Here is a 144,179-nt window from a genome sequence, read left to right on the forward strand (position 1 = left end):
CGAGACTGAAAGATGAGTAGAAGTCAGGCAAAAAAGTGACAAATATGGTGTAGGAGAGAATATAACATCAACAACTTAGAGCCGAGAGAAAACATGACTATTCAAGGAAATATGGTAATATGAGTCCAGAAACCATATGTTTTATATGTTTCAACATATCTACCCTTAAATACCTTCTATGATGCTGTGTGCTGTGCAAAATTAAAATATTTTGCATGCATGTAAATTTGGCACTATTGTATGATATGGTTGTAGAGTTGGGATCTTACATAGACAACTATAAAATTATACTTGATCATAAAATATGTTCATTCAGGGCCTTCACAACATGAAACAAGATTTCAAATATAATATCAGAATACCAGTGATTTATATATAAGAAAACTCTTAAATGATGTGTTGCTACATTAAATATTATACAATAGAAGATTAATAGTAGTAGTTAGCAATCAGTGTGCAGTAATGCTCTGATATGGCAATCAGTGTAGACAAAAATAAGTGGAAAGAAAATGATTTACAGTTAATAAACAATTTTACCAAAATCACAGAAGCAAAAAAAAACCCAAAAAGCATAATAATTCTGCCCAAAAATAATCAATGAAGGAACAGTAGACCAATCTTTGAATGATATCCTCTAATTATACTTTATCAATATTGCCTGTACACACCTACTGCATTCATGCTTTCCGAGATTCCAAAACAAAACTGAAGGGATTCAACATGGCTGATGTCTTCTGCTTCTCCTTGTTTTTTGCTGTTATGTTGGTTGAAATTGATACCACATTTCTCAGTGATCTTAATTTATAAATATAAAGGGCCAAGTTTTTTCAATACACATTGAAGCATATGTCTCTGGGCCCTACATGTTTATCATTAGTGATGAAATATAGACTAAGGTCTTGACTGGGTGGTTCATTTGTCTGGAGTGTACACCAAAGGTTACAGGTTCAATCCTAATCAGAACACATACCTGGGTTGCGGGTTAGATTCCCCAGTCAAGTCACATACAAGAGGCAACCAATCGATCAATGTCTCTCTCTGTCTCTCTCTCCCTTCCTCTCTCTAAAATCAATAAACATATCCTTGGTGAGGATTTAAAAATACACATATAGACTAGGAAACAGTATAATGAAATAGTTCAGAAAACGAAATCCAGAGTAAGACAGACTTGAGTTTAAGCACCAGTTATATAACCGTGGGCAAATTACATCACATTTCTGAGCCTCATCTGTGAAAAGAAGCATAATAATGGCACCCTTCTTAAAAACATATTATGAAAATTAAGCAAGATAATGAACTTAAAGAACCAAGAACAATGTCTCATACATAATTAGTATCTCCCCAAATATTCGATATTATTGGCAATAGCAAGTGGAAAAAGCCCAAAGAAGTATTAAAACTTTAGGAGATGATAAAAACATGAATTGAGCTCACATGGAAGTTTTACTCAGATGTATTTTGTTGGTGGTGGTGATAATTTTTCAAAAGTCTTAAACCTGAATAAATTTAAATTAGACATTTAATTGCATATAGCTCATTTATTAATCCAAATCTTTTAAATTTGACACTTGATGATAGATACTCCTACAACTGTAGTGGTAAGCAGGTAGTATGCCCCTCTGGGCTACTAGTTCATATGTGCTAATGACTTAGGTAGAAACAATCCAAACATTACTTTGTTTTTAGTTTAATATGTAATATAGTCCCACATTCTACTGAACATGGAAGCCCCCAAATCTCTCTCGCTCAGATTTCTCTCCCAAGCTTCAGACCCGTATACCTGACTTACCTAGAAGATGTTAGGCACTTGAACCTTTTCAAAGACACCTCAAATACAGCATGTCCAAACTCGTTTTTCCCGTTTCCTGCATCTTGCTAACCCCTTTCCTCCCAAGTTTTCTATCTTAGCAGAGGGTACCATCATCTACTCAGCTGTCCTAGAAAACTTGGGAGTCACTATAACTCCTCATCCTTCATGCTTAATTGTGCACTAAATCCTATGATGCCATCTCCTAAATAGCTCCTAATCTATTTTTTTTAATCCTTATTCCAAGGACCCTATTTAGACATTATAATTCATCACCTAGATGACTTTAACAGCCTCACACTAACTTCCTACCACAATCTTGCCTTTTCTCATCAATTCTCTCATCTCACCCTGTTGAAAACCTCCAATGATTGCTCTTAGCATAAAGTCTAAGTTATCTCTGAACACCAAAAATAGATATAAATCAATGTCACATTTGCAGGCAGCTTATTAAAATCTTAGGTTGCTTTTACTAACTACTAATACCTTATTGAAGTTTAACAGAACTTGATTTAACCTATTATTGAATAGCTATTTACCAGTACTTATAGGTATAAGTGACTGTCCTAGATAATGTCAGGGTTACCGGGATGCACAGTGGTATATCTGGCAGAAAAGTACATAAATACTGTAGTTTTAACACAACAGAGAAAAGGTTTTCATACCCTAACACAGGAAGAGTTAAAGGGCTATTAGACGCTAGTGAGAAGCATTTAGGCTGGGCTCTGAAGGCTAAGACTAGAGATGTGGGCGACCGAAGAAAAGGCCGAGAGAAAGACATCTCAGAAAGAGAACAATGTGTGATGCAGTTTGGCTAGAGTGTAGAATTCCTCACGGGAAGTACTAGGAGAGCAGTGGAGAAAATACGTTGGGACCAGGTAAAGGCAGGCCCTGAACACTAGGCTAAAAGGTAAGGACTTTGTGCTAGAGAGAATTAGGAGTGAAGCAAAGAAAAAATTTTACATGAACTGTGTTTCAAAAGACCTTCACCATCAAAGCTGTAATTACCATTAAATCAGTAGTTAATGTAGAAATAATTGTATCTATGAGGTTCTTCAAGATGAGAAAAGATAAAAGGAGATTAAAATGATGTTTAGAAAATAATCACACAGCATTTCATTGGATTCAAATTTGGGAGGGAAACCAGTGTCACAATCTCACTGAATTCTTCATTTCATGATTGAAGCTGGCAGACGAGTCATTTTTCAGTAGAAGCTCGAAAGGGTTCATAAGTTTATCCCATATTTCAGTAGAAGTTCTATATTTTACTTCCAAATCACTTCTAGGATTTTTGTGTCTTTAAATAAATACAGACCTGAGCTGCAAAAAGAATCTACAACTTACTGGTTTCAGGGTAAGTGGTTTCCTTCAGAAATGAAAGCAGATGGCAACTGTTCTTCATTTCTTCCATTTTCCTTCTTAAACCTAAAAATATTCCTTCTTTCTTTTTTGCACCCAAAAATAGTTCAAGGAGTTTCTGTGATTATATTAAATTATCTAAATAAGTTGATAGATAATAACACCAAAAACCCATTTTCCCATTATTACTATCACAGCAAACTATTTTTACTATTAATACTACTTCTCTGAGCATAAAAGAAACTGCTTCTTTAACAACCTCAGTCATCAAAACCTAGTAGTCTGTGACACTGGGGTAAAAAGTAAATACACACTTAACTATTAGCTTAAGTTTACAAAAGTCACATATTTAATATCTCATCTATTAAATTAAAATAAAATAAAACTGTGCTGATGGCTAGAGAAGCACACAAGACACTGCAACTGATTGTTAAAGGCTACTATTTTGATATTCTGGCATGACCTAGATTCCAGAATTTTTTAAAAAATTACTACTTGGATCTAGACTTAATGGGGCTCACACACTTAGTGGGGGGGAAACAGTAAGTATAAATAGAGATAAGTAAAAAACAAGAGGAAGTTCTTCCCCTCTCTGAGGAGGCTAGGAAAGGCTTTTGAGGTGACATTTCAAATGAGTCTTAAAGGGTGAATAAGAGTTCTCTAGAAAGTGTAAAATAAACATGTGCAAAGGAAAAGAGGCAAGAAAAATCATACCCTATACAAGGTTCGTAAGGAACCTTGTAGGTATAATTATTTATACATGAATGATTGATTCAGTGATAATTATAGCTTTGATAGTGAAGGTCTTTTGAAACACAGTTAATATAATTTTTTTCTTTATTCAGCCCTCATTCTCTATACAATACAGGCCTTAGCTCTTAGCCTAATATATTATATATAACATATATGCATGTAAAAAATTACACAATGCTATGCCCCACATGATGACAGTCAGAATGTAGTAAGATGTAAAGTTAAAGTTCTATGCAGGAGTCAGGTCATAAGGACTGTGAAGCTTTTAAAGGACCTTAAGATAGGGAACTATAAGGTCATTTTGTGTGTGTCTGCTTATTTATTTATTTTTTAAATTGAACCTAAGGTGCAACAGTTATTCTCCTCAGTCCCTGGTACATTCTCATTATTGTCCCACAGCAGATTCTTCCCCTATTCCTCCCAGTCTCCAAGCCTCATCCCATTCTTTGCTGCTCCATAGCAATTGTCCTTTCATATTTAATGTACATTATTTTTGTTTGTATATACCTTAAAAATTGTGTATTGTTGTATTGTGCACTCATTTCTAATTTATGTGAATGGTGTTGTATTGCATATCTAATTTTTTATTTTGTTCCCTAAGTACATTGTTTTTAAGAGCTATCCATGTCGCTTTACAGACATACTCATATAATCTACTATTTCCAGTTACTGGGTACTTAAAATAGCCATCTAATTTACCATCAAAATCATGAAAGTAAAAGGGGGTGCTATTAATAATTACACTGGAATAACAGGTTAAATAGGGTCATAATTGGCAAACCAAGATGTGTGGTCGCTCTATGCTCCTAAATTCTATGCTGTTCATCCATGACATTTTACTGATTTGCTCTTCCAGAGATGAGCATACAGCTTGTCTCCAACTCCCTGCTATCAAAATAACTTTTCAGACAGCCTCATACAGTTCCCATTATGGACCTGTGTGAGAATTGTTAGCCAAAAAGATGTATGAAATATAAATTTCTGATAAGTAATTATGAGAACACTGAAAAGATGAACAAGGGGAAAAGAAAATTGTAAAGCAGTAATTGAAGAATAAAGAGTGGTGCAGCACTTCATTTAGAATGGAAGGTTTTAGGAGGGGGTAATGAAAAACTGGCTAGAAAGTTGGCTTTGAGGCAAAACTGTGGGAGGGCCATGTATGTTGTGAACTTTATCTTGGTAGTAACTGAGAGTCATTGGAAGTTTTTGAACAAGGGTGTGGGACAATGAAAATTGTTTCTAGAAAGATATATCTGGCCCTGGCTGGTGTGGTTCAGTGGACTGAGTGTCAACCTGAGAACCAAAGGGCTCGCTCGTTCGATTCCCAGTCAGGGAACATGCCTGGGTATAGGCCAGGTTGCCAGGGAGTGGGTGAGAGGTGACCACACATTGATGTTTCCCTCTGTCCCTCCCTTCCTCTCTCTCTAAAAATAAATAAATATTTTTTTTAAAAAATAGAAAGGTATATCTGATGATACTGAATCAAATGTACAGGGACTGGAAATGAGATGATGTATTGAGCTAATATTTGAAAGTAAGTATAATACAACAGTTGGTTACAGTGCAGTATGGATTCTGAAGCCCTGTCTGGATTCAAATCTAGTTCTACCAGTTACTAGCCTTATTATCTCCTTTAAAATCCAAATGCCTCAGTTTCCTAGGTTAGAGATTATTATACTACCTTCCTCATAGAGTTGAATGTCAAGAGCTTATAACAGTACCTAGTACACACTGCTTTCATTGTTAGCTATTATTACTATTATTGCTGCATGGTCCAGGAAGAATTTGAGATCAATTTAGCTAATCTGGTGGTAGAGTACCTTCAACACCCAGAACTCATGCCCAGAAGAAAGTATGCTAATATAACCTAATGCGCAGGTGGCAAACACTAGGCCCGTGGACCGAATCCAGCCCTCTACCTTGTTTCATCCGGCCTGGCACCTTGTTTCTACCCAGCAGCAGCGCTGAGCTGTCAACTGTTAAGGAGTAGTTACATTTATATATTCCTAAAATTACATTTGGACCTTTGAAGGCAACTGTGAGGCTGATGTGGCCCCTAGTGAAAATGAGTTTGACACCCGGGGGTCTAGTGTGTCATTCACAAACCCCCAACTTCTCCTAAAGAGCTTAAAGGAAGGCAAAAGGGTTTTTGTTAAAAAAAAAAAGAAGAAAAAAAAGTTGGCCCTTACTATGTGTAGCTTGCTAACTCCTAAGGCAGTATAATAATACAATAAAGATTGAAGTTCATAAATTATAGTTGCCACAAATATAATAGTTAAGTGCCAAATGTTATTTAATACCTGTTCATTTTCTCTGTGGACTCGGTGTTTTCTTTTTGATTGGCATAGGTGTACGATAAAACTATTAATGTCTCTCCAGTAATACAAATTTTTAAGGAAAAAAAATTTCACCTAAGTGGCATTAAGATTAATTTATAAAAGATTAGTTTGTGGAAGCCACTGGAATTAAACAACTGACTTTAACTGTTCTTTATCAAAAAGATCTGAGAATGTTAGAACATAACATTCTCTGAATATATATTGGTTATTGCAACTCAATTCTAAATAGAAAATGTAATGTGTGGTATAAAGTAAATAATATTAGAGCAATGCGATTATTTTCATTAAAAATATCCCAAATAACTTTCTAGCTTCTCTTTAATAACATACACATATTGGTCCTGAAATATGACTAAATTTTCAAATAATCTGCAATAAAAATCAAAAGAAAAATTGGAATTTGTTTTATGTACCTAAATAAAACTTAATGTTTAGACATAATGAAAATTCAATACTACATTGAAGCAAGGATATAATTACGGTTCCAGTTTAGATGCAACATTGTGTAAGCAATATTTCTAGAGTAACAATCCAGAGATGATCTCCCACAGCATTGGGTTTACATCACACACTGCCTTGTATTTTCGTAATCTGCATGTATGTCTTTCCACCTGATTAAAAGCTCCTAGAGGAAAAATGACTATGGCCAATTCTCCTTTGGATCTACTATGGCATATAGCATTCTGCTAAAGTTAGTAAACAGTGGATAGTTGTTGAATGACAAAAATCTATTATTTACATTCAAAAGTGAATTCTGTGCTTGCCATCAAAACATAGGATTTTTACCCACGTCATTTTTATTCATAAAATTACATATTTAAAAATCGTGTAAAGGTTTTCAAGTTTATAAGTTCAAAATATCACTTTTCTACAAATATGTGTTATTTTTCTTAACCTAAGGACACATACTTTCTGCAAAGAAACTGTATGTCACTATTACTTTTAGCAACATATCAAAAGTTCAGCTTCCAACACCTATGTTTGAAAGTATCAAAATACTAACTGAGCCTATCATATGTAAAGTCTGAAAATTTAAACCTTGAATTTTTCTAAGATTATAGGGCTGTCCTTTCATACTTCTAGCCCTAGCAATATTTCTAAAGACAAGGTTAACTACTTTTATTCTTATCACCACCCTCTTCCTCACAAACTTTAATCTGTGCTCTTGGTTTCTTTCATCCATCCAGCAAAATATACCCTCTGGGAAAGATCTGAAACCAACTCACACCTAAGACGCAAAGGACTGGTAACAGCTGAGTGTGATAGTCTGGTGTGGGAGCCCTGTCTCTGGTGTCTGTGCCAGATTTTCTAACATAATCTCCACAAGTCTGTTTCCACATGTTGAAAGTAATAATGTGATGCTGGAATTGATGATCCCTAAAATCCATTCCAGTTCAGGTTACCTTCTTTAGGGAAGTTTGTAGCCTAATGCATCATTCATTCACTGTTTCATGGTGCACCTGAGACAGGTAATCAAATACTGTAATTTCAATACTTACTCATTAAATAAACCTTTTTTTGGATGCTTACTCAGTGTCAGACACTGTACTGGGTGCTTGCAGTATCAGTGTTTGTAGAGATCTACTAGGTAATGTAGAAGAACTGAGGAAAACACAATTAAGGGAGTTGAGACCAAAGAGGTGATGCTTAAACTTTCTCTTCAATACAGCAGAAATTTCCCAATGTTTGGTGGAGTACTAAACCCTGTTTAAATAAGGAGGATGGCGTCTATAAAAAGAGCGATGTAAAGGGCATGTTGAGCGTTTTCAGTAGCTGAAGACTGGGTAACACAGGACTAGGGTTCACAGCACTTAACTCCTTTTATAATTTGGCATGTGCGGCATGATTACTTGATTAAAGCCTGTCCCCCGCTAGACCATAAGTTGCACGAGTACAGGGACAACGCCTGCTTTTGCCCACCATTGTTTTCCCATGGCCTAAAACGCTGCCTCGTGCTTAATGTTTAAGAATCAGTAAGTTAAGGGTACGCGATTGAATTAAAATGTGTCATTTCCAAAGCATGTGGAAGAGTGAAACTTCTCCACTAAAAGGAAGAGAAATCACGGTGTCTTCTACAGCCAAACTGAGAGATGCTAGGAAAGTCATATCCTAGAGCAGGGCTCTGTCTTCCCGTAGTTACCCCTCCGAGTCTCAAATCCCCGAGGAGTCACCGAGCTTTGAGCGCGGGCAGTCGGAGGTCTTCTAACCACGGTCCCGAAGCCCGGCCTCCGCTCCCGCCCCGAGCCGAAGACAGGATCCTCCAGTCCTGCAGCGCCAGTGGCGCCACCAGGCAATGGTGCTCGGAAATGTATTTGCACGTGGCGGAGAGAAAAGCAACCTGATTAACTTCCAGACCGGTGAACGGAAAAGAATATAATTTCGGTAAACCAGGAAATCTTTTACACCTGAACTTAGCTCCTATTCGGTGATGCCCGGTACATGCGCAGTACAGCTCACTGCACAGCCCCGGGTACCACCCTAGGCGTAGAGACAGAGCGCCCTCTACTGGTCCCGGCGACCTCGCCTCCCGGTTCCGTCACTACGTCTGGCCCCCGCCCATTCAGGCTCGCGAGATCAGAGGTGTTCCTACGGGGCTCTACGGAACTAAACTTCCTATACATACTGTTCCTACACGGAAAGATTTTAATTCACCCGACTAGATTGTCATCAAAGGGCAAAGCGAAAAGGGAGGTGCTCCTAACTTGACCAGGCTGCGGGACCGAGCGGAAGTTCCGGTTCACACGCCACACGGAGAGCATTCTGGGAGCCGGAAGGCGATAGGATCTCCTACAGTCTACCGCAGCGCCGGCAAACTCGCGTGGTACGGGAGCGCGTGGTTGGCGTGTTGCTGGAGCGCGGGACGCGTGCACGGAGATTAGGAGTGGCCGAAAGCCTGTCCTCGGTGTAGAATCGGAGACCGCGAGCTATGGTGGGGAGATCCCGGCGGCGCGGAGCGGCCAAGTGGGCAGCTGTGCGGGCCAAGGCAGATCGCGGCCCAACGGACGAAAAGGAGGACGATTTAGAATTGCCGCCCTCACCAGGGGACTCCAGCTACTACCAAGATAAGGTAGATGATTTCCATGAGGCCCGTTCTCGAGCCGCCTTGGCTAAGGGCTGGAGCGAAGTAGAGAGTGGGGACGAGGAGGAGGATGGCGATGAGGAGGAGGAGGTGCTAGCCCTAGATATTGCTGATGAGGACGATGAGGATGGAGAGAGTGCCGGGGATGAGGATGATGATGATGGTGGGAGCTCCATGCAGAGTGAGGCTGAGGCCTCTGTGGACCCCAGTTTGTCATGGGGTCAAAGGAAAAAACTTTATTATGACACGGACTATGGGTCCAAGTCCCGAGGCCGGCAGAGTCAACAAGAAGTAGAGGAGGAGGAAAGAGAGGAGGAGGAGGAGGCACAGCTCATTCAGCGGCGGCTAGCCCAAGCCCTGCAAGAGGATGACTTTGGGGTTACCTGGGTGGAGGCCTTTGCAAAACCTCAGGTACCTCAGGTGGATGAGACTGAGACACGGGTTGTGAAGGACTTGGCAAAGGTTTCGGTGAAAGAGAAGCTAAAGATGCTGAGGAAGGAATCACCAGAGCTCTTGGAGCTGATCGAAGACCTGAAAGTTAAGTTGACAGAGGTGAAAGATGAGCTGGAGCCATTGTTGCAATTGGTGGAGCAAGGGATCATTCCACCTGGAAAAGGAAGTCAATACCTGATGACCAAATACAACCTTTATTTGAACTACTGCTCCAACATCAGTTTTTATTTGATCCTGAAAGCTAGGAGAGTCCCTGCACACGGACATCCTGTTATAGAAAGGCTTGTTACCTACCGAACTTTGATCAACAAGCTGTCAGTTGTGGATCAGAAACTGTCCTCTGAAATTCGTCATCTACTCACATTTAAGGATGATACTGGAAAGACAAAACTAACTCCAAAAGCAAAATCCACGAAGGCCAAACCAGTATCTGTTTCAGAGGATGCCGCTGCCTCTGCTGTTACAGATCTTTCTGATGATTCCAATTTTGATGAAGCTGCACTGAAATACTCTAAAGAAACAGAAGACAGGCAAAAGTTGAAGAGAAAGAAAGAAGAAAACAGTACTGAAGAACAGGCCCTGGAAGATAAAAATGCAAAGAGAGCCATTACCTATCAGATTGCTAAAAATAGGGGACTTACACCTAGGAGAAAGAAGATTGATCGCAATCCCAGAGTGAAACACAGGGAAAAGTTCAGAAGAGCCAAAATTCGCAGAAGAGGCCAGGTTCGTGAAGTTCGCAGAGAGGAGCAACGTTATAGTGGTGAAATATCTGGAATTCGTGCAGGAGTTAAAAAGAGCATTAAGCTTAAGTAAACTTTTTGCTTTAAGTTTTGTGTTTTTTGCAAGTTTTGGATCAATAAATTTTCATTTTAAGTAGTGAAGTTATTGTATTAATATACCACCTAATCTTAAATTTTAAACAATCTGCTCAGTAGGGATATTCATTTGGGTTATTGATCAATTTATTTGTCCTTTAATTTTTATTAAGGTCATACTAAGAACTGTGGGAGGAATATGCAGGTGCTTGGGAAAAGAGATGGTGTTGAAAAAAATTCTCCAAAATCCTGTCAAGTAGTAGCCTAGGAAAGTTTCACAGCTAGTTGTGGAACAACAGTCAGAATACTTGTACAGTTTTTCTCATAAACTGAAGTGAACGCACCTTTGGCAATCATTCGTAAAATAGCCTATAAAATATTTCTGACATTTCATTTACCTAAGTATAACTCTTGAGCAGAACACTTGTTAATAAATAGGTTTAATGTTAACTTAAGAATTTTGTACATTGTGTGTGGTAAAGAGTGAAGAACTATGAGTAAGGAAAGATATTCCTTAATTACATTAATTATGATATTTTCTAATAGCCCTTAATCTGGTAAATAGGTAAAAATTCCATTTCCCTTTCTGTACTGGTGACATGCCATGGGTGCCATTTCTACACTCCATTTGCTGAAAATTTGGTATGATTACTCCTTAGGTAAGTGCCAGCTTCATATGGCAACAAAGACATTTTTCTAAGTTGCTCTGGTATTTATAGTAGGAGAGAGATAATGAGATGGTGAACTTAAAAATATTTAGGATGATGCCAGGGAAGAAAGTGAGAGGACTGGTAAAGGAAAGCACAAAAGGTGGCTTAACTATGTCACTGTTTTTCATTAATTATTGTGCTAGCTGTTGAAGATGGAGAGATGATTAGTTGTTAATATTTACTAAACACTTTCCATGTACCAGATATGTATCACCTCATTTAATCTTTGCAGTAACCTTGTGAGCTTGTACTGTTCTATCAGAGATGTTAGGGTGCTGAAATTTGTGAAGGTTAAGTTTCTAAAGGACATCTTGAGATTTGGGTCCAAGCCAGCTTAATTTGAGCCTTTACTCTCTTAACCTCTGGCTTATATCTGCCTCCTCAGAGTAGCACACATGTCAAATAAGTTTATCTTTTGTTTTCTTATAAATAAAAGAGGTAGATTGGAAGTAAAATTAACATTTAATGAATGCTAAAGTACACTTTGTACTTATTTCCTTTTCACAACAGTTCTTACGTGGTAAATTCTATTACATAGTTATGGAGATGAGGAAAATGACAAAGAAGTTAAGTAACTTCTCAAGGTTATTTAGCTATTCCTCCCAGGCATTCTGGCTTCAGAGCCCTGTCCTTGTTGGTATCACATAAAAAGTGTAGATTTTAGAGTTAACTTACTAGGGTGGTTTTGAATTAATTACTTGATCTCTGACTCATTTTCTTCATCTGTATAGTACAATTATTATACTTACCTTGAAGAGAGAAAACAGTGGTTAAGAGCTGTGGGATCATAGAAAATACGTGTGTGTGTGTGTGTGTGTGTGTGTGTGTGTGTGTGTGTCTGCCTGTGTCTGCCTCCTCTTCCCATTCCTCACACAAGGATCCTAAAACTCTTATCAATTCCTAAGTGATTAGAACACTTAGGAGCATCTTTTGTTCTAATGAGGTTACTTTGGATGGGCTTCTGAATGGCTCCAGGATGGGGCCTGGTCACCAGAAAGACCAAGCTATGGTTAGAAACTTGGAATTTTCAGTCTCATTCTCCAGAAAGGGGCTGGAAATTAAGTTAATGATTGATTATACGTTCGTGAGAAGTCTCCATAAAAATCCCAATAGTGTGGGGTTCAGGGAGCTTCCATGTTGGTGAACATATCCAGTACTGGGAAGGTGATGTACCCCAGTTCCACGGGGACAGAAGCTCATGTGCTCGGGACCCTCCCAGACCTCATCCTATGCTTCATCCCACTGTTCATCTATAACCCTTACATCCTTTTACTAAACTGGTAAATGCGATTCCATAAGTTCTGTAAGCAAATCAAGTGTTGATATGTTTTACACTTCACCTACTGTATTTTCTCATGTCAAAGTTTTTCACATACTTAACTTTAGCTATGTATTCCAGATATGTTATCTTAGAGACATTGATTTGTTCTTCCACTTATTTATGCATTCACTGGTTGCTTCTGTGTGCCCTGATCCAGGATGGAACTTGCAACCTTGGCATATCAGGACCCATTTTAACAAACAGCTACCCAGCTAAGCTCCAGATATGCTTTCTTGACTCAGCTATTCATTTTTGAAAAAAGGAAAATAATGATTTTCTTGTACATTTGCCTTCAAAGTGAAGCTTTAAATACAGTAAACTTGAAGAATCAACATTTTTAAACTACAAAACAAAAAAAAATGGAAGAAACTAATAAACAATGTTCTGCTTTAAGAGAAACCAGAGAGGGTAGCAATTAGGAATTTGATCGCTCAAGCCAGGCTGAGTTTAAATCCCAGTTTCATCACTTAATGGTGTGTCTTGGATCACCTTTCTGTGTCCAAATTTCCTCACATTGAATAATACCAGATTGTTATAGCCATTTAAAAGTTAAACCATGTAACATAAATTTAGAACAGCACCTGGCAGGTAGTTAAGTAGTATTAGTTGCTATTAGTCCATTAGAGAAAAAAAATTTACTCCACTTAAAAGCATTAATTTTCTCCTTGGTTTTATCATAATGGTTCTTAGACCAGAATGCTAAGGATCAGTTGGTAAGTTTAGAATGTAGATTCTGTTTTAACTGGGCCAATGTCTACTCAGAGATCTGTATTTTTAACAGGTAACTCAGATGATGCTGACCCAGGTGGTCTATAGAACACATTTTGGGAAACACTGCTGTGGGCACACTGATTTTTAGGTTTCTCTTTAGTGACAGAGACTATGAATGAAATTACAAGAATGAAAAATGATGCAATACCATGGAACTACAAAAACCTTGAGGGTAGCCCCAGAAGAATCTGTTGAAAGCAATGGATCTTCACCCCCACCCCCACCAGAACAATAACATAGGCCTAATCACAACATTTTACATACCACATCAGTGGGTTCCTAGACTCTGAAGCCAGGAGTCCTTGGACCTCAGTAGGAAAACTTATACAAGGGGACTGTTCTTTTCATACCCTTAAGCATTGCTTTATATGGCCTGTGTTAACATATACTGGGAGATCTTACCACAGAGGGGATTATTCAAAGTAAGTTGATAACAGAATTTGATCAGCACCTAGAATTTTTTAGTATTTATTAAGTGAGCTCTACTAGACATACATTGCTAATCACACCATATTTGAACATACACAAAAAGGCATGTTAAGGCCACATAAGTTTATTAAAATTCATATTCAGTTAAATTTTTTTGAGTCACTTCTATTTTGGGTTCCTGATGGACACAGAATCAAAGAATTTTGATAGGACTTTAGAATGGGATTTTTAATAAAAACGTGGGAAGGGGTGTTGCCACATTACTAGAGGAATAAATTGGTTGTACGTTGTAAAAAGGGTAAGCTCAAAAGATGCCAGCTCTGGAGGGATACACATTGGTATAAGAGATAAACACAGTACAGTCAGAGCCATTTACTGCATACCAGCTCCAAGTCCTTTGGAATAGCACAGGCAAGAAAAGATGAAGATTTCAATTAGAGCAGAGAGCACAAATTAAAAAGACAGTGTTGAGAGAAATTTAGAAGAGAATTGGAAAAGTGCATGAGACTGGGAAACAGTTACAGAAGGTCAGCAAAAGCAAACAACCAAAGAGGTCTAGCAACACTATTAAGGTTAAAACTAAATAGACACAAAATATGATAAGCTCCCTTAGGGTAGGAATTCTATTCCACAGTATACACAACACAACTTTGCTGTTAGCATGCCTTCATAAGAAAGATAAACAGTCCCTCGATATGTTTATTTCCTATTAAAACTGAACATTCATGATAAACTACTTACAAGTACAGAAGAGTAGAAAAATACAACCATATTTCTACCACCCAAAGAAAACTGTCATTGTTTGATCTAGACTAAATACATTGCTTAAGATAAAAGATATTTATTGAGAGTGCATTGTTGCATTAAGAGTAGTGTTTATATTTCTTAAGAGTATTACAGCCCCTCGGTAGGTGGTTCAGTTGGTTGGAGTGTGGTCCCGTACATCACAAGGTTGTAGGTTCAATCCCCAGTCAGGGCACATACCTACATTGTGGGTTCCATCCTTGGTCTGGATGTATGTGGGAGGCAATTGTCCATCTCTGGCTCAAATCAATAAGCATATCCTCAGGTGAGGATTTTCTAAAGTGATTATTATAGATACAGTAAACACAGAGAGGAGGTACTTTTGTAATAAATGTTTTGGGAAAAAAATAACAATCATCAAAACTAGTAACAGCAATCAAAACCTAGTAATGCAAAAGGAAAGAATGATAGAATCTGGAAAAAAAAAAGCTTTTCGGCAGGCTCTCCCTCAGGAAGCACACATGCCTTTCCCTTTTCTTCTTTCCCCACAAGGTGCATCTCCTAAACTCGAAGGGTCCTCAGGAGACTTGCAACCAGGGGAGCAATGAACAGCGGCAGCTCATCGCAGGCTAGCCCCCTGAACCTATCTCCCGGACCCCTTTTCTCTGACTTCTCAGTGAGCTAAAGCAGCCCCACCTAGGCTCATTTCTTTCCTATAACATTATTTTAGAGAACTGAAGCAGCCCAGGCTAGGCTCTTTGCTGTTGCTTCTATCCTAAGTCCTTCCTTGTTTAACTGTCCCCAGCTTTAATATTTTAAAAAGAGAGACACATGGAGAGCTTTTCACACTGCAGCTTTATATTAACTAATTAGTACAAATAAATTCCTGCATTTATTAGAGTGAGAAGTTTAACATGAAGAATTACATTGTTTTCAAATAAGCCTTTTCCCAAGTACCACACAATGAAAAACAAATGGCTGAAGAAAGCCATTTTAGAATCATAATAAACCTATGTACTATACTGAGAAAGAATATCAACATTTCCAAGTGCTATCTTTTCTTTGCAGTTCTAAGAAGCTTATGCTAAATGTACACCCATGACATTGATCTCTAAGTTTTGTAATATATTCTCAACGTCCATCCTTAAAATCACCAAAGGGTTTCAAAAAACCAAACTTGGACAAATAAAAATAAAATGTGGATAAAGCAGAAAAAACAGCCCTTTATATAACAAGAAGATAGAGCTTGATTCTTACAATGGCTTGGATTTTTGTTGCTCTGCATTTTCAAGAAACCAACATGTTTAGGCTTATTTTTATAATCTTGGCTTCTCTAAATATGTGTAGCTACCGAATCAAGCCTTTATGTCACTAGGGGTTATGCAGAGCTGGGATTATATTATTGATCCAAAAGCTGAAAGCATAAGAAACTAGGAACTTGGAGTACCACCCACCTTCAAAGAAAATGCTCATAAATAGCATTCCCTGTAAAATTTAAAGGACTCATATTTCAGCTGATTTTCTATATTTGTTACACTGCCACTTAATTAATGACACAAAGCATAGAATTTTTTTTTTAAGTAGAGAGGCATAAAAAACCCTAGCACCCTGCAAAATTCCACAGCCTGTCAATGTTTCTAATACCTACAAGTAACTCAGCTAACTAGAAAGGAGAAAGTTAGCAATTCAGGCTAGATAGCATTTCATACTTTGTTAACTTGATGACTCCCTTGGCTGCTTATTGGCCTTTCTCAAGAGTGATTTGTGAGGGGTCTGCTCTTTTCTTCTACCTACAATGGCATTAAGTGTACATTGTCAAATTCTTTACTGAAACATTGCAAAAGATCTCTGTGAAGGAACTTGACAAGAATATAATGATACTTTGAAATTTCTACATGCAAAAACAGGGTAAAAGATCCAGTTAAGGATGGGTGATAAAACCATATAATACAGGGTTGGGTGGCTGGGTGAAAAACGTGAAAGGATTAAGAAGTACAAATTGGCAGTTACAAAATAGTCAACGGGGTGTAAATTAAGACATACTGAGTATAGTTAGTAATATTGTAATTATGTAGTGTGTCAGGTGGGTCTAGACTTATGGGTGATCATCACCTTGTAAGTTATATAAATGTCTAAGTGTTGTGTTGTACACCTTAATAATATTGAATGTCAACTGTAAGGAAAATTTTTTTTAATTATAAAGAAAATTGATGCAGACAACAAGCTTTTAGAACAAGTTGTGGATTTGTGTCAGGTTGTAATAACTAAAACCTGTCTTCACCTATAGTTATGTCTGGAGGCTAAAATAAGGTTGAACATTTCTGTACAGAAAAGAAAAATAACATCTAGAATCTCTTAATTTTTCTCTTCAAGTTATGATAAAATTTGCAACTCCTAAAAGGCTAATACGTTTTTTATATCTAGACTTTCACCATCACCAAGACATATAAAAAGCCCCACAAAACTTTCAAAATTTTAAGGAACTGATGAAAAGGCTTTTCTTTTCTCAACTGAGTTTGTTCTTAAGTAATATGCTGCTTTGCCAAAATGATAAAATATAGCTAATAATTATTTTACCCTATGCCAGACTCTGTTTTAAAGGCTTTACTTATATTTCTTATTTAACCCTAACAATATTCCTATGAATAAGTAATATAAACATTTTTACAGAAGAGGAATCTAGGCTCAGATGACAACTTACTCAAGTGGGCAATAACTCTGGGATCTACAAGTTAGAATATCACAGTGAAAAGCTACTAAGAAATTTTCTGACTGCTTCAAGTTAGCTTCTTGTAAACATCTTTTAAATTTCGTCTTGTTTAAAAGATTTGGTGAATGATAGTGTGGTAATTTCAAGAGTGATTTTCAGAGAATAACAATTAAGTTTACTTTTTTTTTTTCTTTTGAAAGAGAAGTAACTTCTACAGGAGGAAAAACAAACCAGAATAAGAGGGAAAAGCAGGTGGGCAAAATGTTACACAACAGTGATTTTTAATTATGCGTCAACATGGATTTCAAGCCAGCATTTTACAACCTGAACACAAAGCCAGTGAGCTGGGAAATACGAGAGCACATTCATGGAATCCAGCATAAAGAATAATGATAGTAACTAGAAATGGTCTTTATTAGAGAAAGAATGTTTACTTATGGGAATTACTGGATTGGCGATTATTGATTCAAATAGTCAAAATAAAGCAACAGTGGCCAATTACTAGCGAGGCGGTATGAAAGTGAAAACTGTCTACCTGTAATAGATGCTTGTCATATAAATTCTAAGCTGTTCGGTTTAAAATGCACTCATGCGCACCCGGAACACCGGAAACCAGGGAGTGAAAGTCAAAGCAAATTCAAGGTTTCCATACAGTGCACATGACAGGGAACAAAAGAGGTGGTGAAACGGAGACACCGCCTTTGGTTTCTCACACAAAAAGCTCCTGAATCAAAACAATGAATCCACGTTTAAAATTCTAGTATGTGAAAGGCAAACGGTACAGTTTAATGCCAGGGGGTGGAGGAGATTCCTTTTTAAAATTAGCTTTCGCCCCATCTTCAAACCCTGATCTTAGTTCCTCCGCGCTACCGATAAAGTTAGGCAGTTACACACAAAAACGCCTCTAGGTATTTCGTCAAGGCTCCCACCATTCAAGCCCCGGGGAGCAAACAGCTGACCGCTCGGAAGGGCCGTGCAGGTGGCAGCTGAGGACGAGGCACAGCCCGGCCGTCTCTTCTCCCGGGTGGCCAGGGACAGACGCGTTGCGGGTGGGGAGCGGGAAGTGGGAAGAGACACCGCCCCCTAGGGGAGCCGCGCCGCAGGCTGGGGGCCGGGGCGGGAGGGGCTTCGGGAGGAGGCGGCCGGTAGGAGGCCGCGCCGTCGGGCGGGGCTGTCGCTTCAGCTGGGTCGGACCCCGGCGAAGCGGGCTGTGGACAGAGTGGAGGAGTCCAGACAGCGGCCAAGGAGAAAGGTGGCGGCGCAACGAACGGGACGGAGCAGCGACTCCCCATCGTGACTCTGCTGCCCTGCCCAGGCCCGGGAGCGAGTCGAAGGCGACGTAGGAAAGAACGAGCATGGCTGAGACCTCACTGCCGCCCACCGCCGGCGCGGAAAGTTACAGCGAGGAGCCGGCGAGGGGCGGGGAACAGCCGCTGGAGCAGCCGCGCCACGCTGCGACCGGGGACACGGACCCAGAGGGCGGGGCGGGGCCGCTGCTGGCCTCCCCCGGTGGACAGTCGGAGCCGGACTCGCCGGTGGCCGCCCCCTTCTTTCTGCTCTACCCGGGAGATGGAGGCGCCGGCTTCGCAGCGCGTCCACCGCCGCAGCAACAACAGCGTGCCTGGAGAACCCCGCCGTCGCCAGGCTCCCCGCTGCCGTTCCTGCTGCTGAGCTATCCGGGCGGCGGCGGCGGCGGCGGCGGCAAGCACCGTGAGTGGCGGCGGGGAAGGGCCGGCCCGGGTCCGCGGAGCCCCGCCCTCCACTGGGTCTCTGGAGCGGGGCGCCGGGCGGGCGGGGAGGCGGGGGCTCTGGAGACTCTCTTGTCCCAGAGTGTTGGGGGCGGCCGCGGTCCGGGTGTTAGATTATTACCTCCGAGTCTCTCCAGGCCTCGGACTCCCGCCTGACGCGCCCTCCCCTTCTTTCCCAAGCTGGGCGCTCATTCTCGGCTGACACTCACGTGCTCGCCGGGTAGCAGACCCAGTCCCGACCTGTGATCCTCCCCAGAAGAATTGGAGGAGGGGGCGGTGCCCGAACACCCGGCAGCCTCGCCGGCCCGCCTTCTGCGGGCTCCAGGCGCCTTGGCAGCCAAGTAGGTGTGGCTGCTTGCTCCGCTGCCCGGGCGGCCTCAGCTATGCCAGTAAATTTTTTACTAGCGTTCACTCCACGACGTTAAAGAGTACAGATTCGTCCACCGGAATGGGAAAAGAAATCAAGAACGGTGCGCGAGATGTCGAGAACCGATTGGGGGACAGGGGAGCTTTGGAAGGGAACCTCCCAGGATTATATCGTTTGGCTGGAAGAGGCCTCTACCTTTTTAAAACCACAGCCACAGGAGCCTTCTGAATTCAGCTAGCCCCACTTCGTGTGTGCTTTTTTAGTCAACAAATGTTTACTGCCACTTGTAATGAGCGGGGCCCTAGAGTAGGCATTTGTGTATAAAAGACCCTGGGAGGAGTGTTAAATCTGATTTAAAAGACCAGATCTTACACTGTGAAAATGTGACTGAAGATACAAGGCATGATATATATCAAATGCGAAATACTTTGCTATTTGAGTTCTGAAAAGGAAGAGAAATTTGCCCAGGGTGATGAGGGTCAGTCTCTCTCTCACTCTCTTACAGAACTAGGGTTTTTTGTGTGTGTTTTTTTTTGTTGTTGTTGTTTTTTAATAACACCAAGGCAAACCTTTTCATTGCTCTGCACTGCCAAGAAACCCTGCCAGCCTTTTCTGCCCCCTGATCCAACGTCTAGGAGATTAACCTTAGCTGAATATTTCCAACGTGCATCGACTGTGATTGTCAGAGTTTATTTTCACGTCTCTGTGAGCCAAATGTGATGCACTTTTTTCAGATGAGGAATCTGAGGATCAGTATTAAGTGATTTGTGCTAAGTACCGAGAAAGAGAAAGAATGCAATTGACCCAGATTCCTTGCCTACCAATCTCTTGCTCTTTAAGCAAACACTGCCTGTCCCAAACTGGTGGGATGGTTCCTCCTAGGTTATGGTCCATTGGATTCAGTTAAAAGTAGTCCAGTGTCACCTTTCTTACTTTCCTTTATTACTTTCTCTTTATTTCTTTATTACTTACCTACAAAGAGAGCTAATACTGACCATTGACTTAAGAGTCTTAGTAAAGCCATAAATTGTGAGCTGTATTGGTTGGCACTAATCTCCAAATGGGAGTATCTAATCAGGGCAGAAGTGAATGCTTTTCATTTTGTAAGGAATCTGCTTTCTACTTTGTTCTTTAGGCACAGTCTTTTTTTTCTCCTTAAAATTTTTTATTTCTGTGTTACCTGTTTATTAACCACATCACTGTAGAATGAAGAAGACACTCCTATCAGGTGTTTATAACTAACAGTTGTGGTACAGGGTTTGAAATAGAACTTTTCAATCATTGGCTAGTGTAACTAGTAGGGATTAATCTCAATTTCAGTTTATTTTATTTGATTACTTCCTCTTATTAAGGGTTGATGCTATTTTTAAAGTATTGTTCAAAAATTGAAGCCTAAGGATGATCAAGATCAGAAATGGAAGATTTAAGCTAAAGTTTCATAAATCCCTACAATGACAGCAGATGTATAGCACACTGTTAGCACATAAAGTTCCAATAGTTCTTCATGATCTTTATTTCTGAAATAGTTTATTGATGTGTAAGTGCTCAGAAAAATTATTGGGAAAATGTCATGTCCCACTTCCACTGTGATTAAAGACCAGTCGCTGAGGACATTTCAAATTAGTAGAAGTTCACTGATACATACGTTATTGACATACAAAATTGACTTAAAATATTTCTTGTTTTAGGCTGAGTTTTTATTTTTAACCTGTTATTTTTATATATACCTTAGAACACATTCATACTTGGAAATAGGAATACTCTGCTTATTAATAGAAATAGTTAATTGTCACTGCCCTGCAGAGTCAATGCAATATTTCTTTCTATAATGTACCAGGACATCAGAACCCTAGCTCTCCTGACTCCATTTGAGCAACTGAGACCTAACAGTATTTTAAAAGACCACATTTCAATTACCAGGACAATACGTGTACTCAGCCTAAACAACCTATGGATATTTGCCTCCTCAACACCCAATTTTTAACTCTGGCTAATGTATTTACCAAGAATGTATAATGTATAACTTTGCGAGACTATTCAGGGTGGGGCAAAAGTAAGTTTACAGTTGTTCATATAGAAAACAATACAGTAATTAATAATAATAATAATACAAGAATAAACCGTTTTGTGTACTCACAAGTGCAAACCTACTGTTTCCCCACTCTGTATATTAGGGCATTATCTTTTTATTTAAGAAATCCTAACTTTGCTCAAAGATTTCAAAGTTAACCTTTACATTTGAGTTAAAAGACACTGATGAAGAGAGCAAAAGTGTGTGCAGAAGAGATAGCCTAAAGTTTTCAGGCTTCATGTGTCAGTGTAAAATCTTTCAGGATATAATGTCCATAAAGTATTCAGCATGCCTAAATGCAGTGTAAAAGAAGGCTTCTGATGGGCCTTGTTATGTCCCTCGTTAGTCTTTGAGGGTTGGTACTCTGCTAAATTTTTGTGCATCTACCTTTTCAATCTCATAAAAGTTTTTACCATGTCATTTTTAATTGATTTATAAAAATTTCAAGTAATGCATGGATCTGTTTTCATTTTTAGATGTTTTGTAGTAATAATGCATTGAGTACAAAGTGAACTTTCCTCTCTGTGGGTCCCCAATCCCCCATCACCACTATCATTTATTATCTGAGACACCACCTTTGAGTTTGGTGAGTTTTCTTTTAGAACTTCTGCATACATTCACAGACATGTGCATTCATATTTAATGGGGTCATTTTCCCCTTGGTATATGACCTTCCATACCATTTTCTCAACTATGTAAGAAGGAACTATTGGGTTAGCCAAAAAGTTCATTTGGTTTTTTCCGTAAGATGGCCCTACTAGTCCTTAGTTGTCTTTAACTTCATTTGAAACAATTTTGTTAGATTATATTGTGACAGCTGTCATATCAGCCTGCCTTTTAAAAAAACCTTATCAAAATTGGTGAATTTTTGTGTAGCCATTTTAATATTGAAGATGGAAGAAAATACGCAACATTTTCGGCACATTATGCTTATTATTTTCAAGAAGGGTAAAAACACAACTGAAACACAAGAAAAGATTTGTGCACTGTATGGAGAAGGTCCTGTGACTGATTGAATGTGTCAAAAGTGGTTTGCAAAGTTTTGTGCTAGAGATTACTTGCTGCACGATGCTCCACAGTTAGGTAGACCATCGAAGTTGATAGCGATCACATCAAGACATTAATTGAGAACAATCAATGTCATACCACGTGGGAGATAGCTGACATACTCAAAATATCCAAATCAATAAAGTTATTTGAGAAAATGAAAAATATGTCTTTTATCTTACGGATAAAACCATATGAACTTTTTGGCCAACATAAAACTTGCATGCCATGGTCCAATACTTTTAGTGCCTTCCTTTTCCATCCTAACTTTAGAAGTCATTTTGTGGATGGACAGAATGGGTAAGAGATGGCTTCTCCTTGGATTAGCTACAAGGTAAGAGGCACTCCTACCATCTGACAGTTCTCAGAGCTGCAGCAAATATTTATATTTAAGGCAGTGCCATGTAAGTAGCCCACATCTCTGCCCTGGTCTTTTCTCTCCCAATTACAGCAGTATACAAAAAAAAAAAAAAATTGTCCCACTCACAAAGAAGCAGCCTTCTTTCTGTATTCGTATGTGCTGTTTTGAGATGGGAGGAGGGCTAGGAGAGGAATAAAAAGAAGGGGAAAAAATCCTTGGAAAGGACTGGCAGCTTTACTATGACTACCCACTTCAAAGTCGAGTATACCTAACTATGAGTGCCTTACGTGAGCCATGGAAAGTGCTGACAGTAAGGCTTCTAGAAGCATTTGACTGTTTTTCACAGAAGCACTTGAAGAATCTCTGATTTGGGGAAAGAGCTTTCTTATATATGAACCCAGGGATGAATATTTAAGGTGATAAAATTACTCTTATGTTCACAGTTTCATATACACACACAACATAAAGATATGTATATATTATGTATATATATTATTTATGTATGTATATGTATATATTCATTGATTTTAGGTTATCCTTCATAGACATTTTTATTTCTCTCTCTCATCTTCTTCCACTATTTAGTAGTACTCTAGAAAATATATTCTACCTGGTAAGGAGTTGAGTACACATCAGTCAGTTCACCTGCTAATGCTTTTCAAATTTTGAATTGACAAATGTACCTTATTCTGTTTCGTAAATATTGAGGCAGCTGCTTAAAACCAGGAGATGGGGCGAAGAGTGTCTAACCATCAGAACCCAAAAGTTCTGAGCATTCACCTTCATGCTAGTAGTTTTTAGAGCAGTTGGATTTGTGACTTTTTTAAAGACAGCATTTTGATATTAACATAGAGAAGTGCTGCATTTACAATATTAAGATTAACAAACTGTTAGCCTTCAGCTCTTTTCCAGTGGTTAAGAACACGAAGAACCACTTTCTGATCCTTAAATGCTGTCAAATGGCAGCTATAAGCAAGTGCCCATGTGGAGGGATGGGAGGGGGGGTGGGGAGGCAGGGGGGACCCTTAGAAATTCAGCTTCTTCAGACAATGTGTAATTGTGAATTAGTGACTTCTGTAGAACTGGAGGTTAGCCCTTAAGAGTACGGAAATGCAGGTGGGTATTTTCCACACACAGCTGAAATAACCAGGGACATCCTGAGCTTCTGAGGTACAGGGAACTGGGTCATGCCCCATTTCCTGCGTCATGGCTAAGCAGCTTTTCTACTGCTAGCCTTCCTGATTCGGCTTTTATCACCACTGGTGTCTATCAGTTTCTCTTCTCAGCCAATCTCTCCCTTCCCTTCTGCCACTGTTCTTTTACCTACTCTTCTGGCTTGCATTGCCAAAAAGTCAGATAACGCTTGTGACTGATAGCTTTATCAATAAACCAATTTGGGTAGAGGTGGCTGGGAACAAGCTTCAGAATATTAAGTGTAATCTCTGAGTCTTTGACTTCATTTTGGCTGGTCCCCTCTTAATAACCATATGTTCATTCTTCATAGATAAATGTTCTTTTTTTCTTATTACTGATCTTCATTCTAGATGCCATTCTAAAAGGCACTTCGTTAAATAACAAAAGTTTTATTGTAGTTAGGTAACCCAAACAATTACGAATAAAGAATGTGACTACTAAGACAATAACAGTACTTAGTGGCTACCACTTATAGAGTATTTTTATCTGCCAGGCAGATAGCTTAAACTTCACATGTATTAATTTTTTGTTGGATAAATAAATATTTATTTATATAGCTCTATATGGCATTTCTTTAATTTTCTGATAGATAGCCCTGGCTGGTGTAGCTCAGTGGATTGAGCACAGGCTGCGAACCAAAGGGTTGCTGGTTGGATTCCCAGTCAGGGCACATTGTGGGCCAGGTCCCCAGTGGGGTCCACGTGAGAGGCAACCACACATTGATGTTTCTCTCCCTTTCTTTCTCTCTCCCATCCCCTCTCTTTAAATAAATAAATAAAATCTTTTTAAAAAATTTCTAATAGTTAGAAGAGCCAAAACATACAACTACTTAGTTAACAATTAGTGCTGAGAAGAAAAAATGGGGAGGAGGAGGAGTCCACATAGACTTCATATAAGTAGATGGATGCAACATAGGTTTTTAATAAGAATATTTGATTCGGTGTCTCTAGCACGACTTATCTAAATTATTGTAAAACACAAAACTTATGATGGAACAACGTTGAATTTAGAAGATGATATTATGGAGATACAGATTCTGTGGTTTTAGGAAAGGTCTTCTGTCAAATTGCAGCACACATAAGAATCACCTGGAGACCTTAACACATTTCTGGCCCTGTCCCCAGAGGTGTGTTGTTGTTATTGTTTTGTTGTCTTTTATTGAGGAATAATTGATATGTAACATATTAGTTTCAGGTGTATAACATAATGATTCAATATTTGTATATATGGCAAATTTTCTTTAACTGAGGCAGAATTAATTTCTATTCCTGAATAGCCTGACTCCAAAGTCCATGTTCTTAATCACTGAATGCTCCCTCACCAAGGCCTCAAATAAACCAATTTGGGTAGAGGTGGCTGGGTGGGAGAGAGATCAGAGGAAAGATGGCGAAAGAAAGCAGTTCTGGGGATAAAAGACTAGTTATTGGCCTCAAAACATACTCACCTGACTTTCTTCCTGTCTTGCATCTTTCCCTGTATGTTTGACTTTTAACAGAAAACTGTGTTAAAGAGGTACAATTTAATAAGAGAATGTATTCTTATAATGTAGGTTATAGGTAATAAAAAGTCTAGGCAGATAAAGATGAGAGTGTGGCAGAATAAACTAGATGAAATAATATTTCCTTGTAAACTAGTATTTTTGAAAATTCCTTAATTACAAGATTTGCTTAAAAGATAGACTTCCTCTTTATTATGGCACTATAGGTAATCTATAATCATAAATAAAAGTAGAATTGTACTTTAATGAATTTTACAAGACATCACAACTGTTATATTTCTACCTAAACCTTATTAACATTGAAACTCATTCCAATAGTGCAAAGTGGCTCAAGTATGAACCTTAAAATTTACTTTGGGAAGACAATAGTGCACCATAGGCATTAAAGAATTGGTTTGAAATTATGTGAAAGGAAATGCTTTTAGAATAGCAAAGCAGTGTATATGAGAGGTTAAGTATTGACATGGCCATGCCCTGTACTATAGCTATATTTGAATAATTGTGAAAAGTTCATAGTCTTCCTACAACATATCAGGAGTTGGGGGCTGCTGACCAACATGGTATTTTTAGCAGATCCCTTCTTAGTGATTGTCTGGTTCTGTACTTGTTCCACACCAAATGAACATGACACTCAGCCTGGGCCAGTGAGTGGTGTGAAGAAGGGTGGGGCCGAGGTGGAAAAGTATGAAACCTAATCACAGGAAAGGAGAGATTGGCAGGCTGTGACAGCAGAAGGCATGTAGAAAGCAGGAGAAAGTGTCTCAGCATACTGGCTTTTAGAATACAGTTCTTCTTACTCTAGAATCTATGTAGGGACTTCCCACAGATATTCATCTGCTTCCCTTGCCCTTTTATGAACTTAAGAAATCTGGTCACCTAATATGAATGCTGGTAAATTCTGACCCATCTCTTCTTCCTTCCTCAAAGGCCAAAAGATACCCTAGCATACCCTTTGACCAGATCTCCTTTTTGCTGTCTTCTGTCTCAGTCCCATGAACATTCATCCTTACTGATTTTCATTTCATGTGATGTTGGAGTTTCTGCTTTGTTTTTTCCAGAAGCCTCGAAGGCAGAGAACTAATAGTGATGATAATGCTGACATTTGCTGACTGTTTACTTTGTGCTAAGCACCCTGCTAAGCATTTTACTTGCATTGTTTCATTTAACTCTGAAGTTGTTATTATCCCCATTTCATCAGAGAAGAAACAGGCTCCAAAACAAGTAATTTGCCAAGGTTACTCAGCTTCTCGGTGGTGGATCTAGGATCACTGTGGGCATTCTGATTCCAGCGTCCACATGTTCTCTCAGCCTGCCTCACTGCCTCCCACACCTGGAACCCTGTCCCAAATTAGAGGTTCCTTTCCAGGCAGCAACCCTATAGTTCCTTTTCTATTCAGTAAAGTCCTATTTGTTAAAAAAAATGAATGAATGAATGAATATGAAACTCACAGGTCACCAGTTTGATAGAGAAAATAATTGTATGTAAACAACACTGAATAGCTGTGTGACAAGGACTTAGGAATTTCTAAAACACCTATAATTGCCTTTTTTTGGCTGTTGCCTTGTTCTTCATATTTCTAGTGGCTAGCACATAGTAGGTGCCATATACATATTACGTGAATGATTCTGTTAGGTACAAAAGAATGCAAACTGTTAGAGTGACCTGTCAGTTGGAGCATAAATATAGCTTAATTTGATAGGACTTGGTGGTTTTCATGGTTAAAGTGAAACAGGAGGGTAGAAATATTCCATTTCAGGAATAAGAAGTACTTTAGAGGTACATATCTATACCAGTAAGTATTAAGACTTTAGTGGTAGGTACTATTTTAAGCAATGTGTAATGGTGTGCAAAGCAAGCAAAGCTCTTCTTCTCCTGGAGCCTACTGTCTCTGTGAAGTGAGTTATCTAGTTTCATATTATAGCTGAGTAAATTAAGAGAAGATACATTTTTCAAGATTGTTTACTAAGCTATTGGTAGAGTGATGTATTTAAATCATTATCTACTGCCATTTAGCCTTGAAATAATCTTTATTTATTAAGTAGGAATTATTTCTAGTATTATTCTGGTTAATTTTAACAACTAATATGATTATGCATTATAATACTCCTGGTAGTGTTTGTTTTAACAACATAATAACTCAGCTTCTCAGTTGTAATCATTTTCAAGTACTTATTACCATCCTTGGTTAATATCTACAAAGTAGTACTAGTCTGCCAAGTGTATAACCCTCAATTGTAGAAATATTAGTAGCAGCAGAGGTTAACATAATAGATTTTTGTCTGAAAGAAGGAAGGAAGTGAGAGGGAGGGAGGACTGGAGCAAGTGAACAAACCAGCATTCCACTGAATAATCTTACAATTTAACAAAACATCTGGGCTTTCCACCAGTGTCATTTGTCATTATCACGATAACTTATCAAGGAAGTCCGTTTTTGCTAATAGCAACTAGTGAAATCAGAGAAAAGGAGATGAGGTTTTTCTTAAATTTTAAAACTGATTCAGAAAGCTTTGGGAAACATAACTTGTGAGATTTACAAACTGATTTAATTGTATGAGGCAACAAATTTTAAGCAGCACCATTATGTGCGGAATAGGAACTAGGTAATAGGAAATAGCTACTATAAAAGAAATTAGTGAAATGGTCTCTTCAAACCTGTTAGGAACAATTGGCATACCTGCAAGAAATTTATTTCTGCCCTGGTGGGTGTGGCTCAGTGCGTTGAGCACTGGCCCACAAACCAAAAGGTCACAGATTCAGTTCCTGATCAGGGCACATGCCTGGGTTGCAGGCCAGGCCCCCAGTTGGTGGCTGGTGAGAGGCCAGCAATTGATGTTTCTTCCCCCTCTTTCGCCCTTTCTTCCTCTCTCTAAAAATATATACATGAAATCTTAAAAAAAAAAAAAAAAGAAATCTATTTCTGAAAAGTATCTAAATAATATAAAATGAAAAAATTAGAAATAACCCAAATGCTCACCAGCATGGAAAAGAATCAGAAAATTGTTTATACAGACAATGAAATATTACCTTATAATACAGTAACAAAAGGATAAACCACAGTGGCTGCACTACAGTGCATGAGTCTTAGAAAACTCAATATTGAGTGAAAGGCTTTAGAAGGTCAGAAAGAACATGAGCCCCTTTTTATGAAGTTAAAAAACTGAAGCTAGACCTATTGTTGAGGCATCTGTGTATTTGTAATAATATTTTAAGAATAAGACTATGATTTATACCACATTCAAAAATGATTGCACATCGCAAGAAAGACCCGTGCTGAGTTCTGTTTCTCAGAAAATGCCTACTTACTAAAAACCTGAGCTAAATGTATAAAGGTGACTAAGTAGAATATATGGTTTGTGAAACATTAAGCTATAAAGTGTGAAAGCTGATAGTTGCAAAGTATAGAAGAAAACATGGACTTTGGGGCATCTACACAGAAGCAGCTTGGAGTCCCAGATCTGCTGCTCACTAACTGTGTGATCCTGGCCAGTCGCTTGGCTTAACTCTGGTTTCCTTGTATGTAAAGAGGAGATATCAGTGTCTATTTTGCAGGATTCTTGTGAGGATTTGATAGGGTATATATAAAGTATTTTGTAGAAAATAGAGATTCAATAAATGATAGTTACGTTAAGTAGCAGTTTTTCCACACTGTCCCCGTATAATGGACATTGGGCAGAACAAATCAGTCTTTGTCTTATAAAAGTAACTGAGTAAATGTACTTTAAAAGGAATGTAACTTCGGAATTTGAAGTGTGAATCTTGTTTGCTTTGAATCAATCATATTGTGGAAAATTTGAGCTGTGTAAGCAGCTAGAACATAGTATTATTCAGATCATCTTGGGTTTGAACTTCACATAGGCCTACTTATTTTAGTGCCACAGACTGCATACCAGCTCCTCACAACTGTTTTACAAATATGTGTCTTTATTAACAAGGGGGATTAAATGAGAAAATAGTTCAATACATCTTATAAATAGTATATTTATGAGAAAAAAAGTTCAAGGTTTGTATGTCTTACCGATGACTTAATATTACCTTTATATTCTAAGCTAATGCGTGTACTTGATAAAGACCCCCATGTAAAAACAGTACTAAGCAATATTTAGAATTATTTTATTAGTCTTCTGCAAATAGTGCTTGTTTTTTATAGTAAATTTGTTGCTTATGGACAATGAGTAACTGTTCATCCTGAAAACTCAAGGGTGTTTACCTGCAAACAGGTATAACTAGATAGTAGAAATACAGGTTTTCCTATCCACCCACAGTTCTTATTTCTGAAATGGCTGCTAACACCTCCTCAAACTGATAGCCCTGGCAAACTCAAGGAGAGCCAGTGTGGGCAGGTTTTTCTCTCCTTGGCAAAAGGTTTAGTTGCTTTGGACTTTCCTCCCTATATCTTCTAACTGAAGAAAAGGGCCTTTGGAAGGAAATTTAACCAAGTTTCTCTGCTTATTAACCTAGATGTTCTTGTCCTGGTGTGTTGTAATCAACCTGAATCTCCTATTCAGGAGTTAGTAAATGCTTATTGGTTGGTTGGTAGAAAGATTGTTTGTCATGGTTTGTGACAGTCTCAATTGGGGTATGGGTAGACTACAGGCCATCCCAAAGGATTCAGCTTTGTTTATGTGTTTAGTGTTCTGTATTTTAAGAATGTATCAGTCATGTGTACAGAGGGCCAAGCCTGTTTGGCATTGTGGTTCCAGGAACTATTCAGTGTCAGTTTGACTTTAAGGTTTTAGTGAGTATTTACTATGTTTTGAAGTATTGCATGGCTTAAAGTGCAACTATAAACTATCCCCTTTCAGCTTTAATGTGTAACATGGAAATATGTCTAGCTAGAAAGGAATCAAACTGTAATTCAATGTGCATATATTAAATGAAGACTTGTGTTCAGTATTTGAATATACAAACTCTGCCTCCTCCAGAAAGTGATCTTGTCTTACTGCTTCATGCCCAATGCCTGGGTCACTGCCTGGCAGCATGGAGTACTCTCAGTGAATATTGAATGAGTGAATGAATGAATAGTTCTGGATCTGGATGTAGGATAATTTTGGAAGAGATTGAAATAGAAATGAATAAACCTGTAATATTTTCTTTTCCTTAGTAACCTAATGATTTTCTTCCTGATTTTATTTCATTTTTCTTAATACATTTTATTGATTATGCTAATACAGTTGTCCCATTTCCCCCCTTCATTCCCCTCCACCTCGCACACCCTCTCCGACCCACATTCCCCCCTTTAGTTCATGTCCATGTGTCATAAGTTCTTTAGCTTCTTTAGTTTTCTGTCATTTTACTATACATGTTTATTTTTTTCTTCTTTTCTTAGATAAGTCCCTTTAACATTTCATATAATAAGGGCTTGGTGATGATGAACTCCTTTAACTTGACCTTATCTGAGAAGCACTTTATCTGCCCTTCCATTCTAAATGAAAGCTTTGCTGAATAGAGCATTCTTGGATGGAGGTCCTTGCCTTTCATATTTGGAATACTTCTTTCTAGCCCCTTCTTGCTTGTAAGGTCTCTTTTGAGAAATCAGCTGACAGTCTGATGGGAACTCCTTTGTAGGTGACTGTCCCCTTATCTCTTGCAGCTTCTAGGATTCTCTCCTTCATTTTTACCTTGGCTAATGTAATTATGATGTGCCTTGGTGTGTTCCTCCTTGGGTCCAGCTTCTTTGGGACTCTCTGAGCTTCCTGGACTTCCTGGAAGTCTATTTCCTTTGCCAGATTGGGGAAGTTCTCCTTCATTATTTGTTCAAATAACTTTTCCACTTGTTGCTGTTCCTCTTCTCCTTCTGGTACCCCTATAATTTAGATGTTGGAATAGTTAAAGATGTCCCGGAGGTTTCTAAGCCTCTCCTCATTTTTTTGATTTCTTATTTCTCCATTCTTTTCTGTGTGGTTGTTTCTTTCTTTCTTCTGGTCTACTCCATCGATTTGAGTCCCAGTTTTCTTCCCATCACTATTGGTTCCCTGTGCATTTTCCTTCATTTCACTTACCATAGCTTGTATTTCTTCATCTAATTTGCAACCAAATTCAACCAGTTCTGTGAGTATCCTGATCACCAGTGCTTTGAACTGTGCATCTGATAGGTTGGCTATCTCTTGGTCGCTTAGTTGTATTTGCTGTGGAATTTTGATCTGTTCTTCTGTTCGGGCCATTTTTTTTTGGGGGGGGGGGGGTCTTGTTGTGCCTGTTATGTATGAGGGGAGGAGCCTTAGGTGTTCACCAGGGCGGGGCAACCCAGTTCCTCAGTTGTTACCTGTGTGTGGGGGCAGGGTCTGAGAGGGAACAATGGAGCTTGCTCTGCTCTCCGTTGGATTTCAGTCCCTTCCGCCCCTTCCCCCAAGCTAACTAGACCTTTCTGGTGCTAATTCCCATGTGAGTGGGCTTGTATACGTTCTAGGACCCTGTGGGTCTCTCCAACAAACTCGCCTGTGAGGCAGGGAGTCTCTCCCTGCGCCTCAACCCTCATAGGTGCTTTCAATCAGTGTCCCGAGGTTCTATTTCCCTGCACTGTGACCCTGGGTTGCCAGGTCTGTCTCACTGCCAATTTCGCAGTGGTTTATCTGTGCGTGAATGGGGGACTGCCCAGTCAGCCAGATGCCTTGCACACAGTGCCTCGTTTCACAATCGCTACCTCGCTACCTCGTTGGGCCTGCCAGCCACCTGCACACCCAGGGTTCGCCCACTGTGGTCTTGCGCCTGAGATGCCTTACGCACCTGGTGCCACCGCTTTTTGTGCTGCGACCCCTCTCTGCTCGGCTGCCCTACTGCACCCTGCCTCCCTGTCTGGATGAATGTGTATATTTTAACTCCTTGGTTATCCGACTTCCATACAGTTCAATATTCTGTCAGATCTGGTTGTTATCTTGTTTCTAAATTGTTGCTGACCTTATTTTAGTTGTGCGAGGACGCACAGTATGTCTACGTACACCTCCATCTTAGCCAGAAGTCTTCTTCCTGATTTTAAATATGCATATAATTATACATATGCATTCTTACATTGTACCAGCTTGCCTTCCTCTAAATATGAAAGTTCCTGTTTACCTCCAGAATCTGTTTCTTAGCATTTTTTCATTGAAATTAATCTCACATCAGGGTGAAGCATTTATGAAATTTTAGTAATATTTGAGAAGAATTTTTTCTTTTAGTTTTCAGAAATTAATAAGTCAAGCTATCCCGCTAATAAGAAATCTCTAGAATGAAATAAATCACCTTGGGATATATTTCTTGAAGTTGTATGTTCTCTTTTATAACCAGACTCTTAATTAGGAAAAACAAAAACAAAAACTTGTTTTCAATGATCCAAAATATATATTTTTTAATCTTTATCAGCCCTTATCTTTTTGTTATTTATGTAGCTCAGAAAGCAAGGTATAAATATCTCCTTGAATAATATAGATATGTGGGGGGGGGGTGAATTGGTGGGCTGTTTTAATAGGAAAATGTGCCTTTAGAGTGTTACGGAATGAAAGTATTTTAAAAATATTATATAGCTTTGTCTTCTGATTAGAAACAGAAAACATGCTTAATATAGAAACTTGGTAAAGACAGCAACATCAATGGGGTGAAGTTGGCATTTAATCAGGAAGCATTTTACTTTTTTAACTTCAAGAGATTTTTTTTCTTGCATTTCTGTCAAGTCTACAATGTCAAACTTTGTATTTTGGAGAAGGAAATTACAAATGCCTGAGAGTATAATACTTAAATTGAAAATCTGCTCTAGCTTTTCTTAAAACACCACCTTTAGCAGAGTAAATAATTTTAGTAGCTAGATGTCATATGTAAGGATATGAAAAGATAGAGGTTAATTATGTGCTTGTTAAATTAATCATAACTGCCTCTTTTACCATCTTTGCTGTGGAGTATTGCCCAGTGTTGTCCTCCTGTTATCCAGCTTCTTTCTCCCAAAGTGAGGGGAATTGATGAGGATATGTGCATTGTGTTATGTCTGATCACAGCTTGACTAGCACAGTCTGGAAGTGGGTTGTGCGGGATGAGAGAGAGAGCAGCCTAATTGTTCTCCCTGCATCAGCAGCATCTATAAAGCATCCTGGGAATTGCTCGCCCTGCGCTCTGAGCAGCGGTCACATGAGCCTGGATTTTCAGTTCAGTTCATTAGTCAGCCATTTTGGTCACCACCCTGCTTACTGCGCACAACCAATCCTGTCAGAACTCAGCATCCCCGCTCATCTGAGCTGGTTCTGGAAGTGCTCTCTGCAGTTGAGGATTTCTTTTTAAGCTAAATTGAAAATATTGGGGGGTTTTTTGTTCATTGTTTTTCTTTTGTATTTTCTTTGCTGCACAAAGAAGGATTTTTCACTTATACATGCAGAGGCCAGTTTTTTTGAAGCCAGCTAAGGCGGCTTCAGCTGTGCAGGATTTGAAGCCTATAGCTCAGCTGAATGAGAAGGGGGTAGGGAAGGGGAGATAAAAGGCGAGAAGCTGGGCGAAGACGAGCATCATTTTATTTTGCTATGTGGTAGGAACTGTCTATGAGAAAAGATAGTAGAGAATTGTTTATCTTGAATAGTTGGTTCTTAAACCATAAGATATTTTTCCTTGTGTGTGTGTGTTTTTGAACCTCCCAACTCCTTTTCTTAAGAGCTTTGTTCCAGAGCTTTGGATTTGGGGGTTATTGGTGAGGCGGTTTTATTTATTTTTGTTGGGTGTGTGTGTTTGTGTGTGTGTGTGTGTGTGTGTTGGGGTCCCAGCTGAGTCATCATGTCTGCTTTGACGCCTCCGACCGATATGCCAACCCCCACCACTGACAAGATCACACAGGCTGCCATGGAGACCATCTACCTTTGCAAATTCCGAGTGTCTATGGATGGAGAATGGCTCTGCCTGCGAGAGCTGGATGACATCTCACTTACGCCTGACCCAGAGCCTACCCACGAAGGTACGGTCAGACCCTGTCCTCTAGCGTCTCTCCAGCAACCTCATTGTTGTGGCAGGCTGGGAGGGTCGGGGGCAGGTAGGAAGAACCCATGCATGTAAACTGTTAACAACCCTGGAAGCCTTTCCTCCTTGCCTCCCATCCAGTCCCCCTCCTCCACTTTACTAGGAGCTGAATATTTTCCCCTGCCCTCCTGAGGTACCCTTTCAAAACATGCTGCTGCTTGTCTAGAGTTCTTTGTCTTTAAGCCTCTAAAGAGAACATTTGAGGTCACTTACTATATCTGATCCTAATTTATAATGAAAAAGCTATTAATTTTGATTATATACTAAACTATTACAGAAATTACAGTGGCTCTTATTAGAATAAGTTAAGACAGCATGATTATAATAGTGCGTGATATAGTTGAAACACTCGAGGGGTATCATATCAGGATATAATAATGTTAAACGGGCTATGATATCTAGAAAAATATTTGGTCAAACATTATTGTTTCTTTAATAATATGGATTAGTAGGTTAGATGAGAAAGCAGTTTTACATGTGGAGTCTTAAAAAAGCATGATGTCTGAAAAGGTTAAACGTGATTAATAAGGCAATCCCTACCCATGGAATCTTTTGACCATTGCTTTTTTATAAGTTATTTATGGTAACTATGATGATCTATTTGAAATTTCTACTGTCAGTATCTTTAAGACCTTTGTGGTCTCTTGACTTGTCACTTTCTCCAGAAGGTTTTCAGCTTCTACCCCTTAATTTTAATAATACCATAAGGAAGAGAATTAATTTGACTCATAGCTCCTAATTATTTTGTTTTTATGTAGTAGTGGCCTCTTAGCTAGTGTTTGTTCTGTATCATTAAAATAATGAAGACAGAAATGCTTATACATGAGATAAATTTTTCATAAACATCTTCCTGGTGTTTAGGCATATAATCTGCAAAACAGGGCAGAAGGTAAATTGCACATAGCCGATTGCATTAGGTAAAAGTGATTCCTTGCCCTTGACCTTGCCTTGCAATCTTATCGTGACTCAGATTTCACCAGTGTGTCTGTTAAGAATTTTACTTTCCCAGTTAGACTTAGCCTTGACTAAGTATTAGAGAGGGTCAACATCACAGAATGCAAAGCAGTCTGATTTGGAGTATGTCTTTAAGGGCAACACTTAAGTAGTTTTAATTTAAGACTTTCTGCATATTTGAACAACTGGTTTATCAATTGGACACTTCTGGCTCCAAGTTTTAGAATGTGCACAAGCATCGGAAGACATCAGCTTCAATTCCATACAGTGGCAGTACTGTTTAAAACAAACTTTAGGGATGAGAAATACATTTTTAGCGGCTACCAAGAAGTCTTTTAGCAAATGCCTCAATTTGCATATCCCTGTCCATTTTGAAAGTCATGAAATATGAAATACTACCTTAATTGTAAAATCCAGGGTAGCAGTGTCTCAAAAATAGTTTTGAAAAATTTTAGTATTTTGAGTATATATTTGTTTTTTGAGCAAGTTTCCTATGAGCGAGCAAAAGTGAGCTATTTGGTTTATGTAAGCATTTGTAATGAAGAAACTTGTGACAAAATTTATGAAGGCTTGCAACCTAAACTCTTAAGTGATGCATCCTTTGATTAAGGAAAACAGACAAATGAGAAGTTTTAACCCCTTAGAACCAACAATAGAGGATGTGAGGAAAAGAGAAAAATGCTGATAATAAATTTTGGAATTCTGCCTTAAATTTGGCAAGAGAAGCAAGAATTTCAAATGGATAGCAATGGAAATAATAGAAAGAAGCCCAGGCCCAGGAAAGCCTCTGTAGCTTTAGTGATCTAGGAAACCAAGTGATCCTTTACAAGCCTATATTTCCTTGCTCCACTGGCTAAGTCTGGATGTGTAACCAGTCACTTGGACTCAGGAAATGTCTGTTTTAATATTAATATCAGTGACCATTGCTAGGTTTAATTCAGCTATCAGCATTTAAGTGGTGGTCACCAGGCCAGTGATAATGTGAATCTCACCTTGTTGACAACAGAGAGCACCTGGTGTCTGGACACATGGGAGTATTCACAGAATACTTCCTAGCCCATCCACAGAGGGAAAGACATCTGCACACACAAGTCCTACAGTGGGGCCTCCTGACTTCCACAAGAGAAAGTGGGCAAAAAAGCATAGTGTACCTACCCTCTTAAAATGATAATACAGATGTAGCCTCAGAAGTAGAAGCTTTATTGTTTCCAACTTTTGTTTTCTGAAAACAGAGTTCCTGCCCAGCTTAACCCTTAAGTACATAGGAATGAAAACATTCACTTCATTATTTGAATGGTTATTGTTGGTCAAGGAGGTTATCTCTCTTCTTTTATATATATATATATATACAATTTTTTACAAACCAGGAGCAAACCTTTGTAAGTAGATTTCCCCCAAAGACAAAAGCCTAGGATTGATTACACAGGAAGGCAGAAAGGCTTCATCCAGCAAAGGAGACTTGGGCTGGACCTTCTGTGATAACTAGGTGATTGCCAAGCAGATACGGAGAGTGCATTTCAAACACTGCAAGGTCAGCTGGCGGAGCTGATAGTAAGTTAAGAGGATTAAACGAGATAATTAACGTAAAGCATCCTATAAACATTAGTTATTTGTGTAATCATTATTCATGGAGCAGTAGTTTGAAATGCAACAGTTTAAGCCAGATTCCTAAATATATTAACATTTTAATAGATATTTCTGTTTTTATATCTAATCTTCTGAAACAGTCTTAAGGTAAACATTAATAGCTTAAATTCATATTTTAGTATTGTCCTTCTTGGACTTCTATAAATAAGAAAATAATTGGTAAAAGTAAAACTCAGTTATTAAGAAATACTTGTTTTCCTATTAACCTTCTTTTAAAGATGGGGAATCCGATATTGAGAGGTGATGCAAGAAGATCAATTTAACAGAATAAAATATACCATTTTGTTACAAAGACAACTAACTATAAGCTTTGAAATTACTTTTTTTGACTTAGGAAACTTCCTTCTCAAATACAGATAATAAGAGATGATGAAGAAATAAAATATTGAACAGACACATTGAGAAGAGAACCTTTGCTTACGTCTTTACGTCTTTGACTTGAGGGTTAGAGAACTGTACGTGGTGGCTGACTTACACATGTTATTATTGCATAGCTCTGCAGTTTTCCCCTGCCAGGTGCATTTTGTTTTAGTGTTTATTTAAGATATCTGGCACTTATACTGCAATGTATAAAGAGAGAGCTTACATGAAACATCTGTGAGTACAGTAGTACTACTGCAGTACACACAAGGAATGTGTTTTGGTCTGTCAGTTGATCAGAAATATTCATTGGGCATTCCTTGATACAAAGTCCAGTTCTAGGGACTGAGAAAGACAGCCCTTGCCCCTGAGCTCACCATCAAGGTAAAGGAGATGAAACAAAGATGTCAGAGGCTGCTATGCAACGTGTGAACTGCTTAGTTGCCAAAGGACAACCCTGTTTCTCAGGAACCGGGACATGGGTTCACTTTTCCCAAAGGACAGTGTATGTGCAGATTTGGCATCAGGTTTTTTCCATTCAGCAGGGAATACATACTGATAGCATCTAAGCAAGGAAAAAATCACCTGCAGGTGAAACGAAAGGTGTTTGTTGTTCAGTGACTATGGGAAGTGTCTGGTGCTGAGGTAACTCCAGGGACGTTTACTAATGTTACTTGCACTCATTAATATCACTGCATGAAGTATAACCCCATGCTGCCTGGGAACTGCACATGTTTTAATGAAAAAAAGTGAACATCTCAGTGGGCATTTTGTTAGGTAGAGCCGAATGGCTGTTTACTGAGAAACTTCATAGCATGAATTCACTACAGTCTAGTGCAGGGCTTTTTTTCCTGGGATCCATGATCCTAAAAATTATATGTAAAACCTTATATCTGTGCATTTTTTTCTGGGGGAAGATCGTTAGTGTTCTTTAGAACCCCCAGAGAAAAAAAAGTACTGCAGATTTTATCACAAAATCAGAGTATCATCCCTTCATTCAGCATATATTTTAGAATCCACTCATGCCTTCTACTCTAGATCCTACGGTACAGCCTAGTGAGCCAGCTGGGTCCTCTGTGTGCGCCATTCATAGTTTAGGTTGTAGCTGTTAGATACTTCCTGCCACAGATTTCTCCGTGCATTCAAACAGCACCATCACAAATGCTTACATGAACCAAACTGCTCACTGTTCCTCACTCATAGGAATCTTGTCCAAAAAGCAAATATGTACTCAAAGTACTAAATCATTCAGAGCTACTTCTGACAATGACACACTAGATTTTATAATTAAGAGAGTATTTCACATTGCATGACTTTTAAATGAATGGGAATACTTTTTAAGACAAAATATGCAAATTGAGGCATTTGCTAAATGACTGCTTGGTAGCCCTTAGAAAATATATATTTCATCCCTCGAGGCTATTTTAAACAGTGCTGTTGTATGGAATTCTAGTGATGTCTTTCAACACTTGTGCACATTTTGAAACTTAAAGCCAAAGAAAGCATCCAGGTGACCAACCAGCTGTTCAAAGATGCTGAGGGTCTTAACTGATGAGTGGGGGTGAAGTTACCACTTCAGACATTTACAGTGGTGACCAAAAATCATATCTGAGGGAGCTCCAGGGGAGATTTCCAGTTGCAGCCACGTTTGAGCAGGAGCTGTCTGGGCGCTGACTGAGGGCGAGGGTCGGGGAGGTAGGAAGATAGCACTTGCAGAGAGACCCAGGTGCCAGCCACAGCCCAAAGGTCTGCAGTATGTATTTTCAGCCCCTTCCGAATTTCCTTTCCATTAAATTTTCACCTCTTTGATCACATGCTCTACTAGGGACAAAATGTTAGGGATATTCGATTTTTTTCTCTCTTCTGGGTGTGCACAATGTTAATTTTTTAAGATTAAAATCTGAAGTGTTTTAACAGGGAGTAAGTTCACTATATGTGTGCACTTATTTCTGTACTTTAATAAAATATGGATCTATTAAATCATATAAGACTTAATAAGAATCAGTTCTCCCAATTAAGAGAAAAAATAACTCTTAGTCTTAATATTAAATATCAGTAACATAAATTGTGATTGGACTTCCTGTTTTAACTTCTTTATGTGTGAACCATACCTTATCTGTTCGATAATGAGCGTGTATTTCTTCTACTAAGACAACAATAAGTATGTAGTGCTCAAATTGACATTTGAGGGTGTACAGTAAGTGGCAGAGCCAGGATTTAACCCCAGGCAGCCATGGTTCAACCCATGACATAGCAGTCCTGTACCAGAATTCACTGAATACGAGTCCAACAGTAGACTTTTATGTAATAAGAAGGTCTTCTTCGCAGTCTCTGGTGACATATTTCCAGCAGTTTTATACACAGTTGAACACAGAATTGGCCAGTGAGCATCCAAATGAGGCCCAAAAGCATGACATTTGGGGGACCTGCATGGCGATTGCCATCAGTCCTTGGAGACTTTTGCTTTTAATGCACTGATTTTACTTTTCTTCTTTCCACTGATGAAGTGTGTGAAAATATTTACACAGTGGAGCAGACACTGCCAAACAGCAAAAATGGCACACTGCAGAAACTGACAGTACCTTGCAAGCTATGTTCAAAATGTTCCTCAAGCAGACACAAAAAGTGATGTGAAAAACTGTTCATGGTAGCAGTAATGTTTGTGATTATGGATTGTTCGAGGTAGTAACTAAATTGAATTCTTACTCTTTAGCCAAGCATTCCTGTGCCCTTTTGGGTGATCTTGCTTCTCCAAAGTTTTTCAAACTCCTTTTCAGTATTTACCTATGCCAGCCAGCTGTTGATTCTGTACTTCACCCACACCCTGATTATTCTTGTTTGTCTACTCCCTCTTGAGAGTCTTCATGCTGACGTTAAATCAGAAAGAGGAAAGAACCCTTGACACCCTTCATGCACAAGGCCTTCTTTAACAGTCCAACTCCCTCATCTCCTGAATCCTTGGGAACTGTCTGCGTCACGTGATTCAGTGCACTTGGAATCTTCTCCAGTGACATGTCTTTTAATCTATGTGGTTCCTCTTCAGAAGGCCTCACAGTGCCATGTACTATTTATGGTAGATATCCAGCACACTTTAGGTGAACTCTGTAGTGCCCCATAACCCCAGTAAATAATTCATTTTAAAAGAAAAGATTATTAGAAAACCCCCCCTACTGCACACAACTTATGGTTTCTAGATTTTAAATGTTTCCTTTTTAATCACTTATCTCATATTCTAGATACACTGTATCTTGTTAAGAAAACAGCAGTTTAATATAATATAATTTGTTGTTTAAAATATCCATGAATAATATTGAGTGCTGATGAAAGTATGAGAAGACTCAGATCGGGGCTCAGCTAGTAGAGCATATGTTGGTACAGCCTTTTTGGAAATCGCTTTATCAGTGTGAATCAAGAACCTTAAAAAATGACCCTAACTGGTGTGGCTCGGTGGGTTGGGTGTCATCCTGCAAACCAGAAGGTCACCAGTTTGATTCCCACTCAGGGCACAGTCCTGAGTTGTGGGCCAGTCTCCAAGTTTGGGGCACGTGAAAGGTAACCAATCAATGTTTCTGTCTCCCTCTTTCTCTTTTCCTTCTCCTCTCTCTAAAAATAAATAAATAAAATCCTAATTTTAAAAAACCCTTAAAAATTTATTCCCAGTGATTGTACGAGACATCTATCCTAAGGAAATGATCAGAGAAATGAGGGGAAGTTTGCATAAATATATTTATCACAGTATTATGTTGTATTGTAGCAGAATCTTAAAAGCAACTTATATAGCCTACCAGGGAAATTGTTCAATAAACCATAGAACATCAATACAACAAGCACTAAAAATGGTGCTGAGGAAATGTATTTAGTGGCACAGGATAATTTTTAGAATACAGTAAGTTTTAAAAGCTGTCTCCCAAGCCACATGCACACTGTGACTATAATTCGTTATCAGCGCAGGCACACATACACACAAGTGAAGTGGAATGTACCAAAATGTAAAAAGTGATTATTTCTGGACAGGGACTGCAGGTGATTTTTATGATATTCTTTATACTTCTTTATGTCTTCCAAATATTCTACAAGAGCATACTCATATATTAGCATAATCAGGAAAAATGCAAGTTTTTAAAAGAAAAAAGCTCTATGGAAACTGTAGGTGGACAGCCATCCGTCCCTCTGCCTCATTGACTCAGTACCTTCTGTGACAGCGTTCCACACCCCCACGAGCAGGAGCGGTCACTTAGAGGCGGTGCCACTACTTTACATTCAATTTCCAACATAATTTTTTAACATTTCTGGCAGACATTTGTTTTGCAGGTCACGGGCCTGTGTTTCCTGACGGCCTCACTTTGTTTTCAAAGTTTTCCAGTGCTGCATGCAGTGAACGCAGTGACCCACAGTGGCCACACTTGGATGTAGTTGGTACAGTGTTTGATTTATTCCTTTCCCAAGAGTTCAGAAAATAAAGCCTGAGTCATCAGGAATCCTTTTTTTTTTTTTTTTTATACAGTATCAGGTTATCCTCTGCTTTCGATATGGCACGTCTCCTTTGTCATCTGCCCTTGGTGAGATTACTGGAACTTTTGTTGCCACCAGCCCAGTTAGCCTCCAACTTACACTGTCGAGTTCTCCGAGTTGTGATTCTGTCTGTGTGTACGAGGCAGTCTTTGTGAACTTCTTAGAGCAAGGTTGTAGCTTTTAATTCCATCTCAGACTCCCCCTGGGCAAAGTTCTTTGGACAAGGTTCATTCCTCCTTGTTCTGCTCTGGGAGTAGCCTAGCTAGACACCCTGTCAAGGTAAGTTTTACCCACCTGCCTCTGGAATTTTATAAAATCCTAAAACAGGGAAAGAAACACTAGTAGAGTGGTATTTGCACCCTAGTTCATATTTAAAACCACATAAGAGCTGCCTGGTGCCTCTGAGCAGACCTCATGTAACATGCTCTCTTTAAGATCAGCTATCTCCTCCCCACTTGAGGTCTACTTTCAGTTTTCCTACCTCCTTCAGGCTCCTGCATTGAGGTCCATTTTCATGCACTGCCATTAATCACAGTGCCTTACTGTCTCTCTATTGGTGAGCCCTTTCTGGACCTTCTTGGAATGGAGCTTTTACTTTCACCTTTAATTTGTGCCTTTCTTAACGGAGTTCACTTTAACTCTTCTTGGTTTATCAGCTTCCAACACCAGAAGGTCATCTGTCCTAAACTAATCACAGACATATTTATCCTTTTCAAAGGTGAATGCTGTACAAGATTAGATAACTACTACTCAGTGATGGAGCTCAGATTGGAATTCCAGTTGTCAGATTCCCAAGCCTGGGTGCCTGTGAGACGCAGCTGGAAAGAGAGCAAATGCTGTCATTTGAGTTACCCACAGTATTTTCTGCTCTTCAGCTGTGATTCTGAATAGTTTTGGAATTGTGATAGTGCCTCTTTTTTAGGGGAAAGTGGAGTGCAATGGGGCACGATTTTCCATTCTGCTTCCTCCAACCTCCTACTACTACACTGTGACTGCTGCAAAGCTGCTTTTGAGTACAGGGGAGTGAATATAAAATCTCTTCCCTTGCAATTTTTGCTCTTTGAACTTTTCCAGAGAACACGTAAATGGATTTGATGAGCCAGAAGTGAAAGTATTGAGAAAGAGGGAAGCAAACTTGTTGCCAAAGGGCCCCTAAGTAATTATTTGTTTTTCATCATAATTAAAGATTCCCAAAATGAAGTGTTTGTGTCAATGTGTTGACAATAATTGGGTTCTTTTGGAAATATATTTAATATTGTTATATATGTATTTTAATGAAAACAATTTTATTTTTATAGTTATAGGAAAAATTGTAAGTGTTACAGAATATAAAAAAGTACCAGATACAAAATAGCCCTGACTGGTGTGGCTCTCTGTTAGGTGTTGTCTCACAAAGCAAAAGACACCAATTCAATTCCCACTCAGGGCACATGCCTGGGTTGCAGGTTCAGTCCCCGGTTGGGGCGTGTACAAAAGGCAAACCAATCGGTGTTTCTCCCCCTCTCTTTCTTCCTCCCTTCTCCTCTCTCTTAAATACATAAAGTTTTTTTAAGTACAAAATACAAAATAGTACAAAAATTCTAGCACCTATCTATAACCATGATAAGATTTAGTAATCAGATTATTTTTTAATGTATGTATACACACAGAGCTTACTTACAAGCTTATATAATTTTATACATGTAAAATCATACCATACCTGTGTTGTGTGACCTGCCTTTCTTCCTGGGCATTATCTTTCCACATCAGTAAATATAAATCTGTATCACCTCTGTGTCACCTTGCTTAATGTCTTCAGTTATTTGGATGTGACATAATGTCTTTGACTCCTTTATCACAGACGTTTAGGTGGTTTCTAAATTTGGCTACCACTGGAAGTTTTGGCACATCATTATGCTTATAGCTTGGACACTTTACCAGTTTTCATTTGTGGAAGTGAAATTTCTGGGTCAAATAGTAATGTATTTTAATCTTTATTTACATTTTCAAGCTGCCATGAACATTTTTTTTATTTTATTTTAAGAGCATGGTATCATGATGAACTTTCACATAGGCCACTTCTTTGCAACTCATTATTGTCTTTCACTGCTGCACTTGGTTGTGGTTTCTCACACTGTATGAAAATCTGAACTTTCCAAAGGAAACAGTTGTGGTTTCTAGGACGGTTGATTGAGCAGCTGCAAACTGATGATACTATTACACCTGTTCTTTTTTTTTTTTTTAAGCTAGTGGCAATGTCCAAAGCAGAAAAGAATGAGTTTTGCTGTTAATGTACAATGAGAAATTGTTAATGTACAATGCTAAAATTTGCTTTCTAGGCTGAAAAGACTGCTGAGATTTCTTTTCTCTTTCCTCTAGAGCTATAAAACTTAGGGTGTGTGTGTTAGAAGTACTGCGTTTCATGTGAGAGTCCCATAAGGCCCTGACCTGTGGGCTGCAGCTCCCCGCCCCCCTTGAGGTGAATCAGCGGCATTGTCCCTTCCAGTGCAGCCACTGTGGCAAGAGGGCAAAGGGTCCACAAATGAGGGGTCCTCTTTCCGTATCCCCTCACTTCCCCTCTGTCCGTCCTCCCTAGCCTTCCAGTGTCTCTAGCCCCTGCTCACTTGCCTTAGGAATCTATTTTATCTTCTTTCATCTCTCCAATACCAATCCCATTTGACCTTGTGTCATAGTTGCCTAGTTCTCCTCGGAACAGTGACTGTGAACATTTTATCTTTGTAACTTCTGTGCAAACTAACTGTACTAACTGCCTTAGGAAAGAAAGCCCTTTGTGCTCAGTAAATATTAAATGGCTCAAATGTCCATAACTACATTGAAAAAACCTACAATTCTACTCCTGTGTCTTTCTCCTTTCCTGTCACCCAGAACACTTCACTTCTGATACTGTACTTACCAAATGTGTAGGGGGGTTCCAGCACCAAGCAGTTCTGCAGCACCAGCTGGGTGCCTTACAATTTAACTCAGTTCTGACTCTCCCTGGAGATAACAGCAGATCCCACAGGTTGAGGGTTTAGTCCCATGACACTGCCCCCCACTTCAAATGACCACTGAAGCAGTAGGCCCCCAGATTATTCACAACTTGTCCTACTTGGCTACAAATCAGAGCTTCTTATGATTCTCTCCCCCTTGAATTTGACTATTTGCTAGAGCATCTCACAGAACTGAGGGAAACATTTACACTTTCCAGTTGATTAAAGGACATGATAAAGGATGCAGTGAACAGCTAGATGAAGAGATCCATAGGTTGAGGTCTAGGAGGGTCTCAAGTGCAGGAGCTCTTCTGTCCCTGTGGAGTCAGGGTAGGTCACCCTGCCAGAATGTGGGTGTGTTCACCAACCTGAAAGCTTTGGAACCCCACACAGATGAGATTTTATGGAGGTTTCCTCCCGTTGGCAAGCTCAGTCACAAACTCCATTCCCAGTCCCTCTCCCCTTTGTAGGGAAGTGGGAGCAGGACTGAAAGTCCCAAGCTCCTAAGTATGGCTTGGGCATCTGGGGGACTAGCCCACCGCCAGGAAACGTTCAGGACTCACCCATAATTGCCTATTCAGACAAAAGATGCTACTTGTGCTGTTATCACTCAGGGATTTACAAAAATTTCAGGGGCCCTTTCATCAGGGACTGGGGACGAAACCAAATATGTATTTCTTATTACAGATCACAATAGCAGAATAACAGTGTTACTTTTTCATTGTATTTCTTTGCTGATATTTTTAAATTTATTATGCTATGGGGAGAAGATAGACCCTGGACTAAATTAGTGGTTTATTAGAACAGGACCTCTTGGAATTTTTTTTAAATAGTTTGACATTTCCTTTGTTAATTTTTATCACATTACCAAGCTGATTATATTATTGTTAGTTTAACAGTATCTTAGCTATTAAACTTGTCATGTGGTCGACATTGACTTATTTTTTTCCCTGTGTTCAATATTTAGTTTAGTTTTTTTTTTTTAATCCTGTTCTCTCTGTTTTCTTTGAATAATTATAGCAAACAGAAGAAGCCAGTTTATAGCCAGATTTGAGGACAGGGCCACATTGGGGTCTTGTAAATGGTCAAGTTGACATTGAGTACCTATGATGTGCTAAGTACTTTGAATTTGTTAGCTTTTATTTTGACAAAGTCCTTCAAAGAGTTATTTGTCATATCTCAATGGGCTTCAGGAAAGCTTTCCCTCAAGAAACCGTCCTAAACTTTTAAAAGAAGTAGCACTCTAAATAAAAGATATCTAGCCTTAAGGCAACAGTGTAACTTGGTTACATCTGTCTCTAAACTCAACTGTACCTCTGTTGTCTATAGTAATAATACACCTGTAGAGAGAACATGCCAGGAAGAAGAGAGATCTCACAACCAAGTGTCTATAAACAATGAAGAGGGACTTGGAGCCCATTCAAGTGCTGCTTCTCAAGAGGGAAGTAACTGCAGCCAGTTACTTCCTCATCCAAACAAAAAAGAACTAACTTGCCAGGACTCAAGGCCTTGTTCGAGCGGAGGCCCCACCAACCCAGGTCTATCTCAGTGTGAGAGCCAGGGCCCCGCCTGCAGACCCCTCTGCTGTCATCATTGAGTCACCGTGTAATTACTGTGAGAGCAAATATTTCTCAGTGCAACCTAGTTAAATATTTTCAGAGCTGTATAAACTAGTCTGCTGATCTGTTCATTGTTAGACCTGAAACAGAAAGATAGCCAAGAAAATAGTTGAGTGAATCTCAAAAAGCTATGCTTCCTAATTTGGGGTCTTTATGCAATTCTAGTATTGTCTCTTATCTCATGGCTTTAAAAAATGTCATTGTTCATATGCATCTTAAAAATAAGATTACAGTCTGTTTGGTGCTGCATTTTTGACCACTCCACTCCAAGTGTTGGCAGTGGTGTACTGGTACTGGTGTTTCATGCACCACACACACTGACAGCCCACTTGGCATTTCTAAGCTGTGTGCTCCTTTTCTTGTGAGTCAGTGTGTTGAGTGAGAACTAATGCACATCTGGCACAATTCTGATCAGTACAACTCTGAATTATGCAATATCTATAGCAAAATTTTAATCCAGTCCTATCTTTATGTCACCTAGCAAGCCTTTAGATTACTCCTCTCTCCCATTTGTGAAAAATTAATATAGTTTTTTAGACCAGGCAAAACATTCTCAAGGAAATAAAGTATTCTCCTTAGAAAAATGAATGTTTTGGAAGGAGACAAGGGTTGTCCATGCCACCCACCCACCTCTCTGATTCATGTATAAGAAACTTTTTTGTTGTTTTAATAATTTGAAGATATGCCAGAGGGCAAATTTTTTTAAATGTATTTTATAAATCCTTCAGCATGGTGCCCATTCTTTATTACAATAAAATCCTGAGCATGCCAGGGTAAAGCAGAGAATAACTTTAAAAGGAGAAAACGCCCCTTTTACCTTTTAGGGGAGGAGGGCCTTTTAAACATGATTCCTTTGCTGTGACACTTATAACTTTAAATTTTGTTTTGAAAATAAGATCTCTGCGTGGAACAGAAAAGTACTCTAGATGGCACATGCCAAGGGGAAAGTCAGAGAGAGCCCTTGTCCTTACCACCCATTGCTACCTAGAAATTCACCTTCCAGAGCTCTGCACAGATATTGGAGGACCTATATATTTTCATCTAATAAGGTAGGCTTTTATTTCATTAGGTGACAGTTATAGTTTCTAGTTCAAGAAAATAAAGAGTGAAATAGGAAAGTCTTACTGACTTTTACAAGGTCACATGACATGTCTATAGAGCAAACTGATGTGATTGTTAAAAGAGTACATTCTTGTGAATTTATGACCCTGCGTATATAAAGCAGGTGCTGTTCTTTCCTCTGTTTTATAGATAGGGACACTAGCTGAGGAAAAGGAGATAAAGCACCTGACCAAGGCCATAGAGCGAGTGAGGGGTGGAGCTGGGATGCCAGCCCAGGCGCCTTGCTCTTACGTCTGTTCTCCGAACCACCGTGTGCTCCTACCTCTGTTTGTAAAATTACTTGCTTGGGACGTTAGTGAAAGTAGGAATTTAATCCTGATTCTCTGTGCTGTACTCCTGTACTTGGTTTTCTAAGTCACTGATGTCTAGATTTTTGAACTGGGAAACCATATAAGTGTGATAGGATATAGATGCTTGCCTTCTGTTTATACTAACTGCCCTCAGTGTCTGACCTAACCAGGAATCTATGTATATTGTTTCCAGAAAGTTCCACTTTAATCACCTCATTATTGCTAGATCCCCCTCTGCTTCCCTGTTTTCTGAATTTATATTTAAAGTTTAACTTTTTATGTATTTGTATCTTTTTTGTACATCTTTGTGGGATAACTGATTATATGACATGAGAAAGTACCCTTACGGCACTCTCGTTTAGTAAACAAGTGAGACAGTAGGACAATGACAAATTCTTTTCCTAGATGATGATTCCAAAGTACCACTTCAGACCCTATGCTGGCTGCTGTGATAAATTTTTCAAAAAGGAAGGCCTACCATGAACAGCATAGCCTTTGTCCATTTTCTTGTTTTTATTATGCTTTGTCCTGAGAATTCCTCTTTATTTTCTAAGTATTTACACATTGTGAAAGTCACACAATTTAGTGAGTTTAAGTATGAATATTGCAGTTGTGAGTAATAATAGTTTCAGAGTTATCGAAGGATGAAGCTAATCCACTTTTTAAAAATTTTCTATAGGTTCAGAATAGATCGTGATCTTATAGCTTTGAGATGGAAATATCTATTATATTTGTAATTTTCACATTCTCTCCTGTCCTTTTGCCTCATATGGAATATTCCATACACAAAAACACTGAATTTGTAGAGTACTATGCTTTCAATAGAATAAACATCTGTATTTATTGAATTATAAGTGATAATTTTGTCAGTCTTCAAAGCAGCATCTTCTGCTATACATTTTTTGGAGAAGGGTGAGAAGGGAAAACTGGGGGGTAGAGGGAACTGGCAAAGGTACTTGGATTTTTCTTTGGTTATTTTAAGAAGAGTCACTAGTTTGCATCATGATACTTGTCCTGAGTCTAAAAAAATATTCCACATGTATTTCAGCTTCACTGAAGTGATCAAAATAAATGTTGAATGAGATCAACATTGTATACACTTAGAATGCAAAGAGCCTAATCTTGATTTTCAGTGGGGGAAAAAATCTGCATTACTTTTTTATGGGTTGTGAATCTTTGTTTCCTTTTATTAAGAACTTTGAAATTATTAATCTTAGCTTTGCAATATATTTAATAGAGGTGATACCTTTGCTCAGTGTCGTGTCCCTCCTTGGGTGTACTCCCTGCCCTTTTCACTGTTAATCTCTGGGTGAAGTGGAAGGAATTCTGGGAATCTCCCTTTCAGTTATCCCTTTTGAAACCTTGTTTTTAATAGCACTTTTCTTTCTTGGCCTGCATGACACTTTATCTTTCTTTTCCTTTCTTTTTGCCGTTTGCAAAGACTCTTGGGAGGATTTGACAGATTTGGTGGAGCAAATGCGCGATGATACAGAAGGTGCGTGCCACACCAACATCTTTCAGCTTTTTTTCTTGCTTTCTTTTTAAAAAAATTTTCTAACCACCTTTTTATTGTTTCTCATAAGAGGGAATGTCAGCTTTAGGTTTTACTTCCCAGGGCAATAACTGGAGCAGTAAGCGTATTTGCCAGATTTTTCATATAGCTACTTTATACAGGATTAGGGTTCTCAGAGTCCTGCATTTAAAATCTTCATCTGTGTGGGTTCAAGTACAGTGGCATTAATTTATATTTATATTGCTCCCTTAGAATATTTGTTAAATGACATGTTCAAACGGAACTTTATTTCAAGATTAATATATAGTTTTTCTGTGGCTGTTTTTCATTTATATGTTGTGAAGATAGAAGTTTTTATCATTCATGAAAATGTATGTACATATTTATTTTATATACACATATTTATTTTTACATGTATGTGTGTGTGTGTGTGTGTGTATTTCCATGAATCCCACAGTGGTAATCTAAAGTATTGGTCTGGAATGCTGCACTGCTTTGTAGGTTTCCCTGACATTAAGTACCTGAAGCTTCGAATTAACTTTGAAAACTTGCACATATGTTCTGATATATGAAGGTTTCCCAAACCAATAATTGTGTCTTCTGTGATTGGCACTTTATTTTGGGGAGCTCAAGATGATTTACACATTTTAAAGTAAAAATAGAAAAGTTGAAGTTTGGCTCCACTTTGCTATGTCATTTTACATTCTTGCACTTTGCCTGGGCAATTAAAGGTCGCCGGCTTCAGTGCACACCCACCCACCACTCTGCCCATCTGTCCTTTCACCGACTGCATGAGTGCCCACGGCAGTCTCCTGCCGAGTTCCTGTGACATCCCACCTGGAGCATTTGCTCGCCTTCCCCCACCCCCCCTCCCCCACACCACCCTCCAGTCTAGAAGAGAGCTCCAGGAGGTGCTCCTTGACCACTGTGGCCCACACTCATTTTTCATTCACTCACGCCCCACAGAACTTGGAGCTGAAGGGTTTTTACTTGTTCTCTAATTCTTGTATGTTCATCATCCTAGTTAAAGGATAAAATCCTTGAAAGCTGAGATTGTCTGAAATTTCTTGGTGTTCAAATCAGACCTGGGGTGCTCATACCAGACAAAGCTAAAGCAGTTTTCTGTCTCCAGTGCTACCCAATGGTTTCTTCAGCACTTTACTTTAAATGAGTAAATTATCATGAGTCTTATCTCATTTCCTATAGTGAAACTGTCTTTTTATTACATCTTTGATTTTGCTTTTAATCTAACTAGTTATGTCTAATTCAGTGAAAAAACAAATCAGTGTTCCTTGTTGACTGACAGTTCACAGACAAGGAAAAGGAAGGAGGACATCGATTCACTCAGTGAGTAGTGTTTATTATCATGTCAGCTGCTATTATTATTTACCAGGCACCAGACAGATTTAAGGTTTCGATTTCTTTAATAGACTAGGTACTAAAGACAAATGCCACATAAAAGCCAACAAAGATATGCTCTTCTTAAGGAATTCTTCCCTATGACTCACCCTGGTAAATTTCTATTTCTCTTTAATACAAAGTACTACTGCAAGAATCAAGCCTACTGTGAGAGTCGGCCTTTTTTTTTTAATTCTGTTTTTGCTGGCATTTTTGTAAATGATTATCATAGGTAAAGTAAAAAAGACAAGTAAGATGAGTTGTAACAGTGGAGCACATAGAAAATCCAGAAGGTGTGAATTGTATCAATACTTTGATGATCTTAGATTACCAGTCAGGTGGTACACAGTAATGTTGGCCAGGAACCTGTTTATAGAAAAGGCTTTCTGGAATGTAGTTTTTTTAAAAAATCAGAATGGAGGAAGAGAGATGTTTTATTTGTTAACTTTGGAGTCATTTCATCCTTGTCTTTTTTTGAAACATTTTCTGCTTTTGTCTCATTTCAGTTATGTGATATGCCAGAAGTTTTCTGTATTACATAACTTTGAGTTTTTGTAAATGAGTACTTGTAGCAAGAATAAATATGAATTATGGAGAATTACACATAACACACATGAGCAGCTCAGGGTCTGGGGAAGATACTGGTTTCAAACACTGGGAACGCTGACAGGGTGTGCAGGCTCAGAGTGTTTCAGGGGCCCTTCACTGCCGAGCTGTTTCAGCTATTTCTTATCTGTTCTATGGATGTCATAACAGTTGGCGTTTTAATAGATGAAGTGTTAACACTAGCTCCCAGACTCCTGAAAAAAATGCTTTTTAAAATAAACTCTAGGAAGTTGCAGATTTGAACTGTTAGATTTTGTTGGTTCATTTTTTAGTTTTGGCAAGATTGAGGTTTTCCTGGTGAGCTGATTTCTTAACAATGATGGTTGGTTTTACATTTGGTGTCTATAGCCCATGTCCAGTAGAACATGAGTGTCTTCTTAGAGTGATCAATTATCCTGCATCTCATCTCATTATATGCTATTAATTTGTGTGTGTGAGTTTTAAAACTCACTAGAAAATTATGAATATTAAATGAAATAACAAAAGTGTATAATTTATATTTTTAGTTTTGCTATAAATATTGAATTCCTTTCTATACATATTATAAACCTGATAAACGGATTCTGTGAATTTGCAGTTGCCCAGATTACTACCCACCTCTCTGACCACTGAAATGACTGGGACATTACTTGAATCAGGAAAATAATACAGCTGTGTGGAATATTACCTGTTCAAGATTACTTACTGGTTCGATGCACTGTTTTCTTTTAGGTCAAAATTTGATGTCCACCATCTAGAAAAATGGAAGGAACAACATATCTAAGAGACTGTCTTATTTCTAGCACTATGTCATATAGTCATTCAATAAAGGTTTATTTTAAATTAACTAAATTGTAATACTTATATTTATGGAGGACCATAATAATTTTAATAGCTAACGTTTTTGTGTGTTTAGTATGTCCCAAACATTTCTAAATACTTAACATATTTAAACTTGTTTAATCTTTAAAACCCTATTTTATAGATGAGAAAACTAAGGCCTCCAGAGTAAGAAACTTTCCCAGTGAAATACTACTCAGCTACAAAAAAGAATGGACTATTGACACATGCAACAACCTGAATGAACCTTTAATGAATTATGCTGAGTGGAAAAAAAGCTAATTTAAGAAGTTAGATACTATATGATTCTATTTATGTAGCATTTTTGAAATGACAAAACCATAGAAATGGAGAACAGATTAGTTGTTGCCAAGGGTTAGGAGAGGTTAGGGGCTGGAAGGAAGAGGGTTTAACTATAAAATGTTGATATGTGAGATCCTTGTATTGATGCACACATTCTATGTCTTGACTGTAGTTTAATGTCAGTATCCTGGTTATGATGATGTACTCTAGTTTTGTAAGATATCACCCTCAAGAGAACTGGATTAAAGGGTGTATGATAGCTCTGTATTATTTCTTACAACTGCATGCAAATCTACAATTACCTGAAAATAACAAGCGCAAAAGACATGTCAGGTAGAGAGGGAGAGAAAGGGAGAGAGAGCGAGAGAGAGAGAGAGCGAGAGAAACGTTCACAGAGTCACACAGTTTGGGAAAACTTCAAGTTGAGTTCAAACTCTAGCAGGCCCATGCCAGAGCTTAATGCTCTTACCCACTGTACCAAAGTTTTTCAAACTTTTTTGACTGTAAAACCTATTTTTATCAAAACTCAGTACACACATAGTTAGTGTACATATATTAACAAAATGTTTCAGGAAATAATGCATGACTTTACTATGTGGAACATATGAAATCCATTTTATACTGCACTAAGGGGTATGACCTTTTGTTCAGGACACTCTGGTGTCCTGTGTTGCCTCTCTTCAATGTATCCATTTCAGCTTTAGCTACTAACATATAAGTCATTCCTGAAATAACTGGGTTCCGTTCCCAGCCTGTAATTGTTGGAATGCTTTCCAGGCTGGGCCACTAACCGTGTGTCCACCTGTTTCCCTTTAAACCATCTCCTTTGGTGAAAGCATCTTGTCTAAGGATTGCTGCTATTATCCTTATGCTAGTGATTATCCAGTCCCAAACTTTAATTTGTAATTACAACGATGTGATGAAAATTATGCTGAGTGTGCCTCCATATAAATATCCCTATCTGTATCCAAAGCCAAGCTGATCTTACCCCTTATCTCCAAAGCAGTTACTCAGTTTTTTCATTTCTGTTTCTAGTCTCACAGGACAAAAACCTTGTAGTCTTGACTCCTGTTTCCTTAGGTACAGTTCTTCATGGCAAGCCATTTTGACCTTCTTCCTCCAGATTCACTTTGCATAATCCTCTTGGACTAATCATCCCCATACAAAGTTTTAATCATACTACTTTCCTGCCCAAAACCTAATGGTTTCCATTGCCCGTTTCATGAATGTACAATTCTCTTGTTTTAGAGACCTCTGTTGTCTGCCTGTAACCTCCCCATGTTTCCCAGTTCTCCCCACAAAGAACTCTTCCTTCCATTCTTACTCCCTTTGCCTTGCTTTACACACCCATTCCCACCTTTTGGAGTTTTTCTTCAGTATTTCCTGTGTTTTCACATTTAGACTCTGCCTCAAGTTCTACAACTGAAATTTATCATGCTTTTATTTATGTTACTATTGGTGTTTCATTTGGAACACATGTCTGTGATATTCCAGGAATTTAAGGGTAGAGATTATTCCTGGGTTTTGTCAGATCTACTCTTTACTCTACTTACAAGCTAAAAAATGTTAGCCTGTTACTGTTTTCATGTATACTGGCAAAGACACCAGACTCCTAGGTGAGAGACACAGAACTGTATTAGTCACGACACGGCAAGCAGCCTGAGCCTCAGCACATTTGTGTTAGTTCCATTTGCACCAGAGTCCCACCTGGGAGACCCTGTATGGCTCCACAAGATGCTCTGCCTGCAGTAGGTAGCTGTGTTCCATCTGAGGAACACTGAGTTTGGGGAACCCACTGCTTTTGTAGGCAGCCGTAGGGAGGCCTCATCTCTCAGGATTATCAGCTGCATAAACAACCCTGAGAAATGGCCTGGGTAAAAGAGTGGTCAGGGCCTTGTAGTGTTCATATAGCCCAGTAAACAAACACATGTAGTAGCACAAGAGGTCCATGGAAGACTGTCTCTCCCAACATTTTACAGATGAGCTACAAAGAAAGGAGAAATGTCCCTACTATCACTCAGGGAATATGAGAGCGACAGAGAGATCTAACTCTTCTAAATCAGAGTGCCAGGTCACAGTGTTGCCCCTAACATTTACATTATTTCTGTGAAATAAATTGAGCAACACAAGGAACTCTTGGATTTTTTCTTATCACATAAATATGCTGCATTGCATCAAAACAAAGAAGATTGGCTATTGTCCTAATTTCTAAGTGTTCCCAGACACCTAGGTATTCTTCTGTAGTGTGCAATTCTTCAGGTGAAGGTAACTGAAGAAGTTTAGGAAACTTTCCAAAACTAAAATTGATATTATGATATAATGGCCAATGAAGAAAAAATCAGTGGGGTTTCATAAAGAACTCTCGGACAAGCTTGGATTATAAATGGACATCTTTTAAAGATTAATGGATACCTAAAAGAAAAATACTGTTTTTCCTCTACTACTCGCAATACTTCTGACAGTAAATGTGTGGCGTTTTTCTCCTACCAGCCAATTCTTGAACACCATTCAATTCTGGCACTATCTACCTGGGGTTAGTGCAGACTCCACAGGGTATAGGCTCAATCCTACGAGACACCCCTTGCTTCAGGTGCCATTCTCAAGGCCAGGCTGTGCTTCTGACCGACCATCTGTAAATTGGGTTTCAATGACTTCCTTTGATAATGTCCTGGAACAGCTCACAGAACTAAAAGAGCATTTACTTAACAGACTACCAGTGTATTACAAAAGAATACAACTGAGGAACAACCACGTGAAAGAGACACATAAGGCAAAATATGTGGGAAGAAGGGGCACTAAGCTTCGTATCACCTCCACATATTCACAAACCCAGAAGCTCTCTGAACCATTTTGGTTAGGATTTTTATGGATACTTCATTGCAGAGGCGTGGTTGGTTAAACCATTGGCCATTGATGATTGAATTCAACCTCTAGCTCCTCCACCATCCCTGGAGTCGGAGGGTGGAAGCGAGGATGAAAGTTCCAACCCTCTAAAGCACAAGTCTGGTTCCCTGGGCTACCACCCCCCATCCTTCGGGGTCTCCCAAAAGTGACCTCATTAACACAAATTCAGCTTTGTTGGAAAGGAGTTTGTCATGAATAACAAAAGATGCTCCTTTTCTTTCAATTCTGGAGCAATTACAGAAACGGGGGACAGAAAGCAAATATAATAAGAGATGCCACTTGCCCCCCAACTCCCTCTCCCCACCCCACCCCCATACCTCTTATCACTTAGGAAATTACTAGGGTTTTAAGAGCTCTGTTAGGAACTGGGGCAATGTATAGAGATGTACATATGTTATTATTTCACAATACCTGACCAAGAACGAGTAAGAATATATACAGGAATGTTTGTGCAACGTTAAGTCACCAAATAAGCTTCTTCATTTCAATGCTAAGGCCAATCAGAAGAACTTTTTTTAATTATGTACAGAAATAGAAGAAAACAGCACGAGATTCTTATTGAACTCTAGCAGTTAAACCTTGACCTAAAGCAAGAAAAAGCAGAACCTCTCATATTTTTAGTTATAGAACTTTTCTCAAGCATGTGAAGTAGAGAAAAATAGCATAATGAATCCTAACACTCCCATCACCCAGCTTCAGTAATTATCAGTATTTGTCAGTATGGTTTCACCTATTACCACCACATCTTTGTTTCTGGAATATTTTAAAGCAAGCTCCAAACATTGTCTAATTTTATTAGGTATGGTAAATAATTCAATGCCACACCTAATAAAATTAACAATAACTTCTTAATAGTATCTAATATTCAACCCATTTTCAAAGTCTGCTTACCTCAAATACATTTGTTCATTTGTTTTATTTGAATCAGGATCCAAATAAATGTACATTTTATGTGTGTTAAATCGGTAGTGTTTTTAAGTAACAGCTTTATTGAGATCTAATTCACATACCATAAGGGTCCTCACTTTAAGCTGTATAGTTCAGTGGTTGTTAGTATAAGCAGTGTTGTACATCCATTATCACTTTCTTATCCCAGAATATTTTCATCACTACAAAGAAACTACACGCATTAGGATTCAGTCCCTGTCACCCTCTTTCTCTCAGTTCCAGTAACTACTAACCTACTTTCTGTTTCTATAGATTTGCCTATTCTGGATATTCTGTGTAAACAAAATCATTAAATATGGAGCCTTTTGTGCCTGACTTCTGTTGCTCAGCATGTTTTTGAGGTTCATCAATATTGTGGCATGTAACTGGGGGAGGAACACACTTTCCTCTACTCAGGGTTCTGGCTGGTCTGATAAATAGACATGAGACAGATTAGCAAGAGAAAATAACCAAATTTAATACATACTTAGGTATGGGAACCCCGCCTACATGAGAAAGTCAGAGGCCCCACATGCAAGAAAGGTTCAGAATAGAAACGGGGATACAGGTATGCACGACATTCTGAGCTGGGGATGAGGTTATTCACCTTGAGGGCTTCAAAGGGTCAGTGGAGGAAGATAAGAAGAGCAGATGTTTAGTAAATAAAAGTGCCTGGCCAGGGTGGGGGGTCTAAAATGTTGTCACTGATTATCTCAAATTTGTTTAGGTAGTTAAAGGGAGGGGCAGAAGTTTCTCTTGAGTCTGCAGCTGAAGTTGGCTTTAGCTCAGAACAATCTGCATACCATAGAGGCACACCATGGGTGACTCACTGTGGACTCCATGTATCATTGCTTTATTCCTTGTTACTGCTAAATAATAATCCACTATACATATCTCATTTTATAGATCATTTGGGTTGTTTTCATTTTAGCTGTTATGAATAAAGTTGCAATGAACATTCATGTATGAGTTTGATGTGAATGTATGTTTTCATTTCTCTTGGGTATATACCCAAAATTGGAATTTGTGGATCATATGGTAACCATGGTTTAACCTTTAAAGGTCATGTGATTTAACCTTTTGGGAAACTGACAGACTATTTTTTCAAAAACAATTGCACCATTTTATACTTCTATCAGCAATGCACCAGGGTTCCACTTTCTCCACATTTTCATCAACACTTGTTATTTTCTGTTTTAACTTTTAATATTATTATCTCATCATAGTGGTATCTCATTGTGTGGTTTTGATTTGCTTTTCCCTAATGAGCATCTTTGCATGTGCTTATTAGCCATTTGTACAGTACATCTGCTGGAGAAGTGTCTATTCAAATCCTTTGCCCGTTCTTTTTAACTGAGTTGCCTTTAATTGTTGAATTGTAAGAGTAGCTTTATATATGTACTCTGGATACTGGATCTGATCATTTAAGAGTCCTAAGATTCTATTGATTACTTTTAAATGAGGATTGAGTAAAAGTTCATGATTCTCTTGTACAAATAAATGTCATCAGACTAGTTAAATGGTGTTTTATTACACGATCTTTTTAGTACTTTTAGTAATTTCCTTCATATGAGGGACAGCTCATTTTGTGTTCAGTTTAATACTCTAAGAAATATTACAGCAAAGGTTCAAAATAGGAATTCCTGAACCTTATTTAGGAATTACTGATCTTCAGTCATTCTGAACATAGAGTAAGCTTGCCTTTCTGTACCTCTCTGTTAGTTTGTCATTTTAAACCTCTTATTAATCATGTTAGGTATTATTGGAAAAATCTCTGTATGACAACTGTTTTCTTTCTCATATAAGTTTTGTTCTGTCAACCAGAAAATTCTGAAGACTGCTGTTTTGCTACATATGAATTATCCCCATTTTGCCAAGAATTGGGGGCAGTGTAACATACTTAATATTAACATGTTAAATATAACCTACTTTTCCTTCAATTATGCATAAAAATCTTTCACAATTTCTCTGTACAAACATTAGTCATTGCACTATGAAGAGGTAACATGGGGTCTTGGTGAGGTATTTGGTTTGCAGAACAGCGTGACTCCCTCTTCCTCTTAGCTGTGACTTTGGATTCACTTCTGTCATCACTATTTAAATGAGCCACATGACTGTAAAGTTTATTAAAATTTTTTCATGTGGAAATGAGCAGTCTTGAAGAGATACAATGAAGACCCACACATTCTTGAAAGAAATTTGAATGGAAAACCAATTAATACAGTTCATTAATGTAGCTACAGTCATTTCTACAAGGTTTTTTTTAGTCCACTGCCCCTGCAGTGTTCCCCACCAAGGTGATTGTCACCACCATTTATTTAGCCACCAGAACTAGAAACATGAGTGTTATCTCCATTCTTTCTCCTTCCCTCACATCCAAGCACTCATCAGGTTTTGAAATCCTGACATTGCGCCTCTGGACCATCACTGAAAGCTAACTCCCTCTTCTCCACACAGCACCTACTGCTCTATCTGGTCCCACTCCTTGGTATTTCTCCTCAACTGCTGCAGTAGGCCCTTACTCTCCCCTCAACTTTGAGTTCCTGCATCCTTCTAACATGTCTTCCACAAGGCTGCTAGAAAGGCTTCTCCAAATTTCAAATCTGTGATACCTCACATCAAAATCTTTACTGGCTTCAAGGTAAAATCTGCACTCCTTAAACTAGGTTCTTAGCAATCTCTGAATCTACTTCCCTAACCTCAGCCCACAGCACTAATGTGCATCACAAATCTCTGGCATTTTTTATCTTATTTTTCTTACTGTGCCATGTTTTTTCCCACTTCCGTGTCTACCTAAACAGTTCCTTCCTTCCAACTCCCTTCACAGCTCTGCTCCTGCCCCTTCCTTGCCTGATGAATTTCTGTCCTGAAGGTTGAACTGAAAAGTCTCACCCTCTATTAGTAAAATATATGGCACTTAGTGATTCCTACATGTGAATTTTGTCCTCTGCTACCTCTGTGAATTACTGTATTTTCCTAGAGATTTTAGTTTATTTTGTTCGATTTTCTGGGTGTAAAATCAGATTGTGTGCAATAATATTTGATCTACTCTTTTATAGTTTATGTGTTTCCATTTTCTTTGTCTTTGATTGCATTGTTCTGCCACCCTCAGTACAATGTTAATAGCCATGTTAATGGATAGGTTTTGATTTCCTTAAAATTCTGTACAGTATATAAACGCAAGTTTTTAAAAATCCTCATACTCTGAGAACTTATATATATGAGTACATACCTGCCCCTTAAATCTGAATGAAAAAATAGAGGGCTGAGTCAGGTAGCTTTTTTCTATACATATTCCCATGGTGTCCTATTCATATTTTTGTTAGTGTTACTGCCGTATGTTTGCAGTGCCTCTCAAACTTTTCCATGGAAACACGTCAGTGGCAGAGGCAATTGTATTGGACTTGCAGCCTGCCTGAAATGCTATGTTAATACCATGTTTCCTGGCTTAGCCTTAAAAATATATATAAAATTTACATTTGATTTCATACAGTAGGCATTATATTTGATTTAATATATCATTTTAATTTACTTGTCCTGGAATAAGATTGATGTTTGTCACAAGTGATATTTTATCCTGAAATTTCAAGTGTTCTCTGTAAGCTTCCCTGTTTTATTCTCCAGGCTTCTCTATTACCCAAGTTTGATAAATAGTAAGCACTTCAGTGTCAGGGACTAGGTCTTCTATCTCTGAATTCAACATTAAATACAGTACCTAATACCCAGTATATATTCAATATTAATTGAAGAAAATGAATGAATGAATGAACAAAAGTTTAGTTTTGAAATTAATAGTCTTAAATGGTAACATTGTGAACATTAAAATTTTAATGATTTTTTCTTGTAGAAAAAAGTATGACTAATGATATTGTGAAATTCATGCATTTTTTAAAAAATAGTTTTCTGACTTATACAACATAAAACTCTAACTTTTTATAGTTCAAAGTATAAAATTTACAGAAAAGATCACATAGGTAGTCAGTTCAATGAATTTTCACACACTCAACAATTTCACATAACTAATATGCATATCAAAAAATAGAACTCTACCAATTTCTCAGAGGTCCCTTCATGCTCTCATCTGGTTATTGCAGCCCTTTTTAACAGCATATAATTAGTTCCACAAAATCATTTTATTCCTTAGTACAAGTCAAGACATCAAATTAATTGAATCGAGAATTTCTTATTCTGTGACAAATTAAGTTAATGACAGTATTCATAGTTAGTAGCCAATATTATAAAATTTAAAAAATAATAATTAATGTTAAGTACTAATTATTTTCAGTAGTTTCATTTAGTACCTAACCAGGAAACATAATTAAAATTTTTGTGAAGAAGAAAAAAATTATTTGTAATGACCATTATTCTTGTATACTATGCAACACAAAAATGTTGGTAATATGTATTAAATTATGTTTAACTTATACTTTAATTAAATAATATTGAGCAGTAATTCTTTTGAGGGCTTATGTGTAAGTGTCAAATTACCCTGATTTTTGTTTGACTTTTTAAATATTTCTTTAGAGCAGCAGTTGTCAACAGGGAGAGAACCTGATTTTGTCTCCCTGCAGACACTGCAGTATCTGGAGATCTGAAGACAATTGCGGTTGTCGTTATTGGGGCGTGCTACTGCCATCTAGTGGGTAGAGGTCTAAGTTGCTGCTAAACTTGATTCACAGAACAGCACCCTCCTCCCCAACCCTGCCTCCCCCAAAAGAAAAATTATGACCCAAAATGTTGGTAGTTCCAAGGTTAAGAGAAGTAATTTCTAAAGAATGGGTAGGTTGTTTGTGTTGGATTCAGCTTAGTTCAGATAGGGTCTAGCACCATACCAATGGAGTCCAAGGTATTAGAAATTTAATTTCCTAGGTACTAGTTCCATCTTTCTGTAGATTATGTGCCCGAGACCCCAACCAGACATCTTGAACATTTCTGCTACTGATTATGAGACAAATGAGATGAGGCAATATAGAAGAGCTAGTAGAAATCTATCGCTCCTTCTGGAAAAAAATCCTAAGGCATCGAATGTTGCACATAATTCAAATGCAGCTCTCCCCAGGTGACTGGTTCTCACAAGGTTGGAGTCAGGTTATATGCTTTCACTAGCAGCATTGGTTAATGATTTACAGGCTTGAGGTAGAGAGAATGGTTCCTCATGAGCAACCAGTTATCCAACTTCAACCGTATTTTCTTGCAGTCTGTAGGGAAGTGTTAAGTGGACAACCCAGTAGCTGAGCACAAACATTCATGCATACCCGCACACCCCTGCCCTGTTTCTTTCTCCCAGTGAGTGTGGGAGGTCGGAAACACTACCATAAATGCTGGTAACAAAGCTGGGAAGTAATATCTGATGAATTTGTACTTCACAGCTGTTATTCAGGGATAGCTTTTTGTTGTTGTTTAAATACTTGTGTCCCCTGTGAGCTTATTCTACTCTTGACAACTTGACCTACCCTGAGCAAAGAGAGCCACATTTGAGGCATGCCCTGAAACATTGTTGGTGTGCAAGAAAAGAATAATGGCAACATAGACCAATTCTGACTTTCATAATAAAGTATTCTCTAAAAATGTTACCATATAAAACACTACAATAAACCAAGGTTTGTATAGTTGGAGCTGTAAATCTACAGTAAGCCCTTCAACATAATGGAGAAAATGAGTGTAGAATTTTGATTCTGCTCTTTTAATTGTGAAAACAGATCTAAATGAAAATACTGTGTGAAGTAAATTGCTTGGAACAATTTAAATAACCTGTGTTTTGTGTTGTGGCATGTTTATATTATGTGAGCATAGAATTATCAGTATTTTTTGTGTTCCCAAGAAAAGTAAAAATATTTCATAGATCTTGAGGCCTTTTTCAGTTCTTGTAGAAATTTGACATATTTGATGTTTGGGAGGACGCGTATCATAGCGCAGAGAGCGTTAACTTTCACATCAAACCCAGGTCCACAGGCTGCTGTCTGAACTTTTTGGCCTTGGACCACTTAACTGTTAAGGGCCTGCTTTAGCACATGAAAAGAAGGGATACTAGTTAAATGCTAGAATCACAAGAATCAAACAAGATAACCCTGTGAAAGAATGGTCAGCAGGAGGGAAGAGTAAACATTTTTTGGAGTCTTCGACTCACTTGTATGTGGACTACGGGGGTTATGAACACAGGGTTTGGAGTTGGAGAAACAGGGTCTAGGCTCTGGTGTTCTCATCTGTTCCCAGCTATATGCAGGGGCCAGCGACTTGCCCCTCAAGGCTCATTTCCTTCCTTGCAAATTGGTGCCATTGGTAACTGTCTTCTAGCACATTGTAAGGAGGAATGAGATCATAATTGTAAGAAGCAGCCCACTGTACCTGGCACAGGACACACACCAGTAAATGAAGTTAATGAGTGACCAGATTGTCCTGAATTCTGTCGATAAAACATGGGTCTTAGTCCCTTTCTTTGAATATCTTGTCTGCTTGATGAGAGGCACACATTCTATGCTAAGTCTTAAAAAATTTATGAATTAAGTTCTAATACTGCATTATACCAATAATGTTAATTATTTTGTTTAATAATGCTTTAGTTTAAATAATGATATTAGCATTAATACTAATACTAATAATGCAAATAGTGTATTGGAAGAAATTTTAGTCTTTTTTTTCTCATTGGTTTTATTTTTATTTTTATTTTTTTAATTTTTATTTTTATTTTAATAGTTGTTCAACTACAATTTTCTGTCCTTTACTCCCATCCCAGCGCACCCACTCATTCCTCCCCACCTCCCTCCCATTTCCACCCCCCGCCCTAGTTTTTGTCCATGTGTCCTTTATATTTGTTCCTGTAAAGCCTTCCCATTCTCCCCTGAAATTCCCTCCCCTCTCCCCTCTGGTCACTATCAGGCTGTTCTCTATTTCAGTGCCTTTACCTATATTTTATTTGTTTGTTTGTCTTGTTGTTTAGGTTCCTGTTAAAGGTGAGATCATATGGTATTTGTCTTTCATTACCTGGCTTATTTTGCTTAGCATGATGCTTGCCAGCTCCATCCATGCTGTCACAAAGGGTAGGAGCTCCTTCTTTCTTTCTGCTGTATAGAATTCCAGTAAAAATAGCCTCTTCAACAAATGGTGTTGGGAGAACTGGACAGTTATGTGCAAAAAAAATGAAACTTACACCATACACAAAAATAAATTCAAGGTGGATAAAAGATTTAAATATAAATCGTGACACCATTAAAGTCCTAGATGAGAACATAGGCAGGAAAATCTCAACTATTTCACGCAGCAACATTTTTACTGATATGTTCCCTAGAGCAAGGGATATAAAGGAAAGTATAAACAAATGGGATCTCATCAAAATAAAAAGCTTCTGCACAGCTAAAGAACACAATATTAAAATAAAGAGATCCAACTGTATGGGAAAACATATTTGCCAATTATAACTCATTGGTTTTATTTTTTAAAGCACTTTACAAATTGCATAGAGAATAAGGGGGCAATGCAATAGTGGAAGCAGACCAATGTGAAGGGTGAGGAATAGTGAGCTCTAGTGGGCTTCTGGGTTAGGGTGGTGGCAGAAGCAATGGTGAAAATATCAAATGACTATACTCAAAGCTCACAATTTGATAAAATAATTTTTACTGTTTCTATCAAGGATAGTCCTAAGAGAAATTGACATCATTTTTATAAAACAAGTACATGGCAGAGAAGGATACACAGCTAATAGCATAATTTGGAACCCTGTCTTGATTCTTGCCAAGACAACAACAGTTTTGCCCACCATTGCTTTTGCACCATCAAATGCAAAGGTCAACACAGAAAAATTATACTGAATTTTAAAATGCGCTCTTTTCAGTAACCAGACATGATCTTCTCCTTTGGCTGCAGATCCTAATTATCTCATGGCTAACGAACGCATGAACCTGATGAACATGGCAAAGCTGAGTATCAAGGGTTTGATCGAATCAGCCCTGAACCTGGGGAGAACTCTGGACTCAGACTACGCCCCTCTGCAGCAGTTCTTCGTGGTGATGGAGCACTGCCTGAAACATGGCCTGAAAGGTAGGCCATGGCCTCCACGTGCTGATTGTATTCAGCTGTTTCCTAACAATACAATATGTGCTCAAGAAGAAAAGCATTTTTTGTGGAGCCAAAGAATAAGAGGCTTGAATTAATATTAATTCAGTGGAGTACAACCTATATGGGTACAGGAATATGGTTGATTTAAAGGACTTTATATGGCTTAAAAAACATGGATCATTAAATGCTAGAGCTGGAAGGGCCATTACAAGTTTCTAGTCTGATCTGTGTTTTGTGTTGGACAGGTGGGAAATAGGCCTAGAATGGGCTGTGGCTTTCCCACAGTCACACAGTGAGTGGGGCAGGGAAGTGCTGGAACTCCATTCTCCTGACTGACTCTCGCTTCCTTGCTCTTTCCACTTAACTGTGAGCTTTTGAACACAGGCAGGACCTGGTCTTTTCACCTTTGCTTCTTTTTCTTCTTCCTCCCTAATATTTGATAGCCTGTTTCTGAATTACATATTCTTTTATGTATTTTTTCCCATTGGACTGTTATCTTCACTGATACCACACAGCTTTAAGTACTTATATTGTTAAAATGTTTTGTTACATTATAGAACTAGTCCAGAAATTCTCCTTGAGAGAGGAAGGACTGAGTCTTGGGAAGTAAGGGGTTTTTGATTTTCATAAAATGTTACATATTCTAAAAACCATGAATAATTTTAGAAATACCTGGTAATCTAGGAATGGTTCCCAGAAAAGAGCACTGAATAGATGGGAGAGGGCTGTGTGTGTGTGTGTGTGTGTGTGTGTGTGTGTGTGTGTTGAGGGCATATGTATGTTGTAAAGACTATTAAAATACTGCTTTGCTTTTATCTCCTTAGCTAAGAAAACTTTCCTTGGACAAAATAAATCCTTCTGGGGGCCTCTAGAACTGGTAGAGAAACTTGTTCCAGAAGCTGCAGAGATAACAGCAAGTGTTAAAGATCTTCCAGGACTTAAGTAAGCTTGAGATTGAATTCTGTTCTGTCTGTTAGGGAAAACATTCTTATTAACTGTCCACTTGAAGAGTGAGACTAAGGCGATGATGACCATAATAATTTATTCCATGACAATCTAAAATGCATCCTTTTGTTATGAATAGGCACTGTTTTGAGAGAACTGAAAATGTAGACTATTAAGAGAGGTATGCCTATGAGGGATAATTTTTATTATTAATCTGAGAGAAGTTGTCTTCATGTTAAAATACCAAACATTTTCTTATATTTTTAAAGTACTTATGGGAATCATTTAGTGAATTTCAAGAAATCAGATGAAGGGAGTTGGCATACTGGACTTGACTTAGGAAAAAGAATGCATTTGATGGAGTTTGAAAACCAAGATTAAAACAATTGTCACTGACACCTGGACCCTATCACAGAACTTGAGAAAGAGAACTGATCACCTTCCCAATTGGCTTCATTTTAATCAGATAGAGGTCTAAGTGGCCTGTGTCCACATTATTGTTACTTAATATGATCCACACTAAATTTATGAGGATTTACTAATACTAATTTGATGGAACGTTTTCAGTTGAGCCTCCTACAGATCTTACCTTTAAATTGTTGTCTCATTCAGCAATTAATTTCTCACCAGAGCATTTGTTCCGCATACACCCTCTGGGTCTCTCTAGCTCACACAGAATTCTTCGCATAGGGCATGGTAGGAGAGGTTCTGAGGGGCACCTCAGTAAGCATGTTCTGCTAGGGGACCACTAGCAAGAATAAGTGCATCTGTCCCACTGTGATCCCTATTTGTGCTACTTTTAGTTACTTGGTTTCTGTGTTTTTGTAGGACACCAGTAGGCAGAGGAAGAGCTTGGCTTCGGTTGGCATTAATGCAAAAGAAACTTTCAGAATATATGAAAGCATTGATTAATAAAAAGGAACTTCTCAGGTATGAACATCATCTTGTTGAACTTTGTTCTTTTTTTCTTGCTACATTCTTTGTTATATGAGGTCAGATTATATAAATATATCATTTTTGTAGATCAGAAACAGTTGATTCATAAAAATTTCACATAGTTCAACTGATAGCTTCTCCCAAACCTCACACACATACTCAAGAAGATACGTTTTTATATTGTGTGTGCTCTCTGTTGCTATGGCATATATATGGTTCTTTGTAGGGAAGTCTAAAACTCAACACCTCCAGAAAACAGGAAAGGTTTTTGATACCTTAGCATGCACCCAGGTTCAGTAAGACAAGAAACTGACATGTAACATTAAATTTAAATACAACTCATACAAAATTGTTTTTCTAGATGGATCATAGATACAAATGAGGAAGAGAAAACAATAAAACTTTTAGAAGAAAACACAGGAGAGAAAAAAATTCCTTAAACAGGATTTAAAAGTTCTACCTGAAAAGGGAAAAAATGGATAAATTGTCCTACACTAAAATGAAGAACTTCTGTTCACAAGTACATGTATGAGGGGAAAGCATGAATACTCCTTTCAATGAAAATACCATTTTGGAGACTTCCGGCCTAGATGTAGGTGTAGATAGACACACTGTGCCTCCTCGTACAGCCAAAAGAAGGACAACAACGATTTAAAAACAGAAAACAACCAGAACTGCCAGAAAATTGAACTGTATGGAAGTCTGACAACCAAGGAGTTAAAGAAGACACATTCATCCAGACCAGTAGGAAGGGCAGAGTGGAGCAGCCAGGGTGGAGAGGACTCACGGCAAAGCAGCGACTGGCAGACCAGGTGGTCCCCCATTCACATGAAGATAAACCAGGCAAAACTGGGTAGCGGGACAGACTGGGTAACTCAGGGTCCTAGAGCAGGGAAATAAAGCCTCAAACCACTGATTGAAAATACCTGTGGGGGTTGAGGTGCGGGGAGAAACTCCCAGCCTCACACGGTCCTAGAACATACACAAACCACCCACACGGGAATCAGCACCAGAAGGGCCCAATTTGCTTGTGGGAAGCGGGAAAAGTGACTGGGAGCCAGAAGAGAGCAGAGCAAGCACCATTGTTCCCTCTTTGGACCTCTGCCCCACATACAATGTCACAACCCAGCAATGTGGGTTGGCCCGACCCCGGGAATACCTAAGGCTCCTCCCCTCACTATGTAACAGGAGCAACCAAACAAAAAAAAAATAACCCAAATGAAAGAACAGATCAAAGCTCCAGAAGAAATACAACTAAGCGACGAAGAGGTACTATGCAACCTATCAGATGCATAGTTCAAAGCACTGGTGATCACGATGCTCACAGAATTGGTTGAATTTGTTGGCAAATTATATGAAAAAATGCAGGCTACAATAAGTGAAATGAAGGAAAATGCACAGGTAATCAATAGTGATGGGAAGGAAGCTGGGACTCAAATCAACAGTGTGGACCAGAAGGAAAAAGAAACACCAAACCAGAAAAAAAATGAAGAAACAATTCCAAAAAATCAGGAGAGGCTTAGGAACATCCAGGACATCTTTAAACATTCCGATATCCAAATTATAGGGGTACCAGAAGAGGAAGGGGAAGAGCAACAAGTGGAAAAGTTATTTGAACAAATAATGAAGGAGAACTTCCCCAATCTGGCAAAGGAAATAAACTTACAGGAAGTCCAGGAAGCTCAGAGAGCCCCAAAGAAGTTGGACCCAAGAAGGAACACACCAAGGCACATCATAATTACATTAGCCAAGGTAAAAATGAAGGAGAGAATCCTAGAAGCTGCAAGAGATAAGGGGACAGTCACCTACAAAGGAGTTCCCATCAGACTGTCAGCTGATTTCTGAAAAGAGACCTTACAGGCAAGAAGGGGCTGGAAAGAAGTATTCCAAGTCATGAAAGGCAAGGACCTCCATACAAGATTGCTCTATCCAGCAAAGTTTTCATTTAGAATGGAAGGGCAGATAAAGTGCTTCTCAGATAAGGTCAAGTTAAAGGAGTTCATCATCATCAAGCCCTTATTATATGAAATGTTAAAGGGATTTGTCTAAGAAAAAGAAGATGAAAAATAGGTTTAGTAAAATGACAGCAAACTCACAATTATTAACAACCACAGCTAAAACAAAAAGAAAAACAAACTACGCAAACAACTAGAACAGGAACAGAACCACAGAAATGGAGATCACATGAAGGGTTAGCAACAGGGGAGTGGGAGAAGGAGAGATGGGGAAAAGGCACATAAAATAAATAGCATAGATGGTAGATAGAAAATAGACAGGGGTAGGGTAAGAATAGTATGGGAAATACAGAAGCCAAAGAACTTATATGTATGACACATGGACATGAACTAAAGGAGGGGAATGTGGGTGGGAGAGGGTGTGCAGGGTGGAGGGGAGTGAAGGGGGAAATGGGACAACTGTAATAGCATAATCAATAAAATATATTTTTAAAAAATACTATTTTGATCACTTTACTTTCATCTGGACTATTGATTATCTAGAGTATATTTATGCATCCATCATCTAAATAAAGTACCAAGCCATCCTTTTTTTAAAACTTTTTTGCTATTATAGATGGCCATATTCAACCACGAGGCAAGCATTTTTCTTTTTGTTTTGTGATTTATATCATTGGTTCTTGAGGTTTTATTACAATAGAGCATTCCATGGATCTTTCTTACAGTGAATTCTATGAACCAAATGCCCTCATGATGGAAGAAGAAGGAGCCATAATTGCTGGTTTGTTGGTGGGACTGAATGTCATTGACGCTAATTTCTGTATGAAAGGAGAAGATTTGGACTCTCAGGTATGAGAAGGATACTCGGTTACCAAATGTGTCACTCTGAATTCTGTTATCAGAGAACTTGGATTGATTAGATTGGATCAGCCAAATTAGGGGAAATTCTTCAAGTCATAAATGGGATTTTCTTTTATTTTGATGGGAATATAAAAAATTAGTTTGTTTACTTTCCCACTTGGCTCACTTATGCATTCTGAATATTTTTCAAATTCTTATCTTGACTGTGACCCCTGTTAAAAATATTTTGTGCAGACTATAATATACATATACAGGCTAAATTATACACACAGGCTAAATAGTAATAGTCAGTATAGCATGGTAGTTAAGAGTGAAGGCTCAGAAGCCAGACTGTTTAGGCTGAGATTCTGGCTTCTCCGTTTTCTACTTAGTTTCTTAATGGCTCAGATCACTTACCTGTAACCCGGGGATAAGAAATACTGTATGTGTCTCACAGTGGTATTGTGAGGAATGAAGAAGCTACTTCATGTGATATACTTAGAACAGGGCCTGGCACATATTCGTTGCCCAATAAATAAACGTACTGCTTTCACTATATGACTGTGTCTCACCCCTTCTGTATGAAATACTACAATATGTTACATTTTACTCAGGGAAAATGGAAAAGGAAATAGGATATTTTGATGTTGATTTTAAAAAAGAAATCAGTTGAATGATAAAATAGCAATCTTAAAAAACCTAGATATGCATCAGTGAAAATTTGGAAGAATAAATAACAAAATATCACAGTGGTCATCTTCAGGGGGTTGGGATTATGGGTGTTTTATATTACTTCCTTTTGTTTACCTATATTTTCTAAAACTTCTCTAAGGGCATGTACATGGTTACTATAATTACAGTTTTAAAAGTTATTTCTAAAAGTGGATATTGGGGATCAGTAGCAGAATAACTGAAATAAGCAAAAGAGAAAGAAACTTTAAATTTATATTCAGTTTTCTGTTGACCTTGTTAGTCTATCTTGTCTTCTAGTTCCATTCACTTAATCTTGATTCTTTACTTACAGTCCTTGTCAATTCTTGATTACAATAAAAGTAAAACATTAGAATGTCATTAAAATTTTTTAGTAATTATCATGAGTGTATAACTATTTTGAGAGTCTAGAATAAGCCATGTTATACCTTGGGAAAAGAATCTAACTTTATATTAAATTTTGAAAATTCTCTCTGTAGGTTGGTGTTATAGACTTTTCTATGTATCTCAAGGATGGGAACAGCACTAAAGGTAGTGAAGGGTATGTACAAAGAAAATCAGGTTTCTTTTTTATTTAATGTTCTTTTATAGTATTTACAGTTTACAACGATTCTGCTAACAGACTTGCTGAAAGAATTTCTAATGGCACAGCTGTGATAGTGTTGTGCCAACACTGTCCATTGTGTCTACTAACCCCTAAAAGGGGCTTACTGAAAGTGATTTTCCTCTTATGTGGTTCAGGGGAAAGCAGAATTAACATTTTTATAAGAGGCATTCAGTGCTTCATCTCTTCAAATAGTGTTTGAAAGCATGGTCTTTTTTGGCAAGAAGGATTGCATTCTCAGCCTAATGTACAATATTAAATGTGCATCTTGGGGTTATATGAAATGCTACTATTAAGGTTGAGTATAAGGGAACGGCATTACTTTTACAACTCTTGTAAATCTACAGGTATTTCAAAATAAAAGTTGTTTTTTTTTAATTCTTATACTGCCTAGAAATTGAAGGTCAAAGCACACCTTATGCCCTTTATGAATTCAGCAGTTGAAAGCATAATTAGTCTGAAGTTGTCAACCTTGGACATCGAGCTAAGATTGTATCATTTATTCTTTAAGTAGTTGTAGAGGGATGTGGCCTTGATTTTATCTTCTGTTGAAAAGTCTGGCTGTTTAATGTTTGCCTACTATGCTAGTTGGTTCCAGAAGTGAACTTTTCTTTTCACACTTGATCTTTTCATGTAACAATAAACACCAATCCTTATGAAAGCCTTTTATACCATTCATTTTGAAATACAAATGACATTTAAAGGCACATATATCCATCCCTTGAGAAACAACCATTATCACACCAGAGTCAGCTTATTGCAGTTCCTACAACAAATGGAAAAATTATTATAATACTAGTTAAACTAAAAAAATCTATCAGTTGGGAGAAGAAAATGTTAATTCTTTAAATGCCTCTGATAGATTTTAACATTATATCTGTAACCTAAGTAACTGATGTGTATAGGCTGTAACAGAGGCTTTCTTAATACAGGTTTTTGTGTGTCTTGTCTTTTTTTAAACCTTCAAGTCCTTCTTATTGACATTGAGGGGTTATACGTCAGGTCTGTCTTCTGGTTCATTGTATTTATGCCACAATTTCCATTCTGTTTTATGAAAAAATGGGGGAGGGGATCTTGATATTTCTAATATTATTTTATTTCTATTTTCTTTCCCTTTCTCCCCCCTCCAGAGATGGCCAGATTACTGCAATTCTGGACCAGAAGAACTATGTAGAAGAACTCAACAGACATCTGAAGTAAAGCTTGAATCAACATTATTACTTTACTGGGGGTTTTGTTGTGGGGGAAGGGAAGGGTAAACTGATGAGTGAGGATAAATTGAGACAATACTCAACAAATATATATAGAATTCCTGCCTGCCAGGCACTGAGGTAGGCACTGGAGAAAATGGCACTTAACTCTTTTGTCGACCCTTAGTGAAAGGCAGTAAAGTTTCTTAAATATGTGACATATAGTTAAGTCCTCATTTAACATTGTCAATAGGGTCTGCAACTTTAAGCAAAACAACATATAACAAAATCAATTTTACCATAGGCTAATTGATATAAACAGGAGTTAAGTTCCTACAGCATCTCATAAACATTATAACAAGACTATGTTGAAAGAAATGATGTTATTCAAGGACCTACTATTTACTGTTGAAAATGGTGGCCCTCTGGGTTCAGCAGATCTAGACACATTTTTCAGGACTAATCTTGGGTAAACCCCTCATTGTCTTAGTACCTTTAGATTAATCATATATCATTGGTCCCTTGTAGTTCTCATTTACACATTGAATTGATAGTATTAATTTACTCTCTCTTCACTACCATTAATTTACCAAGTACTCATCAGGTATTTTTCAGAACTGTCCAGAACATGAAATAATCCCTCTCCTGAGGAGAACTATCCAAAATTTCTTGGTATTCTCAAGCACATTGATGTTCTAAAAAGACTCAAATAATTAAGAAGAATTTAATGTATCTATTATTATCTTGTTTATAGTTTTCCTATGAAAGATAATTGTTTTAATTTAACTAAAGACCATAACATGATTACATCAAAATTTAAGTTGCCATCTTGGTTCCTGCTAGAAAACTCAAGACCAATTTAAGTACATTCTCTGGGGACCAAGAACTAATAATGACTACATTGAACTATGGAGATATTAATCAAGCAAAGATATGGTTACAATTGACAAATGAAATATAAGCATGACACTATTTTACTCTTTCATGCCTGAGTTTCTTTTAATTGGGGATATCTAATGCCTAGGGTTGTTGAGAGGAATAAATGAAATAATGCAATAAAATCATTTAGAATAGTGTTTGTTGTATGGCAAGCATTTAATCCATGTAGCCTGTTATTATATCTATGACTTGTATAAGTAAGCCTTAAAGTTTACTGTATGGTGCATTTGCTCTTTTATTTTCTTCAACACATTCTTACTAAATGCAAACATCAGTGCCAGTGATGTGCTGCTAAGACAGACATCCCCTTGTGAGCTACTTTAGAGTTTGCAAGTCTATCAAAAGTCGTGCACATTACAATGAATGAAAGTATGATGGGTGTTTAAAAGGAAATTACAGGCAATTGTTCTGTTTCTCAAAAGAGACCATTATGTTTTTCTTCTCTTGATAGTGCTACTGTAAACAACCTTCAGGCAAAAGTGGATGCACTAGAAAAATCCAACACCAAACTGACAGAGGAAGTAAGTGTTTGGAAACTCTTTGACTGACTTACAGAATTTAGTAATGTACATTAGTGGAAAGTAATTTCTCTGGAACCTTGGAAAAAAAAGACTTGACTTTTCAGATAATATCTGCTATAGGTCATAACTCCTTGTTCTGACTAGGAATGGCTAGTAATTTCTTAAGGGTCTCAGTTATCCAATTGGACTATGTAGGCCTAGAACATAGGCTGATCAAATATGTTGCTTCTTACATTTCTTTTCTGAGCTAACCTAGAGTTAATGTTTAGCATATAGCCTGATATGCATCATTTATTCATTCAACAAACATTTTAGGTACTACTGACGTGCTAGAGCTAGGCAAAGATTTATGTGTGCCAGATTGGAGATAAGGCCTTTGCAGGAAATAAGGCCTGTGAAGGCCTTATTTTCTCTTTGGGGTGGTGGGTAGATAAGACAAAGAGCACTGGTCAGAAGACCAGTAGTTCCTGCTTACATGACATGCCAGATGTCATGTGCTGCTGAGCAAGTATGTCACTTGACTTCCAAAGGCCCAGTTCCCTTGCTGACAGATGAGGGTATTTATACTTCCTCTTTCAGCCTCACAATTACTCTCAAATCTGATAAGAATATATATGTGAATACTCTTAGGAAATTCCCCAAAATAAGAAGAGAAAAGTTAATTTCATGTTCTACTTCTGATTAACATATTTTTTCCTAACTACCAAAGTGTGAGCTACATATTCTTTTTTTTCAATAGCATTTGATGTTTTTATTAAAAACCTTAAATAAATTTTTCCAGGTGGCAGAGATTGTCTTCTCTATCTCTAACTATTCTGTTACATACAGTGGGATAAATAAAACCAAGTTAAAATACTAGCTAGGAAACACTGTTTAATCTTTTTTTTTTTTTCAGAACAAATATTAACATTGTTGTAACTTCAAAACACCTTCCTAATTCATGATGCAGTGTGCAGATGATGTTTTGTTGAGTAATACACTTGAAAGCTGTACGGTTTTGTGAACCAATGGCACCCCACTTAATTCAATTAAAAAACACCCTCTTTAATACTCAGCTCTGTGGGCTTCATTTCTGAGCATAGATTCTTAAATTAAAACTTTAATTTATGGATATGACCCTTAGAACTAGATCCCACAAAGCTTTCAAACTATTCTGCACAGAAATTGTATACTGTGATCCTACTGCTATTAGAGTTATTGAGGCAGTGCGGCACAGCAGTTAAGCATGTTCTCTAGAGCAGGACTGCCTGGGTTCACGTCCCACCTCTGGCTTTCTAATCCTGGGCCAACTACTTACTTACACCTCTGTTCCTTGTTTTACCTACCTGTAAAATGGGGATAAGAGCAATAAAATTTTTGTGTGAATTAAATGATTTAACATGTAAGGGCCTAGACCAGTGCCTGGCACCTCGCAAGCACTCAGTTACATGTATAGTTGTTCATTTTATTCCCTCAGTCACAAGATTATGCTCCAGACCTAGTTTTTTTTTTTACTAAAAATGTTAACTTATTCATTCATTGACATTTCTTTTACCAAGAAGATTCATTTCCTTTAAACTTTGAACTTTTAGAGATAGGTAAGCATTATGTGTAAGCTTTTTAAAGAGCAGATAAAGTTAACGAGGCCTGCATTTCTCTTTTGGATTTAAGAGAATGAGTTTTAAAAATTAGAAAACAGACATTTTTTCCCCTCCCAAGTTCTGAACCAATATAACAGAAAGAGCATTAAACAGATGAAGATATAAACATCCACTCTGTCGTTGTACACAGCACAGAGGATTTAGAAAGCCCATTTGGATCTGCAGTCACCATTTCTGCAGAGTAATACTCACACTGATGCTGAGATCTTGGAAGACGCTGTCTGAGAGTGCACTTGGATGTGTCAGAGTTACTTCTTCACACACCATCAGGTCCATGGAGCAGACAGAGAAATGGGCTTCCACACTTACTCTAGAAAGCTTGCCTGAGCCCTAGCTCCTCTGTGCTTACACGTGAGCACAGGAACCAAGCAGAACCTGCACCCACTGCTAGTGAAGAGGCAATGGAAAGGGAGCCTAGCCTGGTGGGTAGGCATCTGTCTGCTCAGTTCCACTCCCAGCCCCTTTTAGGTGCCTTCACCTTCTCTGTGGGGAATAGAGGTCAGTGGGAAGGAAGAGGTGTTTCCACTTTACTTTTCCCTCCTGTGCAATGGGGATATCAGCATTTCCCCTTAGCAGTCTCCTGCTAATAACATTACCTTCTGTGTTTTAGGTTTTGAAATGAAAACTCTCTTCGGTGCTCAATGGCACCTTTTAGAGTGAGAATATAGGAGTTCATTTCTTCACTCTTTTAAAAATCATCTGTAAAAAGTCTTATGGAGGGTTCCTGAGTCCCAACACATGAAGTGACCTCTTAAACATTTTAGAAATAGGTCTTGTAACTAAATATAATTACAGGTTATCCATGAGGATACCCTTAAAGTAAGCAATCTTAAATTAACATTTTGGTACTAAAAAAAAATTTACATGAAAAGCAGCAAAAGGAGATATTTTAAATTTGTATCTAACCTACTTTCAAACTATTTCTCCTAAGTTCCCTATAATGACATTTTTATGGGGTTATAAATAGCTTTCTTTGCTTCTAAGAATATCTAAGCCTGAAAACAGTGTCCTAGCAGATCATGAATTATCCTGTCCTGTGTACTAAAAGAAAGATAAAAGATTGTTTTTCTAATTTTATCAACAGCTTGCGGTTGCAAACAACAGGATCATTACCTTGCAAGAAGAAATGGAACGAGTTAAGGAGGAAAGCTCCTACATATTGGAATCCAATCGAAAGGTTAATCTTACTGGATTTATAAAATAATCCTAGAAAAGGTGTCTGTGCATTGGCAGCTGGGGGAGCCTCTGGGGGACTGTTAGGAAGCAGTGAGCATTCACATATATCAAGCAAACTGTTTCTACTCAGACTTCACTCGAAACCTAGTGAACAGTGAAGGCTGTGGGAGGGTGGTGTCCCTTCTCCTCCAGATGCTCCTTGCATTCACCGCCATCTCCATCTGTGTAGAGACTTCAAGAAGTAGTCTAATTCAGTTTCTTGTTTTTATGTACTAATGAACAGTACTGTATTTAAGTGTTGTATTTGTTATATTAAATGTGTCATTATTTTAGACAATTTTACTATTTCATAAGAAGTGTTTATCTGATACCACTGGTAATGAGTTACTATATAAACTAATTTTCTAGATAACTTAATCCCTTAAAGTACAAAAGTTTTTATATATATCTAAACAGATATTTTACATACCTTTTATATATTGTACATTTCTAAGCCTTCTTAAGTGGAGGATATAATGTAATGCTTTAGCTCTTTATGATGACTAAAGATCATAATTATCAACACTGGCAATTCTATATTAAATTATAATGGTGCTACTTTAAGGAGCTATTGAAATTCATAGAGCTTCTAGCACCTGTACTTAAATATTCCCAGATGGCTGTGGGTGTTATTTTCTGCTTTTTATGTCTTTTCTGGCATCTCTTCTTACTACTGTTGGTATTGCTTTCTTTAAAAAGTTCTTCCTGTTCCCTTTTATCCTCGTGCTTCTAACCTACTGTGACTTAGGAATCCAGACATCCAGTTGTTAAAACGGTCCCTACCCTTGGCCTGTGAAGCTCATTTGGTTGGAGTGCCGTCGGGTCATGGTTTCAATTCCCGACCAGGGCACACACCTGGGTTGTGGGTTTGGTCCCTCGTTGGGGTGAATACGAGAAGCAGTCATTGTTTCCCTTTTGCATCAATGTTTCTCTCCCTCTCCCTCTCCCCCTCCCTTCCCCTCTCTCTAAAATCAATGAGCATGTCCTCAGATGAGAATAAAAAATATAAACAAATAAGTAAAATGGCCCCTAAGGAGCAAGTAACTAGGATGAGTGGGGACCAAAGTGGTTTTCTATGAATAACTTTTGACTTTAATGTGTGGACTTTGTGAAAACAGTTGTGACCACTCAGAAGAATTTTCTGATGACCTCCTTATTTTCAGCTGTGATCTCTCTTGATGGTTGGAGAGACCAGAGGTCAGATCTCTGGAGAAGGAATATATTACCATTTGAATTTTTGGCCCAATTCATAGTTGACAGTGAATGTTATTTTGTTTTTAGAGACTGATTTTTAAGACATGTACTACTTGGTTTGGTACACTAACCAAGGACTTTAAACAAAATGTCAAAAAATCTCCAATTCAGCTTAAGAATTTTTAATTTACTAAACCTCTTCAGTTTCTTTGTTGTCTTCACTCATTGTCATACCTGCTTAGGTATAATCATTTTTCTTTAACAAATAGTAATGCCAGTGTTAGCTAACTGTATAGATTTTTTAAAAGATTTTATTTATTTATTTTTAGACAGAGGGGAAGGGAAGAAGAGAGAGAAATATCAGTGTGTGGTTGCTTTTCATGCACCCCCTACTGGGGGCCTGGCCTGCAACCCAGGCATGTGCCCTGACTAGAAATCAAACTGGCAACCTTTCAGTTCACAGGCTGGTACTCAGTCCACTGAGCCACACCAGTCAGGGCTGTATAGATTCTTCAAATCCTTAAAATGTACTGTTTTATTTCTTTTTTCAAGGGTCCTAAGCAAGACAGAACTTCAGAAGGGCAAGCTCTAAGTGAAGCAAGAAAGCATTTAAAGGAAGAAACACAATTACGACTGGTAAACTTTGCTTACATCCTGACAGATCAGGGGCACGTTGACGTGTAACAACCTACTTAGGGGTTTTACCTTACAGTCAGGAATATCAACAGTGTCCTGACACATTTTTATGGCTCCTATAAAACTGCTTTGTACTCTTATTAACCCAGTTCCCAAAAATGCTTTTATAGTCCATTTTCTGAGTATTCTCAACAGCCAATAGGATTTTGCCAATTTTTTTTTTTTTGCTTTTATAGTTTGTATTGCAAAAGCATATGTGTATGGAACCTACTTTTTAAACTATGGAATGCCCCCTCCCCACCTCAGTCCTCACTCGTGCAAAGATTCTGACATGTCTCCTTAGAGGGGACATCTCTTCTCATTACTAAAAATCGTTAATGTAGAATTGTACTCTTCTTATTTTAGCTGTTATTTCTGAATTTAATTGTGTTCTTATATGTAAGTAGAAAAATGTGTCATCAATATTAGACTTAAAATATTTTTAAAGTGAAAAATGTATAAGAATGTATAGTAAGGAATAGCATCCTTGCATTAGGCTTTATCTAAGCATTAGTACATTAACAGACCCATGGTATTAGTATGGGAACCCTTCCAGGAATTTAGGTGGTGTGACACACCAGTGGGCTCCCCAGCGGTGTCTCTCACAACAGGGAGAAGGCTGAAAATGAAGGATGGCCCAATTCGTACTAAAAATTATCACAAGCTAATAGTGTATGGAACGGAATTTTCCATTTTCTGAGGGAAAAAAATATTTGTTTTTACATCCTTGAAATAATTTGTTTTCCTTCTATGTGTTTTTGAATTAGATCTCAAAATACCTTCCATAAGGGAGCTTCTACAAATAATATATGTTGGCTTTATAAGAAGCAGTCTGATTCATTTTCTATCATGCTAACCATGTTCAAAGGAGTGCCCCAGTTAAACAGCATGTGATAAAAACTTCACACACGAAGTCCCACATCCTTGAATCACAAAAGAATAATTGGAAAGAAACCAAGCAAGTAGGAAGGTCCTAGGTGTGCCTGGGGCATCATAGCCTGAATGCAGAACAACCTCAGGTGTTCGTATCTTTCATCATCCAAATAATGTTGCAGTGGTAATGGTTGAAACAAAAAGGGGGTTCATGTTAAGTGAAGATAAAAATTCAGTCAGCTGTATTGACTAATTCTCAGTAATTGAAATGTTACCCTAGGGACCCAAAGTATCTTTGGGGTTTCTTGAGCTCTGGAGTATGTCAACAGCAACCAAATTAAAGACAGGTGGAACTGCCTCATTTAGCAATTAACAAGTTATACTTTGTTAGCTTATTAACAATTGACAATTAACATTTTGCCTATAACAGTTATATATATTTCTATAATAAGACTTGATATCAAGGGAGGGAAAGGGGAAAAATGGAGACAACCGTACTTGAACAACAAGTAAATAAATACGTAAGTAAGTAAATAAATAACTTGACTTCAGTTTTCTATCTTAGTATCTGATGAAGTACCCCAGGTATGTGCATGGTTTACACATTAAATAGCACTACATTTGGCCTACTGAGCTCTTCAGATTTGTATATTATTGAGTAAATGTTATTGTAATTATCCCAATTATTATTGTTGTTAATGTCTCTGCATCAAATGATAGCTTATAGCTATTTTACGAGAACATTCAGATCTGAGAATTTGGTCTTCGTCTTCCTGTAGAATTTTATGGTTTGTGCTTAGATGGGGAGAGAGAGTAAGCAATTTATTTGCTTTGGGGGCAGGATGTTGAAAAAGAACTGGAGGTCCAGATCAGCATGAGACAGGAGATGGAATTGGCTATGAAGATGCTGGAGAAGGATGTCTGTGAGAAGCAGGATGCCCTGGTGTGTCTGCGGCAGCAGCTAGACGATCTCAGGGCTCTCAAGCACGAACTTGCCTTCAAGCTTCAGGTAGGGGAAGTAGGAGGAACAGGCTCACTGGTTCTGTACAGTCTCAGGGCTTGCCTCTGTCCCTCGTGATGTCTACAGTCACACTTTAAGTACAAGAAGAAAGAGTCACATCTCGTTTTGAGGCTAGCTGCCTATAAATCACTTTAGGAATCTGACCATTGCTATGGCTACTTTTCAGATTTTAGTGGGGAAAGGGAGTCTTTTGTATCCTACAAGATAATTTCTATGCTCCATTCTAACCTGCCACCTGAGTTATGTATTCCATTGCTTTTGTACCGGAATATGCTAAATTGATGAACCTTCTGATGTTGATTTTTGTGACAAAGCTGCATATAACTACTAATTTTAAATGTCGTTTTTTTGTTTTTTCTATACTTGGTAATTGACTCCCAAATATATGAGAATTTCTATTTCTCTATTTCCCCACTTACCACTAGGTTCAAAAGGCATGTGCGATTTATTTCAGGATTTTATGCTATATATACATCACTCATAATTTTTTTATAACAGAGTTCAGACTTAGGGATGAAGCAGAAAAGTGAACTAAACAGTCGCTTGGAAGAGAAGACCAATCAGATGGCTGCTACCATTAAACAACTGGAACAAAGGTAAAGTGCTGTTTCTTTAGTGAAGCATTTGGGCCTTCAGTGCTGGAAGGAAGAGAATGTACTACATATTCAGCAAACAAAAAATATGTAAAATTCTCCCATCCTAACACCAAGCATGCTGGTAGAAAGAAAGCTGATAAAATTTTTTGTTTCCTAACATGTTGCTGAAAACATTTTAAAGAAACATCAGCCTTTCACAACTATTCTAAACAGCAGAACTCTACCCTATCAATCGCATTTCAATGTCATGTGTTAGGGGATGGATACTTAACAAGGATGACAGGACTTTCAAATATGTTTGTGAATTCTGTTACTGTTCATCACTAAAGTCTTTGAATACTTTGGTGCAAGGTGATGTAGGGCTACTGAGGGCCCTTCTAATACCTTTAACCCCCTTTCCCCCTTCCTCCCAAATAGTTCTATTGCTTCCACTGTCACCTCCCGCCCATGACTCTGAGATATGTCTGTCTCCAGCCCAGTCCTCTATCTGGAGACCAGTCTTGCATTTTCATCCTCTGACAAGCTATCTCCCACCAGTACCTACCATTCACAAAGTACAGCCTCTCTCTGTGCTACTCTTCTGTTTCACTTTTGGTCTAAAACCACTGTGGTCTTCCTGGTGCCAAGAGAAATGGCTGCGACTTCCAGCTCAAATGAGTCACGACACCCGTGGTCATTCAGTGTTGCCAGGCTCTGTTGCCACCTTTACACCCACTGATCACCCTTCTTGCACTTCCGCTAAACTACTTACTGGTCCCCAGACATGCTTCCCATTTTTCCCATCTATTTTTTCCTAGTAGTTCCACCAATTGGAAATGCCCTTTCTCTCCCCACTTTCTTGTTCTTCAGATACATTTTTTTGCATTCAGGATCAAATGCCCCCTACCCAAAGTTCCCTGATACCTCTTCCCAACTAAAAATAATCTGCCAAACTGTCCTTGTTGGAATTCCCATGGCCTTATATCCATACCTACCCATACTGCTTATAGCACCTCTCATTTCTGCCTTACCTTGTACTCTTGATACATGTATCAGATCTTCTGATGATAGTGTGAACTTTTTAAGGTTAGTTAACTAATTCCTTAGGTTCCCTCATTGGGTCAGTGCCTTGAATTTACAAGACATTCATTTAATGGACGCATGAATGAATGGATGAATGGATGATTTCTTTTACTCAGATGATTCTTGACCAGGGAGCATTTTCAATGGCACTGAATATTGATGTTAACTCAAAATTTATGTGCAAATTAATAAATAGGCTCAAAACCTCTGATTTGGCTGATTTTAAATAAAAAGGTATCGGTCTATTCAGGAAGTTAACTCAGTGCTTGCTTATAAGTAATTATATGTTTGTGACTCAACAAATTAATTTTAGTGTTCATAATTATATATTTGAAGTACATCAAGTTATTTTTCAGTGGTTTTTTGACTTGGCACTTAAAGCAGACAGAATTAAAATAATGACATCTCTTCAAGTATTAAGCTGACTTATTCTCTTGCTATTTTTGTCTTTCCTGTTTATCCATTTTCTCATTCCCCTTTCACTCCATTTTTATTTTTATTTTATTAATTTAGTGAAAAGGATTTGGTGAAACAGGCAAAGACCTTAAATAGTGCAGCAAATAAATTAATCCCAAAACAACATCATTAGGCATTTTGCAGTGGGTCACCTCGCAAGTCTGATGTCACTTGATTATAAAAGGAAGAAATCTGAAATCTGTTATATTTAGGCTCTGATTTATATAAAACATCACCAAAAATATGACTTTGAATTTGTTGGACTTAAAAAAAAAACAGCCTGATATATAGGCTGTGTTTTTTCTTCTTTATTTTCTCCTCAGAATTAGAAAATTTAGTATAAGTTCTTAATTAAATGCCAAATAAACTTTGAGAAATTACTTCTGAGTTGACCAATAAATAACTATTCCATTTAAAAAAGAAGCCTAGGGAATTGAAGCTTTGTATATATGTTACTGATGCCTTTACAACCCAGTCCCTGACTATCAGATTCCAGCTGCATTTTCTGTGTCAGCGAGCCTGTCCTGCCCTTGCGATGTAGTGAACTAGAGGTGACGACCATATGGACTTGGACTCTTCCAAAGTAGTTCTGTGTCTCTTAGGCCATGACCTGACCCTTTTTCACTTTTGTTATATAGGTTTAATTCCCAAACCAGAATAAGTACTTAGTATTTCACTACAGTCCTATTCTCAGTAACCAAGATTGCTTGTAACTTTTTTGCCTTAGTGACTTTGGGGGTGGGAAAACAGCATCCTTACATTTCTTTAAAGTACATAGAAATAAAGTTAGTGGTTAGGTAGCTTATGGTAACATAATGACGTGGAAGCTTGGGAAAACCCTCCTAATATTTGTCACCTTCTACCTCTGCCATTCTTCTGCAATTCCACTTCCTATTTAGGTAGTTCAGAGAGAACAGTTTTCATAAAAATACTTCTCTCCTATTAAAAAAAATACACTACACATTTTTTAAATCTATCCCACTTTTCCTTTTGGAGTAAAGTAGATGAGGTATTGACATGAGTGATGGTTTCCTACCTGTCATTCCGTGCTATTAACCTTTTCTTAAGAGTTTCTGTTACTTTTTGTTTAAATGGGGGTTTGCTAAAGTTTCTAGGAAACTAACAATCTAATTATTAGGAAACTATTCCAGAGTAGGATATAGAGAAATGGTAAATATTCTTTATTATTATTTAGTCTAAGAATAAAGATTCACAATAGATACCTGCAAACACTAAGTAACAGGGCCTCTCTCTCTTAAGTGACCACAGGTTTAACCCTTTCTAGACTTTACATTGTAACTAATCCTATAAATAACATGATTTTTTAAAAATGACTTTTGAGTTGGGGGGACAGGCTTTACATAATAAGCCTTTATTTCCTGAAAAAGTCATGGCAGTTTCTTTTCCTCCTTTTTCATTCTGGTATTATTTCCAGCATTTCAGCTGCTTAGGTTGGGACAAAGGTAACCCCTTTGCTTCCTGCTCCTGAAATTCTGTACCTTCTTAGAAAAATCAGAATTAAGAGAATAAGATAGATTTCATGTATGCTTTGATAGGTCCTTGCAGACTTGAACCAAAGTCAAGTCGAAGAGCAAGCACATGACCAATCTCATGGAAGATCTTCTGCTCTTCAACTTATTTTATTTATACTTTTGCACCTATTTTTATCTTCATCAATGTGTTGTGGTGACTTGCCTTTTCTATGAGCATTTAGAAGGAATGCTCAAACACACACACAAAAAAACATTTTAAAGACTACACATAGCATGCTTCCATATTCTACTTTATAGAGCCCTGGATGTTTCACCTCTTAGCACATGCTTCTTTAAATAGGTGCAAAATGATAGGAAATAAGGAAGAAAACGTTCGTCAGAGTCTCCCAGAGATTATGGTCAGGAACCTTACACAGACCTATGCCGAATTGTTTGTCCACTACTCACACACCACTGGGTAGGAAAAGAAAATGAAAGATATGGCCAAACTCTAACGAAGGCTTCTGCTAATATAATAACCCAAAGCCTGGGTAAGGATTGATGTATAATGTCCAGTGATTTAATACAATTGGTGGTTTAGGGGAAGGACCAGAAAAATATTCTGATTTCATATATATGAGAAGGTAGTTGCCCATTTACAAGTTCCAGTTATTTGTATAAAACAGAAATATAAAGAACCAACTGGTTTTTCAAACCAATTAGAAAATAAAAACAACAAAAAAAGTGGATTTGACTTTAATTACTGTGTGCTTAAGGTTGGCTTTGGATATGGATTTTCTAAAAAGTGATGTTTTGTTGTTAATCATCTAATGGCTGTAAACTGTAGTACTAGAATAAAAAAAAAATGGAAAATCACTTTTCCTCTGCCTGGTTCACCTTCATCTTGCTTTTCTTTAGAATTTCTTTTCCATCTTTTTCCCCATAATTTCTTCCCCTGTGTCCTGCAATGTTTTTTTTTTCCTCTCTGTGTCTCTCTGTGCCTTCTTCCTTGGGTTTTATTTTGTGTTGTGAACTTGGTCTTCCTCCCCACCATGGCTTTTGTTTTTTATCACAAGTTCATATGGCTCACATCCAGATTACGCCAGGCTGAGCGAGGCCGCCAGTCTGCTGAACTGGACAACCGGCTCTTCAAGCAGGACTTCGGGGACAAGATCAACAGCCTGCAGCTGGAAGTGGAGGAGCTCACCAGGCAGCGGTGAAGCGGGCGGCTGGAGCGGCAGGCAGGGTGGGCGTGGGCAGTTCTACGGCTGACAGCAGAGGAGGGCTCTCCTGGTCTGGCCCCCTCCTGTGTTTGCAGTGTCCTTTGTCTGAAATTAGAATTCAGAAAGCTTCGTATACATTAGCATTCCTAGAAGTTTGTCAGTATCCTTTGCAGTCAAAGAAATAGGAAGTTAGAACCCAATGCCCCAGATATATATACAAAGGAAAGAGTAAGGAATTAATAACCAATACAACACTAATAATAACACTATTTCCTTAATCCTTACTGTGTGCAAAGTATTTTACTAAGCACTTCACATGCACTGTCTCCTAATATCTCCCCATCAACCCTACTAGTTAGGTGATCTTATTTCCTGCAGGGGATTAAATTGTCCAGGTTCACACAATTAAGCTAATATATTCTAATTTAAAAACCTGTCTCTCGCTGACTCTGAGCCCTAAACCCATACATATTATCTCTCAAACAAGACTATTCTGTGGTAAATCCACTGACTTCAAACACGTAGAACTTGGTCATTTGCTATATAAAAGCACATAGTACTAAGGACACTAGTGGTCAAAAGTGTAACTGGGGATTGAATACTGTAACTATACAGAGACAGTTAATATGAAATGGGACTCCAGTATCAGTGCTTTCATATTGTAGCTTGCTGAAAATTTATAAATACTGTCTTTCACTTACAGTAAATCCTACTACTAATTGTCATTCAGTTCACTGCAATTCTTCATTAAGAGTCCATGTTAAATACTGACATTGAGTGGTGACCCTCAGGCACTGGGAGATCCTAAAGCACATTCTTAGTCTAAGAAAGACTAAAGACTAAACATGTTATATGTGTTTTGGTGTTACTGGCTTTATTATATTGTATTTTTACTACTCTAAGACTTAGTTTTCCCTATATATGGTAACTTTATATTAATGAAGAATTTAATCATTAAACTTGAGGAAAAGGGTTCTTTATAGGATGAGGATCTAGCTGTTCATCCTTTTCCTCTCCCACCTATCCCAGGAACCAGCTTGAGTTAGAGCTAAAACAGGAAAGAGAAAGAAGGTCACAGAACAACAGGAGCATCCCAGGAAGGGATTTCCAGAAGCCAGAACCCAAAACGGTAATAACTGCTACTGCCTTGTTCATTTATGTACTACTTAGAGGTGACCTTGATGGTCAGAAAATTCCCTTTCACAGAACCCTTGCTCCAGGCTGGAGCTGGAGTCCGCACCTGGGAGCTGGACTCCCAGTCTCCCTCCTAGATGCTCTAACTTGACTTCATGTGGAATCAAGGCGATTAATAACCATGCTTCCCAGTGACCCTGTTATGTTTTTTAATTTTTTAAGTAAGATTATTTTGGTATCTTAACAACAGTATGTTTCTTGGACTTCTGCTGCTAGCTAATATTTTTAATAATATGGTATAGTAACCCTTCCCCAAACCTGAATTCTCCTTTAACAGAATTGTCTTAAATGTGTGTTTACATCTGTACACCTTCTTCAGAATCATGATGATTTTAGTTTTAGCATATTCAAGGTACTTCTTTTGGGTAAATTAGAGAAAGGCGGAACTAGGCTTAGGGAAGGGACAGTTGTCATGTAGAGTAGTTTAACGAGCAGAAGTAGAAGTTTCTACAGAGCAGTCTGAGGACGGACCTTCGGCGCCTAAGTGGTGCGGAAGCTGCCATTGGGCAAGATCATCTCTGGGACCCAGAAAACAAGAGCCAGCCCCTTTAAATAATAAAATATATAAATGAAAAATATTTTTTCTGTGAAAGACACAGGGAAAAATTACGTTTCTTGTACATTTATATGCAACAAAGCAGAACAAATTTATAGCTGCTTATTTAAAATGTGTAGGGTGCGCTGCTGCTGCTGCTGCTGCTGCTGCTACAAATTTACTAGAGAGTAGACAAGAATGATGATGGAAATTTATTATATAGTACTCATTACAACTGATTTAAAGCATTGAAAGGACCACTATGTGGCATGCTGTCTTTTTTATTTCAGTTTAGCAAACATAAAATATACTTATAAGGGCTTATCGAGATTTACTAAAATCTTGGCCTATTCAAGGTACTTCCCAGTGAGGACTCAGGTTTCTGTCTGGACTTGCCCCACAGTAGGGCTTCCCACAGGGTAAACACCAGATTGACCACCTCCCCTTGATACTTAAGTGGTCTAAGAACACACATTCTACTTTTGGAGGCTGATAGGCAGCAATTCAAGGGAGGAAGCAGAGTGTGTGCCACAGAAAGAATTTGTCTTTAAGAACTGGCAGGGCCTCAGAGCACAGGAAGCAGTGCAGTTTGGAACTCTGTATTGGTCCTTCAGAGAAGAAAGCTCCTTGAGCTGTATAGGCTGTAGAAGTCACGGCATTGCATGTGCAGCAGATTACACAGCCCGCTGGCTGTGGCCCTGCTTGGTGTCACCGGTTTCCCAGAGCCCAGCCAGCAGGTCTAAGAAATAACTGAGACCTTGTGCCCACCTTGCAAATAAATAGTATACATTCTGAATTTCATTTGAATTTCAAAAAATAAAGAGAGTATCTACTCTAAAAATAATTTGTTGCCAACTCTATAGAATAATCTGTTTAAAAAAAAACTACTTGTAGCAAAGAATGAGGAAAAACATCTTAAAAGTTAAATTCCTTTCCTTAAAAAAGAAGCTGCTTAGCTTTATACCCAAGCTAAGAGAAAAATATCTGCAGCATCGTCACTGTGTAGCATTCTGAATAATCAGTAAACCGGGCTGTTTTCTTTTGGCAGGATGGGAAGCACAAAATTCAAGAGGAAAATGTTAAACTAAAAAAGCCCCTGGAAGAAAGCCACAGGTGTTTGTTAATAAAGTATTAACTAAGATACAAAGTCATTTTGGGGTGGTGGGAAAAAAGAGGGAGCTTTTGATATACAATGGCAATGACACACAAGACTGGACACCAACTTGTAATACTGATATTCTAGGAGACATTTTGAAGAGGAAGTGAATAAATAATAAAGCAAATAAATATTATAACACATTAAATCAAACCCACTTAGTCCATTTCAGAAATGAGAAGGGCGACCGTGCTGTCCTCTGACTCTTCCCTAGTTAATCTTCAAATTCAAATTATCACTGAAAAGATTATTTCCAATCTCTGCTTGGTGTCACAAGAAAATGAAGCACAAGTCACAGCATTTCTCAGGGACTTAAATGCACCTGAGTATGACTCGTTCCTACCTATGTGCTAAGTTAAAGGCAGCTATGTTTCAAAGAAATCCTCTAATTGCCCTTATTTCTGTTCTTGTAAGGGTCTCAAACAGTTGAACTTTGTTCCCTTTTCTTAATTTTTCATCTGATTTGTTCACTATGATGAAGAGCATAGAATTGTTTCAAGGAAATTGACCATTATTCTAGCCGGTAGAAATATAACAAAATATGACATAGAGCCACTGCATTAAAAAGGAAAAAGGAGGTCCAACTATTTGACATCCTGGAAAAGGCAAAGCCATGGAGATGATGGTTGCCAGGGGCTAGGGGATGTGAATGGGTGGATGAACAGGCAGAGCCCAGAAGCTTTTTTAGGACAGTAATAATAGTCAGTATGGTACTATGGTGATAGATATTTGTCATTATGCACTTGTCTAAATCCATAGCATGTAAAACTAAGAGCAAACCCTAAGGTATACTGTGGATTTTTAGTGACATGTCCATGTAGATTTATTGATTATAACATCATGCACCATTCTGGTGCAGAACCTAAAACTGCTCTAAAAATTAAAGTCTATTATGACAACAACAACAAAAGGTTAGGAACACGGAAAGGCACCATAGAAGGGTTCTAAGAACCATGCAGTGTATATTTTTGGCATCTGCCCCCATCCAGGCTTTGATGCCTTAAGAATTAGGTTGTGTGTCATCTGGAGCAAAAACAGCTGTTGGAGAAGAAAAATCACACAGAGCAGCAGTAGGCTGATCAAACAGGTACTCAGCCTAAACTGCTCTTCCTCACCACCAAGGCCAGAGTGATTCCAAAGGCAGGAACAACCGTAAACACATCCTGCTGACACATCGGCACAGCCTGCGCCGTGGAAGTGAACAGGCCTTAAAATTAACCAGGACTTTAGAAGTGCCTTTTAGGCTAATATCCAGGCATTACAATCAGGAGTGCGACACACCAGGCTCTGGTTTAGGCCCTGGGAACCTAAGGCAATACTACCTTATATCTGCATAGTGCTCTGCAGCTTGAAAAGTGCATTTCACGTTCATTATCTCCTTACAAAGTTAATTTTTACAAAAGTTTAATCTGTTCCTACTTTACCAATGAGAAAGCTTAAGGAGCACACAGAGGCCCTGTGGTATACCCAAGTTGCTTCTACTTACCTTGCTCCCTTTGTCTCTCTACTACATAACAGCTGCTTCCATGGCCTGTCCTGGCCAGAACTGCAGTCCTAAAACATACCCAGGCTTCCTAGGGTTGTGGCATGAGGAAGAGCTGAAAACCAGGTCACACTGGTGGTCACACTGCCACTTAACCAAAGAGAATTGTAACCACTGTAGATCTGTGGTACATTTTCTCTAGAATGGAAAGTAGACCTTTCTTTCCTCTTAAGTTCTATATCAAGTTGGGAAAATCCGAGTTAGTTCGGCGGGTCTCATGAGGTACCTCTGAATGGGTACTTGCCTGTGGCAGTCCCATTCATTTCTTTCCCTGGCCAATTTGCTGAAGTTCACACTTTAACATTATTAGGGAGAGGGCACTAATACATGACATAATGAATAGATTTCTGTAATATCAGATAGAAAAACTTGGCATTGGCCATTTGGAGTTTTACAAGTTTGGAGAAATAAATGCTATTTGCTTGGTCGTAAAAAGGAAACAATATAACTCCAAATCTATTTTTAAATAGGAACCATACTGTAGGTCAAGGATTAGATTCTAGTAATAGGTTTAACAACCAAAATTTCCTCTCCTTGGAGGTCAAGATTAGTGACTATATTGTTTCCAACAACATATAAAAGAACCATGGTATTGCACTTTTTGTGCGTTTGAAATGATACAAGTGAAAATAATACTAAGTTGCTGTTTTTACTGGTTTTAATTTTCAATTCTAGGCTGCAGTCTCACCCTGTGGATGAACAGGTAACTGCGTCTCCTGAAAAATGTCTTGTATCAGTTCTGTGGTTGGCCTGGCCCTGCTGTGCCTGGCTGTAAACAAGGCAGCAGGGGAGGTGGGCGATGCACTGTGTCCTGGCCTCGCAACAATGTCCTGACCGAGCACGCATTCGCCGCAGCACTCACTGGGAGCGGCACAGCTTTGAGCAGTGGGCTGAGTGAACAACACTTCTCACTTCTCATTTGAAATTTTCTTTGGTACTTAAGAAATTGAACATAAGAGAGCTCCCTGTATCTTCCCTTTCCCTTAGTTTTCCTTGTATAAAATGGAGGGAACCCTGGCTGGTGTGGCTCAGAGGCTTCGGCACTGACTTGTGAACCAAAAGGTCACTGGTTTGGTTCCCAGTCGGGGCACATGCCTGGGTGCCACCCATGCTCCATCCCCCCCCCCCCGCCCCCCAGCCACCGCCCGGTTGGGGCACGAGAGAGGTGACCAAATGATGTTTTTCTCCCTTCCCCTCTCTCTAAAAGTAAATAATATTTAAAAATAAAAGGGAGAGAAAAATACTTTTCAATCACTTGGGAATGAGCAGACATAAATGATTGTAAAATACTTCGCAAATAGTGTATGACAACCCAATGAGAAAGATGATAAATGTCTGAGTGACCCCTATCATTAACTTATTACTATAGAAAATGAAGCCCACTCCTTTCCATTCTTGATGGTGGAGTAAAGCAGGGGGGTGGGGCTTTTTTTTTCTCTTTACACTTATATACTTTTTTCTTTTTATAAGTAAAGTCACATGTTACTTGATTAGGAAAATTAAGGGAGCACCCAGGCTAATGATAGAATTATCAGACTTTATTAATATGGTGGTGGGACTATATGGCATTTATAAGTTTCCAGATAGTCTGCAGTGTGTTTATATTAATTTTGTAACTAAAAAATGTGTATTCTGAAATTAACATTTCTAAGGCTAAGAGAAACTAACCGGCTTGCTGTGTGGTTTAGGATCAGCTGCTGCTCTCTGAAAAGCCACAGGTGTGTCAGCTATGCCAGGAAGGTGGCACAACAAAGGTAATAGTGGTGAGAAATGAACAGGTTCTTCACAGGGGTGTCCTTTATGCCATTGTCCCCGTCCAGTAATAGGGGAAAAGTAAAAGGAACAAGCATTTGTGTACCTGTTTTTATCAGTCATGTTAAGTCATGTCGTTAAGTCCCCATTAAAATAAACAAATAAAATAATTTAATACAAACATAAATGTGTAAATAAACATTTCTTGTGCTAGAGAAAGAGTGATGGACAAAGTATAGACCAAGTCCTTGTCCTTGTGAAACTTGTGTCCTTCGTGCCATCACTTTATAGAGGAGAAAGTATGGACTCAAGAGACGTCAGGTGCATTTCCCAAGGTTACTCAGCCAGTAAGTGGCAAAGCCCAGATGCATCCTGACTTTGGCTCCAATGTCTACACTCCTTCCAGTAGTCCATCCGGCTTGGATGAGATAGGTTTTGGGAGGGTTCTTTGAATTACTTGGGAAAACAGCCTCAGAGGGACATGAGCTCTCTCCAAAAACAAAAGCACTTGTTTCCCGCTCAGATCCTCAAGGGTGTCTGCCCGAGCCCCTTCCCAGTTTGCTGTCCTACAGCAGGCAGAGTGAAACAGCCAGACCAGTGCCTTGTTTGCGCCCCCTGTCCCCCAAGTCTCATCTAGTGTTTGGTTCCTCGTAGAGTCTCAAGAAATGTCATGGATGGTGACTGTAAGAAACAAGTGCTTGGAAGAGATGAGGAGACTTGCCCAAATTCAGGCTTATAAACTGCCTGCCACTATTTGTGATCTTGCTGAAATTTAACAAAGAAAATTATAATACAGTCTACTCTTAAATTCGCAGAACTAGATAAAGACGAGCTGCCTTTAGAGGACTGAAAGCTGTGATTATAGAAATATAGAAGAGACTGCTATTCTACTTCTGGCCTGTCTGTTCTAACCCATGTGAAGTAACAATGTCAGAGGAAAATTCCTCCCAGGCTTTGCTGTGAGGAATTGCTGCATCACTGCCTGCCTTACTTGGAGAGTGCTTACATACTTGCAGACTACTTTTAGAATTAGCCCACCTAACAGTGATATACTGAATGAAAGTATGCATTCTAAGATAAAGAATTTGTGCATTTGTTCTTTTTTAATTCTGTAGCACTGCCTCACTTAAATCTAAGAACTAGACTGTAAGCTTCTTTGTAGGCAGAAATTATACTTGGTCAGATAACTTTCTGGTGCATAACAAACATTCAGGCAATACTTGATTAGACATTGAGCGTTTACAGTGTTTGGTCTTTTATATTCTGTGCATCCTTATCCCTTCTGTTCCCCACCTAACCTCCTCTTGTCCTTGCAGAATGTTTGTAAGAACTGCAGAGGAAACTTCTGTAATGCCTGTTCAACAAATGAACTGCCTCTTCCTTCAAGTATCAAGCCTGAGCGAGTTTGCAATCCCTGTCACAAGCATCTGATGAAGCAGTACTCCACCAGCCCATCCTAAGGTTGGAGGCCAAGACCTGGACCAGGATGTCTCTACCTGTGTTAGATACCAGGATTCCCTAGAGTCCAGACCTTAGAATCAACCTAAAGTTGATAGAAATGCTTTAAATAAACTGGGTTCAGGGAGAAAAAGGCAGTGATTGGGGGTGTTGGAAATTTTGCCCATTTTCCCTAATGACTATGAATAAAAGTTACTCAGTTGAACCTCTCTCTTCTAAATCTAAACTACCCCACTTTGAAAGGTCATTTCATAGCATGTCTGCAGAAGGGCTATTCATTTTTGTGAATAGTGGTAATACTGGATAGATAGAAGAGAGGGTTCTTAGAAAATAAAAAGGAAAATGATCATCTTCCTCTATTACATTTGTAGATTCAAGGGGGAAAGATAAATGTTAATTAAGATCAAAACGACAGACATTACATATTTTCCCAAGTGCTGCTAGATATAAACATTGTTTCCTCTTCAACCCCACTTACTACTACCTCTTTGAAAGTATCTCTACCAAACTGTGAACCCAAACTCAGGGAAAAGAAAGAGTAATATAAATTCTGAATGCACTTAAAACAATGTTGTAATATATTGTAGGTTCAGGACTAGAATGTTCTGGCCCTGGCCTGCAGGCGTTTTCATTATCAGAACAAGGTGGAGGAGCATTTGCTTGGTTTCCCCTTAATGACTTGAAAAGTAAGTACCTGCCCTCTTCAGAGCCTCCTACTACAAAACCAGCCGACTCTCTTCCCCACCCCTCCCTCCTCTCCTAGTCATCACGCAAATTGTTAGTTTTAAAGATGGGATTTGACTTTGCAGATAGGAAGTATTGAAAGCAAAACTAAAGCAGGTTTTACGTAAAATAATTTAATGTCCATGGCAGAGAACAATGAGCTTAGAATATTTGTTAAATTCTCTCTTGACTAAGGGATCCTTTGCTCTGAGCCAAGAATCAGAACTGGTAGATAAGCTTCTTGGAGACTACGGTACTCAGACCTCTTTCAGCAACAAGTGCTGCTGGAGCGAGAGGGAAGAGCACTTAGCAAGGGCAGGAAAGAAATGGTGTATGCTGTTTTTACTGTTACGTGTGTCTAGATTGTTTGATTCCACATAGAACCTCAGAAGATACAATTCTGTAACCGGGTTAGAATTCTGGGGCAGAAACGTCTGGAACCATGGTATAAGGGTTACAGCCTGGGGGAGAGTTGTTATTTCAGAAGTCTGGCATGTTACTTGGTGAAGCTGAGTTTTAAGAGTACTAAGGAAAAATAAAATCTAATCATTCTAGCCTAGTTTGTTGTCTTTTTTCCCCTTCAAATAATATTTATTTTTGTGATTCTCATCCTCCTTATGTTTGGCTTCAATATGCCAGCTGTGTTCTAGGTGCTGCAGATAATTTGGGGAATTATCCTAAATTAGCATAAGTTATTTTATAATTTTAAATTAAATTGCAAACAGGCAGCTCTGTAACATAGACTGTAAGATGGAATAAGTAATTAGACACGAGATTTTATTCTGAACTGAAAATAAGCTGTTCAGCCTTTTTTAAAGCTTTAAAGATCTGTTACTAGTGCAGCAGCCCACAGAAACAAGGGGCTGGGTCACAAATACCTTGACTCAGTGTTTAAGCCTATCTTCCTTAAAAATTGTGCTTTCCACCATTTTCAACAGCATCAGCATGAATTAACCAAAGGCAGACAACTATTACACTGAAAACTACAAAACATCACTGAAAAAAATTAAAGATACCAATACGTTCATGAATTGAAAGACTTGATATCGTTAACATGTCAGTACTACCCAGAGCCATCTACAGATTCGTTGTAATCTCTACCAAAATCCCAATATAGTAAAAATGATAGAAATAGAAGCAACCATGCTAAAATTCATATGGACTCTTAAGGCGTGCCCACATGGCCAAAACAATCTTTAAAAAGAACAAACTTGGACTCACATTTCCTGATTTGAAAACTTTAGTACAAAGCTTCAGTGATCAAAACTGTGGTACTGTCGTAAAGAGACATAGGGACCAAAGGACTAGAAGGGAGAGCCAAGCCCTGGCTGACTGAGCACAGGCCTGCGAACCAAAGGTCAGGACACATGTTGCAGACCAGGCCCCCCGTTTTGCAGGGGAGGGGGCACACAAGAGGCAACCACACATTGATGTTTCCCTCCTTCTCCTTCCCTTTCCCACTCTAAAAATAAATAAAATCTTTTAAAAAAGGAAGCTGGAGCTTAACCCCCCACTTGTTGAATGTGGGTCATGCTTAATAACTTGCTTCAAAAAAAAGTAGAATATGAAAAGAGAAAAAGAGGAGCTGTATTTTGCAATTAGTTTACATTAAACATTATTTTGTATTAATTTGAGGTGTATAGTAAAGTGGTTAGACAGTCATATACTTTACAAAGTATAAGTACGGCCACCTGGCACTGTACTTAGTTATTACAATATTTTATACCACATTCCCTATGCTTTACATTCCTGTGACTATCTCGTGCCTACCAATTAGTATTTCTTCATCCCTTCACCTAAAGTTCCTAAAGAAGGAACTTTATAGTAACCTAGCAAATGCTGTCTGGGCCAGGTGATCAAAATTCAGTGTCACTGGGGAGTCATGTTGATCACACGAATCCTTAATAAGACGTCGAGAGGATGACACTTTGTGTCCTTCCTCCCCCAAACTACAACCCAGTCTAACCAGGAGAGAAACCTCAGAAAAACTGACTCAAGCACATTTTATGAAATATCTGAGAGTTGCCCTTCACATTGTCAAGGTCATCCAAAAAAAATCTGAGGTTAAGGAAACTGAGTGGCACCCAACATTAATTGTGACAAATGTACTGTAGCAATGTGTCAACAGTAGGGAAATTAGGTGAGGCATATACAGGAATTCTATTTTTGCAACATTTTTGTATATGTTTGTTTAAATAAATTAGTGCTTTCATACTCAAAACCACTACAGATCTAACCTAATAGAGGTTGATTAAACTCCCTAAATGCAGTTTAAGTTATTTCCAAATACATTCTGAGGATTTCCCTAGTCTGAATATTTGAAGTTACACTTATAGTTCAGCCTAAGGTCCATTATTTATCGTGAAGTTATAAAAATGTATGATGAAACAAAGGGAATTTAACTATTTTGTGAAAGAACTCCAGGTATGGCCTAGTGATTTTTTTTATTTTAAAGATTTTATTTTTTTAGAAGGGGAGAGAGGGAAACATCGATGTGGGAGACATTGATCGGTTGCCTCTTGCACACCCCGGACTGGGGACCTGGCCTGCAATCCACACGTGTCCTGACTGGGAATCCAAGGGCACTCAATCCACTGAGCCACACCAGCCAGGGCTGGCCTAGAGATTTTGAAGTTAGCTCTCAGGGCCACTACCATGGCCTCACTTCAGCTTTGCTCAACAGAGACTGCCAGCCCTTTTTAAACAATTGTATTTCAGAAATAAGTGGCTGTGTTTTTATAGCAAAATGCTTTTCGAATAACCTAATATACCCCCCTCCCCAAATGTTCTCCCAGGACAAATCTTAATGATTCTTAGACATCTGTTGGCTTGGGGGTTGTCGATTATTGAGGTCTTCCATCAGTCTCAACACTCCAGACAGCTGATTTTGTTAACACATTAATTACTTTGGTATGAGATTTCTGTAAACATGTCTACCAAGTCAGAAATCAAGTATCTGACTAGCACAATTTCTATACTAAGAATATGACAAACTTTATTCAAAGACAACCTGTTATCTTGAGAAATAAAACTGATCACAAGAGCCAGGCACCAGTTGTAAGCATGACAAAGGATGCCACATTCTAGGAGGTAAGCAAGCTTGGAAGCCAGCACTCAGGGCTCCCGTCGGCAGGTAGTGGGGTTGCCTGACCATTTTGGGGTGCTGCTTTTTGGCACAATAGCTATCACTCATACTCCTTTATCACAAATAACTTACTTTTACATTAGGACAGGTTAAAAACTAGCCCGATATTATCACTTGTATTTCATTTGCTTTCTTGAGGGGACAATAAGTAAATGGAATTACACCAATCTGTCGGAAATCGTGAATAACTGTTTCTCTTTTGCTTTTGATCTTTATTCCCAAACTTCATTAGCAAGTGGCAGAAAGGGGGTAAGCCTCTATTTCAATTAAAACGAGGTACGTTTTGGGACAAGTCTTTGAATATACTTGGGCAGTCATCTATGGGATTCAAATTAGTCTGGATCACTTGAAAAGCTTATTCTTAAATGTATCTTAGTGACCCTCATAAGCCTCACTGAATCCATCCATATTCTACAGTCTCCCTTGGCTATATGCTTTCCTGCCTTACCACCAGGTGCTTCCAAAATCATTTTGCTGGGCTGTCCTAATTCTGACACAAAACCCAGGAGCCATAAAAGGGGAGATTGAAGAACTTCACATAAAAATAGTTTCTACCATAATAAACATAGTGACAAACTAGGAGTGGAGATGGATAATTTAAAGGTAGTTCATTACAGGAATAAAGGGCTCCTGCTAACTAGTTAGGAAAAAGACCAAACAATAGAAAAGTGGTCAATAATCACAGAAAGGCAATCAGCAAAATTCAGGTTGTGCAAACCTCTACAGGTTAATCTTATTTCTTGAAAAATTCAGGGCCCAGCAGCTCTGCTTGAGTGTGGTTGGTAGGGTAATAATATGGGTATAATAATTTATAGTTTGAATTTGAACATTTCACCTAAAATGTCATATGGTGTGCTTGAGTATGATGTTGAATTACTTGCTTATGATTTTGTAAGCACCCAGGGTTTTGTAATAAAAGGGGGTGTTATCTGTACCAGACCCTGCAGAAGAGAAAACATGTAGATTAAAAGAAATAGGAAATAGGCATTCTATCACTAAAAAAATTTGAGTGGCTCAAATGCTTATGAAAAAATGCTCAACATCACGGATTGTCAAGGAAACCAAATGAAAACAAAGGGATCCCACCACACACAGAACAGTTAAAATGGCAGGATGACACCACCGAACGGTGAGGCTACAGACCTACTGGAACTGTCATACTGTCTGTGGCATCTAAACTAGGATGACCGCTTTGGAAAGACGTATGTCAATTTCTAATAAAGCTTAATACATTGTTTGCGGGTAGTTTTTATCACACGCTCTACTACCAGTCAACGTAAAACGTATAAATACATTTCCCGCATACAATGTGTTAAAATATACCAACCTTACAACACAGGATATTCTGCCAAATACTTGCTCAAAAGAAATCATCAAAGCACAGGTCCACAAGAAGCCTTGCACAAGAGGTTAGGTTCATAGCGACTTTATTTGTAATAGCCAGAAACGATAAGCAGCCACTGCCCACCAGCGGTTCACCTGCCACGTGGAAAGTTACACAGTGGCATACTCATACAATGGACTACTACTCTGCGTGGCAGTGAACGGGAACAAAGCTCGAACACGTGGATGAATCTTACAACGTGCTAAAAAGAAATTTACACAAGAATACATACTGTATGATTCCATTTCTAGGAAGTTCTACAAGGGCCAAACTCATCTGTGGTGAAAACAAAGTCCCAACAGGGAGAAGGGATGAGAGAGGTGCAGGGAGGAACTGGGTCAAGAAACTTTCCGATGTGATGAAAACATTCCGTATCTTGCTAGGGGTTTGGGTTACAAGTTGTACATCCAAACTCATCAAATGGTACACTTAACATTTGTTCATTTCACTGTAGATTTTACAAGAAAGTCATCAACATGTATGCCCAAAAGCTTGAGTCAAATACAGACATTTACACCTTTGACACCCATGAAGAAAATGGATGAATGGATACACAGATATCAAGAAAATATGGCAAAATATTACTTGTAGACTTGAGATGATAGGTATGGGTATGCTTATAATTAAACTTCTCTGTATGGTTGAAATTATATATCAAAAGTCACGGGCAAGGGAAAGAAACGTATTAACCAATTGTCACGTGTGGATGGTTTAGACCGTGACTGACACTTTTTTTTAAAAAAAGGACATTTCAGAAAGATTTGGTAAAAAATTAGTATTTTTAGGAGTGATGCTATTTTTAAAGTCATTTTTAAAGAGATGTATACTGAAATACAAATAAAACCAAAATACGTATGGTTTGGTTTTGCTTTAAAATTAATGAGAATGAAAAAAATTTTCATGAGGGTAAGTAGATGGGGATTATAAGCAAAAACCAAGAAAGGATATGATGGGGCTTACAAGAAAAATGGGAGAGGGGATGAAAAGAATTCACAGAACAGGAAACCAAGAACCCCTAAATGTGAAGTGCTGCCTCACGAGAGGACACCACTGTGTGTGGGGGTGTGTTCAACCTCTCAGACTGGCAAAGAACAGTGGCTAATACACTGTGTCAGTGAGGCTATGGGGACATGAGCACTTACACTGCTGGTGCAAACTAAGACAAAATATATCAGTTTGATCTGATATAAGATTACAAGTGCACATACTCTGACCATTGATCCTACAGAGAAATTCATGTACGCACAAAATGACAAATTTATACAGGGCAATTCACTCCAGCACTGTAACAGCAAAGACTGGACACAATCTGTGTGTCCATTAGTAAGGGTCAGGTTCAACTGCACACATCCCCACTACACAATCATCTTAAAAAATGAGGAAGGGTTTTGTATACTGGTATCAAGTGATCTTTAGGGTGTACGGAACAATGGTACAGAATAGTAGCACAGTACGCTATATATTTTAAAAAGAAATGGAAGTGTCCATCACATTTGCTTACCTATACAGTATCACTGGAAGTTTACATTAGAAACTGCTGAGCGTTGTCTAAGGGAAGTGGCTGAAGTACAGGATGGGAGGGAGACTGTAGACCCCTCTGTATCTCTACAATTTTACTGCCTTCAAAACAAATATAAACAATTTAAAAAATCATCCCACTGTTTGTTTTCATATCATCAAGGCTTACGAAGCAAATAAAACTGTTTATCGATAACCCTTCCTGTAATTAAGAAAACCACCCAACTAAAACACTGGGCAAAAGATCCAGACATCTCGCCAAAGACAGTCTGCAGATTCAAATAGATTTAAAGACCCTCCACATCAATTAGAAATTAAAACGAGACACCACTACACACTTACTAGAACAGCAGAAATTTAAAACACTGAGAACACCAAATGCTGACAAGGATGAGTTGCTACATGAACTCTCACTCGCTGCTGGTGAGGATGCAAAATGGTACAGCCACCTTGGAAGATAATTTAGTGGTTTCTTGAAAACTAAACATAGTCTTACCATATGATCCAGCACCCCCGCTCCTTGGGACTTACCCAAATGAGCTGAAATGTTATGTACACACAAAAGCCTACATATGAATGTTTATAGCAGCTTCCTACAAACTTCAGAGATTATTTTCTAATCCGCTGAATCGGGGAAAACTCCATTCCTACATTAGACCAATTTTTTGGAAAGCCCCTGGAACTTAGGCCTGCCTCTACTGCTGAAATAGCACTCCACTCATCACACAGGTCCTACCAACTGAATGTAAATCCATTCCCATAATTTAAGGGAAACTCTGAAAACAATGGAATGTTTTAAATTGCAAAATGAAGAGGATGTAACCCAGAGAAAAGTTCCCTAAAGGGAATCTGCTGAGGGACTGTTTAGGGCAGAGGATGCCAATAGGGCACGTTGACTAATAATAATCAGGGTCCTTGCCTCAAAATGCCATGTAGGCAGAAGTGGCTTTCTCCTGATTTTTCCTCCCCACACTGCAGAAGTAGCAAGGATTTTTATTCCCACCCCATGGCGGACTCAGTCTCCCCTCCCACCTGGCAGGAGCATCCTTCACCCAGCAGAGAGGGACAAATACTCTAGTTCAGCTTCATTCTCCAGTGTCAGTGAGGGTATTAGATCCCAAGCTTCGGCAATTCCCTCCTTGGTATATTTCCATGTGTCAGAGCCCCCCTTGCCACTGCCTGAGAAGTAGCTGGCCAACGAGCAAGAGATGAGTAACATGGTCACGTCCAGTCCTGCTATTTTTATAGCTTTACCTCAAAGGATGTTATAAAGACACAAATAGAAAAGAAAATCACTGCCATTACTTATTTCAGTAGCAAATGATATACAATCCAGTTTTGTCAAACTTTGGGAAGGAGAAATGTCTTTTGTTAGGATAGAAATAAAAGATCACTTTGATTCTATTACGTGCTTTTTACACTTGCCTTGTCAGCAATCATTCATTCAGTAGCCCTAATTATAAGCAATAACTTACCCATAGGGAGGACAGAAAAGTATATGATTCATAAGACGATGTCCCAAGAACCTTTTTTACTGAGAACTCAGCCACTAGTGTGGCAAGAAGATACAGCCTTCCAAGCTGACTCACCACACATTTTAAGGTTTTTGCTCTTACTGTTTTCTGATATGCAAATGAAACTCATTAGCTTTAACATAAAGTAACTGCAAATGATTCCTCACCAACCCCAATCCTGAAAGAACCTACAGATTTTTTCCACAGCAAATGGACGATAGCAAAATTAGATACCTACTGCTAAAGGAAAAGAAAAAAGATCACATTCCAATAACCACACAGCTACAGACACCAGTTCTCACAGCTCAGACTTCCATCTAAGTAGTAACACTGAAGCTCTTAAGCTGCTTAAGTCATGTTCTTATAGGATGGCAAATGCAAATGAAAATTAATCATGTCTCCTTATAACATGCCAGGACTTGATGTAACAAAAATATATTTGGTTTATCCACACACTCCAAAATAAATACTCTTAGGTAATCTGCAGCCTGAACCAAGCCTTCATTTATTGACTATTTACAGTACAGTGGTTTTGTATCTTAGCTGGTCATCAAAGATGGTTATGTATTGAGAGAAGACACAATCTCTCCTCCAGGTATCTTCTCTCAGAAATGTGGACAAATTTCATGTGGAGAACTAGAATTGCAACTCCTGGTAACTATGTAGCAGTCGTCACCCTGAGAACAGGAACAAGGCAAAGAAAGTATACAGGACTTTGATTCTCCTACACAGGTGCACATAAAATTAGTTTATTAAAGACTACATTTTGAAGCCAGCCATTTTGATCCAATATTTAAATAAGCTGTTTAATATTAAAGCAGAAGATACTGCCACTATGTGACAGAAGTACAGCTTTATCCATAAACCCTCCACACAATTATACATTAAAAGCTATTTTTATTTAAGCAAGGCACCCCTACTTGTTCTACAATATGGGATGTGCGACCCCACTGAAAAGCGAAGGAGGGGACTTGGATGGTTTCCTATCTAGCGCTGGTTTAAATTCAAGTGAAGCCATCAATGTCCTTACCAGTAGGGACTGTTTTGACACATCACTTCACAGCTTTGAGACTAACACCCCTAATGTTTACCCAAAACCAAAGAAACGGGTGGGGGCGTGGGGGGATGTGTTCAGACAGCTTCTAGGTTGAGACTAGAACTCCCTCCTGAAGTACACAGGCACTAATGTCAAATGCCAGCAGCACAGGCTAGAAAGGCAAAACACTGCGAAAGATGTGAAACGGCCAAACCGTTGTCGGGACACACACTGATCTGTGGTATTTATTTTTTTTGCTTTGAATGGTTTTTTATAATTCCTACCCCTAAGTCATCAAAGACACCTAAAATTATAGCTACTCTGCCAAACCATAAAGGTTCAAAGGTCTGAAACCTTTCCTCGCTTTGGTGAGTATTTAGTTAAAATAAATCAGTATTTTATTCCATAGGAAGTTTTATATCACAGCCCTCAAACAAATCATTTTTAAAATAGGGGAAAGATTTTAAAAGACAGTGCTGAATAAAAATATGCCGTCTTCACATAGGAATACTCTATGAAAACAAAATATTTAATCATGAAATAAAGACCAGATTTTTAAATCAGATCCTATCCTGGACAGTTTAAACAATATGAAAATTTGTGGTTTATTTAATCCCAAACTGAATCTTCCCTTTTTCTTTCTGAACAGTCCACTATGGCATTTTTCTCGTAAGCAATTAACCCCAAACCCTAAAATCCCTTCTCAAGCAGTTGCTGCTAAAAAACTGGAACTCTATATCCCACATCCAAGAGAGACGTGCAGATGAAATGCTTCTTGCTTCATCCTGAAAATAAAAGAGAGTATTGCAAATTTACTAAACATGAAAAAGCGTTAAACACATTGCTATTCCATTTAAAATAAAGTCAATATTTTTTTTCTATCTAATTTCATGAAATTTATCTGACAAATCCATTAAGTTGAGGTAAAGAAAATTAGTTAGGCATTAATATTTGTAGCCTGGTATGAAGATAGAGGATTTTTTAAGTTGAGCACAGAATATATTTTACACAGATTTTAGCTACATGTAAATATTTAATATCATGAGATTGTGGGGCTTTAGGTCCAGAAACAGCCCATGACAACCATTACAAAGAAATTCCCCACGTGTTTTCAAGAAATCATTATAGTTAAGTGTCTCAAAGGAAGGCAAGGAACCATGTAGGAACTATATGGAGGAAAATGGTTACAATGAAATACATTAAAAGGTTTTATAGGGTAAAAAAAAGGCACCACATAACATTTGGTCAAAGGAAAAGACATCAAGACACTGTATTTCATAGATTTGTCACAGCCACGTTAACTCTATGAAATCACATACTGCTTCCTAGTACAACCATTTTTATAACACCATTTCAGGAACAGAAACAGTGATACACCAAATGTATATATCACTGACCAGCCCTGGTTTTGAATGTATCATTTTACACATCTTAAAAATATCTTAGAACTGAGGAAATTAAAATTGTATAGAAAGAAAAATGAATGCAAGCACATCCAGTGTATTATGATTTATAGTTACTAAAGGTAAAAAATTCTTTTCAGGCCCACAGAATGACAAATGTTGAGAAAGATGCAAAAAGACTGTACATGGGGAAAATACTCAAAGCCACTATACTATCATAATGAATTACTTCCCAGGAGAATATCATTCCCTATATTGATGCTTCAATTATCATGACTAGTTTCATCTTTATTAAAAAGAATGGTCTCAACATATTACAAATTTGTGAGTTAATAATTAATTTACCAATAGAAAATAATTTCTACAATTTTATGTCTTAAATTTACCTTCTTATCTGGAGTCCCTGGAAGTCTTATTTTCCCTTTGGACATGAATTCAGGAACAATTCAATATACCTATGTTCTGAGAATGACAAAGAAAAAGTTTCATTTCAAAAAGCTGAAAAGGTAGAAATAATACTACAGCCATTTTTCTTGTAGTTCAGACAGAAACTCAAATCTTTTCCCCATTTCTTTCTAAAGTAAAGTCAAAAACAAAATTTAAAAATCCTAACTAACTCTACAGACAGAAATATTCAGGATAATCAATAGACAAATGCTTTTCATCATAACATAATGTTTCATCCTTTTTACATTTAATTTAGTAGAACTGATAGGCAAAAACCCAAAACAGAACAAAGCATTTGTGAGTGAAGACATCCATCAGAAATGACGACAAAAACGATGGGCAGCACTCACGAACGTGGGACCGATCCTTGAGCATCGCTGCGACAGCATCTTCGTGGGTATCGAAGTGCACATCAGCTTCTCCGGTGGCCTTCCCACTGGAACTGTATTCCATGGTGATTCTAACAGGCTTCAGTGGAGCAAAAAACTAAACAAAGGAAGCCAAAAAGAACACAATGGTACTAAGCCCAATTTCTGTAAGCCTAATGGTTCTGCACTTTTCTTTCAGACTACACTTTGATTAATTTGTTTTTAGGAAATCTCTTTAAGCAACAAAGTAGACATCTACCACCTCTCCCACTTTACTGATTTTCTTAGAACTCAACCTTCATTTCAAACATCCATTCCCAGAGAACTTAAACTATAAATAGAATACTACACAACAAATAGTTCTCAACATTTATTATACCAACAAAGACCACTTTTATTATTCCTCCCACACCCATCGTTCCTGTTTCTAAAGACTCTCTTCTCTGTCCATCAAATATATTTTATTTCTTAATAATTCATTTTTACCATTTTTTCAGCAGACATATACCTGATCCCCAGTTCCTTATCAGCACTACATAAACAGAGCTACCACCTGAGTGGTTATTGTTCCAAACCAAAGCAACAAAATGCAATGCTTTAACCAGACTGCACAACCTTCATTTAGGTAAAGATTGGGTACCTATTAGGCTTTTTGAAATAATGAAGACAACTGAGGCCCCACTGCTAACTGAAGACTCTAGGTTTGGATCTAACTTAAGTTTGCCCTCAAGTTCAAGTCAATAAGGGCTTTGTTGCTTTATCTTTTCATTGCATACAGTATCTATTAAAAAATATATTTATTTTTTAAGTTCTTTTTCTCAAACATTATGGAATCATAATGCAAGATGGCCACATGGTCTAATGAGAACTCCCAGCATTTAAGAGTCCTGAATTTTGTCTGGTGTGTAACCACTCTGTGGCAAATCCCCCTGGGGTTCAGTTTCCTAAGCTCAAAGCTGACCGTGTTGAACCATTTTATAGAAAAACCAAACTTTCTTTGAATAAAAACCTGTATCATACTATTTTGCATCTATAAAATCTTATCCACTATACATTTCACCTTAAAACCTAATAACACCAGTCCTGGCTAGTGTGACTCAGTGGACTGAGCACAGGCCTGCAAACCAAATGGTGGCCAGCTGGATTCCCAGTCAGGGCACATGCCTGGGTGGCGGTCGGTGTCCCTGATGGGGAAGCATGTGAAAGGCAACCACAGTGATGTTTCTCTCTCTCTTTCTCCTTCCCTTCCCCTCTTTCTAAAAATAAATAAATAAATATCTTAAAAAAAAAAAACACCCTAATAACATCCATACTTCTTAGGTAAAGAAAATGAAAGAGTCTGTGCAACTGTGGTGAAGCCACCTTACTGTCCATATATACTCCAGAAATACTGCACTTTCTTCGCTACCTCCCTGAAACTAACCGAAGTTTGATTTTAGAACTTTCATTCAAACCTATTGAGACTGGAATCTTACGGCCACACACGTTTATAATGTCTTGGGCGTTGGCTTGGAAAGGCAATCCTCTCATGTGCACACAGTGTAGCGAGGACGTGGTTCCAAAATCAACAGCCTCCGGGAGCTTCTCTGACATCTCCTTTGGCAGCTCTGGGAGGTGGAACAAGCAGCACGGTCAAGAGCATAAAAGCTTCAAGAGTTATTAAGAGATTACAATCAGGTATGACCTTTCTGTCAAAATCCTCAATTCCTCTTGAACCAGTACAAAGGACTTTAATTTTAAAAGCCAAAATGATAGAGATTCCTGACACTTTACAAATATCACCTCAACACCAGTAAGAATGTGGTGCCTCGACCCATTACCAGATTATAAAAGAACATCTCTTTCTGTGACAACAGGGAGGAGGAAAAAATGGTTATTAGTGAAAAAAATAAAGGAAAGAGTAACTTTCTGGGTTATAGTTGAAAGAAAGGAGGAAAAAAGGAAGGAAAAGTTAACAGGATAATCCCAGGGCACTGATTTAAAAAGGATTTACCAAACTTCAAAGATTCTAAATGCTGCTTTGGGTTAGGAGTCAAAGGAATGACTTAAATAAAGAGGTAAACAAAACTCCTTACTTCAGTCAACATTACTGCTCTCTATCCAGTGTTTTCCCTCCTTAGTCTATTGATATTTTACTTCTTTTTGTTATATTTATGCCATCTAGCTGATATAGAATCTACAAAGATTATTACATTTAAAAATCTTATGAAATAATTAAGCCCTTCTACATATATTCAAAGTGCATACTACACTCAACTCAATTTCCATGTCTGATAGTCTTACAATTTCACACAACATGGTAAAAAAAATTTTTTAACAAATATCAAAACATATGACACAGACCCAATTAAGTCTCAACAAATGGCAGGTCCTTACCTATTTCCTTGTCACTTTCAAAAGCTGTCATAGGTCGAACATCCTCACTTACTTCGTGTTCTTCAAAGACCACTTCTGGCTCAGTTATATACTTAGCAGAAGGAGATGCCATTTTCTTTCCCTTATGAGAACCGACATATGTTCGAACTTCATTCCTTCTGCTTGGAAATATCTCTATGTATCTATGTCAAAGCAAGAGAACAGGCACAAATGGTACAAAATTACCTTACATTGGACTCTTTACAATAAAACATGCATATATAGTATTTCCAACAGCTTAATGAAACACAAGAGCCCCAAGATAATAGGTATGTGGGGGGGGGGGGGAGGGGGGAGGGGTAGCGGCAGGGAGTACTCTTGAAAGAACAGACCACTGATTTAATCGCCCTGAAGATCAGTTTTCTTCATATACATTTTAACATTTTCTACCTTATTTGCTTCATGAGAAAAACTACACTAAGGGTAATTGTGTGTATGCAAAGAATTAATCTGGTAAGGGTTTTATACTGAAGCCCTAAAATTCAATTCTGTGAATATTAATCGTATCTGTATGAGATATTAAAAGTCACAGTGTATGAGGAGCTAACTTCCTCCAGAACTTCGCTAAGAGTCCATTGAGAATTCATGAACTAAATGTCAATTCTGACCTGCCTGGCAGGGAGTCTGTCTATTAAATCCAAGCTTCTGGATCCAGTTTTCCTTTCTCAACACTGCTTTTCCAAATCAGGTTATTAAGTTTGAATTGTAAAAAGCATTTCTATTTACAGACCTATAAAGATTAGATGGGCAGCATTTTTAATTTATTAAAGAGATTTCTACACTGCCTTAACATTCTCACATAAAATAACTCTGATGTGTTTTTCCAAGATACATATAATATGAAGAATGGTGAAAGAAAATGGGGGGTGGGAGGGAATGCTCTGCATACACTTTTTCACTTAAAATTGAATAAAGACCTGTGAACCAATTCTATAAGTAATTCTGACAATGGCTGTGGAATGGCTTTTTTTTTTTTTTAATTTCAAAGGAGTCAAGTGAAATGCCAGAAAGCAACAAAAAAGTGATTTAAAATCTGACTTTTGAGAACTCCTCCAAAATTAAAGCCAAAACACAAAAGAAACCACCCATCACTATTTGCATCCTAAGATGATACAATATACAGCACACTGAATCATCTCACAGGGGTGTCCAAACTTTTGGCGTTTCTGGTTTCTTTGCCACAATGGAAGAAGAATTGTCTTGGGCCATACACTAAATACACAAACACTAATGAAAACTGATGAGTGAAAAAAGTAAAAAAGGTTTTAAGTAAATTTATGATTTCATGTTGGGCCATATTCACAGCCATCCTGGTCCGCATGTGGCCCATGGGTTGGACAGCCCTGACAGAATGTCCACATCAAATGTTAACTTGAACCAATTCAAGACTTTAGCCCTAACTTCCAGTTGTTAGGGAATAATACAGGATACAAAGGAACATGTTAAGTGACACTATGAGGAAGCAATAAGACAAAAATTGTACGTGAGATGGCGTGTAGGACAATGGACCCAATTTCTTCAAAAAATCAACATTTAAAATCGGGGAGGGGCCCTGGCTGGTGTGGCTCAGTGGACTGAGCACCAGCCTGCGAACCAAAGGGTCACCAATTCAATTCCCAGTCAGGGCACATGCCTGGGTTGCAGGCCAGATCCCCAGTAGGGCGTGCATGAGGGGCAACCACACACTGATGCTTCTCTCTCTTTCTCCCTTCCCCTCTCTCTGAAAATAAATAAATAATATCTTTCAAAAAATGTATGTGCACCTGTTTATAAAAAAAATTTTTTTAAATGGGGAGGGAATACAAAAATAAAGAAGGGGATCTGCTCTAATTTAAAAGAACTGCAAACATAACAATCAAATACAGTGTGGACTACGTCTAGATTCTGGTGCAAAAAAAAAACAAACCCAACTATAATGACATATTAGTTATAATTTTAAAAATGTGACTATGGACTAGCATTAGATAATAAATTGTTGCTAATTTTGTTAGATGTGATAATACTGACCTCATGTAAGAAAAAGTATTTTAAAGATGCATACTGAAATAACAGATACAGCAAATTAACACATCAACAATTTGTTAATAGGCTTTTGAAAACTCAGCATACTATTCTACTTTTCTGTGTCTGGATCATTTAACATCATGTCACAGTGCAGTCATCAAAATGACCCAGTAATGACAGTCCTGCATCAGTAGTATCTGCTTTACTCACCGGTTACCAATCTCTTCCCTGTGTTTCAATAGGGCTTGGTTGGCCATTTCCGGTTCTTCAAACTGCACATAGGCTTCTCCTGTTTTTCTTCTCCCTCTATAGTCCATCACAAAAGTAATGTCTACTATATTCAGTCCTAGGACACCCAAAAATTATCACAAATGAGTGCTGCTAACAGGATCTTTTTTCATCATTAAAATTAATAGTCATTCACATACTAATTTTTTTACTTTCTTAGTAAAATTTGGGAGCTGCTCTACCAATCCCAAAGTCAGATACATGCCTAACTGAAAGAAAACTGGCCCAAAACCAGTAACACCTACACATCTATATTTGCAGAATGGTCAGGGTCCCAGCATTTCATATACAACACAATTCTCTGTCTCTCTTTTTTTGCCATGATATAGTAGGGGAAATAAAGATTTTGACTAACATCACTATTAACAATGCATGCTTTACAGCTAAGAATGAAATAATAATGCTATTAAATCATGTAAATTGCTACTGTCTTAATATGGACACTGTTATGAGAGGATATTTTCCTTCCAACAATAAAATAAACCCACATGAACTATCTTGCAATCTGACATCTTTTTTTTTTAAAGATTTTACTTATTTACTTTTAGAGAGGGAAGGGAAGGAGAAAGAGAGAGAGAGAGAAACATCAATGTGCAGTTGCTGGGGGTCATGGCCTGCAACCCAGGCATGTACCCTGACTGGGAATCAAACCTGCGACACTTTGGTTCGCAGCCCGCGCTCAATCCACTGAGCTACGCCAGCCAGGGAGCAATCTGACATCTTGATCACTGTGCTAGGTCAAAACAGTCATATAATCAATGAAGACAGAAAATTCGAATGAAGTGTTCTCCCCAAAAGAACCTAATATAACTGCATGCAGTTGTCTAGGAAAAGGTTTATGTGAGATAAAGGAGACAATGGGGAGGAAAAGGCACCAGGCCCTGGAAATGTAAAACTGAAAAGTACCTGCAAAGAAGTCGACAATGTCTTTCTCATTGCAACTGTAAGGCAGTCCTCTCAAACGAACCACACCATCATTTACCAAAGGCGAAGATTTGACCTGCAGGCTCTTCATTAAGGCATCCACATCTTCATTGTTGATCTCATATACTACAAATCGAAAGCACAAAAGGTATGTCGAATTTACATAACAAAGCCTTGAAAAAGTCATACTTGATGGGATATCCAAGAATTGAAAAACTAGCATTTTTCCATCTTTATGTACTTCTTTGGAGAAAATAACAAATGACATTTATTGACTATTTACTATGTGCCAGGAGTTCCTCATTTAAACAGCACAAATTGTGAGGTAAACTCAGCCAACATCTTCATTTTATAGATAAAACAGAGACCATCTCTGTGTTCCTTTTTGCACCCTGTAAAAGGGTGTATTCCTAATATCTAACTACTTCACGATTGCCAAGGATGAAATGAAAGTGCCCTGGAAAGTATCGAGTCTAATAAAATGATCCTGAAAACCCACGAGGTGACATCACGTACCTTCCACATACCGCTGCCCCATGTACAGGCGGTGCTTTTCTAAGGCCTTCTGTACATCCTGCTCTGACTCCATCTCAATTAAGGCATCACCCCTTCGCTTCCCATCTCTATTTAAAAGGAAATGTATTCCATTCTCACCGTTGCGAATTCTGCAGTCTAAAAGTATGTGAGTAAAAATCAATTAAAACCAGAAACCAAACTTTTAACTCAATTATACAAGTCACTGGAACGCAATCCTCCAATAACAAAACAAGAACCAAAACGCCTGCCATATTCCTTCTACAAACCCCCTCACTGAAGCCATCCAAATGCCAACGTGGGGTCATCTCTAAAACATTCCACGTGAAAAGAATAAGCAAACTTTACTGCACGTAAGCTTGTGATCTCCTGATCATTAAATGGTAATTTAAGCTAGGCTCAACAAAAAAATGTATTATGTCCCAATGCTCTTATGGTTACATTTTATGCATAAGTGTCTTCTTTTGTTACAATCATAACCAGAAAAACTCTCAAAAGCTCCTAGAAGAATAATTTTGCTACGATAATTTAACCTTTCCCCCTTTTTACTACTAAGAAAACACATCTTCATACTTCATTCGTCTTTTATTATAAAGGGAGCAGGTAGAAGATGTAAATGGCTTTATGAAACGCTTGACCACACAATGCAATGCACGTTAAGGTACTTAAGTACACATCACACGTTTTTTAATGTTTAAGATAGGATCTTCTAAAACTCTCTTAAAAGGAAAATTAAAAATCAGTTAGATACAGAAACGAAAAACCAACCACAGATTTGTAAACCTTCCAAACATGTCACTAAGGGAACTATGTCACTTAACACTAAGTGATCTTGTATGCTAAATGTATGTATTACAGAAAGATCTCTTAACCCATGTTCCCACTAACATATTTCCACTAACAGGTTTGTCTTTTGATCTTTACATAATAAAACTTCAGAGAAAACTGGTTTTATTAAATTTTAGTCTTAGCATTAAATTTTTTGTTGTCTTATCACTAAACTTTTTGTTGCATCCAGTCTTGAAACTGGTGTGTATCACCAATGGTACACCCAGTGTCACTCGGTACACACCAGCCAGATGAGACAATTCTAAACCATCAAATAAGATGTTTACGGCACAGTTTAACTTGGATTTTGTGGGACTATCTTCCACTCAGACAAAATTACATATTTAAAACATACATACAATATACCTGAAAAAAAGCTAAGCACATCTTCTACAGTGCACGACCACGGCAATCCTTGAGCTCGAATGAGATACACATCATCCACCTCCTCTCCTAACTTGGATGGGGCCACCTCATACTCCGGGAGAGGTGGAAGGTCTTCCAGGTAGGTATTTTTAGATTCCTTCCAAAAGAAATAAAGAAACATAAAAATATTTCTTTGACAACCTATTTAGAAAATGTTTACTTCTGCAAACTAATGCTCTGAATGTTATTCTCAGGAGACAGTTACCACCTCAGAGGCAAGAAATACACGTCACAAATCTAACTCATCCTGTTTTGGCTTAAAGTGTGCATCCTAAAGCAACAAGCAGGTATATCCTAATACCTGCTTGATGTAAAGCAAGATGTAAATTTTATTCAGGACTTGTTTTGAAATTCTTCAGTTCCCAATTACACTTAAGAATAATGCTTTTGCTAAGACAGAACAAGAGTGGTCCCTTCAATTTGACAAATATGTGAGTGCCTCCTACTTAATGTGTGCTGTATTAGGCCCTTATCTCAAAAAGTTTACCATCTAGACCAGGATGTCAAACTCATTTTCACCAGGGGCTACATCAGCCTTGAGGTTGCCTTCAAAGGGCCGAATGTAATTTTAGGACTGTATAAATGTAACCACTCCTTAACTGTTAAGTGAGAGCTTAGTGTTGCCACCACACAGAACAAGGTGGAAGGCCAGATTAGGCCCGTGGGCCTTGTGTTTGCCACCTGTGATCTTGACTAAGACAAGCATACAAGATGAGATGCTTGAAGTGCTGGATGATACAAGATATTGTATGAATTCAAAACAGAGCACTAAGAGAAGAATCAAGACATGGTATCAGACAGACCTTGAAGGAAGGACAGACTTCCAACGGTGACAAATAAAGGAAAGGGCATTCCAGTTTGAGAGGGGAGGAGAGGAAGCAATATGAACAAAAGCCCATTTGCAATACAGCAATAATCCCTTTTGGCTAAACTGTAGGGTCCAATTAGGAGCCAAGGAAGATGACCTGGCAAAAGGAATTGATACCATTTAGCAGAGGGTCTTGAGTGTTAAGCTCAGTGTGTCTCCTTAACCTGGTAGGCAAAGGGGAGTTAATGAAAGACATTTAGAAGTGGATAAATCAGCAAGACAGCAGGGTGCTTGGAAAGGTTAACCTGTCAACTAGTATGTGAGAACAACTGAATAGGAAAAAAATCACAAAAAGGCAAGAGCAGTTAGTTATGTGAGGTAACAGGAGCTTCAGACATATCTAAAGAACTCTATTTTACAAAACCAAGCAAAAATTGGAATTTAATCAGATTCCAACAAGTGCCATAACATGACTGGGAAGACAACTCAAGTCTTAGGATTTGCACTCTACTGAGCTAAGGAAAGAGATTCCTTTGTACGCTCCCTGTTCACATGAAGATTCATGTCTAATTCTATGGAAACAATGTTAAACGTAAACCTCTAGCAGAGGTCTAATACATTTTTAATAAGAATGCAACCAGCACTACAATTAACATGGGAAGACAACTCAGACTTTAAGACAAATGACTTGCACTCTACTGGGCTAAAGAGAGATACTTCACTCCTTTGTATGTTCCCATAATTTTCATGAAGATTTTAAGACGTCAGTAACAAATGTCAGCACAGTGCATAACACTAGTAAAGACTCAACAGATATTATAGTCAATTTCACAGAAGAAAAAAAAAGTAAAGAGAGTAGCCTGGGCTTACTCTATTAAGTCACAAGGGCTTAATAGAGATGGTTTGTTTTTTTAATAGAGGCAACATTCCCCAATTTCCCAGAATTCCATAAACATCATAAGCTTTTACGGAAAAGGGCAGCAGAAAGTATTGGGCCAGGATTCAAATCAATTAGCTCAGCCACTGGCAGACAGCAGCCATGCTGATTAGACTCCCAGTTTGCCTAAGTTCAAGGAGAAACACAAAGTGAATTTAGATAAATATGAACCCAAGGCATCAGACGCAGAATAGTCGAAAAGTGTAGTGACATTTCCCTGATGTCATGTAACAAGCAGAAAGGTTCCTGTAAGGCACAAAACAGTTGCAATCTGAGTTCTTAAAGCACACGCTGACTTCAAAAAAGACAACGCTGTAAACCCACTCCTAGATCCCCAAATCGTGTCCTAGACGTCCCCTCTCCTCGCCTCCCCTCCCCCAGTCAGTGTCCGCAATCCTTTCGGCGGCGACCCTTGGTCGTAAAGGACCTTCTTTCTGTCAAGGAAAGTGGAGGTGCAGAGGTGACCTTCAGTAATGTGGGGCAGCCCGCCTTCCCTAGCGACAGTAGACAGAGCAGCGTTGGGGACGAGCCTCCTTCTCCACGAATCCAGCCCACGCAACTGTGCGCGTGAACCTTCACATAAGCGGGCTGCCCAGGCCTAATGCTGTGGCTGCACTAACACTCCCATAGCTTCGTGGACTCAGCCTCCCAACTTCACAACCTGAGGACTGAGGGCGCCAGGGATGCAGGGCGAGGGCATCAACAGCCTCATAAAACCTACCATGGGCCGCAGGAAACAAGGCCTCAACATTCACCCCCAGCCACACTTACAATCCACAACCGACCAGACTCACAGGAGAACAAAACAAGGAGAAAAGCCGAAGCCCGGGAGAGCGTCCCTTGTTCTGAGGCCCAATAGGAGGACTGGGCAAGCCGGGGGCGGGTGTCCGGCGCGAGCCGCGGATCCCCGGTCGCGCACGCGAAGCGCACGAGGAGGAGCGCGGAGACGCGAGCGCGCCGCCCTTCGCGGCGCCCACGTACCTGGCTGTAACCCCGCGCCGGGCCCGCGGCCGCAGCCAAGGACTGCGGCAGCAGAGGGGCGCGCAAGGCCGGGTAAGAGGCGGCTGCCGTGGCGGCGGCGGAGGCGACCGCAGGGGGAAGCCCCGCCAGTCTCCCGGTGGGCACAGGCCCGGTGTGGAGGCCCCGCGTCCGTGAGGCGGCGGCCGCGGCGGCCCCGAGCAACAGCAGCAGCCGGCGACGGCCGGAGACTTCCGAAGGGAAAGAGCCGGCGGCCGAGTAAAAGGGCAGGCAGGCGGCGCCGGTGCGCCGGCAGCTACTGCAGTTGCAACCGCAGCCCCGGAGCAGCGCCCCGAGCACCCAGCGCGTCCCGGCCATGGACTCCGGAGGCGGCGCGGGGCCTGTAGGCGGCTGCGGCTGCAGCGCGAGCGGAGGGGAAGTGGAATCCAGGGCCGGGGAGGGGCGCCAGGCACATGCGCCGCCGGCATCCGGGCAGCTCAGTGTTGGGAGGAGGTGGGGGAGAGAGCGCAGCTCCGCCCGGTCTCCGCCTTCGAGGCGGAGCTGCCTGCCGCCGCTGGGGGCGCGGCGGGGCCCAGGCAACATGGCCCTTCTACTAGTTGAAAATTAAGTCCCGAGTTGGCAAGGTGAAAGTCTTCCTGTTTAGGAGACAGCCCAGACATGGAACGCCGGTCTAGGGACGCCGGTGTTGTACCCCTGAGAAACGCGTGACGTGAGAGGCAAAAAGGGCAGCTTCTGGAAGGAATTGTAATACTCTGCTTGTAAAGAAAGGTTGGGGTAAATGAAGGTTTAGGAGCCCCTAAACTTGAGCTATATGTGGAAGGCCAACTTTCTTTTAAAATAGCAGATATTTATATAATGATTATACATTCATATAACAAAGATAAAGCCTTCTTTAATAAGTTAGTGTATTCACAGGTGGACAGGCTGAGGTTTGAAAAAGAGCTGATTGTGCATTTTTCTTTCTGTGGCCAGGAGCCTCTCACATTAATAGGTAAAAGGGAGTTCTGAGAGTAAAAAGTAGAAAAAGCTAAAATTTTGAACTTTTTATTTTGGAAAATCTCAGAGAAAAGCATAATGAAGTTATAAAATTTCAGAAAATGCCAACACTTTAAAAATTTTGTTTTATCTATCCCCCCACCACCGCCCAAACATTTTTTCTTTGCTGGGCTCTCTTAAAGCAAACCCCCAAAATCACAGCAATCACCCTTTCAGTATTCGCCTTAAACTGGTAAGGACTAAAAAAGAAACAAACAAAAACACATAATATTCAAATTAGTTGTTTTGAAGTATTCAAGATTATTGTGTTTAAGTTGTTTACTCTGGCCTACTTTTTAGGGAACAGAAAGCTCGGAATTCCCCCCAAAACTCCCCACAAAAAAAAAAAAAAAAGCAAAGAACAGGAAAATATTGGATTGACTTGACTCTGTGGACCTGGACTATCAGAGAGAAGGGGACTTATCTGCAAAATTTGAAATCCTAGAGATTTTTTTCTTAAATCTCTATTTTTAAGAAGGAAAATGGGTTATCCCTTCCTAACATTATCACTATAAATCACGATTTGTGGACGTGTTAGGGATTCTGCCCGTATTTACTCTTGCCTTCATTTTTTTAATAGCTGAAGTCATAGTCCATAATATGTAACTCCAGCTTGGCAATCTAAATACATACAATGAAAATTTACACAGTATATTCAGAAGTAACACCTAAGTATTTAAATTGAAAACTTTCTAAATGTGTAGTTGACAATTTTATATTAGTTTCAGGTGATTGAACATTTATATACCTACAATGTGATCACCATGATAGAATCTAGTAACTGTCACCATACAAAGTTAAAAAAGGGGAGAACTTTAGCCCTGGCTGGTGTGGCTCAGTGGATTTCTCGACTGTGGAATCAAAGGGTCACTGGTTCAATTTCCAGTCAGGACACGTGCCTGGATTGCCAGCCAGGTCAAATCCCCAGTAGGGGGCCCTCGAGAGGCAACCACACACTGATGTTTCTGCCTCTTCCTTCCCCTCTGTCTAAAATAAGTAAATTAAATCTTTAAAAAATAAAAAGTTCAAAAAAGGAAAAAGTGGACAACTTTGATTTTTACTTACAGAAAATTGGGAAAATTTAAGGGAGAAAAGAAACTAGCTTTGGCACTGACTGGTGTGGCTCAGTGGGTTGGGTAACCTCCATTAAACCAAGGGGTTGCTGGTTGGATTCCCTGTCAGGGCGCATGCCTGCGTTGCAGGCCAGGTCCCAAAACCCAGCCTGTAGATTGGGGGTAGCTGAAAGGCAGTCAGTCGATGTTTCTTTCCCTTTCTTTCTCCCTCCCTTCTCCTTGCTCTAAAGATAAATAAAATCTTTTATATTTAAAAGATTGGTTTCTTTCATTTTTTTAAACATTTTTTGAGTTTTTCAAGTACAGTTTTCTGCTTCCCCCCACTCACCAACACCCCAGCCCTCCCCACCTCCTGCCCCTGTTTCCACCCCGCCCCCTTGTTGTCCATGTGTCCTTTATAATTGTTCCTGCAAACCCTTCACCCTTTGCCCCTATAATCCCCTTCCTTCTCCCTTCTGGTCACTGTCAGCCTGTTCTAAATTTCAGTGTCTGGTTATATTTTGCTTGCTTGTTCATTTTGTTGATTAGGCTCATGTTAAAGGTGAGATCATATGGTATTTGTCTTTCACCGCCTGGCTTATAAAAATAAATAAAATCTTCTAAAAATTAACTTCAAATCATTATTCATTCATCTAATAAATATATCAGGTGCTTTTTGTGTTTCAGGCACTGTGTTGTGCCCTGTGCATTCAAGAATGTAAACTAATAGGCTTACAGACCAAATAGCAAAATGATGTTCACATTTGTTTATGTCTAGATTATATGCAGAGACTAGAAAGTTTGTAAATCAAAATGAATGACTAGTGGAACACCAGGTTTTAAAGTTTGTGTTAGTAAATACTATTTTAAACCCAAATAACTAACTGGCAGTAGTCTTTAGAACTAAATTTTTATTATGGAAATAGAAGAGCTATCTTGGACAAAAAAATTACATTGAGAGACTTTTTGAATAGGGTGGTAACAATGGAAAAAAGATGATATATATATATATGAATTAGAATCAATAGAATTTGAGGCTAGGTTAGAGAGAGGGGTGGTGTTTTCTGCTATTGTTACTTGGAGTTGGGAGGGATGGATAGAGATGACTTTTCATCCCTAGGAAAGTTTAGAAATTATATATATATGTAAAATTCAGATTATGTATAGATTATTATTAGATTTTTATATATACATACATATATATATTTATTTATATATATATATATATAAAGAGAGAAAGAGAGGATGCAAATCAACCCCACTTAGTGTTAAGGTGGAGAAATACTGATTTGGGTGTTGTCAGTATAAATGAAGCTGCTGGTTTGGACATGATTGCTTGGACCAAGTTTAGAGTGAGACGGAGAAAAGACATAGAAAGAAGTCTTGAGGTACCACAACATTGAATGCCCTGTAGAGTAAAATGAACTTGCAAAGAAAGAAAGGAGCAGCAGCAGGAGAGTCAAGAGCAAGTTAAGGAAAGGCAACAGTGTTTCTGGAAGGAAATAGGGAGCACTTAACAATGTCAAGTTCTTACTAAGATCAGTAGTTTCTCAGTAAGTGAGATGAGAACAGGAAAAAATGTCTTGGTAAATTTAGCGATATGGGAAGGCTTCAATAATCTTATCCACAATTGGGGAAGTAGTAGCAGAGGCTGGAATAAAGCAGAGGTGAGGAACTTGAAGTAGAAGTGCAAAGTAAGTTTGTATAGGTGGGGGAAAAAAAGATAAGGCAATAAAGGAAGTATAGGTCAAAAGTGGGATGTGTTTTGCCTTATTTGGATTAAACTGGCTGATATTAGAACATGTTGAAATGATGTTGAGAAAAGATATTGTTAAGGATTTAATTGAGTAACCAGGAGAAAATAGGCATAATTGATGTTTGGGTTTCTAGAAAGGTGAACAAATGTAGGCATCAAAGCTCAGGTGCAAAAATTAGCTTTAAATAGAAGAGAGTTTCTCCACCTTTCCTATAATAAATCATAAGGCATATTGTTCTTCTGATATGGTCACTTAGCACTTGTTGCAGTACTATACACAGACTAGCACTGACAAGGTGTCAGCCTACTTCTCTGACAAGAATTTCTGAGGTAGAGCTAGTCAAAATCAGTGGAAAGAAACACTAGATTTAGGGGAGGAGAAAGATAAGGAAGGAGAAAAACAATCACCTCCCTTCACTAGGAAAGAATATTCAAATGAAGCCCTCTTAGTTCTGAAAAACATTCTTATAAACTAGGAGAGGAGCTGGAAGGGGATGATTGTTCTGATATCTAATAAATAAATTAAGGAACTCACTTTATTGTCTGTGCCCCTCAATTCTTAGAGGTGAACATACTTTTCTTCTGATATGCAATGAGGCTGAGTTCTTCTCAAAGGGTCACATCCCACAGCTTTCTTTGCATTTGAAAGAAACAAAAAATCATGAGCCATGGATGTCAATAAGCCTAGGGTGGCAAAAGGAAAAGGAATTGAAGTCAAGTACCATAAAGAAATGGTGCCCGTTTGTGTAATTTGTGATTAAGGTGCTACTCATCATTCAAGATGAAAGGACGAAATTTATTACATTGAGTAGATAGATTCAAGACAACTTCAACAATTGGAGCTACCAGTTACTTCCAAGGGAAGACAAAAAGGTGCATTTTATCACCACTACCACTACTTCATTCTTTTATCTGACGAGAAAAACTGATCCACTGGACCCACAAGCTCTAAGGTCTGGGTTTGCTGCAATGATGTGTTTCTTAGGTTAGCTTTATCAATGGGCCTGTATTCACTATTAATAAGTCCATGCTAACCATTTTTTGTCTCTTCCATAGGTTGTGTTTGGAAAGCCCTTCTGTGAAGGAATAAAATGTACCTGTTTACAATCGACATATGGCAGACCACCAAACCTAAACAGTGCAGTATCGTCACTTCTTAAAATGAAAATAGGTCTCTGGGAAAAAGAGTAGCTGATTAGTTATTTAAATGAAATGTACTGTCAAGAATAGTAATTTAAATAAAAATAAAAGGATTATCTTAAATTAATAGTCCATTTCCCACTCCCTGACCCCACCAATAGTTTTAAATGAACAACACTGGAAATGTGACCTATATTCCTGAGGAAGTTCTCAGAATACAATGTCAACACGATTTTTACAGGAAACTGATTTACTCCAGATAGATGTGGCAGTCACAAAATTGAGTTCTCTGTGGATGTTGAGTCAGTACTTACTACTGCATAAAGCTCACACTGATAATATTTAGAAAGTGGAATGATGGGCCATGGCATCCTCTGGTCCTATTTACAAAACTAAGGGGATGGCGTGTTTTACTACTCAGATTCTGGGACATTCTCCCATTAACTAGCTTTTCCTAGGAAAGCCAAAGCTAAGGTGCAACCAGAGATGATAGCATCATCTGACACGTACAAGCTACAAAATACCAAGAAGTCTTGTTAATAGGCATCATTATTAATAACCATCTCTTTAAAATATATGAACCTAATTTTTAAAGTCATGCAAGATTATATATGCACATGTGCAAAAACACAGAGTAGGTTTTGCCTCTAACAACTGTTCTCTAGTCAAACATTTCTCAAAGACTGATGGTTACCAGTTTCTTGTGTATCCTTTAAAAGATGATCTGTGCAGTGTTTTGTCAATTTTAAATTTAGTAATTCCACTGTTCTTGGGATTTTAACAAGTTGTCCACCTGCTATTAAAGGATGGAGCCACTGTGTTCCTAAATTGAGAGCAAGAGGAAATGGACTCATAGTAGACAAATGAGATCCTATGAAACAAAGGATACTGAGGAAAAAGGTATGAAAGAAAAGGTAAGTCTTCTATGGTATTTGGAAGAATAATTTTTCCTTATTTAACAACATAATGCCCTGGCTGGTGTAGCTCAGTGGATTGAGCGCCCCCACTGCAAACCAAAGGGTTGCTGGTTGGATTCCCAGATCAGGACACATGCCTGGGTTATAGACCAGGTCCCCAGTAGGGGGCATGTGAGAGGCAACCACACATTAATGTTTCCTCTCTTCCTCCCTTCCCCACTGTCTAAAAATAAATCAAATCTTTTTTAAAAATTAAAAAATATAGCTTAATTAGGAAAAACAATACTTCAGAGTTAGACACTAATAATTGGCTATGTCATTGTCTGTGTGGCTTTGGTCATTACTTAATTTCTCTGAGCTTTATTTCCTAAATTTTAAAAACAGAGATAATGTTAACTACCACATAGAGTTGTGAGGTATCTGACATATATTTTGAAAGAATCTTGTAAATAGTGACTATTATTTTCTAAAATGTTGTTTAAAGGGAATGTTTATTGTATTTTAATTGTTTCTTCCCTTGACTCTGATTCCACCCCAGTATTTATTTTTTAATGGAAATATAATTGACATATAATCATCATTATACTTACTTTTGTTAATAATGTATTGAAGGATTTAAGGCAGCATCCTCCCCAGAAAAATAAATTTTCCTTGAAAACAAATTCTATAGAACTAGAAAATACCACACTGATGTTTAAGTTCTAAGAGGCCTGTTCAAGTATATCCTATAGTGTAGGACAGATATAAACCCTGCTGGTCTGAAGGACATCGGAGGAATGAGAATCACCACTGTAAAAAATCTTGGAAATACCTATTAAATACTACATTTAGTCTGTTTCCCTACTACATTTAAAAGAATGCTCTATATCATAATAAAATATTTATATCTATATGATATACATATATATGAATATATATATCATATATACACAAGGCTGGGCAAAACTAGGTTTACAGTTCATATGGAAAGTAACACAATGATTAATAAATGATAATATAAGCATGAATGCTGTGTTTTGTGTACTCAAAACTGTAAACCTACTTTTGCCCACCCCTGTATATATGTCACACATGTAGATACAGACCTGCACAGTTTTTTGTTCATAATCAATATTTAATAAATGTTTACTGAATTTAAATCACTAGACTTATTTTATTTTTTAATCCTCACCCAAGGATATGTTTCTTTATTTTAGAGAGAGAGACAGAGATAAACATTGATGTGAGAGAGAAACATCAATCGGTTATCTCCTGTACACTCCCCAACCAGGGATTGAAACCGCAGCCTTTTGGCGTACAGGACAGTGCTCCAACCAACGGAGCCACCTGGCTAGGGCCAGTAGAATATTTTATGTATATATGTGTGGGCTTATGGATATCATGCTAGTTTTATAAATAATACTTCCATTTGTCCAAGAAGTAACAAAAATGAAAATTCTAATGGTAAACTGAACATTAGATGGGACGTTTTCCCAGTAAATATAGAAACTTACATTTTCTAATAATCATTATATGTGTTTTTAATTTGACTGCATTTGTAGGCTCTATTTATAACAAATACTTACTAGTGGCTGCTAAAAGTATACATTGGTACCTAATTTATATTGAAGTCCCTTAAGAAAATACAATATCATTTGTAGGTTGACATGGGAAATGGTTCACTTAGTATGTAATTCCATTATGATCACTTGTATTTTGTTTACACAAAATTAATTGTTCCACTTAGTACTATAATCACAAATTAATCCTCAAGAATACAAGGGGGAAAACATTAACAGTACTTCTTGGGGCCTGCTTTCTAAGTTTTTTCTTCAAGTAAGAACATGGCATAGTTGGAGTCTAAGCTATCACAAGAACTGTCCCTTTTTAGAAAACCTCAAGAAAGTACTTGTATTTCCACATCCCCTCCAATTCTACTCCCATTCCATGCCTCTTCTGACAACTTTGCAGATGTCTCTGTGAGCTTCTAGGTCTCCCTTCCAACAAGAATTTGTATGCTGACTGTTTCTCAATAGCGTCCCCTTCTCCACTGTGGTCTGGCCCTTTGTGATATTCCACCACATTCCCCCCCCGCCCCCCCCCCCACACACACTCATTACAATTTCTGTTTCTAACAACTTTTTAGAAGGTTGACCATGAATCTGACCTCATGCTTTTAGTAAGATCATAGAATTAGGAATCATCTATTGAGAGTCATTACTTTCAGAAATATTTATCAATGAATTCTTTGTACTAAACACTGAAAAATAGTTAATGCAGGTAGTCCCCACCCCAAGGCTCTCACAGTCTAGTAAGGAAAATGGCTAAGAAAATCAATTGCAACACTTTGCAATTACTGCTATAAGGAAGTATATCAGGACACCATTGAACTTCAAAAGAGGGACACTTTCACACTCTTATGGATCAAAGATGATTTCAAGAGAGTGGACACCAAAGTTGGATCTTCAAGGAATTAATAAAGATTAGCAAGATAAAGACAGGAATATTGTCCGAGTTAGAGGGAGCAGTTTTTAGAAACCCCCAGAGACATGAGAGGACCTAGAGAATTCAAGAAATTGCAAATGGTTTATGGCAGGAATACTAACATAATGGGAATTTTTGAAAAGACTAATAGAAGTCAGATCATTGAAAAGCCTTATACATGCATTATAAGGAACTTCAACTTCATCTGGGAAATAATTGCAATAGGAAAGTGATATAAGCCGATTTACATTTGGAAATCGGACTCTGGCAATAGTTTGGAGGAGGAATTGTAGGAGGACAAGAGACCTGTTATCCATCTGGCTGGTGTAGCTCAATGGATTGAGTGCAGACTGCGAACCAAAGTGTCACAGGTTTGATTCCCAGTCAGGGTACATGCCTGGGTTGCAGGCCATGACCCCCAGCAACTGCACATTGATGTTTCTCTCTCTCTCTCTCTTTCTCCCTCCCTTCCCTCTCTAAAATTGAATAAATAAAATCTTTTTTAAAAAAAACTCTTATCATTAAAAAAAAAGGAGAGAGAGAGACCTGTTATCCAGAGGTAGTAAGGGGGCTAATGCAGTACTTAGAGGAGTGCCTAGATCATGAGAGCAATTTTAAGAGCTATTTGGACTGCCTATGGAAATCTTACTATCATGGAAGAATCCTCTCTGCAAGTCTTATGACAGCCCTAGCCAGAAGCTGCCAAATAAAGGTCAAACTGAAGGAGCTAACAGACATACATCAAAAGTAATCTTACTTTTTTTATAATTGAACAATAAAATAATTTAAAAAATAAACCACCTTGTACATACAAAAAAAAGTAATCTTATTTTTTGATTTAGCTTTTTTGATCTTACTTGTCATAAACTGGGGAATAATCAGATCCCCCCCCAGTTTATTTTTGCTATGTCAATTGATCATAAAGTCTTCGAGATAGAAAAGAACTTAAAAGTTATTGAAGGATTCTAATCCAGTGTTTAAATTCCTTTAATACTGTCCCTGCTAAGTGTGGATTTAGCTCATGTTAAATAACTCAAGTGAGAACAATCCACTATTTTCTACGAATGATCTCCAAGATTTCCTCCAAATTAAAAATGGTGGGGGGCGGGGGGTACCCAACCAAACAACAACAAAAAAAACCCAGAAAGCTGTGTAGAGACTTGCAAGTCAAGATTCCAGATGTTACCAGATTTTCATTGACTTCACTCACACTCTCTTCTTGAAATTCATCTCTGTATTATGATGCATAATTTATATGTAGGGCTGACTTTATGGGAAAGTAATAAAAGGAACTATTCCCTAAGTAATGTCATTTTGAGGGCCAATAAGCCAAGTTTCTCCTCCCTCAACAACCCCCACCCCAAGCTATCATAGAGACTCAAATACCACCATTAGCATTTCTGAAGAAATGGCACATTAAACTAAGTCACACTAGGGTGTTAATGACCTATCAGATAGATTTCATCCTGACATTGCAACCCTGGGAAGTATAGAACCACTAGCAAAGGAAAGAGCACTAAAAGTGGAGAAGAGAAAAGCAACACTAAGGCAAGATGAGCCAGTGGTACCCAGTGGTCCAAGACAGAAATGCTTGTTTGATTGTATAAAGAGGATCTAGAATTTTTTCAAAATACTGTTTTTAGAATTCCTTGTATTATGTTTGTCTCAATATATCTGAGGTAGATTCCTGGGCAGTTCTGACATGCAGCTAAATTTAGGAACTGTTAGGTATGAAGGCACATTCATATATGTGCGTGTGTGTGTGTGTGTGTGTGTGTATTTAAACACAGATATGTGTAAAAGATACATCTATCACTTGCCTCTCACACGCCCCCAACTGGTGACCTGGCCTGCAACCCAGGCATGTGTGCTGACTAGGAATGTAACTCGTGACCTTTTAGTTCGCAGGCCCTTGCTCAGTTCCCTGAGCCACACCAGCCAGGGCCGAAGCCACATTTAAAAAAAGCAAAAACAGCATGACCCCCATCTCACAAGAACACATAAAGTCAATGTCCCCATTCTCCACAGGGCTGTATTGGTTTGTTCATACAAAGCTGTTGCTCTAAATTCTCTAGGGGGAAGGTTATGGGGAGACTCAATGGTACATTAGGTGTCTGGTGAAATGTGTCACTGACTTTTTAAAGATTTTATTTATTTATTATTAGAGGGAAGGGAGGGAGAACTAGAGGGGAAGAAACATTAACATGTGAAAGAAACATCGATCAGTGGCCTCTCACACATGCCCCAACCAAATGGGGACTGGGCTGCAACCCAGGCACATGCCCTGACAGGGAGTTGAACTGGCAACCTTTTACTTCACAGGATGACACCAAACCCACTGGGCCACACTGCTCAGGGCTATGTCACTGACTTACTAAAACTTTCTAAAACTACTTCAACAGTAGGCCTTCGATGAGCAGAGCTGTGTTGATGAGTACAGAATGATACATAACAACATTTGCCTTTAAAACTTCTTTTGGCAGTTCCAATATTTGTGTCTCTTAGGATGAGAATTGAATGAATTTGTAATATTCAGACTTTGGTCTTCATAATAGGTTTGTGAAGTAAGTGGCAAGTTTTGGCTCTGGTTTTTCTTTAGAAAATGGACAAGGAGGTAAAAATGCCTTATTAGTGCAGTGACAAAAATGTTCTCACATTATAGTTGAAACACTCAGATTAAAGATATGAAAACAGTAATTAACATTTATTTTTTATAAAGATTTTATTTTTAGAAAGGGGGGAAGGGAAGGAGAAAGAGAGAAAGAGAGAAACACCAGTGTGTGGTCGACTCTTGCATGCCCCTACTGCAGACGTGGCCTGCAACCCAGGCATGTGCCCTGACTGGGAATCAATCTGCAAGCCTTTGGTTCTCAGGCCCCCACTCAATCCACTGAGGCACACCAGCCCAAGACAATAATTAGCATTTCTTTAGCACTTTACAGTTTACAACACTTATTTGCATACTTGATTCTTCTAACAGCTCTGGACTAAAGGTAGGATAGGTGCTAGGGCACCAATTTTATGGATAAACACAAGGCTCAAAGTGTGAGGAATTTTCCCAAGGTTTATAAGAGTGGTCTAAGTTTATTTTTTTTTAAATCCAGCTGTGAAGTAGAACTTTTTACACTGTTTTCTGTTTTCTAAGTAATTCTACTAAACTCAGCATATTCAGAAATTCTAATAATTTTTACAAAGACTTGTCTAGTTACTCCTGGGCACATGTAGTAAAAGTTTCCTAGTGGATCATTAGGAATAATAATGAAAACCACTTCCATTTTCACTCCCTTAATTCCCAGCCCCATGATCCTGGCTATAGGAGAAAGAGAAGCATCTACTAATACATTCTATTGTGGGTTAGCGTGTGTACTGCATCCTGGAGGACATTGCTTCAGCTGTGCAAAATATGTAATACGCCTCTGACCTGGTGCCATAAATGAATCTTCAAACAGCCATTCCACCATTCTGTCAGTCCAGTGGCTTTAGGAAGAGGAGGGACAAGTTAAGACTGACAATTTGATGAGCTTTGTCCCATTGCCTTACTTCATTTCTATACAAAGACTTCCTTTGGGAGAAGTGATGTTATGTGGATTACCATGACAGTGCATGAGCCATTCTGTAAATCCACAGATGGGGGTTTTGGCATAAACTTTATGTGCAGAGAAAGAAAACCTATGGACAAAGTGTCTATTTTGGCGAGAACAAAGTGCTGCTCCCCCCATGAAGGAACTGGCTCACCATAACAAAAGTCCCCATGGTAGGTCGGCCTCAGGGAATGAATGACTCTGTACAGGAGGCTCCATTTTGGTTTGCCCTAGCAACAGAATCACAGTTGGAGCAGTGGCTACAATTGGAATCACTTATCTGATTAAATTTATAATAATCTGCTGTCTTTCTCCAAGATCTGTCTGTCTTCTACAGGCCAAATTAGGCATCTGAACAGGGATGTGGCAGGTGTCACCACCCCTGCCTCTTTCAAGTCCTGGATGGTGGCACAAATTGCTGCACTCTCTCCAGGAATACAATTCACTATATTCATAGATAAAGGTAGTTCTAGGGGCGGCCAGTTGGCCTTTTCTACTATAATAGTGAATCCCAGAAAAGTATTATGAATCATATTATTGTCACCTCATTTCCACCAGATCCAAACTAGCCAATGATTCCAAAGCATCACTCAAATTCTGTTAGGTTAGTCAGTCTAGCTTTTCACCGTAAACTATATATTTCTTTAGCTTCAGTTCTCTGAATCTGAATTAAAATGTTTATTCTATTTTCTTATTGGTATTAAAACAAATTATACATTCATTATTAAGATTATAAAGTATTAATCCAGCAATCAATTTTAGTATCACTATTAGTGGGACGATGAGATATAACATATTTGCTAATGTGATACAAGATGAAGTGTACAAAATAATTGCTATTCTAGCAAAAAGTATTTAACTTGAATCTGTTACCCTTTTTATTGAACTTCCAGTTAACAGGGAATAGAATGGTACAGCAATAAGCTAAATGACTTCATGAGAAAGCCATCAAACAGATTCAGAATCTGGAGCATTCTATGGGACAATTGATCACTTTAGCAAGTCAGGGCCAAGGAAAACAAAAAAGGGTGTGGCAGTCTCAGATCCAAAGAGTATGTCAAACACTACTTCTGCTCTCTTTCAAAATGGTCCTTGGCCACCTGTTCTGGCCCAGAACAACTGTAGAGAGATGTAGAAAGCAGCTCTACATGAGCACCAGCTTCAGAACCACCTCACATAGGCAGTGGTGTAGGCACCCTATACCACTTGGCCTTTGCTGGCATTTCTCAATTCTTGCCTCCTGCCCAGAGTTTTCCTCTGATGATGAGGCATGACATGCTTCGGCCTGCTGAGTGCCCATGCATTTGTAACCCGGAAATAAGGGGAGATAGTGCCCCGTTGTAATTGTGCAAACTGGTGCTCAGCCACTTGGCACGTTGGTTTTACATGACTTAGCAATTAGTGTTGAAGGAAACAGTTTTTTATTAACAGGGTTCCAACCTTGAGGGGACTGAGAGCACTCTTGCTTAGAGCCCTTTTCTTCCAAGAGCCCCAGAACTTCCCTTGTTTTCCAAACAGCTACAAGCCTAAAAAAACCAGGCCCAGAACTTCTCCATATTCTCATTTGTCCATTAACCAGTCACACAGACTTCCATTCTTTCTGGAATGTGCACTCGTGGGCTTCAGAGTTGCTGTTCTTTCAGAGCAGCTCTCTTCTTCAGGATTTGGGGAGTGCTCTTCTTAGAGCATTTCTGAAATGGGAAAAGCTGGCATTAGTGCTACCTGTCACTCCAAGGCCCAATAAGCAGAGACGGGGATTGAGTCTTCATGGGTGCTTTATGCAAATGGTTGGTGATCTGAGAAGATGGCGGGCTTGTACCCCAACATACCATCTTAAATCCCATTTTAAACCAACTCTTTTTACAAAGAGAAGAAAAGTGTAGGTAAGGGGTTTGGAATTCAGGGGAAAAGTTAATCAGATAAAAGCTGCAGCATTCTTCCATCTGTGTAGGTAAGAGGTTTGGGATTCAGGGAAAATGATAATCAGATAAAAGGTAAAATCATTCTTTCTTCTGTGCACGTAAGGGTTTGGGATTCATGGAAAAAGTTAATTGGAGAAAAGCTGAAGCATTCTTTCATCTGTGCCTTGGGCTGCGGGTATCTCACTCTGGAGCACAATGACTCATACAATCTTGATTATTTCCAGTCCTCCTGAGGCACAAAGGTAGAACTGCTTATGGTCTCCTGGTGAGTCATACCTTCGGTTCCTAAAACAAGAGCTTTTTGTATACCTTGATTACTAAGCTTATTAGCTATTATCTGAAACTAAAGTTTTTCTAACATTTGAGTCCTCCATGATTTCAGGAAACCATGAGCCATGTTAACACTGTCCTAGAGGGTGGAGCCCAGGGAGGCACAGGTCCCTGCATGGGACCCTGCCTCCAGGAGTGGGCTCCTATCCTTCATGGGGCCTAAGCCCCCTGTGGGCCCTGCATCTCCTGGTCCATTCAGGGAGCAGAGCCAGAGGCCCAGAACATTCAAATGCCCAAAACCCAGAGGAGAGAACTTGTACCAAGTTCTAAAGTCCTGTATGAAGAGGCCCCATACATCTTTCAGAGAGGCAAAAGTCTGCAACTCAGCATTCCCAGGCACAGTTCAGCTCTAAGCACCTCTCACGAGTCTGGGTAGCCTGGCCTGGCAGGTCCCCATGGCTTCGTCTGCTCTGTTGCTGTTTTCTCCAGACAGACCTCCTCCTCTCCTCATGGCTCCCTCTCTGCAGAACTTGTGTCAGACTCACAGGTAAACCTACAGACAGAGCTACAGGCAGACCTTCTGACCTCTCCTGGCCTTGGCCTTGTGTCTTCCCTACTGACCTTTGGCCTGCCCTATTTAAATGCTTGACTCAGAACTTCCTATGTGACCTCATATTCTACTCTTCCTATGGTGCATTAGTGTCTGCCATTTTTGTCAACTCCCCAATGTCTTTGACTGTCTTTTGGCTGCCATCTTTAGTCAGGGCAAGAGTTCCCAGTGACACACAGGCATCAAGGAAGGTTTCCACCCACCCTGGCTATGTTATAAGTCACTGCATGTTTTCACAGTCACGTAGACAATTAGCCCAGGGCAGCAGCTGTCTTCTCTTCAGGAAAACAGGACTGTTAATTTGCCTTTGTTATACAATGTGTCTTCAGTGCTGTACTTCCCTGCTCTCTGGGCACCCTGCCCCCAATCCTGCCTGAAGACAGGATTGTGGGAGTCCCTGTATTATCAGGGGATCCATGCTCTGCACCCCATTACACCATGGGGCAAAATCTTTGGGCAATTGGACACAATAACTGGCAGATAAATCTTCCTTGTTCCCCTTTGGATTTTCCTGAAACACATTTGTTTGTCTAACCTCCCAGAAGATGGTCCCACAGAAATAAGCAATCAGACATTCTTTTTTTTTTTTGTAATCATTTTTAAAAATTTTAATTTATTGATTTTTGAGAGAGAGAGAGAGGAATGGGGGAAGAGAGAGAAAGAGAAACATCAATTTGTTGTCCCACTTATTTATGCATCCATTGGTTGATTGTTGTATGTGCCCTGACCGGGAATGGAATCTGCAACCTTGGCATAGCAGGCGATGCTCTAACCAACTGAGCTATCTGACCAGAGCACAGTCAATCATTCTTGATAAAATTGGTAGCCATTTGGTAAGGCATCCTCAAATTTGTCTGCCCAGTTTCCCTGCCTCACTTCTCTTTTCCCTCACTCCTACTGTTCTAGGATTGCACTCTTTCATGAAGTAGCAGCATATAAGCTTTTGCTTCAGGTTATGCTTTCTCACTTGGACAAAGAGACATAAGGAACATAACACCAGATGCAATATGTGGCCCTGGTTTACACATACCAGCTTTAAGAACGTTTTGGGAGATAATTGGAAAAATTTTTATGTAGATTGGATTTTAGATGATACTAAGGAATTATGAATTTTTTAGATGTGATCATATTATTTTGACAAATATTTTTAGAGCTGTATACTGAAATACTTAGCAGTAGAATGATATACTATAGTTCATTTTTAAATACTTCAGCATTGAAAAAGAGAGAATTAAGAGGAAAAAGAATAAGATCTTTCTGTATAGCTTTGTGAAACTAAGCCAGTGATGTTAATCAGGGTCAAATTTTAATTTTAAAAGGAGGAGGCCCGCCCTGGCAGGTGTGGCTCAGTTGATTGGAGTGTTGTCCCATATACCGAAAGGGTCGCAGGTTCAATTCTGGTCAGGACACATGCCTAGGTTGTGGGTTCAGTCCCGGGTTGAGGTGCATGTGAGAGGCAACCAATCTATGTTTCTCAAATTAACATTTCTCTCTCTCCCTTTCCCCCTCTCTAAAGTTAATGAGCATGTTCTTGGGTGAGGATTAAAATGAAAAAAAAACAAGGAGGTCCAATAACTGGTTACAAATAAGTAAGATAAATTAGTGCTAATTTTTACATATTTTACAGCTTTTCAGTGATGGATTATAAATCACAAATTTAAGAAAATTTTAAAAATACAAGAAAGCTTTATGATTTCCACATATACATATATGTATATATATCTATATCTATACTTGTATAAATATAACATCTGGAGCACAGATAATTAAAGTTACACCCAAGGTTACATAACAAATCAATGGGGAGGTAAGTAATCAAGTAAGAATTATTTAGAGTTTCATAGGACCACAATTCCTTCTCTCCAACATTAGCAATATCAAAACTGCAAACAAATCCTAGAAAGAGAATGCAACTAATCTAAACATGCCACTCATCTTCTCAGTTTTCATTGTTACACAGTTTTACTGCCAGTTAAGTTTATAATTTTATCAACATAAAATTATTTTGTACCTTACAGATATTTCAACAGAAAGTGAACTTAGACATTACAAAATGAAGAGGACTTCATTTTTGTTTCCTTTTGGAAAAACTAATGTAAGCCAGTAGGCTGGGATAAAGTTTCATTATTATCCAAATTATGCCTGATTAGTGGCTAGTTGCCTCATCCATATTTTTATGAGAATGAAGGTGATAACCAGTTCAGAGTTCACAGGAAAAAAGACTTCAGCAGTCTGCCTGGAGCTTATAGAGCAATGGGCATTTTTTTCTTATTATAATGTATTTTTCACTTCCTCATTTTTCCCGAAAATGTTTATACAGAGACATGAAAATACAACCATGAACACTCTCTCTTGGATTCAGTAATAAGACTATTTTTTCTAAGACTTCAGTGGCATGCCTTGGAAGTGAAGTTAGGTTGCTCTCTCTGGCCAACAGATAGTGCTTCAGAGATGGAACTGTTTCTTTTTTCTTTCTTCTTAATGTTACTATAGGCATCTTTTTAGACTTGGTAACTTAGAATTCTACCAAAACTGGAAGAAAAATTGGAGAGTATTTTTTTAAAGCACTACCTTGAACCTCACCATAAAGAAAAAAATAAGTACTTCTATGTATTATAATGGCAACTACTATTTATTGTGCACTTATCCTCACATAACCCCTACAAATTAAATATATTTTTTAAAGATTGTATTTATTTTTAGAGACAGGGGAAGGGAGAGAGTAAGAGGGAGAGAGACATCCATTGGTTGCCTCTTGAATTTCCCCAGCCAGAGACCTGCCCTGCAACCCAGGCATGTGCTCTGACCGGGCAATCTAACCAGTGACCTTTTGGTTCACAGGCTGGTGCTCAATCCATACCAGCCAGGGGTACATGTAAATATGAATCTTATTTTTAAAACTGGAAAGTGAGATGCAGTGAAATTAAGTGACATGACCCAAGTCCCACAACAGGCAGAACAAATACTAAGGCAGAGTTCTCCCTCCAAAGCTTAATCTCTTCACACTACACCACCTCTTAACACATGGGATTGTGGTTTTTATTCTCTTCCCATAAATGACCTAGGTATTGCATGACATAATTTTATTTTTAAAAAGGATTTAAGGAAGAGGATAATACAAATAATAAAAATTAAAATATTTTCCAAGTAGTTTTAAACTTTCTGTTTTTACAAGCATTTTGAATTTCATAAACACTTTAGTAGTGTTTACCACATCCATATTTTTAATTCTTCAAGGTAAATTGAAGAGAAGAATAATCACAATTATTGTGAAACTTAATCAATTCTAATGAAAATAATACATATGAAAATAGTATGAAAATCTGCAGCTCCCTGCATGGAGATTAGCAATTATCATTTATTAACTTTTAAAACTTTGTAATATATAAAAATTAAAACATGCAAAAGCTTCAACAGTTACAACTCACAATCAATCTTGTTTCACTTTTTACATACACCCACTTCTTCCCAAATTCCTAGAAAATTTTGTTATTTGTAAGAGTGAATATCTTTTCCAAATTAAAGAATTAGTAAGAATATCCTGATGCACATCATTGATCAAATAACACATTTTATGAGGTAGAGTCACCCAAGGTTTTACCTTCAAGGTGGTCAAAGTCCTTTCCTGAAGTGTATTTTCTCAAAGTCTGGAGGCTTAATTTCTAAGGGATGTCTTTCCTAGAGCTACAACAAGATAACTCTGATCAACTGTTTTGACCATACCTAAATTTTTTGAATAGAAAGAGATGATGGTTCTTTAATAAGAATACCCTGCAGTTTTTACTAGGCCACCAGCTAGACTGTCACAGCTAATTGTAACCATTTGTCTAACTGCTGGCCAACAGAGTATGAATGGAAGTGATTTCTGCCATTACCAAGTCTTTTCCTTAAAGAAATGACATGCTTTCAACTTGTCCTTCTGGACAAGTCATAGTGTGAGCAAGAGCAGCCAGCTCAGACCCAGAGGCAAAAACCACATGTTAAAGGTGGTAGATCCTCTTTACCAGCCCAGCAACACCTTTCTCTGGACTACTAGGAGAAAGAGATAAATGATTTTTTCTTTAGCTACTGTATTTTAGCTCTCTTTGTTATAGCAAGTTTAGATTACCCCTCAATTAACTACTATATCTATAAAATACTAAGACTGAAACCAAATAATTAGGGGGTTTTTTTGTTTGCTTTCTATTAGCACCTTCTGTTTACATAAGAAGAATCATAATCTCTAAGTTCTTTGAGAACAGAGATTGTGCCTTATCATTTTATATCCCTAGAGATATAAAAAAATAGCTTAACAAAAAGTACAAGGAGCTTCAGACCTCCCTCAAATTTGTCTACCAACAACATCTTGTTCAGTAATAATGTGGACAAACCCCGTGTGTAGAGCCAGAGATAGCAGCACCAGCTTCCCTGAGAGCGTGTAGCAAAAACAGGACTGAACCAGGAAAGATGCCTGCTCCAGGGCTGCTGCTGTTGCTTTATCTCTGTTCCAAAGACAATGAGAAAATCACCATCGTCTGACAAACAAAAAACATGCATGTCTACTCAGTTCCAATGCCTGACCTTGCCTGGGTCTTTGTCAACTCACTGCTATGAGTTGGCCTATTTAGAAAGTGAAATTTTCTATTTGAAGTTTAGTTTCATTTGTCTAGACTCAAATAAAAGGCAGAGTTTGAGCTGCAGTAATGTTGCTGTAACCTATCAATACAATATGTGATTTTTGTGAAAGCAGTCTTGATATTAACTAATAGTAATGTCATTCTGTTTTATAAAAAGCAAAGAGGTATTTCTTTCATACAGCTAAATAGGAACTTAAAGACAGTTTTATATTTAATATTAATTGTGGGCCTGATTTTTCATTGACTTACTGGGATGTTTTAGGAAAGTAAAATTGATATGAAGTTTTAGGAGGGTTATTTTTAAGTAGATAGAACTTAGTTAATTATTGCTTGACAATCACTGGTCAATGTTTTAAAGTGTAACAGATAGTGAGTAAATATGATTATAAATTATCATCTTCAGTAAGAGAATAGACTTAATATATTTAAAAGTAAATAATCTGTTTTCTACTTTTGGTGTACCATTTGATAAGAAGGCTTGTTTACTTTTGTCAGAAAACAAATTCAGTTTTTGTTTTTCTTGTATTTTATTATCTACATTCAAAAAGGTATATTGGATAATTTTTTTAATCCTCACCTGAGGATATGTTTGTTTGTTTGTTTGTTTATTGGTTTGAGAGAGAGAGAGAATCAGTTATCTCTCATACATGCCCCAACTGAGAATCAAACCCCCAAACTTTTGGTTTATGGGACAATGCTTCAACCAACTGAACCACCCATCCAGGGCTGGATAACTTTTTTTAAAGCTAGAAACTATAAACCGTATATTTTGTTTAGAGCAATTATACTAACTCATGTTTTCTGGGTTAGATCATGACAGTAAACTACTTTTAGCAGAACTAAACCACTTCTAAGATATCATATATTTTCTAGATAATCAAGGAAATAATCACCAAGGCATCTTTGATTAATTTCCTTTAGTTCCTCAAAATTTGAAGTAGCTGTTGTGCCACTGAAATGATCTTTAAAGATATGATGCCACAACAAGAGAAGCCCTTTACCATTATTTCATAATAAGCTGAGTATACAGCCACGGCTTCTAATGCAGTCCTAAAAAATGGGTTAATATAGTGTGTTCCAAGATTTTCTTTTAAATCAATCTCAAAACCTAATAAACACTGTGAAACAGTGTAAATAAGGAGTTTCCCTCCGTGGTCCTGGCATATGCCAGGGGGCAGGGTTGGGGCAGAGCTCCCCACCCAGTAGGTTCCTCCTCCAACAGCTTCTGCTGATCCCTACAGCAGTGTTTCTGGAAGTCTCTTCTGCAGATTCCCATCTGTCAGAGCCAAACCTACTGGATCAGCACTGCTGTTTTCCCCAGCCAAAGGTTAGGAAGATACTATATATATCATATGATAGAGTATTGGGGCTAATGAACAATAGCAGTTTGCTGAAATTTTTCCTACCCCACTTCCATCGTCCGTTGAGAAAATTTAGTTCACTTGAGATACTGTTTGAATGCCAACCAGACATCCTTTATTACCTGTACTTATGTTTTAGGCAAAAATCAACAATCCAGCCATTTATCCATAAAAGATCAAAGAAAATACTTTATTTTATAGCATAGGAAAGTGGATTTAAAATTGAATATTAGCCTTGATGGTATGAAGAAATGGCTAAATTAACAACAGAGATAACTAAATTATACTTGGTGAATATAAATTGTCCTTGGTGAATAGAAATGGTGAATATACTTGGTGATTTACAAAATAGTAGTAAAGTTTATCTTATTTTAATAAAATCTATCATTATAGCTTTTTATATTATAAAACTGATGGGTAATCATCTGCTTAAAAATCCCCCATGTTTCCCCATTGCTAATCAGGTGAAGTTTGGATTATCTAGGCTACAAAATTGATTTTTGTTGGGTTCCAAACAGATCTAAATAGGTTCAGTCTCTACTGATCTATTCTAAGAACTTATCCTCCAACTACACAGAGCTTTAAACTCTTTTCTGAACACAATGCATCAGTAAATGCTGAAAAGAAAAAAATTGAGATCATTTCCATAATCTCACCACAGTTAACCAAGTGGTGTTATGCTATGAAAACAGAGAAATGGAGCCACAGGCCCAAGAACATAGGCAGCCTCTAGCAGCTGGAAAATGCCAGGAAGTGGATTTTCCCCTCGAGGCTCCAGAAGGAGCACAGCCGAGATGACACCTTGACTTTAGTTCAGTGAGCCCGTTTTGGACTTCTGACCTTCAGACTGTAAAGTAAGAAAAGTGTGGTATGTTCCTTTAAGCTACCAGGTTTGTTTTTACATCAGCAATAGGAAACTAATATTATACCTTATGAAATTTAAGGCACAGCAGAAAAGCATAATATATGCCTATTTTAAATTTTATGTCAGCACCAAAATCTAATGATTATATTTGGCCCCATAATTTTTTTGTGGGGGTATATTTGGGAAGTCTCACATTGCTCTAAAAAATTTTTAGTCAGTATTTTATAATAATCTTGGATTGTAAATTAAAAATTAAAGCCAATTATATAATGAGGCTGCACACCAAGAGGCATAATCTCAGCAAGGAGACGAACCATACTGATTTTGTTCAGTACTGTATATCTAGTACCTATAAAGTACTGGACACTCGGTAAGTGCTCAGTAAATATGCTTGAAACTGAAATCAGAAGTCCAAAACGGGCTCACTGAACTAAAGTCAAGGTGTCATCTCGGCCGTGCCCCTTCTGGAGCCTCGAGGGGAAAATCCACTTCCTGGCATTTTCCAGCTGCTAGAGGCTGCCTATGTTCTTGGGCCTGTGGCTCCATTTCTCTGTTTTCATAGAACACCACTTGGTTAACTGTGGTGAGATTATGGAAATGATCTCAATTTTTTTCTTTTCAGCATTTACTGATGCATTGTGTTCAGAAAAGAGTTTAAAGCTCTGTGTAGCTGGAGCATAAGTTCTTAAACATTCTTCTGAAAGAAAATACTTGAATACCCACACACAGGTAATTATTGCATTCTTTGGATTGGAACACATGATAAAAGTGGACTTTTCTCTACTGCCAAAGATATAGGCAAATTCAAGCTCTCTGGCTCTTTTTATGATACACACATATACAAGAATAAATGAAATAAAAAAGAATTTGTAGTAAAGAAAAAAAAAAGTACGTTAATGAAAGACTATACCCTTCCAAAGGGCAACTATGAAAAAGTGTTCAAGAGCACAGCAGCTTTTCTGAGGCTGTGAGCTTTATTCCTTTGGCAAGGTATACTCATTTATTATTTCAGCCACTTAGCACCCTCGTAGTAATTTGTTGTGCAGACACGCCGTGGAAGGTGTGCTGAGCCGGCCAATTCGTCTCTCCTTCAGGAGGATGAGTGCCAGCGCTGAGAAACAGAGTGTGGCTTTCAGATTATTGCTGCTCCAATACCTCATTAACTACCTAGGGAACCTTGGTTTTCAGGTTGATTGTATGAATGAACTCAGATAAAGCTATTGTAGAAGAGACACTTTTCTGGACTCCTATTAGAATGTGATGGAAACTCAAGAAGTAAAGGGAAAAATTTTTTTCTACAAAAGGTGTTATTGAGTCCATGGATATTCATTCATGGACTCTTCTTAATTTTAGAAATAATACCAATAAGTTAATTTACCTGATATCCAGCATAGATAAGAATTTTTGAAGTAGCAGCAAGATGGCACCGCACACTAACAAGAAAATAACACAAAAAACCCTATAAGAAGCCATAAGGCATGGCCATTAGGACCCCCCAGGAGGTTACAATAAAGCTACCAGTGTAGCATAATAATTGTCCTTTCTGAATGGATTAGTCTTTCAGTGAGACACTAAATTCAATTTTAATAAATCTGGTTCAAATATCACCTTTGCCACTTACTCTCTGGTGATCTCAGTTTCCCTACTGACACAAGGGAGAGAACAATGGTACTTACCACATGGTGGGAGGATTGTGTTAGATACGCAAGTAAATAAAAGTAAAGTAACAGTGCTCAGACATGATAAGTGTTGTTTTTTTCTTTTATTAATTTTATTATTGTTATTACCATTTATAAGTCATGTAATCTTAGAAAAGTTACTTTCTCTGAAACTCATCACCCTAGCTTACCACTTATTATAAGTCAACTAAGGAAATATATGTAGAAGCTGTTTTGAAGCTGCCAGATATTAATTATATTTTTACAGGAACAGATTATCCTATTCCCTTTTGTAACCCCAAAGAGCTGGAGTGAACTGGACAAAAAAAGTGATGATGGTTATAATAATCCTGAATTATTAAAAATGCATTTAACTAATTTTATTAATTTAGTCAACTAATATTTATAAAGGAAGTCTGACCCTCTCTAGGACTTCTCAGTCTTATACAGAATAGTTGAAATACTTCAAACATAAATACTATAATAGACCACAGAAGTAAGGTAGAAAGTACTTGGAGGGAATGAATCAGAGAAATTATAGTTGAATTAAGTGGATATTAAGAGGTCAGAGGTATAGAGAGGTCATTGCCTCTCTATATGGGGAAGAAAGATTCTAGATGTGCATGGAGGGGTAAATAGGCATGTCATGTCTGGGAAACTATGAAAACTCTAAGTATGTACTGGGGATTAAGTGAACAAGGGAGAAGCCTAAAAAAAAAAGAGGACAAAAAAGATGGGACCCTGTGTAACTTGCTAAGGGTTTGACTGATATATGGAATCAGGATTTTTTGTTGCAAGAAATAAGAAAAAAACATAGTATTCCCAGTTTGTAGGACTCACAAAATCAGCAGGAGGCTGAACATAAGGTTTGGAAAACAGGAAAAAAACAAGGAACTCCTGCAGGTGTAAAAACACAAAGCACAATAGCCGTTTTTTAATTAGAACAGACTAGCTGGGAGGCCACCTCTGCCCCATGGGGTGCTTCTGCAGGTTCCCCACAGATAGATTGAAGTGTCCACAGCCTTAGTGTAACCACCTTCGGAGTCAGTGCCCTGGGCAGGAGGGTCCAATTTCTTCCTCATTCAGTTTCCAAAGTAAAAGGTGGGGCACTGAGTCCTACCAAAACCAAATGCAATAGCAGGCTCTTCTAAGATAGAAAGGGACTTGGAAAATAGAAGAAAAAAAAAGACAAATAAAACACACCACAAGAACAGTTGTAGAGACAGACTCATAGATAGAGAGCAGGCTGACAGCTCTGGGGGTGGGGGTGGAGGGATGGAACAAAAAAAAGAAAACTCATGGACACAGACAACAGTGTGGTGACTGCAGTGGGTGGGGGGAAGTGGAAGAGGGTATAAGAGGGATACATGGTAATGGAAAAAATACAATAAAAGCTATTAGAAAATAATGCATTAGATGTCACAAATATACTAATGCATATTTCATGAAAAAATCTCAAAAGCATCATGTTGATCAAAAGACACAACAAGAGTATATGTTGTATGATTCCATTTATATGATATACTAGAATAAGATCATCTAATCTATCATGATTTAAATCAGAAGAGTAGTTGCTTAAGGGAGTGGTGAGTGGGATTGTCTAGGGAGGGCACAAGGCGACTGTCTAAGTTGATGTCAATATTTTCTACCTTGTTTGCTGTTTGGGATACATAAATATGTTCATTTGTCAACATTCATTGGAGTGTGCATTTATTTTATGATCTGTGCCTGTCATTTTGTAAAAAGCATAAAAAGATTTAAAAAGCCCACAATTTTTGTAAAAGCAGCAGCAGCAGCAACAACACAACCAAAAGAACCAACACAGGGTTTTAAATAGGCAGTGACAAGATCAGATTTACATATTCGATGGAAGATGGCTATAAAATGACTTACATGGCGCAAAAGGGGACACATCAAAAAATAACTCTCCTTCCTTCTGTTCCCCAGGTTGCTATTTCCCTACCCAATGACTTTATTTTTTCATTATCAAGAACATATATATTTCTATGTATTTTATCATTTTGATTACAAGATGGATGGGATATTGCTTTTCATATATTAATTGTATGCTCAACCACTGTAACAAATTCTTTTATTGCTTATACATTTTTCCGTTTTCTCTTTGGCTGATCAACTTGCCTGGTATGGTAGGTAAAATTATGCTTTTCATATGTCCCTATCTAATCCATGGAAACTGTGACTATTGTTAAAGAACTTCTCCTTGACCAAACTGTAGTCAGACTTCTCTGAGCCAGCCATCTTCTCAACTAGGCCTTGACCTTTGGGCGTCTATGTTTGTCTTTGCATTGCTCCATTTCGGCAAGAATCCTGCTAAATCAGTGTAGCCAGAACCCCACCCTTGATATCTAGTTACTGTTAATATATGATCAAATTCCTCAGCCCCCACTGTTCCCCAGGTGATATGGGATCACCCCGTCCTGCATTTAGCAAGAATCCTGTCAAGTTAGCTTAGCTAGAAATTAACCTTTACAATTGATGTTTCTTTCCTTTTAGTAAATTTCCATCCCCTGGCTCCTACCTGCTCCTTGGCTATAAATCCCCACTTGTATTCGGGATTGAGCCCTGTTCTATACTGAGCTCTCCTTTCTTCTACTGCAGTAATCCTGAATGAAATTTGATTTTACCTCTTAAACACAGCTCTAGTTTTTCTTTGACATTATGTTGTTACTTTATATGGCAAAAAGGATTTTAAAGATGTTATTATATTAAGGATCTTGAGATGGGAAGATTATCCTGGATTATCTGGGTGGGCCAGTGTAATCACAAGGGTCCTTAAAAAATGGTTGAATCTCACCTATAGGTGGAATCTCATCAACAAAACAAACAAGGGAGCAAAATAGAACCAGGGACATGGGAATAAAGAACAAATTGACAGTGACCAGAGGGGAGGAGGGAGGGGAATAATGTGAAAAAGAAGGGGAAGAGTTGTCAAGGAACATTTATAAAGGACCCATGGACACAGACAATGGAGGAGGGGGGATTGAATGTGGGAGGTGGGGGTGGGTAGGGCAGGAGAGAGTAATTTGGGGAAAATGGGGACAACTATAATTAAATAAGAGTTTAAAAGAAGGTTGATGAAAGAGGTAAAAGAGTCAGAAAATGAGATATGATGAAAGAAGCAAAGGTCAGAGTGATACAAGACATGAGCCAAGGATTGTGAACAACCTCTGGAAGCTAGAAAAGGCCAGGAAATGAATTCTCCCCTACATCCTCAAAAAGGAAGGCAGCCCTGGGAACAGCTTGGGTTTAGCTCAGTGAAACCCCTTTGAACTGCTGACCTCCAGCACTGTAAGATAATACGTTTGTGTTTTTAATTCACTAAATTTCTGGTAACTTTTTATAGTAACAATAGAAAATTAATAACCTAGTTTTCCCTCCCATCCTCTTATTTTTTTTTAAACAAATTGTAACAGAAGGCAGGTTCAGCTGCCTGCTGCTATGAAAGAGACAGGTGCTGATGTAAAGGAAAGTGGTTTATTTGCAGATGCCGGCCACCTGGAAGATGGGGGACTCACACCTCAAAGCCCATCTCCTGGAAGATGGGGGACTCATGTCACAAAGCCCATTTCCCCCTCTCAGGGGAGGCAGGGTTTTTTTTTTAAGGAGGGAAAAGGGAACAGGACAAAGAGATCAAGGGAAGGGGTTGAAATGTTCTCTACGTGCAGACTAGCACAGTCCATTCCATTCCGATAAGGCAAGTAAGTGATGGTCTGGTGTGCGTCATCCTGGTTTAGTCATGCTGGCTTCACGTCATGCCAGCTTCAGCTCATCCTGGCTCCACTGTTGAAGGTCAGCAATCTCCCCGAGCTGGGATGCAGGGTCTGTATCTTTTGAAGTTAGTTCCTAGAACGCTTATACAAGCATGCTGTTCATCTATCTATAATTCTCATATTAGTCAGAGTCAGCACTTACAAAAACAATGTCAAAAGCATGGTGGGGCTAAGTTATAATTTCCTACTTCTACAATTTTTCACTGTTACAAAATGATACACTATATTATTTTTCTGTATCTTTGCTTTTTCTCTAATATATCTGAAAGGTCATTTAAAATCATTTCATACAGATCTGCTTTATTTAACAGCTGTAGAAAATTCTGTTTATGTCATTTTTCTCTTAAAAAATTGTGCAGTGGACTTATTAAATTATAAGAACTGTATAAAGTACAAAATACTAATTAAAATGTTCTAAACATTTCCTTCAGTTTGTCTATTTTTAAGTTTTGTTATTAATATTTTTATTATTGGCAATATCTTTTTTAAATTATATTTTGTTGATTATGCTATTACCATTGTCCTGATTTTATCCCCTTTGCTTCCCTCCACCCAGAACCCCCCACTCCTTTAGGCAATCGCCCCACCCTTGGTCATGTTGACAGGTCATGGTGTAAGGTCTTAGCTACTCCCCTTCCTCTACTGTACTTTACATCCTCATGGCCATTCAGTGACTTCCAATTTGAACCTCTCACCCATTCTCCCACACACCCCCTCCCATCTCTTTATTTTTCACCTTTGACATTTTAATTATGCTGTGTCTCGGAGTGGGTTTCTTTGTGTCCATCTTGTTTGGAACTCTGTTTCCTGGATTGGCATGTCTATTTCCTTCACCAAATTAGGGAAGTTTTCTTTCATTATTTTTTCAAGTAGATTTCCAATTTCTTGCTCTTTCTCTTCTCCTGGCATTCCTGTGAAGTGAATGTTGGGTTGCTTAAAGTTGTCTCACAGGCTGCTTATGCTCTCCTTGTTTTTGTTTTTGTTTTTTTTAAATTATTTTTTCTTCTTCTTGTTCTAATAGGTAGTTTTTTGCTTCCTTGTCTTCCAAATCATCAGTTTGATTCTCAGTTTCATCTACTCTACTACTATTGTTTCCCTGTAAGTTATTCTTTATTTCAACTAGTAACCTTCATTTCTGACTGGATCTTTTTTTACGTTGTTAAAGTCCTCACTAAGTTCCTTGAGCATTCTTATAACCAGTGTTTTGAGCTCTACATCTCATAGATTGCTTATCTCCATTTCATTTAGTTCTTTTCCTGGAGTTTTGAGCTGTCCTTTCATTTGGGGCACATTTCTTTGTCTCTTCATTTTGGCAGCCTCCCCTTGTTTGTTTCTATGTATTAGGTAGGGCTGCTTTGACTCATTGTCTTGGTAGTGTGGCCTAATGTAGTAGGTGTCTTGTACAGTCCAGTGGCACAGCCTCCTTATCACCCAAGCTGGGTACATGAGGCACCCTTTGTGTGGGCTGTGTACATACACCCTCTTCTTGTAGTTGAGACTTGGTTGCTATTGGCAGATCAATGGGAGGGATTTACCTAGGCTAGTCAGCTGAAAGAATTGGCTGTGACCACTTAGCACCAACCTTCACCCTCTGTGGAGGATCAGCTGTGCAGGGGCAGGGTGGTGGTGTTCCGGCATGGTCTGTAGCTGTCCACTGGGTGCACTGGCCCTGGGGTTTCCTGGGTGGTGCAGGCCAAGAACAGCCAACCTGCCTGAGTTACAAAGCAACCTGAGATGGCTGTTACTTGTGCTGGGCTTGGAGATATTCAGGTGAAGCCAAGCTGTGAATCTAGGCTGCTAGTTCTGGGCCTGAGACCTACTGAGGCCAGCTGCTGCTGGTTTGCTCATATGAAAAAGCAGCTTAGGTGGGCCCATAAGTTGGGTGGGGCAGTCTTTGGGGATCTCCAAGGTGGGTCAAACAATGTTAGCCAGGTTAATGGAATCTTAACCAGTCTGCCAGCTCTGTGGGGGGAGAGCCCAGAAAAGCAATAATGGCCTCTGCTCACCTTGATGCCAGATACCTCAGCCTCCCCCTGCAAACCACTGTACCCCTCAAGCTGCCTCTCTGGTGCCGGGGCCCCAGGGGAAGTGAGTCTGAGTAGGTGAGTCCATGTGTGGATTCTTTAACAGGAAATACACTGACTCAGTCCTCACTGGTTTTTGCAGCCAGAAGCTGTGGGGACAAATCTTCCTGGCACTGGAACCCTGGGCTGGGGGCCTGGTGTGGGGCTCAGACTCCTCACTCTCCTGAGATATCCCTCCTGAATTTTTATCTACCACACGTGGATGAGGGACAAGCTTGTTCTGTGTCTGTGCCCCTACCACCAGTCTGGATGGATGAGTTTTTTTTAATTCCACTGTCATCAGATTTCCATTCAACTCAATTTCTGTTGGTTCTGAGCAATGGTTGTTCTATATTTTAGTTGTAACTTTGTTGTGGTTGTGCGAAGAGGTGAGCTGTGTGTGCCACCATCTTGACCATAAGTCTGGTAATATCTTTTATTTATCAAATTTATCAAAATCTGCAGTGGATATCCATGTGGATTTGGATTCTGGAGTTATGTCAAGTTTGGAAAGGCTTTCTCCCTGATGAGATTATAAAAAATTCTTCAATGTTTCTTTTCTAGATTCAGTTTTCATGTTTAGATCTTTGATCCATTCGGCATTTAATTTGGTATAAGAAATTAAGGTAGGAATTCAAGATTGTTCAGACGGCTATTCAGTTATCTCATTATCATCTCCTATATACTGTATTTTGCTTGCATTGATTTTCTTTTTTTATTTTCTATTTCTTTTTTTTATTGATGTTCAAGTACAGTTGTCTCCATTTTCTTCCCCTCTACTGCCTTCCACCCTACCCACCCCCACCTCCCACCCTCAGTCCTTTGGCGTTGTCCATGTGTCCTTTATACATGTTCCTTGACAATTCTCCCCTCTTTTTCCCCCACTATCTCCTCCTCCCTCCCCTCTGGTTACTGTCAGTTTGTTCTTAATTTCAATGTCTCTGGTTATATTTTGGTTGCTCATTTGTTTTGTTCACTAGATTCCACTTATAGGTGAAATCATATGGTATTTATCTGTCACCACCTGGGTTATTTCACATAGCATACTGCTTTCCAGGTCCATCCATGCTGTCACAAAGTGTAGGAGCCCTTCTTTCTTTCTGCTGCATAGAATTCCATTGGTAAATGAACCATAGTTTTTTGATCCACTC

The 144,179-nt window shown here is 38.5% G+C and overlaps 3 protein-coding genes across 15 annotated transcripts; 2 read left to right on the plus strand and 1 right to left on the minus strand.

Moving 5' to 3' along the window:
- The first annotated feature begins 8,904 nt into the window (after positions 1-8,904).
- On the plus strand, positions 8,905-10,674 carry UTP3 (UTP3 small subunit processome component). The gene has a single exon (XM_045857946.1). It carries the CDS (start codon positions 9,185-9,187, stop codon positions 10,604-10,606), a length of 1,422 nt encoding a protein of 473 aa, XP_045713902.1. The 5' UTR covers positions 8,905-9,184; the 3' UTR covers positions 10,607-10,674.
- A 7,794-nt stretch (positions 10,675-18,468) lies between these two features.
- On the plus strand, positions 18,469-93,530 carry RUFY3 (RUN and FYVE domain containing 3). 12 transcript variants are annotated; one of them, XM_045858165.1, is made up of 20 exons: positions 18,865-19,003; positions 34,359-34,485; positions 49,462-49,515; positions 64,351-64,524; positions 65,367-65,484; positions 66,316-66,417; positions 69,104-69,227; positions 70,409-70,470; positions 71,664-71,729; positions 73,114-73,183; positions 75,908-76,000; positions 77,785-77,868; positions 79,622-79,789; positions 80,300-80,397; positions 84,484-84,603; positions 85,640-85,739; positions 87,388-87,452; positions 89,714-89,741; positions 90,727-90,792; positions 92,107-93,530. In XM_045858165.1, the coding sequence occupies exons 2-20, from the start codon at positions 34,374-34,376 to the stop codon at positions 92,248-92,250; spliced, it is 1,848 nt and encodes a 615-aa protein (XP_045714121.1). In that variant the 5' UTR covers positions 18,865-19,003; positions 34,359-34,373; the 3' UTR covers positions 92,251-93,530. The 12 variants fall into 12 exon arrangements, 11 of the variants coding, with proteins under 11 accessions (XP_045714117.1, XP_045714116.1, XP_045714118.1 ...); XM_045858160.1 differs by lacking the exons at positions 34,359-34,485; positions 49,462-49,515 and having other exon boundaries at positions 18,470-19,003; XM_045858164.1 differs by lacking the exons at positions 18,865-19,003; positions 49,462-49,515 and having other exon boundaries at positions 33,694-34,485.
- A 3,996-nt stretch (positions 93,531-97,526) lies between these two features.
- GRSF1 (G-rich RNA sequence binding factor 1) lies at positions 97,527-114,392 on the minus strand. 2 transcript variants are annotated; one of them, XM_045857810.1, is made up of 10 exons: positions 113,932-114,392; positions 111,146-111,302; positions 109,934-110,089; positions 109,400-109,543; positions 108,416-108,551; positions 106,163-106,344; positions 105,272-105,393; positions 103,769-103,904; positions 103,358-103,433; positions 97,527-102,353 (listed from the first exon to the last, which is right to left on the minus strand). In XM_045857810.1, exons 1-9 carry the CDS (start codon positions 114,283-114,285, stop codon positions 103,384-103,386), a joined length of 1,437 nt encoding a protein of 478 aa, XP_045713766.1. In that variant the 5' UTR covers positions 114,286-114,392; the 3' UTR covers positions 97,527-102,353; positions 103,358-103,383. The 2 variants fall into 2 exon arrangements, with proteins under 2 accessions (XP_045713766.1, XP_045713768.1); XM_045857812.1 differs by lacking the exon at positions 113,932-114,392 and adding an exon at positions 113,672-113,716.
- Between the last annotated feature and the right edge of the window lie 29,787 nt (positions 114,393-144,179).

Source organism: Phyllostomus hastatus, unplaced genomic scaffold (assembly GCF_019186645.2).
Source record: "Phyllostomus hastatus isolate PE091 unplaced genomic scaffold, TTU_PhHast_1.1 phas_scaffold_1674, whole genome shotgun sequence".
NCBI classification, from domain to species: Eukaryota; Metazoa; Chordata; class Mammalia; order Chiroptera; family Phyllostomidae; genus Phyllostomus; species Phyllostomus hastatus.

What these genes read in the sequence shown, in the direction of transcription:
- UTP3 (XM_045857946.1), top strand. Translation starts at nt 9,185, where the DNA reads ATGGTGGGGAGATCCCGGCGGCGCGGAGCGGCCAAGTGGGCAGCTGTG.
- GRSF1 (XM_045857810.1), bottom strand. Translation starts at nt 114,285, where the DNA reads ATGGCCGGGACGCGCTGGGTGCTCGGGGCGCTGCTCCGGGGCTGCGGT. An exon ending in AGGGAAGAGATTGGTAACCG is followed by an intron (nt 106,345 to 108,415) that starts GTGAGTAAAGCA and finishes GCTTTGACATAG; the next exon opens with ATACATAGAGATATTTCCAA. An exon ending in TGAAAGTGACAAGGAAATAG is followed by an intron (nt 105,394 to 106,162) that starts GTAAGGACCTGC and finishes TCCACCTCCCAG; the next exon opens with AGCTGCCAAAGGAGATGTCA.
- RUFY3 (XM_045858160.1), top strand. Translation starts at nt 18,649, where the DNA reads ATGGCTGAGACCTCACTGCCGCCCACCGCCGGCGCGGAAAGTTACAGC. An exon ending in AATAAAAAGGAACTTCTCAG is followed by an intron (nt 66,418 to 69,103) that starts GTATGAACATCA and finishes TCTTTCTTACAG; the next exon opens with TGAATTCTATGAACCAAATG. An exon ending in GAGGAGCTCACCAGGCAGCG is followed by an intron (nt 84,604 to 85,639) that starts GTGAAGCGGGCG and finishes CACCTATCCCAG; the next exon opens with GAACCAGCTTGAGTTAGAGC.